General features: G+C 31.0%; 16 protein-coding genes and 1 long non-coding RNA gene across 22 annotated transcripts; 9 read left to right on the forward strand and 8 right to left on the reverse strand.

The window, feature by feature from the left end:
* Positions 1-3,736: 3,736 nt before the first annotated feature.
* LOC107635712 (chloroplastic group IIA intron splicing facilitator CRS1, chloroplastic) lies at positions 3,737-9,924 on the reverse strand. 4 transcript variants are annotated; one of them, XR_015880922.1, is made up of 10 exons: positions 9,578-9,924; positions 7,676-8,753; positions 6,646-7,129; positions 6,134-6,264; positions 5,456-5,806; positions 5,219-5,375; positions 4,827-5,119; positions 4,624-4,683; positions 4,349-4,507; positions 3,737-4,070 (listed from the first exon to the last, which is right to left on the reverse strand). XR_015880922.1 is itself a non-coding variant. In XM_016339265.3 (9 exons), exons 2-9 carry the CDS (start codon positions 8,591-8,593, stop codon positions 4,457-4,459), a joined length of 2,445 nt encoding a protein of 814 aa, XP_016194751.1. In that variant the 5' UTR covers positions 8,594-8,753; positions 9,578-9,924; the 3' UTR covers positions 3,737-4,456. The 4 variants fall into 4 exon arrangements, 1 of the variants encoding a protein (XP_016194751.1); XR_015880921.1 differs by having other exon boundaries at positions 3,737-4,087; positions 4,208-4,507; XR_001619292.3 differs by having other exon boundaries at positions 3,946-4,184.
* A 3,610-nt stretch (positions 9,925-13,534) lies between these two features.
* Positions 13,535-16,025, reverse strand: LOC107637475 (delta(7)-sterol-C5(6)-desaturase-like). The gene is made up of 3 exons (XM_088485131.1): positions 15,800-16,025; positions 14,676-14,984; positions 13,535-13,842 (listed from the first exon to the last, which is right to left on the reverse strand). Exons 1-3 carry the CDS (start codon positions 16,023-16,025, stop codon positions 13,535-13,537), a joined length of 843 nt encoding a protein of 280 aa, XP_088341257.1.
* Positions 16,026-25,084: 9,059 nt separating this feature from the next.
* LOC107635713 (bidirectional sugar transporter NEC1-like) lies at positions 25,085-27,612 on the forward strand. The gene is made up of 6 exons (XM_016339266.3): positions 25,085-25,222; positions 25,653-25,689; positions 25,795-26,005; positions 26,379-26,540; positions 26,646-26,765; positions 27,036-27,612. The coding sequence occupies exons 1-6, from the start codon at positions 25,174-25,176 to the stop codon at positions 27,240-27,242; spliced, it is 786 nt and encodes a 261-aa protein (XP_016194752.2). The 5' UTR covers positions 25,085-25,173; the 3' UTR covers positions 27,243-27,612.
* Positions 27,613-28,526: 914 nt separating this feature from the next.
* LOC107637476 (glycosyltransferase BC10-like) lies at positions 28,527-32,201 on the reverse strand. Its single transcript, XM_088485601.1, has 2 exons — positions 31,699-32,201; positions 28,527-29,192 (listed from the first exon to the last, which is right to left on the reverse strand). Exons 1-2 carry the CDS (start codon positions 32,167-32,169, stop codon positions 28,527-28,529), a joined length of 1,137 nt encoding a protein of 378 aa, XP_088341727.1. The 5' UTR covers positions 32,170-32,201.
* Positions 32,202-33,108: 907 nt separating this feature from the next.
* Positions 33,109-38,433, reverse strand: LOC107635714 (plastidic glucose transporter 4). Its single transcript, XM_088483632.1, has 14 exons — positions 38,413-38,433; positions 38,061-38,301; positions 37,388-37,505; positions 37,140-37,207; positions 36,657-36,789; positions 36,480-36,579; positions 36,280-36,392; positions 36,000-36,093; positions 35,697-35,850; positions 35,422-35,568; positions 35,262-35,335; positions 34,937-35,025; positions 34,723-34,837; positions 33,109-33,409 (listed from the first exon to the last, which is right to left on the reverse strand). The coding sequence occupies exons 2-14, from the start codon at positions 38,209-38,211 to the stop codon at positions 33,227-33,229; spliced, it is 1,539 nt and encodes a 512-aa protein (XP_088339758.1). The 5' UTR covers positions 38,212-38,301; positions 38,413-38,433; the 3' UTR covers positions 33,109-33,226.
* A 2,019-nt stretch (positions 38,434-40,452) lies between these two features.
* Positions 40,453-42,118, reverse strand: LOC107635715 (ATP synthase gamma chain, chloroplastic). The gene has a single exon (XM_016339271.3). The coding sequence runs from the start codon at positions 41,881-41,883 to the stop codon at positions 40,756-40,758; it is 1,128 nt and encodes a 375-aa protein (XP_016194757.1). The 5' UTR covers positions 41,884-42,118; the 3' UTR covers positions 40,453-40,755.
* Positions 42,119-50,719: 8,601 nt separating this feature from the next.
* LOC107638204 (uncharacterized) lies at positions 50,720-51,842 on the forward strand. Its single transcript, XM_016341373.3, has one exon. The coding sequence runs from the start codon at positions 50,948-50,950 to the stop codon at positions 51,731-51,733; it is 786 nt and encodes a 261-aa protein (XP_016196859.1). The 5' UTR covers positions 50,720-50,947; the 3' UTR covers positions 51,734-51,842.
* Positions 51,843-54,633: 2,791 nt separating this feature from the next.
* LOC148569610 (uncharacterized) lies at positions 54,634-55,643 on the forward strand. Its single transcript, XM_088485132.1, has 2 exons — positions 54,634-55,467; positions 55,545-55,643. Exons 1-2 carry the CDS (start codon positions 54,634-54,636, stop codon positions 55,641-55,643), a joined length of 933 nt encoding a protein of 310 aa, XP_088341258.1.
* Positions 55,644-71,338: 15,695 nt separating this feature from the next.
* LOC107635716 (chloroplastic group IIB intron splicing facilitator CRS2-B, chloroplastic) lies at positions 71,339-74,232 on the forward strand. The gene is made up of 9 exons (XM_016339272.3): positions 71,339-71,527; positions 72,064-72,286; positions 72,392-72,476; positions 72,609-72,676; positions 72,903-72,953; positions 73,037-73,110; positions 73,344-73,402; positions 73,495-73,571; positions 73,905-74,232. Exons 2-9 carry the CDS (start codon positions 72,071-72,073, stop codon positions 74,019-74,021), a joined length of 747 nt encoding a protein of 248 aa, XP_016194758.1. The 5' UTR covers positions 71,339-71,527; positions 72,064-72,070; the 3' UTR covers positions 74,022-74,232.
* A 495-nt stretch (positions 74,233-74,727) lies between these two features.
* Positions 74,728-76,085, forward strand: LOC107635717 (homeobox Hox-B3-like protein). Its single transcript, XM_016339273.3, has 2 exons — positions 74,728-75,340; positions 75,480-76,085. Exons 1-2 carry the CDS (start codon positions 74,815-74,817, stop codon positions 75,707-75,709), a joined length of 756 nt encoding a protein of 251 aa, XP_016194759.1. The 5' UTR covers positions 74,728-74,814; the 3' UTR covers positions 75,710-76,085.
* An 8,217-nt stretch (positions 76,086-84,302) lies between these two features.
* On the reverse strand, positions 84,303-88,841 carry TRM22 (DnaA initiator-associating protein). Its single transcript, XM_016339274.3, has 5 exons — positions 88,018-88,841; positions 87,822-87,877; positions 85,884-87,698; positions 85,269-85,380; positions 84,303-85,168 (listed from the first exon to the last, which is right to left on the reverse strand). The coding sequence occupies exons 1-5, from the start codon at positions 88,163-88,165 to the stop codon at positions 84,390-84,392; spliced, it is 2,910 nt and encodes a 969-aa protein (XP_016194760.1). The 5' UTR covers positions 88,166-88,841; the 3' UTR covers positions 84,303-84,389.
* Positions 88,842-98,725: 9,884 nt separating this feature from the next.
* Positions 98,726-100,092, reverse strand: LOC107635720 (membrane-associated kinase regulator). The gene has a single exon (XM_016339276.3). It carries the CDS (start codon positions 99,722-99,724, stop codon positions 98,855-98,857), a length of 870 nt encoding a protein of 289 aa, XP_016194762.1. The 5' UTR covers positions 99,725-100,092; the 3' UTR covers positions 98,726-98,854.
* A 6,847-nt stretch (positions 100,093-106,939) lies between these two features.
* On the forward strand, positions 106,940-108,939 carry LOC107635721 (small ribosomal subunit protein mL104 (rPPR9)-like). Its single transcript, XM_016339277.3, has one exon. The coding sequence runs from the start codon at positions 107,032-107,034 to the stop codon at positions 108,733-108,735; it is 1,704 nt and encodes a 567-aa protein (XP_016194763.1). The 5' UTR covers positions 106,940-107,031; the 3' UTR covers positions 108,736-108,939.
* A 1,200-nt stretch (positions 108,940-110,139) lies between these two features.
* On the forward strand, positions 110,140-112,901 carry LOC107635722 (RNA-binding (RRM/RBD/RNP motifs) family protein). Of its 2 annotated transcripts, none has more exons than XM_016339278.3 (8): positions 110,140-110,494; positions 110,608-110,705; positions 111,276-111,327; positions 111,518-111,588; positions 111,674-111,764; positions 111,854-111,929; positions 112,020-112,098; positions 112,207-112,901. In XM_016339278.3, the coding sequence occupies exons 1-8, from the start codon at positions 110,347-110,349 to the stop codon at positions 112,639-112,641; spliced, it is 1,050 nt and encodes a 349-aa protein (XP_016194764.1). In that variant the 5' UTR covers positions 110,140-110,346; the 3' UTR covers positions 112,642-112,901. The 2 variants fall into 2 exon arrangements, with proteins under 2 accessions (XP_016194764.1, XP_088339310.1); XM_088483184.1 differs by having other exon boundaries at positions 110,162-110,498.
* A 321-nt stretch (positions 112,902-113,222) lies between these two features.
* Positions 113,223-116,802, forward strand: LOC107635723 (peptidase M50B-like protein). 2 transcript variants are annotated; one of them, XR_002362112.2, is made up of 11 exons: positions 113,381-113,655; positions 114,182-114,277; positions 114,782-114,866; positions 115,183-115,304; positions 115,563-115,587; positions 115,679-115,762; positions 115,885-115,914; positions 116,025-116,130; positions 116,275-116,339; positions 116,538-116,632; positions 116,721-116,802. XR_002362112.2 is itself a non-coding variant. In XM_016339280.3 (10 exons), exons 1-9 carry the CDS (start codon positions 113,566-113,568, stop codon positions 116,336-116,338), a joined length of 702 nt encoding a protein of 233 aa, XP_016194766.1. In that variant the 5' UTR covers positions 113,223-113,565; the 3' UTR covers position 116,339; positions 116,538-116,736. The 2 variants fall into 2 exon arrangements, 1 of the variants encoding a protein (XP_016194766.1); XM_016339280.3 differs by having other exon boundaries at positions 113,223-113,655; positions 116,538-116,736.
* On the reverse strand, positions 115,492-117,621 carry LOC148569611 (uncharacterized). Its single transcript, XR_015881426.1, has 2 exons — positions 117,032-117,621; positions 115,492-115,794 (listed from the first exon to the last, which is right to left on the reverse strand). It is a non-coding gene; the product is annotated as an uncharacterized LOC148569611 (long non-coding RNA).
* A 2,240-nt stretch (positions 117,622-119,861) lies between these two features.
* Positions 119,862-121,271, forward strand: LOC110271399 (uncharacterized). Its single transcript, XM_021122282.2, has 2 exons — positions 119,862-120,780; positions 120,856-121,271. Exons 1-2 carry the CDS (start codon positions 120,431-120,433, stop codon positions 120,881-120,883), a joined length of 378 nt encoding a protein of 125 aa, XP_020977941.1. The 5' UTR covers positions 119,862-120,430; the 3' UTR covers positions 120,884-121,271.
* Positions 121,272-134,823: the final 13,552 nt, after the last annotated feature.

Consider the following 134,823-nt stretch of genomic DNA (forward strand, 5'->3'; position numbering starts at 1 on the left):
GTGTACATTAATTATTTGAATACAAAATAAAAATAAAAATTACATATAATAAAATAAAACGAAAGATTTTTTTTAAATATTTTTTATTATTATTTCTATAAATAAAAAATATATATTCTAAATTAGTAAATTGATCAATTAACTTTAGAAATTTATATGCAACATAATTATATAATAAAATAGAACGAAAGATAAACAAATAAATAATAAGAATCACTAAATTGAGAATAAAATAAAATATATAAATTTATGAAGAGAATGAAAAATTTGATTAATACTTAAACTATAATTGTTTTTATTAAAATTTGTAAATGAAAATATCAAAAAAATAAACAATGAAATAAAAAAATACATAGAGTCACAGAGAGTTATATAAAAAAAATAGAGAATTTAAAATTTATCTTTTAATGAAGAAAAGATAACCACTAAAAAAGGAATGAAAAAAGAAGGTTGAAACTAAGAAAATAATTTAAGAGAATAAAAGAATGATGACGGTTGGAATTTAAAAATAAAAAAAGATTAAATTTAATTAGGTTAATTAATAGTTAAAATAATAAAAAAATAAAGTGAGTTTAAAATTTTAAATAATTAGACTAAGTTTATTTGTAATTGAGTCATTTAAAATTTAAATAGAAGCATATTATAAATTATATATGTATATTTTAAAAAAAAAATTAAAATAAGAGTGGGGACAAATGCCCCCTCATTATACTACTTAGTTCCGTCCCTGATTGAAGGGATAATACAAGACACGAAAAATGCGTGGCCTAATGGACTCAATGAAATTTCAAAGAAAAGGATAATAATCAAGACTTGAACGTGTTGTAGAGTTTATTTTGACTTATATATAGAGTATAGATAAAACATAATAAATAGGTGTATATAGGAATTTAAATATTCAACCTAGTTTGGTACTTTTTTTCTTAACAAATATCAATATCATTAAAAATTATTTCTTCATAACAAAAAAAGTAGTCATCATCATGAAAAAATTGAAGGATAGAAAAAACTATTTTTGAGGAAAAGTATAAGATGTGTTTGGAAAAAAACTATTTTTGTAATTGATTTTGTTTGATTTGAAATTAATTGAATTGGAAATGAATTATAGTGTTTAGAATTAATGATATAAAAAAATTGATTTGATTTAAAAAAATAATATAATAACTTAAGCGAACATTTTTACTCTTTGTTTATCACACAAATTTTTATAAAAATATGTATATCAACATATTTTTATATAAATATTTATGTTGTTTAACTAATTTTTTTTCATACAAAAAAATTGGCACAGAGTGGAAAAGGGGTATAATAAAAGAGAAGTTGGAAATTTTTTGGCGTTTCACTGTTCTTGTTTGTCCCATTAGTTATTCGTCAAAAAGAGAAAGGAAACGCACAAAACATGATATGATTCATCTTGACCAGGAAATTACCTTTTTTTTTTGTCATAATCTAATTGTGTTTACACACAACCTTGTTGACTACGAAAGGGACTCATACTGAATTGCCATTATTATTTGTAAAACAAATTTAATTAGAGAAAAAAGATTAGTGTTGTTTAATGGTTAAAATTAAGGCAAGTCACGCGTAACACATTCTAGATTACGTTTGTGAATTTTTAGTTTTTAAGGAAAAAGAGGTGGAAAAAATATTTTAAGTGTGTAATAAATTTGTTAAATGATTTTAAACTTTTGGAATGTTAGGGAATTAGGAGAAGTTGAAAAATTTTGTATGATAAAAAATTTAAAAAATAAATTTAAGTTGGACATGTTAAGTTTGATAGAAACAAAAAAGGAGGTGGTGTCTAAGTTCGATGTAATATAGGAGTTGTTGTTAATATAGGATGAATTAATTTTTAAATTGATTAATTGTTATAAAGAGGATATGTGGTTGTGTGTAGAAGGGGTGATAGCTAAGGATAATTTTCATTGTACTATTTGTTTGGTATACAGACTACATGTGAGGGTTGAGAAGATTTCTATATGGAAAGAGTTGAGTTATCTTGTAGGGTTGTGTCAGGTACTGTTCTGTTTTTTGAGAAATTTCAATGAAATTTTGCATTTGGAAGAAAGGAAATAAGCGAATAGTTTGCCAACGTCTGTCAATGACTTCAGAAGATGGATGGATGATTTGGAGTTAGTTGATTTGACGCTTAATGATCACAAGTATATATGGTTTAGAGAACAGTCGTGCAGTCGTATTGACAAGACATTGGTTAGTGTGGGCTGGCTTGATATGTACCCGGAGACGCGACTGAAGGGAAGACCAAGAGGGTTACCAGATCACTGCCCATTGATAGTGGAAGACAGAAGATAATTTGAAGACCCTAGACCGTTTCGTAGCTTGGACTCGTGGTTCACACATGAAGAGTTTTTGAGAATGGTGAAGGAAGAGTGGAGGAAATTAGGAGATGGACAGTTCTTAGATAAGATGAAAGCGTTGTCAGTACCACCGGGTAGATGACATAAGCAGCATTTCGAGGATATCACTGAGAAGATAAATAAGTTTAAGGAAGAGACAAAGAAGGTGGATGATATGGTCAAGAATGGACGTTATGATGGTACAACGGAGGCAACGAGAAGCGCGTTAGTAAGGTGCTGTGAGAAGTGGTATGTTAGGCAGGATATTCACTGGAAACAAATGTCTAGATCTCGGCATGATGAGGAGATGGATAGGACTACAAGGTATTTTCACAATATTGCTTCGACAAGAAGAAGGAATAACAGGATTGAGTCATCGGTGATTAATGGGAGACAAGTCCGGTCCGACGCCACCCCGCCAATGCCGCCTAGCCTCTCCTCGTCCCGTTTGCGCTCCGTTGCAATGTGAGATCGTGCCGCACCAGCCTCGTGCATCCTCCTTCCTGCTGCCCACCCGCTGCTGGCCGTGCAGGCCCCATCGCAGCCTCACCGTGCCCGGTAGTGTTGTCTATGTCGCTACATTTTCATACGTGCATAACCGTCACATGTACGTAAATGGGGTCCAACTTGAATGAACCGCTTTGTGATGCCTCGTTGTCATTCACCAACGACAATTCCTCTCATTCACATGTAGTCACCAATAAATAATAAGCCAGATGTTCAGTTCACTAGGTATGCGAATGATTAGCCTAATACTTATGCGGCTAGTTTGATTGAGTAGTTACTAGTAATATATGTCGGATGTTCAATTCAATAGATATGCAGATGATTATGTTGATTTTTAATTGGATGGTTATATATTAGGGTTTAGGGGGTAATTTGGAGGGTGGAGTGTTTTTTCACTTGGGCCAATTCTAAAACTCATTGTTCACAAAGGTCTTGTCTACCTAGCAACACCGCAAAATATCGATATTTCCTTTCAGGGTTTTGTTAGGTAGACAATGACTTTTGTAAACAATGTGAACAATGGTTTTTAGAATTGACCCAATAAAATAAAAAAACACTCCACCCCTAAATTATCTCTTAAACCTTAACATTAGGATAACCATCTGCACACTTAGTGAATTGAACAGCCATTGTTAACTATGCATGAGTAAATTGATTCAAAAGAAATAACCATCCAATTAAAAATAATAAACATAATCATCTACATATCTATTGAATTGAACATCTGACATATCCATTGTTCACATTGTTTAGTATTTTCATTGTCTACCTATACTTTTTCTTTCAGTAATCTTAACTGTTGATTTTAATTAATATATATTATATATTTTTTATAACTAAAATTAACGGTTAAAATTATTGAAACACCGATATACTTAGTACACTTGAAAATTTTTCATATACTTTATACACTTTCAAGTCTTGCTCTCATACACATAGTGATCTAAATCTTGATATTGTGTGGTGTGGTTACTTGGTAGAACCTTGCAAACTATACTAAAAACAACGTCAAGTATTATTGATGATGCTTTAAATCAAAACTATGACTTTGGAAGGGAATGGAAGGGAAAGGAAGGGAAAGGATCAGAGAAGGCTTTGCAGTATAAAATTTACACCTCAAAGTTCAAAGTTTAAATCCTGCTCTTTTGAAACTTGAAATTTCAAACATACGGTTACAAAGGGTTAATCAGTCATTTAGAACATAATCTGCAGAAAGGAAAAAACTGAACTCTGCAATCGATGTTCATCTCTGCAGATGCTTCATTCCCTTTTCCTTTTCCTTTCCCTCTCCCTCCAAAGCACACCACCCAGATGTTTCAACTGTTCCAGACAGCAGAACAAACGGGACGTTGCATAAGAGAGGGGAGTGTGTGTTTTAGAAAAAGAATGGAAGAGTGTAAGAAAGATGTGTTAAGGAAGGAGGCATATATTACTCTCTATTTTAGCAATACTATTGAGCAGAAAACCATAGATGAGAAATATACCGATGGCTGATGCATGTTGGGTTTCTTATTATATTACTTTTTGATACCATCAATTGAGCAGACAACTAGAGTAGTTGCAGGATCATGCATGTCATACATATGCACGCATTAATTGTCCGTTTCAAGCTGCTCAGGTTCCTTTCTCTGCTGCAGTTCACCCTATAAATAATAATGTCATTGTACAGACACTTAAATGGAAAAGACACCTAGACGAAATTAACTGTTAATACTGCCATACATTAATGCAAATTTCAAGAATAATTACTCTTATTTACCAGTTTTAGCTTCAAATCGGAGATAGTCTGCTGTCTCTGATGAGCGAAAAATTTCAGTGACTGAAACAACAGAAAGCACACCACTCTAAATGAAAAAAAGGAATACAAACAATGGGAAAGAAAAAAAATATATAAAGGATTTCGGTGTGAATTTCCCAAAGAAAACTAGGAGATTAATGAGATGCTAAAGAAAGAAATCTTACTCCAAGTCTCTGCATTTCAAGAGATCTTTGCAATGCTTTTCTTTTGGTTAGGAGATTTTTCGCTACCTTTTCTGAAGGCCGTCGATAGTTTTTACCACGGTAGATAATGATTGCATGGCCCTCTTTGAGTTTGTCAACTGAAACTAAGATTCCACCACTCTCAGTTTCCAGCATTTTCGCAGTGTAGATGACCCGACTGATTAGTCTCTGCTTGGTGATGACCTTCACAACTTCTCTGTGTTTCCAGTGCTGGTGTAGGCCTTCCAATACGCCATCAAAAATTCCACGCCTACCTGTATTTTTTGTTTAGCATAAATTCTTAACGAAAAAAATAATGAAGCTTTTCCGGTGAAATGAGACCGGTGTGGCCGTGGGGGTGAAATTTTGTTTACCAAGCACTAACAAACCACTCATCTTCAATCCTATATTTCGGAAACATTGTCTCTCCTCATCAGTCATGATTTCTATGTCTGCGTCCTTCTCTGCAGGAGTCCATGCGGCATCTAACTTTGCTAGTTCTGCAGCCGATCTCTCTATTTTCTTGTTAAGCTGCAGAATCCATAAATTAATTATAGAAGTGCCAGTAGATAAATGAAAAAGGAAAGAAAGTCAACAAAATGAAATCTCACAATGAAAGCTTTGCGCTGTTGCTCTTTCAATTGCCTCTCCAATCTATATATTTCTGCTTCCAGTTGAATATTTAAATCTGCCTTGACTTTCTTTACATCCTTAAGCATCGTTTGAATTTCCTCAAATTCTGTTAAACTTCCACTTGTACTTGTTTCTTGTTGTGCGTAATCACTAAAAGAAATGGCTTCATTTGCTCTCATTCGTGCAACTTCTTCGTGAAATTGGTAACTTTTAAGTTCCAATTCTCTCTTTTCTACCAAAGATGCAACATTGCTAGGAAGGAAATCATTTCCCCTGTAGAGAATTATGTAATACTTGTTACGCAACAACAGAACTCCCCCGGTTAGAAGCTGCATTGCAGATATCAAAGTTATACACATTTGTTTCTAATACAAACCAATTAATATACAAGATGTTAAAGGATAGTCCAGTGTCCCATCCACCACTATCAAATACTAAGTATATATAGAAGCTAATCATCAAATTATTTTTCTTAAAAAAAAAGATGGTGTAAGACTGTAAGGGATGATTTTAGCTAAATTGAATTACAGCCCTTCCCATTATATTGGGAGAGAGAACAACTAAAGCCTTATATGCATAATATCAATGACTTAAGCTCAACATAGATTGTCTTGAAACTTGCATATATTGAACAATAGATTGTCTATCAAACTTGCCTTCAATTCATTGGCCATCGATTCATTGTCAGTATTTGGAACCCCAAACTTGATAGCAATTTTTGCAATAAGACTCTTCTCCCACAACTTCAGGATAGCAGCAGCTAAGCCTTGAAGTCTTCTGTTCCTTCCTTCATATTAAACAGACAATTATTTAATTGACCTTATGCATAAAAGGATAACCTTGAAAGTAGTTCTGAATATAGCCTAATAAAGCTATTATTAGTTGACAGACAACTTATTATGATTTTCATATACATATATTGATTTGATTCATCAATCTTCAAGCAATTACTTCTTATTACAGACACTGCTTTTCCATGTATGAGTAATTACTCAAATAGCATCAAGAACTAATGTATTTAGGTGTTCTATCTAAATTGACATTGATGAGGTGGCTTGATTAAGAATCCAAGGTATAAAACAGAACATAGCTCCTCACACTGTTGAAGAATTTTCATGGACATTAAAATAAATCATTGACCATAAACCGGCAACATGCAGGAGCGTACCAAGGACAAAATGGACTGGCAAAGGTTTTGCAAGCTTCCTGAAGTATGTTAACTCATAATCAGTAATTTTTGCACTTGAATAAGGTGGACATAGCCTAAATGAAGGCTTAAATCCAGGAACCGTTTCTGAAAGTAGATCAGCATCTACCGGAAGTGGCTTGGGATACCACCAGTCGACGAACCGAGGTCCTAAGCCATCCAATAATCTATCAGTCTCCCTCTCATACAATGATCCACTGCAATTCACTTCTTGAATGCAAGTTGATGCGGAATCATTATCGTTACCATTCCGGCTTGGCATGTCATTAGTATTGTTGGATTTAACTGACTCCACCATGTTTGTTTCATAAGGATTTTTAGTTTGTCCACGAATATAGCGAGGATAAACCTTTGGAGCACTTGTAGAAGTCAACTGATAATTGCATCCTCGGTATACAACAAGAGTATCCTTCCTACTCCAGACAACCAAGCCACCAGTCTTCAACTATCCACACAGGACAAACACTAATGTAGCCATCAGATAACATCGATGCTCAAAATGAACCATGCATAATATATAACAGAACTAATTATCCAAAAGTCAAAACAAGAATCATTAATACTAGAAGATTCATACAATTATTACAAGTATAATAGAAATTTCCTGCTTTTGTATATCAATACTATAGCACATTCGCTTGAAATATAAGAAGTCAGTAATTTCTTGTTAGTGAAACTTGCTCATATCAAAATCTGGTTCAAATCTTCAACTCTCAAAATTGGAAATTCTACTAAACTAAAACAACTGCCAAACCAAGAAAAGGAAAAACTTCAGAGCAGGGAGCTTGGCCCAGATAACCCATCTTTGCTATCATTATCAGTCATGTCAAAGCAAAACATGCTAACACAATGTTTCTAACATCCAGCAATATGATCATTGAAATCAATTTAACATGGAAGACTGAATATTCTACCAGAAGATTCAAAAATTATACTCCATTTTATACAAGCATATACAAGTAAAGACAACAGTTAAGGACAAGAGCCCAACCTCGACAATTTCTCGGGCTCTATCCATATTCTTGCATAAGGGGATGTCAAATTTAAGCATGGCAAGCTCATTGTTCCTCCAAGTCCTTTTGATTTCATCCACAACATCTTGTGTAACACCAAGTTTCTTAACCTTCACCCAAATTCTCATCTTTGCAGCCTCGCTTCTAAGCCTCTTGAGAAGCACTTTATCAAGAGTTAAATCAGCAGCAGTCACAGGCTTTTCCTTCTTCAACCTCACAAATAAAACACTCTTCTCATCCTTCTCCCATGGCATTCTCCTCTTACACCTCCTAACCTTCTCATCATCATCATCATCACCATTCTCCTTCAATTTACCAAAATACCCATCAAAGTTTTCATATTTTGCTGAAGAATCCATCACAGACACATTCCTCTCCCAAGGCATTCTCTCCTTGCTCCTAACCATAACATTCTCCTCCAATTTCTCCAAATACCCTCCAAAGCTTTCTTCTTTTGCAGAAGAACTTAATTGGGTCTCAGCTGAATTACGATTTCTCCTAAGCATCTCAATGCTTCTGGCAATTCTCTTCATGACTTTCTTCCCTCTGACCTCTTTCCTATGGAGGGCCTTATCAACACGCTCAGATTCTTCTTCTTCTTTATCCATGTGGCGCTTGCTGAGCCTCTTGTTTTTGGGCTTAGAGAGGTCAAGGATGTCGTGGGGTTGGAGAAGAAGGGGACCCTTCATCCATGGAGGTGTTGGAGCTTTCACTTTGATGGTGATGGAGGAAGCATCAGAATGAGAATTGTTGGGGTCTTTGGGGATTGGAATGGAATTGGGATGGTGGTGCTGATTCTGATTGTTGTTGTTGAATGAAGAGGAAATGCAAGGGTAAGAGTATGAATGCGTTGATGAGTTGAGAGATAGCTGAGGATGAAGTGAAAGGAAGAACATGATTCAGTGTTGACAAGTTTTCTCAGTCACAACAGTGCCATGTAATAGAAGTGAGCTCAAGATTTTTATTTCTTTGGTTAACCCGAGGTTCTGAAAACCGAACCGCTCATCAAACCACTGTAGCTACAGGTTTACTGATTTATTGGTTCAACCGTTTTAACTGAAATATCAAATAACTGTTTTATAATAAAATAATAAATAAAATATTAAAATATAAATAAACACACTAAAACATAATAATCTAATATAAACTTTAAAATATCATTCAAATTAAAAGTATTACATCAACTGATCAACCACCCACAGTATTATAATTTTATCCAAATACAATCTTAAAAGTCAAATAACAAAAGAAACAACCAAACATAAAATGACAACATCAAAATTTGTGATCAATCATCAAAATTCACAAAAACATAAACTAAGATAAAAAAAATGCAACCAATGACGAGAAAAATATATTAAATTGATTGATACTATCATTTAGTCAATAAAAAAAGTTTAGTAAACACAACTCGATGACAAAAACAATGAATTGAGATCAACAACATAAACTAAGATCAAAATAATAATAATAAGATCAAGATGAGGAACAACAAACCACATCAATTTATCAAAGAGGGGTGCTAGGGGGCCAGCAACTTTTATATTTTGTAACCATCAATTGGCCATTAATAGTGTTTTTAATGGTGTGAGATTAGACTTTCTCTTTATGAAATTAATAAGTTATCAAAATATCAAGACCAGCAAAACAACCTAACAATCCTAATTCACAAGGTCAAGAACAGCACCACAACAACCATTTATCAAATTAACAAGTTAATAAGAACAAGTTAATAATCAAAACAAGCTAACAGAACAAGTTAATACAGCAATCCAACAACGAAAACAAGAACTAGAACAGCATCCTACTAATTAAAACAACAACAAATTAAAACAGTAACTGAACAATTAATACAAGAAAGAAGAAGGAAAAGAAATTACCTTGGCTTTCACATGTTCTGAAAATCAACAGAGGAGGGAGAGGGAGCTGGAGCTGTAAACCTTGACGGAGATGGCTGAACAGAGGGCTCGAACACGCGACGAAACCGAGGGTGAACAGAGGCTGGAAGACAAGGGCTGGAGCGCAGAGGAATGGCGGCTGAACGGAGGCTCGAACACGCGACGGAATCGACGACGCTGGAACAGCGCCGATGGCGGTGGTGGCTGGACAGGTTGAAGAACGGCGATGAGATGGAGGTTGCAACTTCCTCTCTGCTGCGTTCGAAGCAAGGTTCTGGTCTTCTGGAGTTGAGAGGCCACCGAGCTGAGGGTCAGGGAAGTTAGGACTCAGCACTTTTTGGTTTCTCCTTCTTTTTTTTCAAAACCAACCGGATTCCGGTTCGTTCGATCGGCCGGTTTAACAATTTGAGACTGGTTTTTGAATAAAACGGTTTTACCCATTAGTCGAATGCTACCACTAACGGTTCTCGTTTCAACCGATCGATTCGAACCAATTTTCAAAACTTTATCGTTATTGGTTTGGTGAAAACTCATGTGTAGTCAACTTCACATGAAATTAATAGCTAAAATCATTAAATAATTTGAATGATTTGACTAAATTTTTATTTAACGGTTTTCAATTATCTTCACATAAAGTTAAGTGCACATGAGTTTTCACCTATTCATTTAGAAGACGTTATGATATTTTTTTTTAAAACTAGGATATACTTATTTTTATGTGAAATTTATATTTAAAAATTATTAGATAATTAATAAATTTGATTAAATTATTATCTAATAATTTTTAACTATTAACTTTACATAAAAACAACTGTATATAAATCTTTATTTTTTTAATTCAATTCATCATATCCTATTATTATGTTTAGGCCTAACATTTGTGAAACAAAAACAAATCGATCAAAGGAAAAAAACTTAATAATGATGAAAATTATGTGAATAGTATTAAATATTTAATTATTTTTGTATTAAAATTTATAAAGGTAAAATTAAATTAATATTATACTCTTTTTTGTTAAAATTGTTCAATTTAAGATTATAATTTAAAATTTAATATTATTTAAATATTATAAATGAGATAAATATTTAAAATTATAAATATGATAGATATTATAAAACAAAATAAATTATTGTTTTTATTTGTGTCTATAAAATTTAATATACTTTGTATGCTTATAACTAATATCCAAATATAATTATTAACACGTATAAAAGAAATATCTTACAATAATAAATTAGGGTGTGCATTCTAAATATCAGATATAGGCTCAAATTTGGGACATATATTTTATTTTAATTTTTTAAGTATATATTAAGAATAAAAAAAAATGGACCATACGTGTATTTTTATTTGTTTCTTTTTTGGTATTGATAGACCAACTTAGATATTAAGAATAAAAAAGAACGGACCATGTTCTTTGATTTTTGGACAAATAAATAGAATACGGCCCACGTTAAAAATGCAAAATCATGCTGATAATGAAATCCATATGAACAGTAGAGACCAAATCACAAGTCCACCACCCACAAAATTGATTTCATTAATGAGACACAAAATTATATTTAATAGATAAAATATGAATATAGATATTGTGTTTAAAAATATTAAATTAGTATATTTTTATATCGTTTTTGATAAAAAAAAGATACAAAAATACTAATAAGGGATATAATTTATTTTTTTTATTATTTCTATTAATTTTTTATAATTATATTTTTTAACATTATGTTTTTGTTTTTAAAGTTTTTGTGTGAACAAAATATATTAAATTAGATTTTTATAATTTATTTTTTATAATTAATTTATCACTAAATAAAATACAAAAATATTAATTTTTGTATTTTTGTCTTTTATATTTTATTTTCAATGTTTTATTTTATTCCGTATTCATAACTAAACATATAGGCTAAGGTATTTTCGTACTTTAATTTGTCTCATGTGATAGACTTAATACATGGGAAAAACTTACATGCATTGTCTATGAAATTAATTATTAAAAATTATTAAAAATTTTAATATATTTAATTAAATTATCATCTAATTAATTTTAACTATCAATTTTAGGTAAAAATAAACCCACGTGAGTCTTTAACTTAATACATTTCTTGTTTTAAACTTTCTATCTCCAACAAGAAGAGTAATTCATTTCATACCATATGCATTATGCAAAAATACTTAGCTAGGTGAATCATTCATAAGCGTGCAAATTATTGGAAACTTGGAGAATATTTTGTCAAAAGATATTTTCGTCCGATAATGATGATAATCACTGTGTCACAGCGTTCACGATCATGTATGTTCCTCAAGTTAGCAACCTGATGAGATATTTTACTAACTTGCATGCATTATATATGATATATCGCACGTTAATAATAGACCTTAATCGGTTCCACTTAGAATACAAGAAAAATTAGTTACCTAAATAATGCTCCAAAGTAAAGTATATATAGTCGTGCATGCACTATTATTTACTGGTACGGGAGTGAAAGGTCCTCTCATATTCAATAATAGTCTATGAGAGCATCTTAGCTTTGCAGATTTGATGTCTCAAATATCCAACATCTCACTAGCAACTTTGCCTAGAGTCACATGCTTACATTAATGAGCTTTTGAGTACTTTATTTACTTTGTCTTATATCGGGAACTCCTTTTATTTTTATTTTGTTTTTAAAAATAAGTGTTTAGGTTTATTTGTTAAAGTCAAGAGCCATGAGAATTTATTATTTTTTTGTTATTAATTAATTATTAATATTTAAAAGTATAAAACAAAATATATTATTAGATTACTAAAGTAAAAATATTTAGTTAATAATTAAATAATAATAAAAAATAATAAATTCTGATAGTCTCTTAATATTTTGCGTTAAATAATTTTTTATCCTATATACTATATTATTTTGGATTAAATGATATTTATAGCAACAATATTCCTATATATTTTATTGATTGTTTAAAATAAATAATCTATTATATTAATAATAAAACTATGAAAGAATAAGAAAAAAAATATGAAGAATAGTGTTGATTGATTGAATTGTATAATACGAAGGTAAAACTAAATATATATAGAATATTAGCTTACGAAAGATAAAAATAAATAAAGATAAAATAAGAATAAATAAAGATAAAATAAAATAATAAAGACTAAAATTGTAACTGAATTTATGTATTTTGTTGAGTTGAATTTGTGGGTCGCTAAACTTCTTTATTGTTATCATAAGCTAAAGTAGAAAAGTAGTTTAATAATTAACTATAATCAAAATAGATATTATTAGAAATATGATCATTTATATTATTTTTTATTATTTTAATATTTTGATATAAATAATAATTTTATAATATAATATTAAAATATTTATGACCAAAATAAAGATAAATATAATAAAAAATATATTTTAATTTAAATTTTTAGGATAAAAAATTTCGTATCGGTTATCATTATTACAACATATATAGATATAGATATACAAATTAAAGCTTATTACCATACACAATCTAACAACTTATTGTATTATCACCATATGAAGAGTAGCATAACATAATTTTAAAGGAACCCAACATATATATATATATTAGACTTTATTAGAAACAAGTAATTAGGAACCACGCGTATATATAAGCAATCAAGTGTGCATGTCATCAAATTTCATCTTATTAATTAGAGAAAAGGACAAATAGGTCCTGACCTTTTGTTCCGCGGACATTTTCGTCTCTAACCATTGAAAAATACTTTTAAGTCTCTGACCTTCACAAAATTTGGACAGATCAGTTTCTAACGGAGACATTTGGACAGATCAGTCCCTGACGGAGGCATTTGGACGGAGGGACTGATCCGTCCAAGTTTTGTGAAGGTCAGGGACTTAAAAGTAATTTTCAATAGTTAAGAACGAAAATGTCCGTGGAACAAAAGGTCAGGGACCTATTTATCCTTTTCTCTATTAATTATTAGATAGATTAATCTTCCTTATATTATGATCATCAGGTTCAACAAGAGTCCCAAACATCCAATCCATCCATATAGTGAAGTGGCCATAGTTATGGCGATATGTCACGTGATGAACAGTGTGATAACCAGAACCCATTATAGGCCAAAATTTTGCATTAATGCAATCATGACTGCTTGCTGTCCAAATGCCTTCCATGAACAAGATCACTAAATGTGTTGAAAAATGCACAGGCACAATGAACAGAGCAATGCTATATGGTAATGCCTGCAATATCCCATCAAGTGGGTGCAACGCCAACCCTAACACATACATATACATTCACAAAACAAAGTTGTTAATTAATTTGAGTTCATATGAATTTAATTAATTTTCACCTACAGTTAGTATAAATTAATTTATATACACAAAAATAATTAATTTTAAAATTATTATTTAAAAAGTCATCCAAACTCATATTATATACACATTTCATAAACCAATTAAGATAGAGTTTGACATGGTATACAAGTATAAAAATAGAGAAATAGAAAAATTATGGTCTCTAATTTTCTTTTAAAAAATATATAAAAATTAACTTCTGGTAACATATGTATATAAAAAATATTATTTATACCAAAATTAGTCATTATATAATATATAATATATAAATATATATGTTATTTAACGTAACTTATTTTTAATAAGTATTTATATTTTAATATATATTTTATATTAGTAATTAATTTTGATATATATACACGTAGTTAATAAAAAAATGTTTAGAACTAAATACAAATTAAAACTAAATCATTTAATATTATGATTATGGAAAGATCATTATTAAAAATGGTTAGAAAATTCGATACATTTGACTAAATTATTTAATATAATTTATGTTTATATTTTAATTATTATCTTTGCCATGAAAATAATATTTTAAAGTGTATAGTCACCATTTAATATTATGCATGTTTTTGTTCTATATTAGTTTAGGTGGAAACTCAAGTGCAGTCGACTTCAGGCGAAGTTGATACCTGAGAGCCGTTAGATGAAAATTCAGTCAAATCAGTCAAATCATTTAACGGCTCTCAGTATCAACTTCACATGAAGTCGACTTCACTTGAGTGTTCACCATTAGTTTATGATGACTCACCGGCAAATGGGGAGAGAATGTTGTGTTTGTTGTTGTAGATGTGATGAGGAGCATGAAGATGTTTGTAAAGTGGTTTAATGTCATGAAGCAATTTGTGCATCCAATAAATTCCAAACTCTACAAGAATAAGATAGAGTGCAACATAAACAACATAATGAAGCCAACCAACATAATGCACTCTTGGAAAACACCTTGTCCAGCCACCTTCTGTTATGTATTCTTCAATTGTTGGAAGCAAAGTATACCATGGCAATGCTTTCATTGAAACTTGTATTTGCATTAGCATGGCTTCGCTAGATGGAATGGCTTCTGAAACAGATAATTAAGATCCAAATGTTGTGAAACAAAAAAGAAAAAAAATTGTTATTAAAAAAGAAATGAAAAATAAATAGAATGTTATAGAACATCTCATGTTATAAAACCACTCATCCCAAAAACTTAAGCTGATTTTGGGGTTCACCAAGAATCAAACTCTTGACTTTTCGGATCTAGAGCTCTAATACCATGTCATGATACCACTTATCCCAAAAGATTACGCTGATGGAAAAAAGTAACACTAATGGTTATATCTCTAATACTCCCAAAACCTCCATTGTACGCATTGTACAAATATTACATTGTTTCCCATACCTTTCCTAACATTAATTTTGACTATCAAATATGTTCTTGATCTAGCCAGTAGTCAATGAGTTATAACTTAAATGACATATTTTTTTTCATACTCATTTAAAGGACGTGGGTTCGAGCCTCTCTATTTTTTGAAAAAAAAAATGTTCATGATCTATGTAAATTAAAAATTAAATTAAAATTAAAGACTATAAAATATTCAGAAAAAATGTTAATTATTCATTATACATTATGTAAAAATTTGCCAATGATCGATGCACATTGCACCAATATATATATAAGTTATTTTATACATAAAGTGCATACAAATTATATATAAAAAAATAGAAAATAAAAGAAAACATAGGAGAATTATATATTAAAATGGAAATCTAGTAATATAAAATGTAGATTCTAATTAAAGATTCAAAAAGAAGAGATAGATAAAGATAAAAGTAGAAGAAGTAAAATTAGGGGATAAAGCATTTCTAGGTAATATATATATATATATTCTTCACCTCTAGGGACATAAACGTTATTTTTCCAATGATAAATATAGAAGCTCCAAAAGAAGCCGGGGATGAAGTACATAAGGAGTCCTCCGATGTAGTTGCGCAGCCATGTTTGGAAGAAGTGGGGTAGTGGGACCCACAACTGCTCCGGCAATAGGGTTCCGAGCAGAATGCGATTGTAGAAGTTACCGTCCTCCACAAAAAGTTGAAAGTAGCCACTTTCATCGTCCATGGAAGCCACAACACAATACAAAAGAAGAGAGATATATAGATATGATTCTATGAAGAAGAGAACAACAAGTAATTAACAATAATGATTTAATTCATTTGTAGCTTTAGGTTGTGATATATATTTACGAGGAGTAGGCCAGTAACTTTTGTGATTTGTAACCATCAAATAGTCATCAATGATGATTTTAATGGTATGAGATTGGTGTGAGATTTCATCTAATAGTTCATTTTTTTTTTCTGGTTACATGCTGGCTAGAATTTGATAAAATTGCTGGTCCCCTAGACTTTTCCTATATTTATATCGAATTTTATCTCACATTCTCTAAAATAAAGAATAAGTTACTCTTTGTGACATGTCTAATAATTATTGGATAGAATGGGTTAATTATTTATCGTAGTTAATAATATTAATTCTTATTGGATAAAATATATATATAACAATAAATAGATATGAAATACTTTATAAATAAAGACTATAAATTCTGTTGTTTGATCTATTTTTTCAGCTTCTCCTAATGTGCTTGAATTTTTGTTTGGTTTCGCTCAAATGGCCTTATACCTCATATACAAGAATGCAAATAACAAAATTGAGAACAATAATGTATAAGGTCCTATATTAGTTGGGGAGGAGAATGAAGCATGCTTTATAAAGGTGTGGATATCTCTCTCTAACATAACGTGTTTTGACGAGTAAATGTGGGGACTTCAGCTATTATTCCTATCATCAAACACAAAAGTACCAAAGCGGACATATCGTACTAGAAGATGGTCTGGGTTGTTACTAATAATAATGATCAAGTTTGATATGATGTTAATGCTATGGAAGACTTAATGGTATTTAGGCACAGGCTAATAAATGCTATATAAATATATAAATATCAATAATAACATTATAATATAGGGAGTGTTGTTAATTTCCATGCATTTGACTATGTATTAAATTAAACTAGTGACTTTAGAGAGTTCCTATTTGGTTTGGTTGTGGTTATTAGTTGCAATTCAAGCAGAATCTTCAAGTTCTCCATGGTCAATTTAGCAATTTAAAAATGAAGATCTTGTTCGTATATTAAAATCAGTTACTAATATATTTGTATATAAATACATATGAAATTTAATTTATTTTTAATATATATTTATATTTTAATATATATTTTATATTATTAGTAACTGATTTTAATGATTAATTTTACTGTATACATAACATAATCTATTTAAAAATTGTTATTAAGATGTAGTTGTTGTCTACATAATGCAACAGATCCTAGATTCTGTTTCATAGGCTATATGACTTGTTTGGGTGTAATATTTTAAGACTATTTTGACCATACATATTTCATATATCTATGTTTAGAGTTTAATTTTGTTGTAATAAATATATGTTGGTTTGGAGAAATTTTTTTATTCAGAAAAATTATGATTTTTAAATTTTTAATAGGCTTAAGGTCAGAATTTAATTTATAAAGTTTCTTTGGTTGTGCTAACTATAAGAAATAATCAATCAGATTACTACAATAAAGACATAAAATCATAGTTTTTCTTATAAAGACACAAATATCTTAATCGTTTATAAAATGGAAAATGCTAACCAATATTTTTAATGAAAATAAATGAAGGATTGGTTATTACTGTTGAGTACACATGCTTTCTTTTCTTTTCTTTTCTTTTTTTTCTTTTCTTTCTTTTTTTTTTCTTTTTCTTTCTTTTTCTTCTTTCCATTTTTTCCCCTTACAATGACTTTTTAAGAATGTCTTTAACTTGAGTCATAGAATATCTAAATTATTAATAATGCTACGCGTAGTTATAATAACTATTAAACCCAGCTTTGGCACCACATTAATTAATTAATTAATTAACAGTCTCTATCGTAGTTTAACACAAGTGTTACTCAAATTGCAAGCCCACCTAATTTTATGGTACTTATTCAGAATGTGGCTATTATATTTTGCTTCGGTTTTAATTTATATATCATTAAATTTTGTTTTTAATTTCAAAATATTTGTTTTTTTTTTCTCTTTTAGAGGAAAAAAACAACTTAAATTGCCATTAAGAATTTAAATTTAATTACTAGATTATTTTTTCTTCTATTGAATCTATACTCATCCCACTATGGCACTATTAGAATATCGCCGATATTCTTTCTTCATGGAAATTATTCCAATCTATTAGTCGGTATAAAATTAAGTTATTATTAGTACTAATTTTAGTTATTAATATTTAAAAATATGAATTAAAAATATATTATTAAATTATTAAATTAAAAAATTATATTAATAACTAAAAACAATAAATTCTGTTAATTTTTAGAAATTTTGTTCCCTTGATATATTTCTATCAGCATAGATGTAAGTGGCGGAGTCATATTCATGAAAAAGGGGATAATGGTCCCTCTCAAACTTTCAATTTTTTAGTTTAACTATCTTTTAATTATTAATTTTTCTCTCTTTTTAACTTATATTTTTTATGTTCACCCCTTCTAAAAATATTTCTAACTCCACTCCGATCGTAACAAATTTTTTTCGTTATTTCATTTCTTTTACCAACGAACTAGTTCTAAACTAAGCTTTTTTTATCTTATTATATTCATTAAGAAAATGTAGAAAAACAAATAGTAAAAGATTTAACTAACTTATGTTTTAAAATATATAATAAAATTATTTATTGTTTTTTTTATAAAAAATGATAAAAATTTTTAATTTTTAATTTTTTTTATGCATTTATTAAAATACATTATTTACAATTTTCTATTACTAGCAATTTTAAGGTATGCCTTTAAGGCATAAATTAGCCAAACCTAATAGTAAAATTATAAAATCCTAATATAGGCAGATATCTTTGGGAATTGTGTCAAAAAGTTTTTATTTTATTTTTATTTATTTATTTGCAACACACGTGTTGGGGATCCAATCATGCATTAACATGGGCACATAACTGCAAATTGAGCTAAAAACAACTCAATTCTCTTTTGAAAACCCTAATAAGGCTGCACCCAATTTCGATCCATTAAACAATAAAAGTAGCTTTTGCTTTGGATTCATTGGTACGTGCCAACGGTGAGTGAATTGTGGCCAATTTGTTACACGTGTAATCCAAACAGTGGTTAGTACTGGCACGTTTGATTTGGCAGCATGCATGACTAGTCATATCAATTGTCACGTCATGTTTGATCATGTGGTGAATATTGCTTTTGATGATAATTCTTTCATGCAATCATTAACACCATTCTATAATTGATGTATTCCATTACCGTCTTTCTCTATTGTTTTTTTGCCATTCTTCTTTTTCTTTCTATTTTTGGAGGGTGTACGTGTAAAATATTGAGAGGAGAAGACTGATATTTGCATTCAAAGAATATTCATATGTAGTTCTCTTTAAATATGTGAAAGGGATGGTAAAAAAATTTAATATATTTAATTAAATTATGAGATAATAATTTTAAGGCCAAATCGCAGTATTAAATCAGATGGGAGGAGAAATTACATGATTCAACTAAACCTAAAAATGAGACATGGATCAACCAAAAGTATATCTCTATATAATTCGAATCAATCTAACTCGATCGAATTATAAACAGAAATAATTCGAATCAAGGTTGTTCGAATTATGAGGGAGGGTAACTCGAAGCTGATCAATTCAAACTATGCATGTTAGGTAGTTCAAACCAAACTAATTCGAATTATACGGTGAGCTATTCGTTATGCAGTTCGAATTTAGCTGATTTGAATTATACATATATAATTCGAAATTGGCTGTTTCGAATTATGAAGCCTCGGACGTGTATAAGTATGGTGTGAACGTGAATTCCTCTTATTAGAGTGAGACAAAATGGCTAGTGATGAGAGTTTTGTAGTGTTGGTGCATTATAAAGGGTCCATTAAGAGAAAAACACGCTCTGGTGTGAAGTTCACTGATAAAGATCCTCTGAGTATGGGAGCCACCTAATGTGAATGTGCAGTGGTTGCCGAACTTATCGGCAAATAGCTGAGTCCCTAATAGCATTATGATATAGGCCCGGGCATACCTTCTAACAGTGGGCTCATCGGCTCCCTCAGGAAGCTCTCCAAATGTCTCCTGAAACTAGCTGCAGTTCACTGCAAACTTCTGGATTTGGTTCGCAGGAGGTAACACACCCAGCAACTCCTGGAACCACACCCAAGCTGGCTGACCACCCTCGACGTACGTCTGAAAATCTGTCAGGCAACCACTAACATAATGTCCATCGATCGGCAGTCTTAACTGATACGCCGCGTCCTGCAGTGTAATAGTGCACTTCTCGAATGACATATGAAACGTGTGCGTCTCCGGATGCCAGCGCTCAATGAACGCACTGACCAAGGGCTCGTCTAGTATGAACCATCTCTCGTTCAGCCTTGTAAGATGGTATAAGCCAACCATCTGCAAGTACGGAACATACCTCTCATCCAAACGCATACCCTGCTGCTGTCGCATGCTCGAAATACATCGTTGGGGCTGCATACAGAATGTACCAGAATATAAAAACCACTAACATCATTCACTAACAAAACCACTTGTATAGCAATCCTATCTAACTTAGCAACGGTACATAACGACTACCATTCTAAAACACCAAAGGTAAAAATATATAAAAAAAAATAACTGATTCACTCCTATTTTAAAAGAACAAGTTCGCACTAACATCTTCATTAATAACACTAGCTATATGGGCTACTCCATCCAAACGATAAAGTCGGTTTGGATTATTCCCCATCGACTAAATATTCTGCTCAAGCCTTTGTTGGAGTCGTACGGGAGTCCTTTTCTCATGAATTTGGTGGGGCATGGATTTAGAATAGTGGTTCGAATGAGGTTACTTCGAACTCTTTATATAGGCAAGGGCTATGTAATTCGAATGAGTAGAATTCGAATTACCAATGGCAGCCAAAATAGGAGGTAATTCGAAACAGCCTGTTTCGAATTACTATGTACACGAAATTGTGGACTAGTTCGAATGATGCTAATTCGAACTAGTATGTGTTAGTGTGTGTAATTTGAATCAGGGTTATTCAAATCAGTGTGTATTAGTGTGTGTAATTCGAATCAGTGTGATTCGAATTACTATGAATTGTGTAATTCGAGTAGCTCTAATTCGAATTATATAAAAAAATGCTCTTGGTAGAACTTTGTTACATTTTTATCTTTGGTAAAATTGTGTAAAACCAACCTCTAGTTAATTTATATGCATTATTTGTCTTAATTTTAAATTATTAATTTTACATAAAAATAATTTTATGTGAATTTCCGTCTTGCTTTCATATTCATAGCCAATCCATCACTGAAGGATTGGCATGTTGAATGTTGGTATAAAATTAAAAATAAATAAAAATTTAAAAACTTACAAAATTATTTAAAATGATTTTCACATGAAAGTGTAAATTTAAAAAATTATTGATATGTTATATATAATAATATGTTTAATTGAAAAATATTTTATTCACTTTTATGAACCATAATTAAGCAATTTCTTTTTCTTTTATATTGGCCTAACCTAATAATGATCATATATTTTTCTTTTAAAACACATATTAATATTTAAACTTATATTTTACGTGAAAATAGTTATAAGTATTTAATTTCGTGTAAGATTTCACCATCAAAAAATTATTCATGTATGTGTAACTACTTATATTAATATTCGTCTACCATTTGTTGCATATTTTATTATAGATATACCTAAATAATATATACAAAAATCACAATTAAGACTTTATATTTGCTACCGAAACTAAAACGTAAAACAAAAATTTGAGACCTAATCTTAATAGACAAGTTAGAATGTGAGAAAATATTTGGAAGAGAGCAACACAAAATTCATATTGCTCAATTATTCTAAGTGAATATATAACTAATAATACGTACAAAGTTTCACTCAGTTAATACTAATATTTTATTAGAAAAAATATAGGGTACCAACATATTATCTGACAATTTATTGCCAACAATAATTAATTATCATATTTTAAATACATATATAAAGAGACACATTCAGAAAATATATCTATAAAGATACTTCTATTAAACACAACCATAAAAAAAGACATTTTTATTAGACACATCCACGAAGACACTTCCATGAAACACTCTTATAAATAAGAGTTGGCAGAAGTTGGCAGACATGCTATTGGTAACGTAGCGGGACCGATTTTATTAAAAGGAAAAATATAGGGTACCAACATATTATCTGCCAATTTATTGTCAACAATAATTAATTATTATATTTTAAATACATACATAAAGAGACACATCCAGAAAATATATTTATAAAGACACTTCTATTAAACACAACCATAAAAAAGATATTTTTATTAGACACATCCACGAAGACACTTCCATGAAACACAGTTATAAATAAGAGTTGGCAGAAATTGACAAATATGCTATTGGTAACATAGTGGGACAGTTATTAAAAAAATATAAATTAAATTAAAAGACATAAAATAAAGATAGAATATTCGATCTTTGATCAAGAATAAGATTTCATGAGATTAATTAATAATGAATATAGTATTAGATGTCATCATATTCTTGAATTCATAGGATATGATATCCTCTTTGTCTCGTATTTCCTCTATGTTGAGGTTTCGTAATAACCTATAGATTCAATTCTGATAATATAGAACTTATTGGAATGTGTGTCATGAAGAAGAAAAAGATCTAGGAACAACATGTGTGCAAATAAAGTGGAAGTTAAAGTGACCAAATAATTGAATACTATGGCCAGAAATAGCCAAACAATTTGGAACGCCCTTAGAAGGAACCCAATCCTTTTATTCTAACAAGGAGAATATAATGATGACGCTGTTCTCTTTTCTTATCTTGGTTTTTGGTATTTTAGGATTAATTTTAATGTTTGATTGACATGACAAAAATTAAAGTGGTGGTAGGCACATCGAGTCACATGTGGTTTTTAATTTATTTGTTTAAACTTTTAGAATAAATGATTTCATAACATAATATCAGTTTAAATTTTGGTGAATCCTAAAAAAAAAAATCCTATACAAAAGTTATGACATTCCTTCCCTTGGTTGGTGTACATACCTCCTTGGAATTATTGAACCTTAAGAGTGATTTGGAAACTGAATTACGATTAAGATAAATACTCCTTCAAGGAGTTAGATTGCAATTAAAGACATAATTTTGGCCACATACTAATTAAACTAATTAAGATAGAGTAATGTTGTTAGGGAGCCAACTTTTTTTCAGCTAATAACACTAAACAATCATGAGAAATGATTTTGGTTGATTTTTTACTGTAATAAAGCAATCATGTTATGAAAAAAATATAAGCTACGTAGATGCTACTATTATTTTTTCTCTTTATTGGAAAAGAAAAAGAATTTGAATAGTATCTTTATGAAGGTTTATTAACCGGTTAAGAAGTATACAAATAAAATTTTCTTAACATTTAATTTTACTGCAATCAATGCATTGAATTTTTTATTAAATTTTTAATACAAAATTTAACTGAATTGTTAACTGATTCGGATGATTTTCGTGAAAAATAGATTAAGTGAAAAATAATAATTAAGATGAGAGATTCGGGATAAATAAATTTGTGAGAAAAAATACTTCTATTAATGACAAATAAGCAATACAAAAACTAATGATGAGAAATAGAGGTTGAGAACAAGTGTCAAGACCTCCTTTAATGTCACAAGATGATGAATGAGCTTTGTTTAAAGTGGATAGGGATTGGTTAATGGTTGTCGAGTGTTTTTATGGAACACCTGAATGCCAGTTTTTACTCGTGAAGGTGATGAATGAAATGAAGAACAATGAGAGGAATTTTGGGGAGAGAAAAAGATGGGATTTTTAGCTTCTCAGCTTCAGAAAATGAGAAAAAGGTAGAAAGTCCTTTAAAGAGGTGGCTTGAGGTCCTTTTATAGTGTAATATCATAGTGAAAAAGAAATCTATTGTCCAATGGTTATAGTCTGATATCAGACCTACTCCTTTTATCCTAAATATTTTTTGGTATTCCCGTCATTTCAATTTTTTCAACTGTTCGATGAAAAAAGTTGATTTCCACAAGTTAAACTAAAGCTCATAGTATGTGACATCAGTGAAGAGACATCTAGTTTTGTTTTGTTTCAACTAAATGACGCTCTTTATACTCTAAATCCAACTAATCAACTTCTACCAATTTAGTTCTCACCGAAGAGAAATTCAATTCCTCAACGTGCTATTTTGGGTTCCATTCTTTTACCCAATATCTTTAGGAAGAACTTGACTCTTGTTTGACCATGTTTATAGGTCATTCTTAAAATTATTTATGTAAAAAAAAAAGTTTATATTTTTAGTACATAATCATTAACAAACACTAATTAGAAAAATTCTTCTTGTAAATTATAATATTCTTGACTTAATGATAAAAGAATATAAGTGGCATACAAGTGCCGCAGTATAGCGGTAAAAGAAGTAGCTCACCCATGTTCGGTTCTTGCATGAAATTGTTCAATAAAATGGATAAAGATAATAAGTAATGTAACTTTTTATCGTCATGTTATATATAATAATCTTTAATGTCGTAGTCATCAAATTATGTTGTAGTTGTTTACGTAGGAAGTATATAAAGCAATAAAGGGTAATCTTTTCACGTTACATGGCCAATTGGCCATTAGTTAAAACATATGCTTTAATTTCTGGTTATTAATTCACACCCTTATTATTATAACTCCAAAGATGTGGCTAACAATTTACCATTTGCTCTTAAAATAAAGGAGTAGAAGTTTTAATTTTTTGAGTTAGATCATAAGAAAAAACTAGGCCAATCTAAGATGGACAATGTCACAAGTTGCCAACATGATAATATTGATCAAATGTGTGTATCATGCAATGTATGGTATTGTCTTTTTGGTTGATAAACTTATATTAATTAGTGCTCTTGAAAGATGGAATTCTTCATGGGATGTGAATCATATGATAATGAAAAGGTGTTAAAAAAAAGTGGTGTGGTCCATGGTAGGCAACAATAATTTTTAGAACCTATCTTCTCTCCACTATATATATATGGGATGTGGCAAACCTTAGTTTGAAGCAAAAAAAAATATTGTCCTACTCATAACTATATTAACGGCACAAACTTCCCCTCAAACTTTGCTTCAAAAAAAAAAAAAAAAACTTCACTAATTTAAAAATGTTTTCATTATCTGATCATGAGTTGGTCTTCATTTTTGGTCTCCTAGGTACATTAATTAGATTTATAGTACTACTTTTATTCCATATAGAATTACATACATTTTTTTTATTTGATTATTATTCTAACTATTTTCAACTTTGATATTGTCTTGAATATGTTATATTTAGTTATTAGACAGATATTTTCATAATGACATCTTCACATGAAAATAGTATTGTAAATTATTAGATAATTTAATATATCTGACTAATCATCTAACAATTAATAATATCATATTCTCTAGTTATTATTACTCTTTCTATTTTTTATTCCAATAGGGTAGTCTCTAGCAAAAAGGCTAGAAATCTTTGTTTTGTACTTTTTCAATATGTTATTCTCAAAAAGGTTTACATCACAAAATTATAAGGGTAATGCATATAGTAATTATATTATTTCGTTATTATTTACTGATTCCCTCTGTTTTGTTCTTATCATAGGTAACATTGTCTCATTCATGGTGTTCTTAGCACCCTTGTAAGTCCATTCTAAAACAATACAATATTACAAATTATATTAATGTGAATATCACTAGAAACTTGTATATATATTTGTGTGTGTTTAATTAAATTTCTAATGCAGGCCAACCTTCTATACAATATACAAGAACAAATCATCTGAAGGATTTCAATCAATTCCATATGTAGTTGCACTTCTAAGTGCAATGTTACTGTTATATTATGGTTACCTTAAGACCAATGCAATTTTGATCATCACCATCAACTGTATTGGATGTGTTATAGAAGTTGCATACCTTCTCATGTATATTATATATGCTCCCAGGAAGCACAAGGTGAAACATTTATTATTACGACTTTAATATTTATATATTTGTTAAAGACTCACGTAGAGTTATTTTCATGCAAAATTCATAATCAAGAGTCGTTAGATAATAATTTAAGGTGAAAACTCAGGTGCAGTCAACTTCACGTGAAGTTGATAGTTGAGAGCTGTTAGATGATTTGGCTGATTTAACTAAATTTTCATCTAACGGCTCTCAGCTATCAACTTCATGTGAAGTCGACTGTACCTAATAAGTTTCCACCATTAATCAAACATGTTAAATTATATAACAATTCTCAACAACTGCACGCGAGTTTTCACATTATTAGATATTTTATACATTTGTTTCTAATTTCAAACACATTTGATGAATTATTGTACAGATTTCTACCTTGTGGATGATGCTTGGTGCTGACGTGGCTGGTCTTGGCATAACCATGATAATCACCACCTTCATTGTGAGAGGGGACAAACGTGTTCATGCAGTTGGTTGGATTTGCGCCATTTTCAACATTGCAGTGTTTGCTGCACCCTTAAGTATCATGGTAACTTTATATACATATTTTCATATTCAATTATTAATCTTCAACACTTTCACTTTCAATAAACATTATACATTTTTTATTAGCATCTTCTTGCATGAATTGCAGAGGAGGGTGATGAAGACCAAAAGTGTAGAGTACATGCCATTTTCTTTGTCCTTGTTTCTTACCCTCTGTGCTACCATGTGGTTTTTCTATGGACTCTTCGACAAGGATTATTACATCATGGTAAGAAATTAAATAATATATCATTCATAATTGGCGAATTCGTAGGTTCAATTCCTACTGGATGGATGCACGCCAATGGGGCCCTCCTTTAAATTAGTCTATCGGATTTTTGTTCAAAAATGAAATTTTATTGGAACTGTCCAGTTCATCCTTCGGAACCATATCCCATCCCGGATCTGATGAAATAGGATGAATTGAGACAGTATTTTGTAAATACAATATTTTATAAATAAAGAGTAACAATTATGTTATTTGATCTATTTTTTTCAGCTTCCTAATGTGCTAGGATTTTTGTTTGGTTTCGCTCAAATGGCCTTATACCTCATATACAAGAATGCAAATAGCAAAATTGAGAACAATATTCCAGAGCAACAACCAGAATGGGGAATCACAGTGCACACTGCACACCATGATTGTGATGGCAACAAAACCAATTTCCCTTCAGAGATGGAAATGAAAGATAATGATCAAGTTTGATATGATGTTAATGCTATGGAGGACTTAATGGTATTTAGGCACAGGCTAATAAATGCTATATAAATATATAGATATCAATAATAAGTTAATAACAATGATGACTACTCTGTAGTATTATTATAATATAGGGAGTGTTGTTAATTTCCATGCATTTGACTATGTTATAAATTAAACTAGTGACTTTAGAGAGTTCCTATTTGGTTTGGTTGTGGTTAGTTGAAATTGAAGCAGAATCTTGAAATTCTGCATGGTTAATTTAGCGGTTTAGAAATTGTTACTAGGATGTACTTGTTGACTACATAATGAAACAGATCCTAGGTTCTGCTTCATAGGCTATATCACTTGTTTGGGTGTAATATTTTAAGACTATTTGGACCATACATATTTCATATATAAATATGTTTAGAGTTGAATTTTGATGTAATAAATATATATTTATTTAAAAAATTATCAAGAGTTATTGTTTATGCATTGACTCATAATTTAGTCAGACTCAAAATAAATAAAACTTAATTTATAGATATTGTCTAATCTTCCACCTACCTGACCTCTTAAGAAATCAGACACGATAAGAAGGACCAGTTTTACTTATTCAAATAAGTATTCTAACAAATTTCTAAAATAAAAGAAATTGTTATCTACCAACAAAGGTGGAACTATTCAAAAAGTCGTTATCTATTCTACAATAAATACATGGACATCTCTTAGGTATATTTACTAAAAACTTGCTTAAAGTCCTTGCTAACTTAAGCATCGGAGTCTCTTACAAGTACAAGTCGGACGCTGCCATATAAAGAGATCTGGACCTCATGTTCAGGCCCAAATCAATGTTTCAGGTAATCCTCGTAACAGTTATTATTGCTAATATTATATAACTGAATATTATACTGTTACTACATCAAAATTAAATTTCATTAGAGTAAAATATATTTTCTATCTCTAAGGTTTGTAATTTTTTTTCAAAAATATCCCTAATAGTTTAATTTTAATTTTATCCTTACGGTTTTCGATTTATTTAATTTTGTCCTTAACGTTTTCGATTTGTTTTAAAACTATCCCTAAATGTTTTCAATTTTGTCCCCAACATTTCATATGGAATTAACATTTAGGAATAATTTTGATACAAATAAAAAACATTAGTGACAAAATTGAATATAATTAAACTTTAGAGATATTTTTGAAAAAAATCACATACGCAACTTTACTCAATTCATTATTTAATAGAAAAAACGAAATTATAAGATGATAAATAAACTACTATATATAGAATTATATGTTAACTAATTAAGGATCAATACCAAACAACAAAGGAGACACCCTAAGCAAAGGCTCTAATGCACTTGGAAGAAACTTTCTAGCAAAGAGGAAACACATGTTGGTGATGTTCCCATTGTAAACACACTTTGATCCAAACCTAATTTTGTTCAAAAACTCATAAGTAATGTTATAACTACTTGAACCAATTTCTCTTGGGTGAGGGCCTTCAGCAATTGACCAATCCACCCAAGTGATGCTACGTTTTGCGTTCATCTTGTAGTGCAACATTTGCAAAAGTGTGGGCAAATAATGTTCATCACAAAAGCATATCCCATGTGGAAGTGGAACACAATACTTCTTAAACAAAGGGATGTACTTAGTGTCTTTCACTATTTCAATTGCAATGTCACGCTTCACTTCAAACCATTGAGACCCCTTTCGGAAATTTGTTATGTTAACGATTGGCCACATTTTTGGATGGTATCTTCCGGTTCCCGGTCTTCCAGACATATCATATGATTCTAAGAAGCTAAGGTTTGTGTTCATGAGATAGTCATAGATTGCTTTGAAACCAAACAATGGAATGCATGATTCTGAGAGAAGAACAAAGCGTTGGTTGGATGAATCAAGAAGTGCATTAGCAAGAAGACGCCTCTCAGCATCTACAAGTGATGACAAGCCCCATGAAGTTGGCTGCCACACATTCAAACAAAAAAAAAAAGTGTTTAATTAATTTTGTTTGAATATATAAATGGTGTAAATTCACGTGAGGTTGATAACTAAGAGTTGTTAAATGATTAACGACTCTCAACTATCAATTTCATGTGAAGTTGACTGCACCTGAGTTTTCACCGATATAAATTTCTATAAAAGATATAAGAGAAAATGACAAATAAGTCATTGACCTTTTGATCCGTGGACATTTAAGTCCTCAAGGATTTGAAAATACATTTAAGTCCTTGACCTTTTTAAAACCTAGACATATTGATCCTTCGTGTTCACTTGGGTGATGGGTCTGTCAGACCCAACAGAAAAATTAAACATGACTTTCGTTGTACTGACCTGGTTGATATGGATGCACACGTGAAATAGTTTTTAAAATGGAATAAATTAGACCAAGGGATCGATGTGTCCAGATTTTCAAGAGGTCAGAGAGTTAAATGTATTTTTAAATTCTTAGGGACTTAAATATCCGCAAACCAAAAAGTCAGGGATCGATTTGTCATTTTCTCAAGATATAACTATCTTTAATAATGATTTTTATTTATTTCTTGTTATTTTATTAATAGAAATAATCTTAAATACTTTATTAAAATTTATTTATGATTAAAGTAGAGACTGACTATTAGTCAAGAAGAATCACTTTTATTTGACCATTCTAATTACAAAAGACTATATATAAATAATAATTTTTTCTAATTTCATATTCTTGTTTTTCACTAACTTTAATTTATTATATAACAGTAAGTTTTATAAAATTTAAATATTATTTATTTGTACAAATAAACAAGTATTGCAATATATAATTTTAAAATAATACTATATGAGTAGCACAATTTATTATTTTTAACAAATAATTAATTAATAATATTTAAAAATATTGACTAAAAATATAATATTAGACTACTTATTAAAAATTTTAAAATATTGACTAAAAATATTAGTCAATATAAATTAATATAAATTAATAGTCGTAGATTGCTTTGAAACCAAACAATGGAATGCATGATTCTGAGAGAAGAATAAAGCGTTGGTTGGATGAATCAAGAAGTGCATTAGCAAGAAGACGCCTCTCAGCATCTACAAGTGATGACAAGCCCCATGAAGTTGGCTGCCACACATTCAAACAAAAAAAAAGTGTCTAATTAATTTTGTTTGAATATATAAATTTTTATAAAAGATATAACTATCTTTAATAATGATTTTTATTTATTTCTTGTTATTTTATTAATTGAAATAATCTTAAATACTTTATTAAAATTTATTTATGATTAAAGTAGAGACTAACTGTTAGTAAAACAGAAGAGAAAAACTCAAAATAGCTAGTGATAATTACCTCGAAAGACAACGAGGCTCTTGACAAAAAAAAAAAAATAAACCTGGTTCCTGATAATTACTTCGAAAGGACAACGAGGCCTTTGTGCCAAAAAAAGTCAATATTTTTTTTGATACAAGGACTAATCAGTCCAAAAAAAAAAGATCAGAGGCCGAATTTGGTGTATTTTTTTCTTGAGAACCTCGTTCTCCTTTTGAGGTAATTGTCAGGGATCGGATGAGCTATTCACTCAAAAAAGAATCACTATTGTTTGATCAGATTCTAACTACGAAAGACTATATATAAATAATAATTTTCTCTAATTTTATATTCTTGTTTTTTACTAATTTAATTTATTATATAACAGTAATGTTTTATAAAATTTAAATATTACTTAGTTGTACAAATAAACAAGTATTGCAATATATAATTTTAGAACAATACTATATTATTACTAGTACAATTTATTATTTTTAACAAATAATTAATTAATAATATTTAAAAATATTGACTAAAAATATAATATTCGACTATTGTATTAAAAATTTTAAAATATTGGCTAAAAATATTAGTCAAGATAAATTAATATAAATTAAAATTTTTGACCCTCAATTTTTTTTGGATAATTAATTTCCAAGCGTAACAAAAGCAACACCACCAATAATAATGTTTTATATTGATGCAATCCATTAATTATGTGAATCCGTTTAATTTAATGGGAATAAAAATCGAAACCAATAGTTATAATGTGGTCAATGAACAATAATGATAATATATGCCATTTAAGGTTATCCATATATATAAATTTAAGTTTTTAATATTATTAAATAAAATATTTAAAGATTTCAACTAATAATAATAATTTTAATATGTATTTTTAGAATACATATTAATTAAATTCATTCTTTAATGATGTAAGAAAAACAATAGGTACAAGGATCTTAGAAACAATCAAACAGCTAGGTGAACAATAAGAGATGCAAACAACGTGAACAATAAATTGTATTTCAGGCCCATTAACTAAGATTATATTTAATTAATTCAAAATTTAAATTTTAAAATGAAAATTATTTTTTTTATTTATTATTTACATTGTTAAAAAAAAAACGTTGTTCCTCTATAATTTAATGCATGCAAATATTAAAAAAAAAAAAAAAAACTAACCTTGCTAGGGATTTTTCTTCCAAAGAAAACAGAATCTGGAGGCAAGGTTTCATTGAAAGAAGGATGTTGATGCAAGTAAATGGAGTAGAACTCTTTGTGTCCTTTGAAGAAGCTCTCCCACAATGGTGCTAAGGGCAATGCACCTCTCACCAAGAACATGAATGCTACCTTTGGAACAATATTATTATTAGTTTTGTTCTTAGGAAAATAATCTTGGATTCCTTGGACCATACTTGCTTTGAGGAACAACTCTTCATCGTCCATGTTGTGCATGATTGTTGGTGTATTCAAATCACACACTTTGGTGAAATTATGTGATGTAGTTACATCTAACGGTTGTGAATAATTTGTTGGTAATTCTAATGAAGGTGGTGATGACATAAATGTTGTGAATAATAATGGTGCCATTGTTGCTAGTGATATGCCAAGGATAATGAAGAGAAAATAATGATATGGTGGGTTTCGCTCCATGTGATAATTATCGAGAGAGATCAACCAGAAAGATCAATAGATTTTCTTCAATATTAAAATTTCATAATCAGTTGTGTGAGGATTAAATTATTGGACTCGAATTGTTGGCATATATATACATGATTTTAAGACGAAGAAAAAAAAAATTAATAACTAACCACTCGTCGCAATATTAATTATAGATATCAAGTCAATAATATTATTTATTTATTTATTTATTTATTTATTTATTTATTTATTCCATTTTGATTTGCCTTAGAAATATCTAAACATTATGGTAAGTTTGACGTGAATCAAAATAAAATCTTACGTCTTTTCTTAATTTGTCTATTTTTTATATTAGTATAAATATAAATAAAAAAATACAGAGAATCAACTTTTAGTCAATTTTACTATTTAGGTTTATAATTTATGATTTAAGATTAAAGATTTATAATTTAAGGTCTAGAATTTAAGATAAACAAATAATTTTATAAAAATTAGCTAATGTTAGCAAAAAAAAAAAATTTCTTTAGCATTATACTTTTAAGGTGTAATTATTTTGTCGGTTCCTATAATTTTACTGAATTTTTAATTAGGTCCCTATACTTTTTTCCTTTTCAATTGAGTTCCTATACCATTTCAAATTTTGTAATTAAGTTCTTAACATGACAAAAACGCTGAAATTAACAGAATATTCTGTTAAATAAAACGAATATGCCTAATACTTGACTGAATAGTCTATATAGTTTAACAAAATATTTCGTTAAAATTTCAATGTTTTTGTCACAGTAGGAATTTTAGTTGCAAAATCTGATATAGTATAGGAACCTAATTAAAAATTCGGTGAAACTATAGGGATCGACAGAATAATTAAACCTACTTTTAAATAACACTTGCATTGCTAGCCTTTTTTCCTATCATTTGTGCTCCATATAATAATTAATAAATACAGAATTATGCCATATATAACTATAGATTATATTTCAAAGTTAACTCAACATAAGATAGATACAATAACCGCATCTAAAGTCAAAGTCTACTTAGGATAATGCATATGCATTTGATAAGGATGTTATTAAGATGCAGGGCTAAGAGCACGTTCTATTTCTTCTAATGAACGACCCTTTGTTTCCACAACATTACCAGATACGTACAATACAGCAAGAATACACACAGTTGAGAACCCCAAGTACACACTGCTGATTCCAAACTTGTTTACAACACTTAGGAAATACAGTCCAATCACAAAGTTGGAGATCTGATAAGGGAAGAAGACAAAAAAAAATCCATCATTAGCATTAATAAGGAAAACCTTTTTTATGGTTCTTGTATTTTTAAGATAATAAATAGAATCAAGCAGTGACGGATCCAGAAAATTTTAGTAGTGGGGGCAAAATTTATATAACATCATAATAAATTTTATAATAAAAATAACATGTGTATATAAAAAATTAAATATTAAATTATCTATTAACCATTATATATCTGTGTATAAATACATGTATTGTTTAACTTATTTTTAATGTGTATTTTATATTTTAATATATATTTTATACAAATAATTATTTTTTATGTACATATAACATGATTATTGTTATTATTATATTTCATTATTGTAAAATATGATTAGCCTTCAAAATATCTAATATATAAATTACAATACTAAAATAGTAATTTAAATAATAATATATAATTTAAAATTCTATTGTTTTAGGTTTTATATTTTAAAAAATTAAATAATGTTTCTCTTAACATTACCATCAAAATTTCTCTCTTTTTATATATATTACTAAATAATTATTTAGAAATGCACTTCCCTACACAATTAGAAGTCAACTCTTATTGATATTTATAGTTAAAAAAGTTCTTTCAATTAATACAGTTGCTATGCAAAAATTAAAGCTAATTTGAAAATAAGATAAATAATATTCTTTTGTGTTGATTTTTAAAAAAGAACACTAATTTCGTTTAAATTTGAGAATTGATTATTCTAACGAATTTCTAATATAAAATTTTTAAAGTGACGATTAAGTACCAAAAGTTGAATAAAAAATTATTGTGGGGTCAAATTTAATAATTTAATGGGGGTAAATAAATATTATTATCATGTACTACTCAACAAAATTTCAAATAATAGTGGGGGCGTTTGCCCCACAACAGTGTACACGTAGAACCGTCCCTGGAATCAAGCACAAGAGAACTATGTGATTGAGTTTGGCATGGCTTCTTATGCAGTTTCATCTTGTTTTTAGCTTTAAATATAGTAAGGAATAATTTGAAAAATTCATAGAGAAAACTTGTTCTGTTTTTTTTTTTTTTTTTCAACTAAAAAGCTCAACACAGCAAGGTGAAGTAATTAGAGTACATAGAAAAAACTTGTTCTGTTTCATTCATCATTTTGTCAACTTAGCCATGTGATTATTGGTTTAAACTCTCACTTACTACACTAAGGTTTTTAGACATGCATTTTTAGCCTCTGAACAAAAATGTGAAAAGAAAATTCAAAATTTTGACAGCAACATAAAGAGAGTGATTGAAGTTGATATAATCTTCCATAGCAAAGTTACTTACCCAATGTGTGCCTAACGACAAAGAGATCGCTTTAGCTCTAATTCTCGAGGCAAATATCTCAGGTAGAAGAAGAGCAGGCACAGGACCAGCACCAAGAGAAAAGGATAACACATAGCTGTTTAAGGTTCATTGATCATTGTTAAAAGAAACAGGGAAAAAGGAATAATATGAACTATAAAGTAGTCTTTTGTCGAACGAAATTAATAATACTTACGCGACAGTTCCAAGCACTGCAAGGGTACCAGAATATGGTGCAAGGACACTCCAAGTGAAAGACAGAGAAAGAAGCAACATAGAAACAGCCTAGGAAAGAAAACACCAATGATGTTTCATGCATTGTTTAGCATAAGATCATGAATAGGTTATATGCATAAAACTAAAATAAACTATCAGAAAAGTCAACTAGACCTTTACAATCATTCATTGAGAAGTAGCAAGTTGAAAGGCATTTGTGACTGAAAAGTGAAAAGAATTCAACCTGAGGTTCAAAATCTTATGCATTAGGCCTTAGACAGATATAAGATGAGAAAAACTATTACCATTCCGGTAAAACTTGTGATAAGGAGACTTTTCCTTCCTTGTTTGTCCATCAAGGATGAAGCGATTACAGTGCCTGCAACAAAATCAAACACCAGCAGGAAATAACTTCACCTTTGTTCACATTATACATTTTTTCAGGACAAAAATAATGATACTAACCGAAGACATTTGAAGCACCAACAAGGGCACTTGCTGCAATGTCAGAAGCAATTCCAGCACTGCGGAAAACAGAAGTCGAATAATACACCACGGCATTAATTCCAGCAAACTGCTGGAACAAGAAAAGTGCTGCTCCAACACTGACAACTGCAGCACCAATTCACAAAGCATCAATCAATTTCAGAGTAAACTAAAAATTTGAAACCAATCTTATACTAGATTTTTTATTTCTCCTGGTTAATGGAATATGGAATTATTCTTAAATTATTGAATACCTTTCCGATACCTGCTACTAAAAAGATCAAACCACCTTGCTTCAGGTTCAGAAGAACCTTGACTTGCTGCTGTTAAGTCATGCATAACCGAAGCAACTCTTTCTTTTCCATAAAGTGTTTTAATTGCTTTCTCCGCATCAGATATTTTCCCTTGCTGTAAAAAAATAAATGCAAGTCACTCACAAAACCTACAAGAAACTTGTTGCAATTGCCAAACATAAATACTATGATTCTACAATATCAACCTACTTAGAAACATTAAGGAAACCATTCATGTCAATGATTGTGGAATTGCAGGACAACCTGAAAGAGCCATCTAGGACTTTCCGGAGAAACTGCCATTCCTAGTGCTAACAGAACAGATGGAACAACCGAAATTCCAAACATTGTCCGCCACCTTATGGAATTGAATGAAGAGAGAAGGAGAAGAGGATGCATGTTAACAAACATTGGATTCACAGTTTAACAAAAAATTTAAAGGCTTCCATCAACTATACAACAAAATTTCAAGGTTAACAATCATATATATGTTACTATCTCTATTTGATATTTGTATTCAGAAGAAAAATAAATAGCTCAATACCATATAGGATTTCCTGCCAGAGGCAAACCGGCTACTAATGCTGCAAGAATCCCAATACATATAAAAAGTTGATTAACAGATCCAAGCGCACCGCGAATTTCAGTTGGAGAAATCTGTTCATTGTAAGGAATCACCTAAGCAGTCAATATAAAATATATAAAACAAATCAGAAATGTTAAAATAATTTATAGCACCACCACCTCAGATATGTATAATGGTACAATTGCAGATGTAACACCGATTCCTATACCAGCTAGTAAGCGGCCAACAATCATCGTCTGAATGCTTTGAGCTGTAGCACTGTAATTTGTGATGTTCAGCATCATTTCAAAAAAACATAAAAGATCAAACCTTGAACTCAAGGACAACTGATTGACCAAAGAAATGCTCCAACTGCTAGTGGAATTGCATCTAACTGAAAGGTCCTAGTTCGGCCGAATTTGTCAGCCAATGCTCCACCAGTGAATGAACCCACAGTGGCGCCAGCAAGTAGAGAGCTGACAATCCATCCTGTTGATGGATTTTATAGTCATGAAAATCTTGTTGGAGCATTTTCAAGTGAAACTGGAACTTTTAGAAACAAAAATTTTATAGATAGTGGGACATAAATAATGGTTTTGCACAAAAATGCAAAAGCAACAAATAATTAAATTACACTCCATACCATACAAAAACGGAAGGTTTTTCTCAGTTCAATGTGTTTATAAGTAACATTAACAGAAAACTTTCCATGAACATAAAACTTAAAATGCCTGAGGTAAAGAATAAGAAAATTGTATTTCATAAACATTTACAGCTTTCTTTTCTCATAAGATCAAATAGACTAGATTAATTTGCAACTATGAAAAAAAAAGGTGCACCTTGTAGTACAGTGTTCTCAGTAATACCAAGATCCTTGGCCAGGTACTCAAGAGCTCCATTTACCACCCTACAAGAAACAGGGCATTGTCAAAGTTTTCCAAATGGGAAAAGAATAATGAATATGAAAATCACTCAATTAAGATATAGTGCAAATCACTCATATAACTTTGATGGCAATACAGATTCTAGATATGCTGCAGTATAAATCCAGTTATCAGCAGAGTAAAATGAATATGAAAATCCATACCCAAGATGATAACCGAATAAAGTGGCTCCAAGGCAAGCAACACCAACAAAGGGCAAGACGGTCCCAGAAGATTTTCCAGGAACATTATTAGCAGGGAGAAGATCTTCAACATCTTCATCTGCAATGCAACTTCAGTAAGAAACTTTTTTGAGAGGCATAAACTCCTTCACAATATGCAAATTCTGGATATTATGATATTAAGACCCATCAAATCAAGGGATGTAACAAAAAGCAGCTATAATGGATAATACTACAGATTAACACAACATGGTTTTGCAAAATGCCTAATTGTACTTCGAAAATTACATAGCCAAACTATATTTTTCGGTTGACCATAATCATTGATCTAACATTCTGCTAGAATTAATCAAGAAGCAAAGAAATGAGTCCTAGTAAGGAAATCTCTCAAAGATTCCTACATGAGTATACATTCACATAGACAAAAAGGGTCTAAATAGAAAAACTTCGCTGCAATTCAACACCAAAATCAGATATGAAGTAAGCAGTCTAGCTATGAAAATGAAAATCAGGTATAACCAAGATACATGTGTATATGCAAATCAAAATCAACCACTTCATAGTTCACATATCATTGATTAACTTTATAGAAATCTCAGAATATATCTAATAAACCAAACAAATCAAAGGCATGAATCAGCAATAGAAGAAAAACCAGAAGAAGCTTGAGCCCTTATTGATCTAGGCTTAGCAGAAGAGCCAAAAATTCCTGCTGCAAAACCCCTTCTTGCAGTGCTGAGCTCAGTTTCCATTGTGCTCGAACCAGGCCTCAAACCCCAGCAACTGGTTCTACTGTTACTACTCATTCGGCAAAACCAAACAAGACCCTTTGTTTGTGAAACCCTCAAAAGCTTTTACTTTGAAGCCAAAGGTTGAAGCTTGCATAATATCTACGACTTTATTTCCAATCCCCGGAAAGTCAAAGCTCATAAACGCATCAATTTTTGGTGGAAATAAAAAAAAAATAAAAAATAAAAAACAGAATAGCAACAAATCCAGTTACTTACCAACAAAACCGTTAAACGAATCTAGGACAATGCTAAGTTGCTAACACTATTGTAAGATAGAACCGGAAATTACCGCGGTAAAGGGTAAAAAAATTTTCGTTCTTTCAGTTACCGAATAGAAAATAGAAAATAAAAATCCATCCATTAAAATAAGGTGCCTACTCAAATGAAAATGTTAAAAACATCTTTTTATAAAAATTATTGTGTTAAAAGTGTATTTTGTTTATTTAGCCACACTTTAAACTAAATAACACTTGTAAATATATCAAAATCAAACTTTATAATTCATTATCTAATAGTAAAAAAGAAACATTTTCATATGAAGACAATTATAAAATTTTTATGATAGTAACCACTTTAAAATAAATATGGTCTAAATGAAGCACACTACATGTATTGGACCAAAGTTTTGGCTGAAGGCGGGCTCAGGGTCTTTTTTCTTTTGCATTTTAATCTTTTTGTTAGTTAGATAAGAATAGATTTTATGTTGAAATTACTTTTGTTTGAATTCTGAAACAAAGTAGAATAATAATGTCTCACAATAAAATATTATAGTTTGATCAATAAGAGAATAAGAAAAACTCAAGAACTAATAAATTTTTTTTGTTTTTTATCAGTATTTTTAGTCATTAATCTAATTTTTTTAGTTTAGTAATATAATAACATTTTTTTTAGTTCACACTTTTAAATATTATTGATTAACTGTCAACTATTAACTAAAAACAATAAAATCTAGTGGTATTCTAATATTTTAAATCAAGTTTATCAATTCAAAAACAACATTTCACTTGTTATTTTTCTAGTTATGTGGTTGCTATGGTCATGTGTGACACTAATTCTAGTTATACAGTGTACCTTTGTTTATTGTTTATTGTTTTATGTTGATAGATAATTCAGTAACTCTGTTCAAGTTTTAATTGTGAGAACCTATTCTTTCTTTTCTTCTTTGTTTATTTACTATTCGTAATTTGATTTTAAGCTTATCATGAATTAGATTATAGATAAGATAATTAAGTGCTCGTTTTTGTGAATAACATCACTAGGACATCATGATTCTTATTCATTATGTATTTTTGTTTTTGCATGCAGCATCGTGGTTTGACAAAGACGTCAGTTAAAACAAGGTTTTTGGTTGGAGCTACTAAAGTGGGGTTTTTGGAGTTAGAAAGTGGAGTATACTCCTTCTCTTGTTTTAGGCTTGGTGTAGCTCTAGAGGTGATTAAATACTATGGAACTAAGCACAATATAATTAGTTATTCATCAAGCAGTTTTTTAAACTTCTTTATTACAATAATCTTCTACTAAAACTTATGTTGCTTCTATCTATTACAGAAATGATTCGGATAACTTATACATTTTAAGGTATGGATTGATTTGCAATAAAAAAAAATATTATGTACATACATGTTAAAATCAACTACGAATATAAATATTTTATAGCTGATTTTGATATATGCAGTTAATTTTTATTAATATCTTTTTCTCTCAACACATGCTTTTTAAATATAATTGATTTTTTATAGTATAAAATAAATTGAATAATTAATATAACATAATTAAATAAAATTATTTTATGATAATGTACTCCAAAGAAATAATATATAAATTAAAAAATAGGACACTCTTATTAAAAAAATAAACAGATATAACTAAAGATTTGCAAAAATTAAAAGTAAATTTTAAAAATTAAATAAAAATAAAAATGTAAAAAATCAATATAGTTATATATGTGTACTCTCGTATACTCTCATAAATATGAAATAATAATGTCTTAATTAATTGTCTCCATACAAAATTAGTACATGCTAGCAAAATAAATTAAATAAAAAAATATTTATCATTATCAATAGTTTTTGTTTTTGAGCTTTTTCTTCCTTTAATTATTTGTCTTTCTTTTAGAATTCATCAGAATTCTCGAGGTCACAGATCTCGTAATTCTCTAACATAAACATCTAAATAAAAGTTGCTCGAATATCTTGTATATAACAATGAGAATACCTAAATCAGTAATTAGTCATTGTGAAAGCCACAATAAAGTATATAAATGATAAATTTTTAGATACAACTTCCAAAACAGTGACATGATATATAGATCTATTATTACATACATCATTTGTGAGATGAAAAGGAGGGAAAAAACTTGACAAAAAAAAAATAAAAGGTTTCCCTTTGAGACTCCTAGTTTTTTATATTTCAGAAGTGTAAAAATCGCATAGTTTCATAACGGTCATAAATAAGAACATTAGAATGTAATAAAGGGGAGCGACAACACCCTTTTATGATATTGGACACCTACAAATAAATCCAACCATGGATAATGATGATGATGATGCCAAAAGTAACCTATTGAAGAGCATTGGCACCAGCAACAATCTCAAGAATTTCACCTGTGATCTTAGCCTGACGTTCCCTATTGTAGACAATGGATAAGTTCTTCTTCAACTCAACAGCATTATCAGTTGCACTACTCATTGCACTCATTCTAGCAGCAAGCTCACTTGCAAGTGATTCTTGAAGTGCTCTCAAGACTTGGCTGTTGAGATAAAGCGGCAAGAGAGCATCAAGGATCTGAACAGGATCTTGCTCAAACTCCAAAATTGGTGAATAGTCTTCTGTCTTTGTCCTCACAGCATCCCTCTCTACAGTTAGCTTTCCTTCCTTTGTTGTTAGCCTGAAGAACTCATCATCAGCAGCATCAACACAGTTTCCATTGATGTCACAAATCTCTCCCTTTGGCGACAGTGGAAGTAAGGTATGAATCACAGGATCTGATTTCACCAATGACACAAACTTTGTGTACAAGAGTTCTACTTTGTCAACCTCTTCACTGATAAACAGCGAGAAGGCATCATCAGCAATTGCCTGAGCTTCTTTCGCAGTTGGGAGCGATCCTCCTTCTAGAAACCGATCAACTGGTATGTAAGGTCTACGGAGGAAGTAAGAGTTACCCTTCTTGCCAACACTAATGATAGTGTAGTCAAGACCAAGATCCTTCAATTGAGCAATTCTTGCCTCGGCTTTCTTGATGATGTTATTGTTGAAACCACCACAGAGACCTCTATCACCAGTGCACACAACCAGTGCTACCTTCTTCACTGGCCTAACTTTTGTGAGAGGGACATCAATGTCCTCAGTTTGGAGCTGCTCGTTGATGTTGTAGAGGACCTCAACAAGAGTCTCTGAGAAGGGTCTTCCATTAACAACAGCTTCTTGAGCCCTTCTGACTTTAGCGGCTGCAACAAGCTTCATTGCTTCTGTGATCTTCTGTGTGTTCTTGACAGATTCAATGCGGGTTCTGAGCTCTCTGAGACCACACTGTACTGGGGTGACAGAAGAACGTGAGAGGCTGCATGAGGGTGAGTTTTGTGAAGGGAGCTGAAAAGGGTTGAGAACAGAACGGAAAGAGAGGTTGGAGGCATCAGAAAGAGAAGGTTTTGAGGACACCAACATAGTGAGATTGGAACAAGACATTGTCGCAGATGGAGTACCTTTTGGGGCTTCTGCAGTGTAAGTAGATTACAACAGCAGAAAGAGAGCTAGAGAAAGAGGGTTGTGGTGTATTGGTTTGGTTGGTTTATGTTGAGATTGGTGTTATCCTCTCCTTGTGTGTTCATGAGATGCTCAATTTGCTATGGTTTATCAAGTGAGGAATGAGTGGAGGGAATGAGAGGGAGTGGATGAGATTTTGGGATAACGATTTCTACGGTTGGCGGAGAGAGCAGATTGCTGTGTACTCAATATTTGTGGTTCTTGTGGGTCCAATCTGATGTGGCTCTGTCTAAACAGAGTTGGGTAACACAAAATCTTTTGTTTTTTCGTTCAAATTAGATAAAGTATGATATCTAAGATCATATTGTTTTCTGTGAAACGGTCCTAATTTTGACTTTTCAATATTTGTTACTATGTCATTCATATTTTAACCTTAATTTTCACCTTTCCGGTGAGGTTTGAACTCCAAAAGCATCAGACCACGATTTTTTTGTGCATATCATAATTTCATTGGTATTAAAGGTATATGCGACTATTCGATCTGTGGCTTTTCCTCCCCCTTAATTCGTTGTGAAGTTGTTAACTCTAACACCACAAAAACATGACAAATATATTTTCATTAATATTCCAGTGTCAATACACGATAAGAATGATTTTAAATATAATTGATTCTTAATTCTATAGTATAAAATAATTAGAGACAAAATAAGATATAAAAAATAAATTGAATAATTAATATTAACATATTTAAATAGAATAGTTTGTGATAATGTACTCATTGAATTAGCATACCAGTTCTTAGAAGTAGTAAAAAATTACTCTAAAAAATTTATCAAAATCCAAATAAATAATATATAATCTAAAAAAATAGGTTACTCTTATCACAAAAAATAAACAAATATAAAAAAAGATTTAAAAAAATAAAAATTAAATTTTGAAAATTAAATAAAAATAAAAATATAAAAAATTAGTGTCTCAACTATTTAAAAGTACATAAAATTTAATGTTTTTGTGTACTCTTATGTACTCCAAATAATAATAATAATAATAAATTATTTCATTCTCATTAATTCTATAAAAAATATTTCATTTAAATTGTAAGAAAATAATAAATAAATATATTGATGCATCCACAGTTGATTTTGTGTCTCTGGAATTTATACATTTATTCTCTAGATTATCGACATTATTCTTGTACTACTGCCATATAGGACATTGGACATTTCATTAATTATTTAACTTTGATCTTACGGTAAGATTACATTGAAACTAAATGAAACTTTTTTGGATTCAAATAGGACACTTTAAACTTTAAGAACCAAAACAGGATTACACCCAAGCATAGGACACCAATTTAGTACTTTACCCAAATACTAAACACCAATATCATTTAAATTAGATTATATTAAATATTTAAAAATGCAATTCTTGCTTGTTGCAATAATAAGCAACTATTTCACACGATACACATGTTTCTAAACAATTAAATGTTCTCAGTTAGTTAATAGTTATTCAGCTATTCAGCTTCACAAAACCTGACATGTTAACAAATTTGACATGTTGATAATGAAAGATTAATTGACTTTTATCAGTCCTTGCAAGATTAAACAGTCTTTACTCTTTAGAAGACAAGCATTGAGAAACAAAGGACAACCAAAGAATTGCAGCCAGCACAGTAAACTACTACCCTGATAAAATGAGTATCTTTTATGTTTTCTTTTAAAAAGTTGAAAAGACATCCTTGAGTACCATCTAATCTAACAAAATTATTGTTACTTTCTTTAAAAATGTTCATATTCTATAAACATTTGTCATTTTCAAATTTTGGTCGGACACAAAACTGGAGTTTATGAATTATGAGAATGAACTATGCTTCATTTTTGCATGGCTGTGATTTACCTTTTATGTCATTTCAATACTATTCTCATTATAATGTTGAGGTGTCATCAGACTTGGTGAAATTAGCATGATTATCTATGGTGAAATAAGTCAAAACATGATATTCCATTATTGAGAGAAATAATTAACATTTGTATTTTCATGTAAATCCAATTTTTTGCTGATAATGTATTAATATTTGTGTTGACTTTTATTGCAGATTAACACTTGCAATGGTTTCTACTGTGATTACTTCTCTCCAAATAAGGCTTACAAACCAAAGATGTTGGCAGAAGCTATCATTTACTAACTTGAAATATTGGCACTCTAATTTTATTATAAGATCATTCATCAAATTAATCTGATATTTGGAGAATCAACTAGCTAGAGTAGCAATACTATTAAATTAAACAGAGGATTAGTCTAAGACATAACTTGTTCATTTTAATACAAGATCCCCAAAGCCGTCCATTTGTCTCTGTGTAAAAGCATGTAATTGGTTTATTATATATTATTGAAGGATTTAAATTGCTGACTTAATTAATTATCCAAAAACTAAGTGCCTAATCGGCACAAATAAACCTTTCTCATGACATGAAAAGCTTTTATTTAACTAGCTACTAGTCTTGACCTTCTAGAGCATAACCTAGGCTTTGCGTCACAAATTTTCGTCTTATACGAAGGCATATACACCTAAATTAATTGCATTATTCTTTACTTACTCTTTAGTTTTATGTTTTCCTTAGTCCAAGCTAAGACTAGGATTTATATTATTAGGGTGACTTCATTTAATAAACTTGAAGTTTACTCTACCCAAAAAAAGATAAAATAATATAAAAACTTACAATTAATGGAATAATATTGGGGAGATTTAGGATAATTATTCATTTGCGCCAGCTACACCAAATCCCCTAAAATTTACTTGGTGCTATTAAACGCTTCATGGCTACTAATTATTAAGCTACAAAAAAAAGTGAAATAATAATAATAATAATAATAATAATAATAATAATAATAATAATAATAATAATAATCCTAGCCATGAAATATTGATTATTGAATAACAAAAGTATTTAGAAAATTATAAAAATCAACTCAAAATATCTGTTTGTTATTTTGTACTCTTTAATTATTACTAAAATAAATAAATAATTTTAGATGTAATAAATATATAATTATATATGTTATATATATAAAATTATAAATATTAAGTTAAATAAAAGAATTTTTTTTATTATTTCTCTAACATTGATCATTGAATAAGAGTTCACTAGCAAGGTGGAACTAGAGATTATAATCATATAACGCAATCGTGTCTCTTGGAGATGGTAATTAATAAAAACAGCAATATATACAATTTAAGAAATGTTTCAAATATTTTATGATTTCACGTGTTTTAGTATTTCTAATCATTGATTTTAATAATGTATATATTTTATTATTGAAATCAATGGATAAAACTAATTTTATAATTGAGATTAATATTTAAAAACATAACTTAGAATCACGAAACACTTAAAATGTGATAGGATTAGTATTGCGCTAATCTAATTAGAGAATTATACTATAAATAAGAGTATGATATAATAACGTAGGAGATGCATGATGTAATTAGAAATTCTATTTTTTTTCTTTGGTCCTAATTTTAGAAATTTTTCTTTTATTCTCTCTGATTATCTATATTTCTCTCTATTCTTGATACAAATTCATATCAAATGGTGCTTTCATTATGAACATCATGCCAAATTCTCATGGTGGTTCACCGGACTCAATTTGGGATCAATTTCAAACTAGTTTGCAATGTTTGGATTTAATTTATCAAGAACGGACCAAGATGCTTGTTCAGGCAACCTGCATCATTTGATACAAAATTGTATTAAGAACTAGAGAGAATTAGAGATAATCAGAGAGAATAGAACATAAATTTCTAAAATTAGAGTCAAAGAAAAAAAAGTAGAATTTCTAATTACATCATACATCTCCTACATTATTATATCATACTCATATTTATAACATAATTCTCTAATTCGACTAGATCAATACTAATCCTATCAAAATGTTTCTTACTGTTAATAATGACTTTGTGTCATGGATGTTATTCCTATTCCTTTCACTGACTTTTCATTTGTGAAATGATGCATATGCATATGATATATATGTCATTAATTATTGCCATGTGCGCTTGAATACTATTTCCCACTTTACAGTCTATCACTTGGAAATTTCCTTAACCAATTACATTACTTCCAAGATTATGAATAAGAAATAAGAAATAATTTTAACAAAATCTTAATTAACACAATTAATATCTTTAAATGTTAGAGAGAATTTTAAAATTTATTTTAAATGTTGGAAACAAAAATAATACTTTACTCAATTTAGAATCAACAATAATGATAAATAATTACAATCACACAGTATGTATATATTGCACAAAAATAATTGATTGTCAATATAAAATATAATAATAGCATAATGGACCACATACCTGAAGGGTTAAACTGTATGATGAGTGAATTTCAATCATTGTCTCCCAAATTGCAAATTCTTCATGTAATGTAGTTATGTTTTAGGTGGTTGAATAAAGCAATAATCTTGTTGGCAAGTATATATATGCAATGCAAGAGGGACAAGCTTGTTCACAACAAAATATCCTAATTATATATATTTCTCTACTCCTAGCTAATCTTTTGTCATTATGGGCAATGAAAGTTAGACATCATCTGACAGTCTGACACCACACTCTCATGAATAGTTGAACATGTTTGTATAAATATAATAAACATTACACATGTAGAAAAACATTTGAAAAATTACTTTTGAAAATAATTTAAATAAATAGAAGTAAACATATTGATTAAATTAGTCATAAGTGTAGATTATATGTTGAAATATAAATTATACAAAAAAAAATATAAATTCTTTTTTTTAGACCATATTAAAATTAAAATTAAATAGATCTAACTCAAATCTAAAAATTAACTAAAAAATAAGAGATACATTATATTTATAAACTCTATACACAGATTTTATCCTTAAAAAATATAATTAAGACTTATAAGTTATAATGCACCTCGTTCATGTATATCTAAAAATAATGATATAAAGTATATAAACATTTGTAAGTAAATATTAAAAAGAAAAAATATATGAAATATTATATCTCTAACTATTATTATAATTAATCTTTTACAACGAACACTAACCAACAGACAATTTATATAGTAGATATATATAGAATAATGGGAGTCTCCATGTAAAAAAAAAATTATATTATGTTAATACAATATACAATAATAGATTTACATTAAAATTGGTCACTAAAATTAATATAAAAGATATATTACAATATAAAATATATACTAACAATAAATTAAATAATATATATATTTATATTCAAATACATAATAACTAATTTTAGTGGTTAATTTTAATAATGTACAAGTAATATTTCTGTATAACAATAGTTATATTAAGATAAATGTCATAAAACTATTATCTTCTTTTTTTAATCACCGAAAAATGATTATAACTAAGTTTACGCTGAATCAACCAATGGTGGATGAAAAATGTGAATCCACACATTATTTCACATTATATGTATATGCAATTATGCAAACATTCGCAATGAAACTATTTTATAGTTGGACATATTCATTGAATTTAATTTCTCTATGAGCTGAGGTATATAAATAATGCGGTGAGAAGGGATAATAATAAGAGGAGGGGACAAAAATTAAACATATATAGCAAAACAATTGCATAACGTTTTAATTGTAAGAGGTGTATGTGATCATTTTATATAGTTATATTACCTCAATAATTGATATTCCATCAATTTGCTTCTCCATGATGAACACCTTCATATACTTTCTCTACGTACATTCACTTGATCTGGACTTCGCAACACTTTAATTTTTTTTTTCCACCTCAATTTGAAAGCTCCATCACTTAGTAGATAATCCAAAATCTATATAAGACAAATGTGAAAGATTAATTTTCCATTGTACTCCTACAGAACATACAAGCGCCGCTCAGCTATTATTATAATAAATAACAATTAATCAAGGATTTAACTAACTTGTATTTTACAGATATATTTTGAAAATATAATAATAAAATTTTTAAATATTTTTACGTATTTAATGTAATAAAAATATGAAAAAATTTATTTTTATAAATTATTTTTTGATGATAAGTTATTCCCTCTCTGATGTATCATATTTTAATTGGGTGTTTATTTTAACTTGAGTTACTTTAATCTCATGAGAGTTAATAATATCTTGGAAGACGGTGACGATCTGACAGACGAAGAAAATGGAACACCCAATAAAACGGTAATACTTAAGAGGCACAACGACGATGACAAAAGAGTGGGGAGGAGTAATTGGGAAGAGAAAACAAGACACCAATGAGACGGTGATGCTTGGGAGGCGTAACGACGACGATGAAAGAGTACAATGCGGTGGAATAAATGTAATTAAAGAGAGTTGGAGTACCTTTTCTGAAAGAATGATTTGGGAAGAGAAAATAAGACACCCAATGAGATTGTGATGCTTGGGAGGCGCAACGACGACGAATGAGTAGAGAATGTATAAAAGAAACATCCAATTAAAATATAACACATCAGAGAGGTAACTTACATATTACTTTAGAGATGGTAGAATAGCATTCACCTTTAATTTATGTCTGTAAAATACAAGTTAACAAAATTTATAGATTAATAATAATAACAATAGTGCTAACGAATTATAACTCAAATAGCATAATCTTCCTTCTTTATTTAAAAATATCGAATTCGAGTCTCACCCTTAACTTTAGAAAAAAAAAAAAAAGAAGCAATAGTTGCATAGCATGTGTTATGCTAATTATGTGTTCTTATACCATGTTAATATATATGCATGATTTGTTGTCAATTGAGGAAAAATTAAAGAAAAGTTTCTCATCTCAATCACTCAATATATATATAATTGTGATCACGTGCAACATTAGTTCCATGTTATACATGATCTAGTACACAATTCTATTGAGCATGTGGAATGCTGATGAGATGATCCTAATACATTGAACCCAAGTGGTGGAAGTTAGTAAGATTCGTATAGATTTTGTCTTAATAATTAATGGCGAACTCAACGTCAATCACGCAAACATGCTTGAGAATTGAGATAGCTACCAATTCACCACACGTCATTGTGTGGACCTTCAATCCACATAAACTTATTAGAGCATGGTCATTTCAATAATCTATATATAACTCCCTTCTCTCTCAATGTTTGACTTAATTCCTCACTTATTAACCATGATTAGGTAGTACTTAATATCTCTAACATGGTTTTTCATCTTGTGAACTATTCTTTTACTTGTCACAAATCGTCACAAATAAGTTTTTATCTAATACAAACAATTAATCATTTAAGAGTAATATAATATTATATTATCAGTAAATATTATTATTTTTTATCAATAATTAATTAGTAATAATTTATATTTATATTTATCGAAATTTTACACACAAAAATTATATAATTTACATTTATATTTATCAAAATTTGTACATATAAATCAATATAATTTACATTTATATTTTTTAGAATTAGATCGTGGACAGCTTCCTTTTCTCTTTTCCTTCTCTTTCACAGGAGCAGAAATATTCTTTTTTTTTTTATAATTTTTTTATTATTGATAATTTGGTTCAAAATTTTAATATTTAAGTTAAAAGAATGATTTTAAAACTTGATTTTAAATCTTAAAAATAATTTTATATGCAAAAAAAGGTTAGGAACAAAAATTTTTTTTAACCTATACCTTAAAAACTAAAATCGTACTTAATTCTAAAATTTATTTATTAAAAATAATTTGATATTTATACTAAATAAATAATAACTAAAAATATTAAAAATTACTGATCCAAAATCTTTTATTTAAAAAGAAATATTTTTTTTATTTTTTCTAAGAAAAGTTACCAAGAGTTATATATATGTTGCAATATATTATATCACACGCCAGCTAGGATTTCATGTATTTAAGCTAATATTATACAAAACCCCCCACTTTATCTAATTGAGCTGATCTATTATTTTGGCCCAATAATTCAGAGATGATAATATATATTATTATATATACACATATGTTCTTCAGCTAGATTACAAACGTATCTAGCATTTTAAACCAAAGAAGCAGATACCCTTTTGTTTTATCTGTAAACCGCCCTCAGTTATAATTAGACTTATATTTATTTTTCTAGTATTCCCTTGGTTTTATACCAATGACCAATTTTAGGACTTCATTGTAAGATTGAGCTTCTCTTCTTTCTGCTAAAATCCAAAAGAAATTAAAATCAAAAGCAAGACATACAATTTGTATCTTTTTAAGAAATTAAATCTAAGGTATCATGATGCACTTAAACTTATTCATCAGTTATGTGTTTTATATAAACCTAATTAATAACATAATAATAAACATTATAGCTACAGTATGTGTTCCCACAACTCAAAATCATCATTGAAAAATACCAAAACGAACTACTAAAATATCGTTTTCAAAATTTTTATTTTAGAATGACACATTAAATTATTAATTTTTAAGTTGATTTTTTTCCGCTCTTTTGATCATCGTCCAACCATTCCTCCTTGCACATTATTAAATAAAATTCTAAAAAATCAACTTGAGTTAATCGAATAATCACCTTGTTCGTTCGCTTAAGCAAGTGTCGGATGTTCGAATTCCTCCTTGTGCATGCAACAATCTATTAACCAGCAGCAGACCTTTAAATAGAGATCCGATCCGCAACGAATTAATCTTTAACCTGTCGAGTTGGGAGATATCGTGAACAATAAAAAAAATTGAAAAACAAAATGCAATAATATTAAGGTACACTTTGCTTCTCTCCATTATTAAACAAAATCTGATACCTTTTTTTATTTCTTCTCCCCTTTATTTTGAATTTTCCCAACAAACTCTAGTTTAGCTTTCATATGATTATGTTTTCCTGTTTCCTAGCATGCTTTTCAAACTGTTCTTTTATAAAGACCACCACACCCAACAGCTACTTTCTATATACCTCAATCACACACACACACATATTCACTAAATCACATAAACTTTGGTGCATATCTATCTTTTTGCTTGGTAGCTTTAATTAATTTCTCTCTTTCTTCATTGATCATATATGGCTGAAGTTGTTGAATACCATGCAAATTCCAACACAAACACCCCTACCACCCCACCATCTTTGAAGCTCTTTGGCATCAACATTCATCACAAGATCTCAAATAAAGATCAAAACACTACTACTACTACTACTCATAAAAAAGAACAACCATGTTTGATGAATCAATCACCATCACCACCACAGAAATCTGAACAAGATAATTGTTCTTTTGATGACCCTTTTAATAACTCATCACCATCATCATCAAGGGATGCAAGAAAATATGAGTGCCAGTATTGTTGTAGAGAGTTTGCAAATTCACAAGCACTTGGTGGGCACCAAAATGCACACAAGAAAGAGAGGCAGCTCCTGAAACGTGCTCAAATGCAAGCTGCACGTGGCTTTGTTGCTTCACACTTTCAAAGCACAATCATGTCATCATCACAGGTGCCACATCTTCTAGCTGTTGGTGGTGGTGCCGGTGTGCCGCCGCCACAACCTTCTTCTCAGGCATCTTCATGGTTCTATTATACAAGTGGTGGTGGCACACCCACCAGCTTTGGTGATAATGCATACCATTCAGGAGGAGCCATGGCTCCCCCTGTAAGTCGTGTCTATGGTGGTGGTGGTGACGACGAAATCTACTTTGAAGAATCTCACATGATCACAACAAATTTGTTACACCACCACCGTTACCAATATCTGTCAAGATTTGATAGTCTTGACAGTAATGGTAACCGTGGTGGTGGTCAACTTAATAGTACTGAACAAGGATTAAGATTGAATTTGCATCTTAGTTTATAATCTGTGAGTTGAAAATTTTAACGTTAATCTCCAACATGATGTAGTATATAGATTCTCTCATGTATGTACATTTTCGTTAAGTAATAAATTATGATAAATTTTTGCTGCATTTTTTAATATCAAACATGAAATACTAGTTTCTATATGAATTATTCTTCCATTTCGAACTAAAGGCATAATTGATGGTTGATTTGTCATTTGCTTTGCTTGCATTTGCAAACTACTATAGGAAAAAAAGAAGCCATAGATGCTTTTTGAAAGTGAACTCATTTCCATAACTAAAAGTCAACTCTTTTAAGGCTAATAATTTTGAGACAGAAAAAATAGAAAAGTTAGACATAATCACACAAAGAAACATTCTCTTGTGAAATTGATTACTTGTACTCCCTTAGTTTTTTATGCCGACATAAATAAATATTCTATATTGAATAATTAAAGAAAAAAGAGTATATGCATTTAAATATGAAATATACTAGAGAATTAGCTGAGGTTATTATTTTTTATTATTATTTTTAGTTATTAATCTAATTTTTTTAGTTTAATAATCTTATAATATATTTTTAGTCTATACTTTAAATTTTGATGACTAACTATTGACAAAAAATGAAAAATAATAAATTCTACTAATTCTCTAACATTTTTATTTAAATATAACATAATTAAGTACATAACTACAACGTTAAATTACAACTAAAATAAAATAAAATGATTTATTGTTTAATTTTTTTATACAAGAATTATTTATGACGATATTTTTACTTTTTATTTTTAATATTTGATAAAAATGAGTGTTTTATTGTATCATAAAAATAAAGAATGTATCATAAAATTGTAAAAGAAAAGTAGAAAAAATTTGATTATCAAATTTTAAATTAAAAAAAAATATGAAAATCAAATTTATGTTTATAATTTTTTATTTTTTTAAAATCATAAATCTAAAGATCAGATTTGTATTAATAAATTTTTTTATTATTTTGTAAAATTTATTATGAAATATGATCTTCAAAATTCTTATATCTACATTAACAAAAGTAAAAAACACTCAACTTCTCTACACCAATAAAAAACAGGTCATGTTTGTCTATTTCAAAAAAAAAAAAAAGTTAGCCTAAACTTTTGTCTTCTTATGTGGGATAATAGATTGAAACTCACGTTGTGTATTTTGTCACGGTAAATTTTAGAAAGCTAAATTTAACAGTGTTTGTAAAGTTTTTTAGAGTCTTTGAGAATGCTCTAGATGGTTCCGAAACGTTCTAGAATGTCTTAGAAGGTCCCGGAATACTCTAAAAGGTTCTAGAATACTCTGGAAGGCCATAGAGTATTATAGAAGAGTGTGGATGTATATAGGAGTATAAAGAGTAGTATGAAAGAATCTAGAAGTATTTAGAAAGTTGTGGTATGATGAATATTTGTAAAGAAGGTTCTAGATGATTAATCTAGGCCGTTGATTAGATTTAATTTTAACCATCCATTGAGGAGGTGGATGGCTATAAATAGGAGGTGAGAGTTAGTGGGAATGTGTGTAAATCATTTGTAACAAACACTCGAGCAATAAAGTGTTATTCCACCAAAGCTTCCTTTCTCTTGTGTTCTCTTGTATTCTTAGCTTTCTTGCTAAATATTGAGAGTTAGGCTGATTTGGTCTTAGTTCAAGAGGTTGAGTAAGTCCGAGTACTAGCACGGTAGTGTTGAAGTGTGTCCAAGGCCGTGACAATTTGTCATCAAAGCAAGATTCGAGAGGGAGCACAAGTGGGTTGTGGGTATGGCTTCTAGTATCACCATAGAGCATGTTGAGTCTCAAAGGGGAAGGAATGCTATTCCTTCTCAATGGGGAGGCAAGAAGGTCTGTTCTTCAAGTGAGCCTAGAGGTAAGGACTCTAACTTCTTAGAAGAGAGAGTTTCTGTGTTGGAGAATGTTCTATCCTCTATGGATGAGCGTTTCCAAATGATAGAACATGATAAGGAGCCCCTCGAGGCTCACGAGTTAGGAGAACTAGATGCTTTCAAAGAAAACATGCTCCAAATCAAAGAGAAGCTTGAGAATTCCTTAAAGCTATTTGAGGAAGTTCGAGTTTGGTTCGAGGAGGCAAAATCTCGACCAACCATTTTAAGGAAGACGACAAAGATTGATCTCCCCAAGCCAAAGGAGTTCAAGGGTGTAAGGGACGCTCGCGAGGTTGAAAACTTCCTATGGCAAATGGAGAGGTACTTCGAAGGTCAAGGGGTGGTCGAAGAAGCAATAAAGGTACGCACTACAGCTCTATACCTTTCTGATAATGCTACTTTGTGGTGGAGGAGAAAATGCGTATATATGGAGAAGGGTACTTGCAACATAGCCACATGGGAAGATTTCAAAAGGGAATTGAAAAGACAATTCTTCACTGAGAATGTGGTTTATGAAGCAATGAAGAAGTTGAGGGAGTTGAAGCACAAGAGTACAATTAGTGACTACGTAAAGGAGTTCACTACTCTCACGCTTCAAATCCCCAACTTAGCATCAGAGGATGCATTGTTCTTCTTCATTAATGGACTCCAACCTTGGGCAAAGCAAGAACTAAAAAGAAGGAATGTTAAAGATGTCGACGAGGCCATCGTGGTGGCCGAATCACTCATTGAGTATCATAGGGGAGACTCTAAAACCCAAGTCTTCCTCCAAGCCTAGTTCTACTAAAGGTGGGGGAGACAAGGGGAAGAGTTTCTCAATCAAGAAGGAAGAAAAATACTCTTCAAAGAAAAAGTACGAGGAAAAGAAGAAGGCTTTCGTGCCCAAAGGAGGATGCTTCGTGTGCAAGGGACCACACCAAATGAAGGACTGCCCCAAGCTAGGGACTCTGGCATCTATCACCGAGGAACGAGAGGCCCAAACTCAAGTAAACGAGTGTGTTTGATCTATCCAACTCATGAATTCTGTGAAGGGCAAAGAGGAAAGCACCGTAGAAAAGAAAGGCTTGATGTATGTTAAGGCCTTTATCAATGAAAAACCCGTCATGGCTATGATCGACACTGGTGCTACACACAACTTTATCACGCCTGATGAAGCAAAAAGGCTTGGGTTGAAGATCACCGAAAAGAATGGTTGGTTCAAACCCGTGAATACCAAGGGTGAACCCCTTAAGGGAGTAGCAAAAGGGGCAGAGATGACTCTTGGTTCTTGGAAGGGCCTTGTGGATTTCTCAGTAGCACCCATGGACGATTTTAAAATAGTAATCGGGCTCGATTTGCAAAGGAAGGCAAATATAATACATATGCCATACTACGACGTAGTATGCGTCATGGAGAAAGGGTCTCCATGCATGGTCCCTACAGTCTCTAAAGTTGGCGGACCACCGATACTTTCTGCTATGCAACTCAAGAAAGGGTTCAGGAAGGGAGAGATTACATATTTGGCTCTATTACAAGAGGAGTCAATATCCGAAAGAGAAGACGTTCCTCCCAAAATCAAGGAAGTCCTTGAAAAAAATAAGGATGTGATGCCTCCCGAGTTGCCAAAACAACTACCACCTAGGAGGAAGGTGGACCATAAGATTGAATTGGAGTCAGGAGCAAAGCCGCCCGCTTCAACACCTTATAGGATGGTACCGCCAGAACTCGAGGAGTTGAAGAAGCAACTCAAGGATTTGCTAGATGCTGGGTTCATCCGTCCATCGAAGGCACCTTATGGCGCACCAGTCTTATTCCAAAAGAAACATGATGGTTCATTGAGACTGTGCATCGACTATCGAGCACTTAACAAGGTAACCATCAAGAACAAATTAAGAAGTAACAAAAAACCAGAACAAATTATAATTAATTGAACTATTTCAACTATAAGGTAACAGCTAGTTTAAGAATGTCATCAAGCACTACTATGGAGGTACTTAATGTTCATGAAGCCAAAAATATGCTTAACATGTGGCTTTTGTCTTCTTGATTTCAAGGTAACAATCTGACCAAGCAAATATGGAAGGGGAAAAAAACTTAGCAACTCCTCACTATGACAAACAAAATTGTGAATTCAATGTCAAACCATAGCACTGCTTCGAGGATACATTGAGCTAAATACCGTCAATCAACATCTAATTTTCCGATGAAGGACTTAATGTAATTATATATTGCATTTTTCAAACTATAATCATCAACTTCTCTATGGTAAACTATTGTCTTTCAAAACTTGAAGTAATTACAATGAGCTATAAAAAGTATATGAAATTCAATGCTCTTACTGTGTAACAATAATAAAGCCAATTACTATCATACTATCAAGCTGCACTTAAGGTATCAGAAAATGTTTTTATACCATGATTCTGCATGACCAGGCACATCCACTTCTGCCATCACAATTATGCCTGTGATAAATCATGCAAATACTCATCAAATAGATGATCATTATAGCTTAACAGGCAAAACAGGGGGGGGGGGGGGGGGAATCATAGTCGGCAAGCATAATTTGCATGATAAATATATTAAATCATCATTGATAGCTGAAAAACTGTACCATAGTATGAACTTCAAAAGGGGTAACCTCACCTCTCATTTTGGCAAAACTTTTAGCAGCACATGGTGCAACATGGAATAAAAATAAGAGGAAAAACAGTATTAGTCTTTGATAGATAAAGAAAATTGACTCAAAGATATGCCCTGAAAAGTAACAAGTTGGTAAAAGGAAAATATCCATGGATCAATTAACATTATTTTGGAATATAGAACATGTTACATTTATAGCCCTTCCCCATCTTCAGTTCTAAAACAATTTTTTTTATTAAAAAAAAAAAAAGAATTTCATTAGATGAGGAGAAGGATAATACAAAATGTGGGGACAAGGTCCTATCAATTTTTTATTTCTTTAGCTCATCTATTCTTATTCAAACGAAAAAAAAGGTGTGCTAACTTCTTTTAAAGCTCCATCCCAGAATTTAAATGAAAGTTATTTTCAGCTTTCTTTTTAAAATAAATAAAATAAAAAAACTCACAAATAAGCAATTATTATAGATTATAGATTTTAGATTTCTATAAATATTATAAAAGTTATGTGGATAAATGCCAAGTCACCAACAAACTCATGACTCATTATTATTGTTGATTATTATTTTTGTCTTTGTTTATTCTTTTGCGAACTTTCCTCCTCCATAAAGCAGTTAGGGGATTCGATATATACAATGAAATTGGATGCATAGTTTAATTGGATATATACAATGAAAATCAAATGACAAAAAAGAGAGCATTAGCATAGCTATTTCACAACTCCTCCATAAAGCAAGTTAGGGGATTGGATATATACAATGAAAATCAAACAACAAAAAAAGAGCATTTAACATAGCTATTTAACAAAAAAGAAAACTGCATCAGTTCATTCCTCGGGTGGTGGTCCCAAGTTAGCAATACTCTTGTAGGGTCATATGAATTTACCTCGACCCCAAATAAAGGGGTAAATATCTGAATAACTGAATCAAAGTTAACTAATCCAAATCTATTCCTACCAAAAGATGGCCCATAAGTGTTAAGGTAACTAAAACTTTTCTCTTCTACATTATACTTGTAATTTAAACTGAGTGAAAGCCTGGAATCTCATTACGTTGCGATGTACTAGAATATACTCTATGTTCGTAGTCAAAACTAAAATAGTCCGCATAAATCCTAAGTGAGCCATAAACAAGCCCACAGGTATATATGAAATGAAAAATTTCTTTTAACAATATTTCTCGCATATCCACTAATTTTTTATCATATAAAACCAACAGTCCACCAAGCCCGGATTCAATGTTAGGCTGAAAAAAAAATATAGATATTATTATAAATAAAATGGACAAAAAAAATAAATATAAAAATTAAAATTTCAATACCTGAAAAACAGGTGTTTCACCTTCTTTAATACATAAAAGTTTGTATGTAACCAAAGCATTTAATCCATAGTGAACAGGCAATCCACGATTTGAATCTACATTCCATGTAGAACACATTCTACTGTACTTGTAGATAAAATTCGTCACAGACATCATACATTTTAGAAGTGGAGGCTGATGTTGGAGCCTCCATATGTTAATTCTTGCTTCCACCGAAGCAAGTAAAGCGTGTTGCATACAGGATACTTAAAGAGTAAAAAAGAAAGAAAAAATAGGTTAATTAATGTAATTATATCATAAATAAATTTTTTTATTTAGTTCTGGTTATTTTTAGAGCAATAGTTAAATATCTTTCTTATGTATTAATGGTTGTTCATATGTAATTTTTTGATTATTTTACTTTTTGATTAAAAAATTGAGAGTAAGAGGTAGACTTTTTGGCTATTTTACTTTTTGATTAAAAAGTTGAGAATAAGAGATGCGTAGGTTCTCACCGGGTTATTAACTCAACCAATATTTTTTAAGGAAATTTTTCATTCTCTTCAATAATGAGAAGAACTTATTTTTCTCCCTAAATAAATATGTACTCTTTATGTACTCTCACTAACAAATAATTATAATGATAAGCCTATTATTGCATGAAGAAGTGATGGAGTTGGCCCTACATCGAAGGGCATTTTAAAGAGGTGGTGGAGTTAGTCCCACATCGCCCAACTTCTGAAAGTTTCCCTTCTCCTACTAATATAAATATGCATATGTAACTTTTTGGTTATTTTACTTTTTGATTAAAAAGTTGAGAGTAAGAGGTGCGTGGGTTCTCACCATAGTGGAGTTATTACCTTTTACGAGGATTGGTGACAAATGATTCTGAGCCTTCGTTCTCTATTTTTCTATTAGGCTCTTATTGTGCATTCGTTCTCTATTTTTGTATTAAACTCTCTTTCATCATTTTAATACTGAAATAGAGAACGAAGGCACAATGAGAGCCTAATACAGAAATAGAGAATGAAGACATCTTATATACTATGTACTCTTTATGTACTTTCACTAATAAATAATTACAATGGTAAGCCTATTATTAATAAAAATAACAGTTACCCTCACCAAGATTGGTGACTCAAGTTTTCTTATGTATTGTTAATGGTTGTTCAAATAATAATTGTTTCTTATTGGATTTATTAAATTTCTTCTTGTTGATTATTATAACTTTTTTAAGTTTCTTGTTGATGTCGTATTTTTTCAGATTTATATTAGAATATTTTTTTGTCGTATTATTTATAATTTTATATATTATTTTATTTTAATTTGTTTATTTGTATAGTTTTTGCTATTAGATTTTATACTGTTACCTAAATTATTTTTTTTATCAATAATAGACTTACCATTATAATTATTTGTTAGTTATAGTACATAAAGAGTACATATTTGTTTAAGGAGAAAAATAAGTTCTTCTCTGTTGAAGAGAATGAAAAATTTTCTTAGAAAATATTTGTTGAGTTATTACACCTTATATACTATGTACTCTTTATGTACTCTCACTAACAAATAATTACAATGATAAGCCTATTATTAATATTATTAATAAAGAAATAAATTAGGTAACAATGAAATTGGATGCATAGTTTAATTGGATATATACAATGAAAATCAAATGACAAAAAAGAGAGCATTAGCACAGCTATTTCACAACTTCTCCATAAAGCAAGTTAGGGGATTAGATATATACAATGAAAATCAAACAACAAAAAAAGAGCATTTAACATAGCTATTTAACAAAAAAGAAAACTGCATCGGTTCATTCTTCGAGTGGTGGTCCCAAGTTGGGATTTGGCAGCAATATTCTTGTAGGGTCATATGAATTTACCTCGACCCCAAATAAAGGGGTAAATATCTGAATAACTGAATCAAAGTTAACTAATCCAAATCCATTCCTACCAAAAGATGGCCCATAACTGTCAAGGTAACTAAAACTTTTCTCTTCTACATTATACCTGTAATTAAAACTGAGTGAAAGCCTGGAATCTCATTACGTTGCGATGTACTAGAATATACTCTATGTTCGTGGTCAAAACTAAAATAGTCCGCATAAATTCTAAGTGAGCCATAAACAAGCCCACGGGTATATATGAAATGAAAAATTTCTTTTAACAATATTTCTCCACGGGTGAGGATAACTGTTACCTAGATTATTTTTTTATCAATAATAGATTTACCATTATAATTATTTGTTAGTGAGAGTACATAAAGAGTACATAGTATATAAGGTGTAATAACTCAACAAATATTTTTTAAGGGAATTTTTCATTCTCTTCAACAATGAGAAGAACTTATTTTTCTCCATCTCTTAATCCCTTGTGGGCAAACCATTAATATCACTGTTTGAACAACTTAGGGCACAACAACATTTGGCATCTTAGATTAGGACACATACCCATGCATAAATTGATTTTTTTGAAGAAGTATTATCCTTTTATAGATTGTATTACTTCAAAACTTTCTTGTGATTCATGTCATTTTGCAAAACAAAAGAAATTATCTTTTAATCTTAGTACAACTAAAATAAAAGATTGTTTTGACTTAGTTCATATGGATGGATATCTGGGGTCCTATTTCTGTCCTTTCCAATGAAGGACATAGGTACTTTTGTACTGTGGTGGATGGCAAGAGCATATTCACTTGGATTTTTTTTATGAAAACCAAATCTGAAGCATCACAATTGGTTATTAATTTTGTGAATTTTGTCAGAGTACAATTTGAAAAACAAGTTAAATGTATAAGGACTGACAACGGGACAGAGTGCACTCTAAAATCATTTTTTTGGCATCAACTGGAATTTTATATCAAACTTCTTGTGTAGAAACACCAAAGCAAAACGGGATTGTAGAGAGAAAATACCAGCATATTTTAGGTGTTGTTAGAACACTATTATTTCAATAAGGAATTTCACATTATTTTTGGCAATACGTAGTTGCTCACACCATTCACCTAATTAATAGGCTGCCCAACACTAACCTGTATAATGCTAGTTCTTACAAGCTTTTGTATGGTAACTTACCTGACATTTCATATTTAAAAGTATTTGGTTCTCTTGCATATGCCTCCACATTAACAAATTCAAGAACAAAATTAGACCCAAGAGGCAGAAAAACAGCTTTTCTTGGTTTTAAATTAGGAACAAAAGGTTTTCGACTTGTTGATTTAAAATCAAAGAAAATTTTCATATCAAAAAATGTAACTTTTTATGAAACTCATTTTCCATTTTTTACATTCCACTAGCACTGATATTTCTGTGGTACCCACTAGTACTCCACAATGCATTGAACCTTTTTCAATATGATACACCATTCACACATCATTTGCAATCACCCACACATACCACACTCACATATTCAAATGAACATTTCTCAACTCAATGCACTCACCAATTTCCTCACACACTATTGCACCCATTACCACACCACACACTAACAATGCACCTGCATCACAACACTCTGACATCACACATGACTGCATTACTAGAAAGTCTGAAAGAGTCAAGAAATCGCCTGCTTATTTGAATGACTATCATTGTATGACAACCCACACAGCTCACTCTAGCAACTTTGCCAACTCTAACTCTTTATATCCTATCTCACAACACTTGTCATATGAAAAACTAACCCCAAAATATAAGTCACTTTCTCTAGCCATCACCTCAAATCAAGAACCTAGCACTTATGAGGAAGCTGCTGCACATGAATGTTGGAAAAATACAATACAAGATGAATTGAAAGCTCTAAATCAAAATAGAACTTGGTGTCTCACTGAACTCCCAAAAGACAAGAAGGCTGTAGGTTGCCAATGGGTTTTTCGGGTAAAATTCAATCTCGATGGCACCATAGAGAGGCACAAAGCGAGGCTAGTTGCAAAAGGATTCACTCAAGTGCAAGTAGTAGATTATGGTGATACTTTTAGTCCAGTTGTCAAAATGACTACCCTACGAGTAATGTTAGCATTAGCAACAGCAAAGAAATGGCATTTGAAACAGCTGGACGTCAATACTGCGTTCCTTCATGAAGATTTGGACAAGGAAATTTATATGAAGATACCACCTGGTTTGGCTGTATCACAACCAGATTTGGTTTATAAATTGCAAAAGTCTCTATATGGGCTTAAGCAAGCAAGCAGGTAATGGAACATTAAGCTCACTCAGACTCTTGTGGATGCTGGTTATAAGCAGTTTTTTTATGATCATTCACTCTTCATCAAGAAACAATCTGAAAGCTTCACTGTCATTCTAGTATATGTTGATGACTTATTTTTAACCAGGAATGACATTGGTGAAATCAATTCCATCAAGCCAAATTTGGATGACAAATTCAAAATAAAGGATCTTGGTGATCTCAAATACTTCTTGGGAATGGAAGTAGCACGCTTTAACTCTGAAATTCACATTTATCAGCGGAAGTACCCCATGGACCTTCTCAGGGATTTTGGTTATCTAGATTGCAAGCCTCTCTCTACCCCCATTTGATTATAGTCAAAAACTCTCAAAGGAATAAGGTACCATTTTAACAGACAACACTGTTTACAGACAACTTATCGGCCGACTCCTTTACCTCACAAACACTAGACCCAATATCTCTTATGCTGTGGGACGTTTGAGCCAATTTTTGGATTGTGCAACTACTTCTCACCTACAGGCTGCTTTTCGCATACTCCGATATTTAAAAGGCCGACCTGCAACTGGTCTCTTCTTCTCTTCTACTTCTAATCTGCATCTCACTGGATTTGCCAACACTGACTGGGCTACCTGTGCCGATACTCGTTGCTCCGTTTCCGGTTATTGCTTCATACTTGGGAACTCTCTCATTAGCTGGAAGAGTAAGAAATAAACCACCATTGCCAAGTCCTCTGCAGAAGTTGAATATAGGTCTCTTGCTGTTGCTACTTGTGAAGCTAGTTGGTTATCTTTTTTAATGGATTTCATTGGTTTGCCGCTTCAAAAATCTATTACTCTATTATGTGAAAACCAGTCAGCCATTCACATTGCCAATAATCCCATCTTTCATAAAAGAACTAAACATATTGAAGTGGACTGCCACATTGTTCGTGAAAAGCATTTGTCTAGTCTCATTCATCTTATGCCAGTTCGTTCCAATGATCAACTTGCTGATTTTCTTACCAAAACTCTGCCACCGGGTCCTTTTCTTGCTAATGTTTTCAAGTTAGGATTGTTTAGTGTTGAGTTTGCAGCGGAATTTTGACTTCTAATAGCTACAAAGTAATATGAAATTGAACACTACTCACAATAATGCACTCACTATATAATTACTAAAGAGAAAAGGAAATAAAATAATAATATGAAAAGAAGATGTGAATGTAGTTGTTATTGTTGATGATGATTGAATTGAAATTCTACAAACGTTTATATATTGGTTATATGCTATAATTTCAACGGATAGAAATAAAATTTTCCTATAATAACTCTTAGCCTTCCTTTTCTTAGCCTTCCTTTTCTTTCTCTCTCCCTCACAATTCTCCACCTCGTTCATAATTTGAAATCTACACAAATTTTGGACGATCAAAGAATGGTATTCGTATTCGGTTGCATCATTTGACAATGACTGCCTAACATGGAACAATATTGAGCAATTTCAAACAGTGTTGGAACTTGCTTCCTGATACCACTTTAGTCAACATGTCAGCGGGATTTTCATCCGTGTGTACTTTTACAAGAGAAATGTCACCTTTCTCCATAACATCACGCACGAAGTGATATCTAACATCAATATGCTTGGTACGAGCATGATGAACCTGATTTTTAGCCAAATAAATTGCACTTTGACTATCACAATTTAGATCCACGCAATCTTGCTTCAACCCCAAATCATCTAGAAGACCTCTTAGCCACAATGCTTCTTTCACCCCTTCTGCTACTGCTATGTACTCAGCTTCTGTAGTAGATAGTGCCACTGTAGCTTGTAACATCGATCGCCAACTAACCGGAGCACCATGTATTTTATATACATAACCAGTCGTAGAACGTCTTCTATCTAGATCACCAGCATAATCAGAATCAACAAAGCCACTGATTTGACATGATTTTCCACTAAAGCATAAACATGTGTCAATGATACCCTTCAAGTATCTTAATATCCACTTGACTACTTCCCAGTGTGCCTTACCCGGTTTGCCATGAACCTGCTAACAACATTGACTGCTTGTGAAATATCTGGGCGTGTACATACCATAGCATACATTAGGCTACCGACTGCACTAGTATAAGGTACATTTTCCATGTAAGACTTATCTTCTGCTGTTGTGGGAGATTGTTTACCAGAGAGCCTAAAATGTGGAGCCAACGGCGTTACCACCGATTTAGCATTTTTCATTTCAAATCTTTCAATAACACGCTCAATGTACCCGCTCTGGCTCAAGAACAATTTTCAGCTTGATCTCTCTCTTTTAATTTCCATGCCTAATATTTTCCGTGCAGCACCCAAATCTTTTGTTTCATATTCTTTATCAAGTTGAACCTTTAACATATCTATCTCCACCTTGCTCTTAGAGGCAATAAGCATGTCATCCACATACAATAGAAGATAAATATAATCACCTCCAGGAAGCGTACGAATATATACACAACAATCATAATTACTTCTGGAAAAACCTTATTTTAACATAAAGGAGTCAAATCGCTTATACCATTGCCGAGGAGATTGTTTCAATCCATATAGCGATTTCCTTAAGCGACATACCTGACTTTCTTTACCCTCAACCTTGAAACCCTCAAGTTGATACATATAGATTTCTTCCTCTAAGTCACCGTGCAAGAATGCAGTCTTCACGTCTAGTTGTTCCAATTCAAGATCACCATGAGCGACAAGACTTAAAAGCACCCGTATGGAAGTGTGTTTCACCACTGGAGAAAATATCTCATTATAATCAACACCTTCTTTCTGTGCAAATCCTTTGCTACTAACCTAGCTTTGAATCTTGTACCATCTGACTTAGTAGGATCTTCTTTTCTTTTATACACCCACTTACAACCAATTGCAATCTTTCCCACGGGCAATGGAACCACATCCCATGTCTTGTTCTTATGAAGAGATTGCATCTCTTCCTCCATAGCGACCAACCAACTCTCTCTATCTTTGTCTTTGATAGCATGTTTGAAGGTGACCGGCTCATCATCCCCCACTGAGAGTGCATAATCTACCAAGTTTTGCTGCCCATAATGTCTCAAAGGCTTGTTTGACCCGAACTTCTGAACAAATTTATAATTCCTCTTTGGCCTAGTAGATGCCAAAGAATCCTACTGCTGCTGTTGTAATGCATGTGCATTTTCTTGCTGAATTTCCTCACGATCAAGTTCATCCTTTGCGTCATCTCGAGAAGCATTAGGATGCTCCACCTGAACATTATTAGAGTCTATTTATTGGTATTTAGACTCTATCTCCACTACTTGAGTATTTGAAGTTTTTCCAACATCACCATCATCTGGCACCACATCTTTAGACAAAGCTACCATAGATCGTTCATCAAAGGTAACATCTCTGCTAATTACAAACTTAGAATCATTTACACTCCAAAGGCGATAGCCTTGAACCCCTCTTGGATACCCCAAAAAGATTGCCTTCTTAGCTCTATCATCAAGCTTATTATCTTTGACATGATAATAGGTTGTGCATCCAAAGATTCTGAGTTTCTCGTAATCTGCATGTTCCCCTGACCATACCTTATAAGGTGTGTTTCCATCTAGAGATGAATGTGGGGATCGATTCATTATGTAGCAAGCTGTAGCAACCGATTCTACCTACCATTCTCTGCCTAACCCGGAATTAGAGCGCATACACCTTGCCTTCTCAAGTAGCGTACGATTCATTCATTCGGCGACTCCATTCTGTTGTGGTGTTTCTCTAACTGTCCAGTGTCTTGCAATGCCTTCTCGATCACAGAACTCCTTGAAAGCTCCATCCGTGTACTCTGTGCCATTATCTGATCGTAGAGTTTTCAACTTCCTACCCATTCAATTTTCAACCATTGCTCTCCACCGCTTAAAAGTGTCGAATACCTCATTCTTATGTTTGAGGAAGTAAATCCAAACATACCTGGAATAATCATCAACAAAAGTAACAAAATACCTGGAACCACCCTTGGAAGTAACTTTAGCAATGCCCCAAATATTAGTATGCACGTAGTCTAACAACCCTCTGCTTTTGTGCTTGCTTGTAGAAAACTTCACCCTATGTGCCTTTCCATACACGCAATGCTCACAAAATTCCATTTGTGGTTTCTTCATATTCTTCAGCAAACCTTGTCCACAAAGCAATGATAGACCTTTCTCTGACATATGTCCAAGCCGCATGTGCCATATTCTCGTACAATCTGTTTGATCTCTACTTTCACTGATTCCAACTGCTAACTCACCTATAACCGTTGTCCCCAAAAGAGAATAAAGATTACCGTGACGAACTCCTTTCATCACTACCAAAGAACCACGAACAACTTTCAGTACCCCATTTTCTGCAACTATTTTGCAACCATTTTTCTCCAACAAACCTATGGAGATCAGATTTTTTCGCAAGTCTGGAATATGTCTCACATCCTTTAAGGTTCTTACGACACCATCATGCATCTTGATTCTTACAGTACCCAACCCCACAGTTTTACAAGCATGATCATTGCCCATTAAAACTGTGCCACCATTTATGCTTTGATAGGTAGTAAACCACTTCCTATTTGGGCACATATAGTGAGATGCTCCTGAATCAAGAATCCACTTATCGAAGATTTCATAAGATTGTTCTGTCACAGAGTAACAATCTTTCTCATCATTTGAGACGTAGCTTGCTTCTTGCTTTTCTTTTGGGTTGTCATTGTTCTGTTTCTTGAAAGTTATCCTTTTATTTGGACAATTTGCTTTGAAATGTCCAGGCTCACCATATTTAAAGCATGTTCTCTCCGTGTGAGGTCTAGATTTTGGCCTTGACTTTCCACGCTTATTACCTTTTCCTCTTTCATTAGTCCTTCCTCTAGCTGTGAACAATCCTTGTGCTTGATCATTATACTCTCTTCCATTTGAGGATGACATTACACTTGTAGCAACCTTACGTAGATCATCTGCTAAAAGTGATGCCCTCGTCTCATCCATGGTCAGAGTGTCATCCACCAGCATCAATGTCTGTACTAGATTTTCATAGGACTTTGGTAATGAAAATAACAATATGAGTGCCTGATCTTCATCATCAACCTTGACATCTATATCCTTTAAGTTTGATATAATCCTATCAAACTTATTGATATATTCTTGGATTGAGGTGTCTTCCTCCATCTTGCATGTATACAATTTGGATTTTAAGTAGATCCTATTAGTTAGAGTCTTCGTCATGAAGTTACTCTCTAACTTTAACCAAACGCCTGCTGCAGCTGCTTCTTCATTTACCAAAACAGCAACATCCCTCTCAAGGCATAAGATTATTGCAGCCCGCGCCTCAAGATATAATTCTTCCCAATCCTCATCTTTCATTTCCTCCGGCTTTTTCTCTTTTCCTGCCAGTGCCTTGTGTAATTTTTGTGATATAAGCAGATTTTTCATCTGTATCCTCCAATAGGAAAAATCATTTTTTCATTGAACTTCTCGATTTCATATTTGCCTACTTTAACATTACTACTAGTAGAAGCCATTATATTCAAAATTGAATTTTACCACTCAAATAATGAATAATATAACGTTGGCTCTTGATACCAATTGTTGAGTTTGCAGCAGAATTTTGACTTCTAATAGCTACAAAGTAATATGAAATTGAACACTACTCACAATAATGCACTCGCTATATAATTACTAAAGAGAAAAGGAAATAAAATAAAATAATAATAATAATAATATGAAAAGAAGATATGAATGTAGTTGTTATTGTTGATGATGATTGAATTGAAATTCTACAAACGTTTATATAGTGATTATATGCTATAATTTCAACGGATAGAAATAAAACTTTCCTATAATAACTCTTAGCCTTCCTTTTCTTTCTCTCTCCCTCACATTTAGATTTACACAATTCTAACTTGCCGAGGGTATTACCTAGATTATTTTTTTTCAATAATAGGTTTACCATTATAATTATTTGTTAGTAAGAGTACATAAGGAATACATAGTATAGAAGGTGTAATAACTCAACAAATTTTTTCTAAGGAGATTTTTTATTCTCTTCAACAATAGAAGAACTTATTTTTCTCCCTCTCTTAATCCATTTTGGTTCATCAAACCATCAACATTGAACAGCTTAGAGAATGAAATTTTCTTCAGTAACAACCCTACTATGGTGAACCCACTATGATGCACCCCTCATTCTCAACACAATCGATTCAGTTTTCTACAGATTAATAACACCGTAAGAATGCTTAAATTAGACTCTGGTTTCAAAAGAAAACTCCAAAAAGGCAAAAATAACCAAGAACCAAATAATATAAAACAATGTAACTTATCGAGTAAATGCCTACCCCAAGATGAGCTTAAGATGACGATGAATGAGAGCTTAATAGAGAACGAAGATGGCGTAGAACCATTTGAGTCACCAATCGTCATGAAGGTTAATAACCCCACTATAGTGAACCTATGTGATCACCAATCCTGAAGGTAAAAACTCCACTATGACAATAAACCCACCGTGATGCACATGTTACTCTCAACTCAATCAATTCAATTTTTTAACAAAAAAAAAATACATATCCATATTTATACTAGTAGTAGGGGAAGGGAACCAGGGAATTTGAAGAAGGGATGAGGATTGGGGAATGGGTGGGTGGGTGGGTGGGTTTGGGGTATCCGAATAGGGTTAATGGACATAGCCGTTGACCCAAAAAAAATTCCATTTCTATTCTTCTATTAAAAAATGAGATACATTCATTTTCCTCCCTTTTTTTGGACAAACAATAATTTTTAAAGATACTAGTTTTTGTCCATCAAGCCTTAGCCCAGGTTGCAGAAATAAATTTTTGATAGGCAAAATTCCCAAACTGTCCTTGCGGTAAACAATTCAAAGTTACCGCACTTTACACAATCACAATGCTCAGATTCCCGTATTGCCAAGTGTCTGCACATCATTAGTCAGTCAAACTTTGGTCATCCTTACCCATCTTATCCAAACCACCACAGAATTCACCATTCTCTCATGTATGTACATTTTCGTTAAGTAATAAATTATGAAAGTTTTTTGCTGCATTTTTTAATATCAAACATAAATTACTAGCTTCTATATGAATTATTCTTCCATTTCTAGCTAAATATAGTATTAAATTCAACCCAATATTTGTCCATTTTGCTGTAATCTTTAATTCAAGTTTCAGCTGAAGAGGGAAGACATTTTCATTATTAATATTCAAGTTTCAGCTGGAGAAAATAAAGTCATAATTGATGGTTGATTTGTCATTTGCGTTGGTTGCATTTGCATACTAAATAAACTCTTTAAGGCTAATAATTTTGAGACAGAAAAAGAAAAAGTTAGACATAATCACACAAAGAAGAAACATTCCCTTGTGAAAATTGATTACTTGTACTCCCTTAGTTTTTTAGGCTTTTTTATTAAAATAAATAAGAAAAAAACTTTAATTCCCTAATTAAGCATGCCTGAAAATAATTTCAAGAATACCTAGTTTCATGTCATATAAATCACTCACAAAATGGGTTTGCATACCAATTCAGGAGAGCCGCCCACGAAATGGGCCACGGATCCAATACACGGACAGCAGCCACGAAATAAACACCTCAGGGCTCAGGTACAGCGTCCGCGAATTGATGCAACTGCGCGAATCGTAGTATGGAACCTAGTCTCTTTGGGCACTCTCTTATTTCACTCAATACTAATATTATGCCACTTCTCTTATAAACAGTGGCAGTGCGACAAGGGCAGATAGGAGTGTCAAACAAGCGTGAAGCACTAGTCTGAACCTTTGCAAAAACGAATTCTAACTTGGGGAGGATTCCAGTTAAAATTCCAAACAAACAAACAAATGTACCTAAATATAATACCTCATTTTAATTAGTCAAAATTACAATTCATACTTAAGAACTTGACAGTTAGCATATTTATAATTCACAATCAGAACAGTCCAATCATATATACCTCAACAAAACAGAAGGTATTAGGTAATAATGTAATATTATAAATCTTGGAATCATCATCATCAAGGAGCCACCAAATGAAATTGATTTGCTTTTACAGTGAGATCAGAACTAAGTTATATAACTAGCAATTCCTTGTTATTTCCATGATGGAAGTTCAACTTTCCAAAATCTAACATAAGATCAAACCTTAATATTCTCTATTTAAAGAAAGATAGTTCACATAATAAGCACAACATTACTGATCAAATGTTCACTACACTAACAGAAGCTTTGGGTCAGCCCAGTATGTAATTCGCCATCACTCCTCGCAGCAGCTTCAACGCTTTTTTTCTTCCCTCTTTAAGAGATGATTTAAATGTTAATACTTAACAGTTAGAAGAACTAGAAGCTTTTATTCCTTCAGATGCTGTCACTAGGATTGTGTAGCTTTGCAACTTGTTTTATTAAGTGAAATAAGAGAGTACCACCCTAGAGTTGCAACAATCCGCGGACGCTATACTTGAGGTGCCCATTTCGTGGTGCGTGTATTGGATCCGTGGCCCATTTCGTGGGCGGCTCCCTTGAATTGGTATACAAACTCATTTCGTGGGTGATTTACATGGCATGAGACTTTGTATTCTTGAAATTATTTTTAGACATGCGTAATTAGGGAATTAAAATTTTTTCCTTTTATTTATTTTAATAAAAAAGCCTAATTTTTTATGGCGACATAAATAAATATTCCATATTGAATAATTAAAGAAAAAAGAGTATATGTATTTAAATATGAAAAATACTAGAAAATTAGCTGAAGTTATTATTTTTTATTATTATTATAATTTTTTTAGTCTAATAATCTTAAAAAATATTTTTAATTTACACTTTAAATTTTAATGACTAACTATTGACAAAAAATAATAAATTCTACTAACTTTCTAGTATTTTTCTTTAAAATAACATAATTAAGTACATAACTACAACATTAAATTACAACTAAAATAAAACGAAATGATTTATTGTTTAATTTTTTTATACAAGAATTATTTATTATGATAAAATTTTTACTTTTTCTTTTTAATATTTGAAAAAAATATGTGTTTTATTGTATCATAAATAAAGAATGCATTATAAAATTGTAAAAGAGAAGTAGAAAAAATCTAATTATCAAATTTTATATTTAAAAAAAAATTTAAAAGTTAAATTTGTGTTTATAATTTTTTATATTTTTTAAAATCATAAATTTAAAAGATCAGATTTGTGTTAATAAATTTTTTATTATTTTAAAATTACAAATCTAAAGGTTAGATTTGTGAATTTGTAAAAATTTATTATGAAATATGATCTTCAAATTTTTTATATCCACATTAACAAAAGTAAAAAGCACTCGACTTTTCTACACCAATAAATAACAGGTCATGTTTGTCTATTTCAAAAAAAATTAGCCTAAACTTTTGTCTTCTTATGTGGGATAATAGATTGAACAAGAAATTCACGTTGTGCATATGCTGAGATATCATGTTATGTTACAGACGTCAACTCATCTTTTGTATCTTTAGGCCTCGATATTCGAGGCCCAATTTACATTTACAGTAAATAAAAGAATGGGCCAATACTTAAAAATTTAAGGCCCAATTCAACCTCAAGGCTTAGTACAAAAAACTGAGCCCATTACGTTAAAAAATAAAAATATCATCCTTTTCCACTATCCATTATCAAGCAGACAAGCACCCACCACCACCACTCTCCAACTAGTATCGGCGACGGCAACACCGCCGGCGACGGAGATAACAGCGCACTTCTGTTCTCCTCTGCCGCCTTCTTCCGCTCTGCTTCTTCCAACCTTCACAATCCGTTCACCTCTGCCTCTTTGCCTCTGCTTCCCTCGCTGTAAGTCTTGGATGTTTCGCCGCCGTTTTGCTTGCTATGAGAGTCTTGTTGATGCTGTGTGATGAGACATGAGAGATTATACGATTCCAAGAGTAGTTAATGTGTTTTTCTTTTGAAGCTTGTTTGAGTTTGTGCCGTGCTTTATACGTGTTTGATGAAATGCTTAATACGAGAATGGGTTGTAAGGGTAGAATACATTTCCCGTGAGGCCAACTACTGTGTGGATGGGTTAGCTCTTCTTCTTCATAGTTCAATAGATAGTATTATGGTCCTGCAACAGGACTTGCAAAGATGCACTAATTAAGGAGTGCTGTGTTCTTGTTCCTTTTATTTCAGAAGTATAATTGCAAAAAAAAAAAGAAAAAAAAGCATTTTTTTTGGGTGGTATATTGTGTCTTTCTTCTTTGTTTATGTACTATTCATAATTTGGATTTAAGCTTAGAATGATTTCAAGATAATTAAGTGCTGTTTTTTGAGAGTAACATAAGGACTTCATGTTTCTTATTCATTGTGTATCATTTCTTTGATTTTTTCAGTATATCGATGTTGCATGCAGCATCGCCTGCCCCTGGCTTTTGTTTGAGCTGTCCCAGGAACCTTCATTGTCCTCGTGATTCAACAAAGGCTTTGGTTAGAGTGAGGTTTTCGGTTCGCTCGGTACCAGAGTCAAAGAATGGAGCTACTAAAGTGGAGTATACTCCTTGGCTTGTTGTAGGCCTGGGTAACCCTGGAAGTAAATACCATGGAACTAGGCACAATGTAATTAGTTATTCACCACGCAGTTCTTGAAAGTTCTTAAGCACAATAATCTTCTCATGGTTTGATGTGTGAATCTTTTGTTTGTTTTTTTTCCCTATCTGTTAGGTGGGATTTGAAGTAATCGATAACATTTCTAAAGCAGAAGGGATTCGGATGAACACAATACAGTCTAAGGCATTGATTGGAATAGGTAAATCATCGCCCAGCAATGATTTTATTCTTATTAATATTTTCCCCCTCTTTTCCTCCTCCAAATTTATCGGCTTCATTTATCTTGGTAACTTTAGCATTGATTTGCCTTTTCTTCTGTTATCTTGTATAGGTTCTATAGGAGATGTACCAATTTTGCTTGCAAAGCCTCAAACATACATGAACTTTAGTGGTGAATCGGTTAGTTTCATTTCATCACATAATTGCTAGATTTTCTATGATACATACATGCACACTTAGTGAAATTGGTAATAACTCAAGTCAACAATATATCTGATTTACTACTTTTTTGTATACGTTGGTATTACATCTTTTGTGTCTCACATTCATACAAATGACTTATGAATTGTTACCCCTTTTTTCTCATTTATTTTCCTAATTTTTCTTACTTCTAATATTCCTAAAGGTTGGGCCTCTTGCTGCATATTATCAAGTACCCCTTCGTCATATTTTAGTAGTATGTTTTCTAACCTTACTTCTAGTTGTAGTCAATGATGACAATTTACAAGTTCCTTAAAAGTTACTGGAAATTTTGTGTAGGTTTATGATGAAATGAGTCTTCCAAATGGTGTTTTAAGGCTTCAACCTAAAGGAGGACATGGTTACCACAATGGGTAATGCTTGTTGAATTGTTTCATTACATGGTTTATAAATTTGTGATCATGATGATTTTTCGTGCATCAGATAAATATGATTCAATATTACTTAATTATTAACAAGCATCTTTAAACTAATTGACAATAATGGACTGAAATGAATCATGATATATTTGGGAAATTGTAAAATATTTCTGTGTTTTATGTCTTGTGATTGGAAATCATGCATAACAAGTGTTAGATTGTTACAGGTTGAAAAATGTAATGGGCCATTTGGATGGTTCCCACGGGTTTCCTCGGCTTTCCATAGGTTAGTTCCTTCCCATATATCTGCTTTCAGTTGATGACTTGCTATGGTATCTAGTTTATCCATTAGTAGTATGTTTAAAATTGTGTTTATAGGAATTGGAAATCCTCCTGGAAGTATGGATGTGAAAGCTTTTCTTCTGCAGAAGTTCAGTTCACTGGAGCGAAAACAGGTTATACTTCCTGGCTTTCAACCTAGCATGATTTGGTTTAGTTCTTTTATTGTTGCATTACACTTTTCTTCTTATATTTGTAAATACTTTGCACATTACACTCATGTTATGATAGTTAATATATTCTATCAGTTTGAGAACAGTTTAGAACTTGTTTGGCTAATAGACTATAGATGGATCCTAACAAATTTGGACAGATCTAACCTACAAGATGCAGTTCGAGGAGTAAAATCCTCGAAGTTGTGTGATTATTTTATTATTTGTCGCAACTTATTTTCCTTTTTTTCCCTTCCTTGATTGAATTTTGATGAAAATATTATATGTTTTTGACAGATTGATAGTTCATTGGATCAAGGAGTTGAAGCAGTGAGGACCCTAGTGTTAAATGGGTTTAATAACCATGTCTATAGATTCAACTTAGGGCAAAAATACAAGTACCATAAGGTTTAATTTTTCATAAATTATAGAAATGAACAAATAATAGCTATGTAGTATTATTCTCAACTGAACCACAAAATTTGGGGAGAGATGAAATTCATGAAGTGTATGCTTGGTAGCAATTTTATACAAATAACACATGCTGAGATGTAAATTTGTAAAGCACACTGTTGTTTATATTCTGGCTCAAGCAGATAGTTGAGCTTCATGGTGAGAAAAATTAGTTGCTGCTAGGACCAGTTCACAGAATTGGTAGCCTGTATGTAAAAGTAAAACAATCAACACAAAAAGCACGAACTAGAAGGTTTTTTTTTCCTTAATTTAACAACAATGATTTACTAATAAAAAGAGTTAATAGACACACATGACTTAAAAAACAAACAAATAAAACCCATAAATGAATAAAAATTTCATGCCTCCAATTTCATTATAAAGTTTTAAGACCTAGTATTTTTACCACGTGTTCATAAATCATTATTATCTCCCATCTAGTAGCAATAATTGGTAATAATGATATTAATTAATTAAGTAGTAAATATAGAATCCAATGTAAACCATAGAAGTTTGACTCTTCAATGCAACAACAAATGGGACCCTTTCCCAATCCCATTTGCAACGTTAATAAGAAAAACTGAAAAAGTGAAAAACCCCTCCTTTCTCTCTCTCTTGGCCTAGATAGATTTATAAATTTATTAGACCGTTACAGAATCAAATATTATATTCATTAATAAAAGCAAAGCATTATTTTTTATTTCTTCATTTCCTAATCAAATAAACCAATCTGAGAGAACAAAAGAAAACAGCAATGGCAACAATAGCAAAGAGCAACGTCTCTCTTAAACAAACGTTACAAACCCACCATCATCAACCAAATCCTTCTCTCGATTCTCTCTTCCACGCCCTTGACCCAATCTCTCTCATCCTCAATCCCAATAACAATAACAACTCTGTTTCGATCTTGAACCACTCTGTTCTCCCCATGAGTCTCACAACACAGAGCTTCATCATCATGGAGGACATGGAGAGAGGACCCAGATACGAAGCATACGCTGAACTCAGAGAAAGGAAGCTTAGAATGAAGTACCCGAGGCAACAAGAGCGAGAGGAAGAGGAAAGTGAGGAACTTGAACCCAAACAACTACCAACCCCACCAAGAAAACAGGTCAAGTTTCAGAGTGGTTTGAGAAAAGGTTCCTCTGTTTCTGCTTCCGCTCTTGCTCAATCTGTTCCTGATTTCTCTGCTGTCTTGAGGAAGGAGAATCGGAAACCAGTGAATGCATTACCTTCAGTAATGGAGCTTACACCGCCATCAAAGAGTTACTACTCCAAAGGTGTGTTCTATAATATACTGATAGCTCTCTTTGAAAGACCAAATCTTTTCATCAAATTGCTATGTTTGAGTTTCTGGGTATTGTGTTATTGTGTCTTATACTCTTATTCAATTCTGGTATTTGTATTTGTACAATTCAGGTGGGGTGTTATCGTCGAGTTCGAGAGGGAGTAAATCAGCAAATGCAGGGGAGAAGAAGAAGGGTGGTGGGATTTTGATGGCAAGAAAGAGTTATGCAACTATGGATGAACTCAGGAATTTCACTTCTGCCACTGCTAATGCTATCAATGGTGAAGGTAGCAGAGGAGTAGGAAGGAACAATGGTGGCAGGGTGGTGGGAAGAACTGTCTTGGGGTACAGACAATTATAGGTGGTTTTAAATTGTGATTACAGTTTGCCACGGGAGAAAGAAAATGCAGCTGATGTAGTCACATAAATTTGATTGAAAGTTTACAACTGCAACATTCCACAACTTAAAAAAGCCTACTTGGTGGCTATGGTGATGGAATTCTTTTGATCCCCCCTTTGTTGGTTGTTTGAGTTTGTGAGAAGGCTTTGGATTTTGGTGATGCCTCCACTGGTTTTTGTTTTTTTCCTACATATATTCTTTCTGTTTCTATTCTTTTTTGGAAGAAACTTGCAGTATTGTGTAAGTTGTATCTGAGATTGAGGATATGGATAAAAGTGTATTGTTTTTCAAATATAATAAATGAGTAAAAATGCTGTTTCCATTATAACTTGAAAGGGTCTTATTCTTCTAAGTAAAACAAGAACAACCTTTGATATTGTCTGATCGCTCCTTATTTGTTTATGTTTACATCGATATTGCATGATCAAAGAGACACTCCTTGGTTCGTTTTCTGATTTCCTTTTTCTCTGTCCTAATATCAGAACATACAAGCTGATATTTATTTGTCTACTAATTATTCATGGAGCCCAAAGTGGCTTTTGTACAAAAATACATGTTGATTCCTGGATATTGCATGATTCCTTTCAGTCTGTAATTTGCATCCTTGTTGAAATCTTTCAGCGAGTATTTTAGAGTGTTGGGTGTTGTAGGTCCACCTATAATGGCGTTCACTTATAACTAACTTAACTGTTTTAATCTTATCTTTAACCTTTTTTTTTAAATCTTATTTGAAATTTAAATAAGAGATTTTGGTGGGTTTTTAGTAACCACTCCAAAACCTAGAGTATGCCTATAAAAACAACTTTAGTGGTTGGTTAATAAAAAAAAATAAGTGATGAGTGGAGGCATAAGAATATTAAATAAAAGAGAGGTTAAGATTTAGCTTCTGCATTAAGGAGAAGACGAGTAAGTGATCTAACCATGCATGTTTGAATATGCATCTAAAGATAGTTTTTTCCTTTCATAGAGAAATATGATTTTAGTGCTTTTCTTGCGTTAATGTTTTATTATGTGATTTTCTTGTGTTACTTACTTCATTTTTAGGGTTTGATTCAGGATATTTGTTCCCTTTATGTTGAGCTTGTCATTTTGCTTATCGAAAACAATAATAAAATATATTGATCCTTGGCATCTGTGTTTATCATGGAATTAAAGATTTGACGTTAATTTTTATGAAAAACGTCACATTACTTGTATTTTCTTTCTTTCTTTCTCTCATTTTGCTACTGTTTAATTACAAATCTTTCGATGAATATTTAAAGAAATATAGTTTTAGTTTTTTTGACCTATTAACCATGTACTCCTGAATTATTTGTTTACATTAGATTCATTGCAAGTTTGAAGCTTTTATTGATATAAATTCTCAAGTTTTAATTTGTTATTGTGAATGTATCTTTTATTGTAAGTTTGTTACTTTGTTGTATATTTTCAGAATTCTAAAGTAGTAATTGTTTTCGGATTTTAAGGCATATTGTCATGGATTTGGACACACTCCAACGTTACAGTATCGGCACTCAGACTTACTCAACTTCTTGAGCTAAGCATTACACTCGGATGTCCTTCTTGCATCACCCCTCCAATAGCATATTCTCTCGCAAGATCTTAAACATGGTTTGTAAGTGTTCTACATGTTCCTCTAAGTTATTGCTATAGACAACAATGTCATCTAAGCACACCACTACAAACCGATCAAGGTAAGGTCGAAAGATCTCGTTCATCAAGGTACAGAAGGTCGCAAGAGCATTGGTCAAGCTAAAAGGCATCACCAACCGCTCATACGATCCATACCTCGTGACACACGTGGTCTTAGGCTCATCACCATCAGCAATTCTCACTTGGTGATATCCTAACCTCAAATCCAGTTTTGAGAACCACTTGGCTCTACCAAGTTGATCAAACAGCTCGGCTATCAAAGGAATAGGGTATTTGTTCTTGATGGTTACTTTGTTAAGTGCTCGATAGTTGATGCATAGTCTCAATGAACCATCATGCTTTTTTTGGAACAAGACTGGTGCGCCATAAGGTGCCTTCGATGGACGGATGAACCCAGCATCTAACAAATCCTTGAGTTGCTTCTTCAACTCCTCGAGTTCTGGCGGTGCCATCCTATACGGTGTTGAGGCGGACGGTTTTGCTCCTGACTCCAATTCAATATTGTGGTGCACCTTCCTCCTAGGTGGTAGTTGTTTTGGCAACTCGGGAGGCATCATATCCTTATTTTCTTCAAGGAATTCCTTAATTTTGGGAGGGAGTCTTCTCTTTCGGATGTTGACTCCTCTTGTAATAGAGTCAAATATGTAATCTCTCCCTTCTTGAACCCTTTCTTGAGTTGCATAGCAGAAAGTATCGGTGTTCTGCTAACTTTAAAGACTGTAGGGACCATGCATGGAGACCCTTTCTCCATGACGCATACTACATCGTAGTATGGCATAGGTATTATATTTGCATTTCTTTGCAAATCGAGCCCGATGACTATTTTAAAATCGTCCATGGGTGCTATTGAGAAATCCACAAGGCCCTTCTAAGAACCAAGAGTCATCTCAACCCCTTTTGCTACTCCCTTAAGGGGTTCACCATTGGTATTCACGGGTTTGAACTAGCCATTCTTTTCTGTGATCTTCAACCCAAGCCTCTTTGCTTCATCAGGCGTGATGAAGTTGTGTGTAGCACCAGTGTCGATCATAGCCATGACAAGTTTTTCATTGATAAAGGCTTTGACATACATCAATCCTTTCTTTTCTGCAGTGCTTGCCTCTTTGTCCTTCACAGCATTTATGTGTTGGATAGATCCAACACACTCAGTTACTTGAGTTTGAGCTTCTCGTTCCTCGGCGATAGATGTCAAAGTCCCTAACTTGGGACAATCCTTCATTTGGTGTGGTCCCTTGCACACGAAGCATCCTCCTTTGGGCACGAAAGCCTTCTTCTTTTCTTCGTACTCTTTCTTTGAAGAGTATTTTTCTTCCTTCTTGGTTGAGAAATTCTTCCCCTTGTCTCCCCCACCTTAGCAGAACTAGGCTTGGAGGAAGACTTGGGTTTAGAGTCTCCCCTATAATACTCAGTGAGTGATTCGGCCACCATGATGGCATCATCGACATCCTTAACATTCCTTCTTTGTAGTTCTTGCTTTGTCCAAGGTTGGAGTCCACCAATGAAGAAGAACAATGCATCCTCTGATGCTAAGTTGGGGATTTGAAGCGTGAAAGTAGTGAACTCCTTTACGTAGTCGCTAATCGTACTCTTGTGCTTCAACTCCCTCAACTTCTTCCTTGCTTCATAAACCACATTCTCAGGGAAGAATTGTCTTTTCAACTCCCTTTTGAAATCTTCCCATGTGCCTATGTTGTAAGTACCATTTTCCATATCTACGCACTTTCTCCTCCACCACAAAGTAGCATTATCAGAAAGGTAGAGAGTTGCAGTGCGTACCTTTATTGCTTCTTCGACCACCCCTTGGCCTTTGAAGTACCTCTCCATTTGCCATAGGAAGTTCTCCACCTCGCGAGCGTCCCTTACGCCCTTGAACACCTTTGGCTTGGGGAGATCAATCTTTGTCGTCTCCCTTATAATGGTTGGTCGAGATTTTGCCTCCTCGAACTAAACTCGAACTTCCTCAAATAGCTTTAAGGAATTCTCAAGCTTATCTTCGATTTGGAGCATGCTTTCTTTGAAAGCATCTAGTTCTCCTAACACGTGAGCCTCAAGGGTCCCCTTATCATGTTCTATCCTTTGGAAACGCTCATCCATAGAGGATAGAACATTCTCCAACACAGAAACTCTCTCTTGAAAAACGGACCTTCTTGCCTCCCTATTGAGAAGGAATAGCATTCTTTCCCCTTTGAGACTCAACATGCTCCATGGTGATACTAGAAGCCATACCCATAAGCGACTTGTGCTCCCTCTTGAACCAGGCTCTGATACCAAATTGTTACGGCCTTGGACACACTCCAACGCTACCGTGCTGGCACTCAAACTTACTCAACCTCTTGAGCTAAGACCAAGTCAGCCTCACCCTCAATACTTAATAAGAAATCTAAGAACACAAGAGAACACAAGAGAAAGGAAGCTTTGGTGGAAAGAACACTTTATTGCACAAGTGTTTGTTACAAATGATTCACCCATACACAAATTCTAACTCTCACCCCTATTTATAGTCATCCACCTCCTCAATGGATAGTTAGGATTAAATCTAATCAACGGTCCAGATTAATCATCCAGAACCTTCTTTACAAATATCTATCCTATCACAACTTTCTAAATGTTTCTAGATTATTCCATACCACTCTTTATACTTCTATATATATCTACACTCTTCTAGAATACTCTATGACCTTCTAGAGTCTTCTAGAACTTTCTAGAATATTCCGGGACTTTCTAGAACATTCTAGAACATTCTGAAACCATCTAGAGCATTCTCAAATACTCCAAAAAATTATATAAATACTGTTAAATTTAACCTTCTAAAATTTACTATGACAATATGCTTTTTTTTTTGTTTGATGCGGACTTCTGGTCCCCTTAGTTGGAAGGAACTTATGGTAACTACTGTCTTGCACAAGTTTTCTAAGGCTCCTACTCATGTGCCAATTGGGTGAGTACATTCTCACAAGCTATTTTATTTAAATATATTAATATTAATATTAATTAGTCAATTTGTTTTTGTATAACTATTTTCTCTGTTAGTAAATTTATAATCTGTTCACGTACTTATGTGCCAACTGAGAGAGTACATCTTTACACGCTATTTTATTTAAGTATATTAATATTAATGAATCAATTTGTTTTTCTATAACTACTTTTTTTTGTAATTGTTTTATATCACAAAACAAAAAATCAATTATGTTTAAGAATTTATTATGTTTAAAACAGAGGCATTTTTATCATGTATTAATTATGAATTATTACAACAAAAATTCTAGATAATAAAGTACTTAATTTATTGATTTTCTCAAAGTATATTATTTTTATTTAAAAAATATTTTTTATTGATCTTTACCTTTATTTTTTTTTTGAAAGCTGATTATAAGATTTTAAATTTGGTTATTATGAAAAAAACCAGAATAATATGCTTTTACAAGCTTGTTTTTTTTATTTTTCTTAGTCATGTCTCTTGGGAGGCTGTGTCTAAAGATGCTCCTTCTACAGTTAAGTCTAAAATTTTTTATGTACTTTTTATGACTTATATAGTAATTTTGTTGATGATTCAGGAATTCTTATGTGAATGTATATATATAAAATTTTTTTATTTAAATAATCTTTCACTTGTTATTTGTTAGAGAATAAAGATTATTTATAATCATAGATATTTTCTTCATCCAATCCATTTTAGTAGCATGTTCTTATTTTTTCATTGAGACAAACAAAATATAAGCAACAAAAAAATTACTATTAAAATAATCACCAAAATTTTAATAATTAAGAGTACATACAATTTTTTTAAAATTTATTTTTAAATTTGTAATGGATACAAAAAATATTCAACTTTCAATCTTATTATTTTTCTATTCACGTACTCCCACGTACTCCTACGTGTTTAAATTTTTTTATCATATTTAATAGGATATAAAAATGTAAATTGGGTTCAAATTATCTATATCAATAAATAAAATAAGTATATTGGCTCCTTAGAATATATGGTGACTTCCACAGTTTTGACCATGAAAGTCTGATCTATTCCAGCAAAGGAAGATCAAATGAAACTGTGAGCTACTATGCGGTTTTGATTATTGGATTTAATATGGAATTAGAAATATTTCGATACCTTAATAGCTGGAACAGTACCTTCGGAAAAAATGGCATAGGAGTGGTAGTGTTTGATAACGTGGAACATGTATATGCACCTCTGTTTGGAGAAGAGGTGAATTTGTATGAGCCCAACAGGGTAATGCTCCCTGATCCCGAATTGGGACCTCCACCCGCTGATCCTTTTGCTTTTGTTTGAAAGTAGAGAAAATTATGTACAAATTTTAGCAACATTTTTAGAAATAAAACAACAGTTTCCACTACATTCTTTTAAAATGCTTAAAACAAAAGAGACTTTGACCTTGTTGTCATTGATCTTATCAATTGGTTAGTTATGAATCACACACAAAACAAGCATTTGTATTTTATATTTATTTGTCTACTAATAATCCATAGAGCCCCAAATGGCTTTTGTACAAAAATACATGTTGATTACTACGTACTCCTACGTGATTAAAATTTTTTTTTTTGTCATATTTAATAGGATATGAAAATGTAAATTGGGTTCAAACTATTTATATCAATAAATAAAATATCTATTTTAGAAAAAAATTCTCCTACCAACAATGACACTAACATGTTACTAGGAAACTCTTTCTAGTCTTGTTTGGGGCCAATTATTATGTAGAGTATATAGCCAAATTGGTCCCCGAAAGATAGTCTATTCTTCAAACGAGTCCCCGTAAGAAAAAGATAATAAAATTTGTCCCGAAAAATTTAAAATTAGTAAAGTTAGTCATTCCGTCAGTTGGATGATGACGTGTCACGTTAAGTGCCACGTGGCATATGATGACGTGGAGGGCTAATGCCACGTGTCACAATATGATTGGTTGACATGTCAGATCGGTGACACGTGGCATGCCACGTGTCAGGTCAATGACACGTGGCATGTCACATGGCACTTGACATGTAAAAAAGTTATTTATAATCAAAATAGTCCTTGAAAGTTCAGACGTAAGTCATTTTCATCCCTAAAATTTTAAAAATTAATTAAATTAGTCCTTATATAATTTTTTTATTTTTTCTTGATAATATTAAATTTAAAATATTTTTTGATACTACTAATTTTAATAGAAATGTAATTGACAATCAAAAAATTAGTAATTGTATCTTTTCTTCTTAAAAATTTGTTCAATAAAATTATATCTCTCCTTTAATTCTTGTCAAAATCTCTCTATTCTTTTCTATTATAAAACCTTTTTCTTACATTATTACATTTTGTTGGAATATATATATATATATAACCTAAACAAAGTTATATGCTCAAAATCAAAATTTATGTATGTTAATCTAAATGAAAGTAATAACGTAATGAAAAAAAAGATGTATAAATTTTTATTAAATTTGTTTAGGTTAACATACATAAATTTTTATTTTGAGCATATAACTTTATTTAGGGTAACAAATACATACATTTCAATTTTGATTATATATATTCCAGCAAAATGTAATAATGTAAGAAAAAGGTTTTAGAATAGAAAAGAATAAGAGAGATTTTGACAAGAATTAGAGGAGAGAGATAATTTTATTGAACAAATTTTTAAGAAGAAAATATACAATTACTAATTTTTTTATTGTCAATTACATTTCTATTAAAATTAGTAGTATAAAAAAATATTTTAAATTTAATATTATCAAGAAAAAATAAAAAAAATTATATAAGGATTAATTTGATTAATTTTTAAAATTTTAGAGATGAAAATGACTTACGTCTGAACTTTCAAGGACTATTTTGATTATAAATAACTTTTTTACATGTCAAGTGCCACCACGTGTCACCGATCTGACATGTCAACCAATCATATTGTGACACGTGGCATTAGCCCTCCACGTCATCATCCAACTGACGGAAGGACTAACTTTACCAATTTTAAATTTTTTGGGGACAAATTTTATTATCTTTTTCTTACGGGGACTCGTTTGAAGAATGGGCTATCTTTCGGGGACCAATTTGGCTATTTACTCTTATTATGTATGTTAGATAAACTTAGTAAATACTTTTATTGTTTTCTGATTTTTTTTTTTTTCATTTGTGTGTCTTGTTATGGTTTTTATTTCGTTGCCTAATTCTTATTCTTGAAATGTAGGATGAATTCGAAAAATGAATCCAGGGAAGAGACCTAGGAGCTAAGATGCCTAGTCCCTGAAAAAATATGAAAGACATATTACAATAATGACTCTGAAATTACTTTATATTAAATGTTTTTGTATGAGATCTTTTATTTTCAAATTTAGGAATGATATATTTGGTAATAACAACTTTGAAAAATATTTTGTATTAAGTATCTTATGCAATATTATGCTTTTCACTATAATAATGATAGGTTTGGACATATATAGATGGAAGTGGTTTTAAATTGCAATTACAGTTTGCCACTGCTTCACAAAGAAAGGTCTTATTCATCTCAGTAAAACAAAAACAATCTTTGATCTTTTATCTTTGATCTTTTATTTGATCAAAGAGATACTGCTTAAAGTAATTTAATACATTTATTTAAATTTATCTTTGATTATCTTTGCTATCTTGTTCTCTAAAATATTACATGTGTAAGATCAAAATTGTTATTAAACATTCAAATAATAGTAATTTATTTCTTTTACATTGTTCTGACTTATTGATCATAATTGGAATTTGTCCCTCCTTGTTACCTAACAAATCATGCCAACAAATGATGCTCTAACATTGAAAATGACTTCTTTAAAAAAAAGAAAAATTTGTAAAGATTGGAATAGATGAAAATACTTAAAACAAAAGAAACATTGACCTTGTTGTCATTGATCTTATCAATTGGTTAGTTATGAATCACACACAAAACAAGCATCTGTATCTTATATTTATTTGTCTACTAATAATCCATGGAGCCCCAAATGGCTTTTGTACAAAAATACATGTTGATTCCTAGCAATGACTATTAGTGATAGGGAGATAGATATTGCATGATGAACAATGCTGGTGTTTGCAACCTACTACAAGGTCTTGAACAATTTCATCCAACAAACTTTGAAATATGCACCTATCTATCATAACACCAGCCTCAAATGTTTCAATATCAAAATCTATCCATTTCCCCAAAGAGTAGCTCATTTCCCATTCTATTATTTCATCATGTTCCATCCCAGACATGCTCCCCCATTTTTCGATCTCTGTCTTTACCTCCTGAGCCAACACCTTGGACTTCAAGCATTGCTGCAATTTAGTCCACCATAGCTTGAATCCACACTCAAGATAACGGCAGCAATTTGATTCTAGATATTCTATAACACAATCAAAGAGGAACCCCTTGAGTTTGTTTTGATGCCTAGAATCGGTGCAGCCCAGGAAGAGATTAAAATTTCTCCACATAATATCACTTGCCATGGTGTCCAGTTCGTCGAGGAGGAACCGATGAACTACTAGTTCCGGGTCTTCGTCAGTGTCGATTCCGATAACCAATTCAGCATTCAAGATAACATCTTTCATATGAGTGAGCTTGCTTCTTGTCAAACTTGGCCCAAAAGAATATAAGCTTTGTAATGGTCCGGGAATTTGGTTGACAAGATCAATCAGTAGCTCACAAACTACTCTCCCTTTGTTTACAGATGTTGTTGCAGAATCTGTGAGTTCAGCATCATGTTCCAATTGTTCCAGCTGATCATAAGAGTTATTCATGGAGTAAGGGTGATAACCCTGCCCTGAAACTAAACAAAGGATCATAGGCATAAAAAAGAGTACTCAACCCTGTAAATGCAGTGGTTAAACAAATTGACAAGACCTTTTTTGAAAAAATATTCTTGTTACCTGAGCTTTCATCCAAACTACTAGAAGAAAAGGAAGCTTCAAGAACTGATCCAGGACTGTGGTGATTACCATTGCAAGAAGCTCCGAATATCGCTTCTTGTCTTGGCCCATTCTGATAAGAGTAGAAAAAAGAATGATAAAAGTCAAATAGAGATGCACTTTTCAGAAAGAATAGCACCAGGCTCAAATTGACAATAAACTAAGCTCAAATAATTCCAAGTGCATTGGTTAACATAAATTTAATGATGTTATATATGCATTTCATGCTAACAACAATAATCATACAAGGGACATGAAAGTCAGCATATGTGTATGCACTTAGCCGACTGCATTTTCCTACAAATGCAATAAGTTAATATCTAGAATGAGTCTTTGGAACCAAAGTAACTCTATTAAAGTAAGCTAAGAGGGTCATGAAATTTAAAATATGAAATTTTCTTTCCCCGAATGGCCGAATCACAAAATTCTGATATTGCGACCGATGCATGAACATAAGCAAAGAGCAAGCTATGCATATAATAAGAGAAGAAACTTATGGTAATCAAATGATCAGATGTCATGAGAAGCTAAATTAGAGTACAGTGAGAAAAAAAAAAACAAAAAGCAAAGACTTACATGAAACCGGAAGTTTTCATCAAACATATGACCATTGCAGCAAATCAGTCTCTCTGAACTTAGAGCAGATATCAGCTCCTGAAGAATCATTGCAGTTGATTTTTTTGATGGAGTACCTGTAGCCAAATCATAATCTTCTTGAGAAGTTAATTCTTTCAACTTTTGTTCTAGAAAGGCACTTAACCCATCAACTCGCAAGGGCGAAGGTCTTTGGAAGCATGTCTTCCTCTCAATATTGTTGCTTATCTCTTCCTTCTCAGAATCTATCCCTATCTTTTGCTTCAAATGAGAATTAAATGTAAAAGAAACCACCTCATTGGTTTTGTTGTCATTAACCTTCACTGTTTTCTCCTTGCTGCATTGTTTACTTTTGATGTTAGCACAATTCCAGGAGGATGCGACGAATCCCTTTTGTTTCCCGACAAGTGCATCGGATCGAAGATTTCTCTGACTCACTCCAGCTGAACAAGGAGCTGTACTTTTACCTTGCATGACATTTGAGGTTCTTCTTTTTCTCTCTAATGTCCTTACATCAGACAAGGATTTGTTCTGACTAAAACTTGGTTTTTTCTCAAGGTCGAATTTGGAACTATCTACTTTGGTGGGTGACCTGATCCTCACTTGACCACTTAGGCTTCTATTCAGAGCAACAAAGTCTTTAGTCTCATTCACACTGCTTGTAGATGATGACATTCTTTTTACTCCTGTATTACTCATTGTAGAAGCAGATGAACTTCTTTCGTTGCTCAACATTCGTTCTTGTGTTTGCGGTTTGTGCTTTAATGCAGAGGAAGATGCATCACCCTCTCCAGTACTAACTGATTGGCTCGATGGGTTCCAGATATCTGGACCGTCACGGGGCACTGTCATTCTCTTGGTGATGTGTTTGTTACAAAATTGATGCACATTATCCATTCCTTCTTTCTCAGTAGCAAGAGACATGAGCTTTTCCTGACTTCTTAGAAGAACAATTTCTCTTTCTTGTTCATGAGAGGGAGAGGGAGAGGGAGTGAAGAACCTACCATTCTTCTGTGATGATACCACAGAGGTTGTTGCAAACACATCTGACACAACAGGTAAAGGAACATCCAGCTTGCAGTCAACAACATCAACTAAATTACCACAATTTTTGCAAGAAGTCTGCCCCATCAAAGGCTTGGCTGTGCTTGCATCATAGTCAAGTTGATTTTGCACAACGGCCGAACTAGGTCCCTCACAATTTGTCACAATGCTGGTTTTAGGAGGAAATGCCGAACCATGATATGTGAGAAGAGAACCTTTAGCTCTGCTTCTAGCCTGTAATCCAGGTTCCAAAATTCTAGTAGCTGCTCCTATCAACCTAGAGCTTCGAGAGGCACTCTTCGTTGAAGGAATTCTTGGGCTCATCAACTGAGATGCAAGCTTTGGATGGTGATGATGATGATGATGATGATGATACTTTCTTGCTCTGGCCAAAACATGCTTAATTTGCAAGGCCTCGGCTCCAAACCTCGTCACTGCCCGTCTCTCATCCGTCCCGGTCTTCTGAAGCTTCTCAGGTCTTGAATCATGCTTCATAACCACTATTTCCGAATCCATGCCTTGTCTATCTAACTCACAATTACTCTTACACTCCTTCTCATTATCACCAAAATCATCCAAATGCAAACCTTTCTTGGACTTATCACGCTTTGAAGCCGGAATAGATTCTAGGCCCATCAATCTAGCTACCAGACCGGGAGCTCGCATTTCGCTCTTTTGTGGCACTATCACCTCAAAGCCATAATTCCCACCTTTCTTGGCACTTGGGAAACCTCCACTATTCTCATTAGCAATCTACAATTGAAACATAGCCACAACATTATTACCCAACAAAAGAATAAGATCCGAAAGTAAAAGCAACACAAATCACAAACACTAACACAAGCCATCAAGCATGAACTATATATAAAGCCTTACCAAGTGGATCTTGGAATTTGGCATTTTTTCATCTCCCTTAAACCTTTTAGCACGAGCTGATACACTCAACAAAACAATAACAAAGGTCAAAAAAAGAATCATCGGTTTCCACAAAACCAAGTTTGTTGGTGACAGAAGAACTGAAGTCAAAACAAATATATATAATAATATAGATTGAGGACACAAAGAAACTAACCAGGAGGCAGAAGCTTCTTAGAGAAGAGCTTCTTCTTTGCAAGCTTCCTCTTCCATTCAAAGAGCTGAAAGAAAATGCCAGAACAGCCACCTGGCTTCTGTGCCTTCTTCTCCGCAATGGCCAAACATGAAGAAGTAGAATCACTCATTCCACCAAATCAAACCAAAAAACCCAACTTTTATTTAGAACCAAAAAGAAAAGAGCAAACTTTCAGCTCTTATAAACACTCTCTCCACCAAGAGGAACTTCACATTCTCTCACCCCACAAACCCAGAGAAAAAAAAATCATATCTTTTCTCCATAACGATAGCACAAAAGTAACCCCATTTGAGAAAGCAACAAAAGAGTTGAAATAATGTCAGGAACCAGAAAAGACACGGGAACAAACCCCTGCAAAAACCACTGTGCTAGACTGAGCAAGAAAGCAACCATTGATGGGGATAAAACGACGACGGAGCTGGACCCACCACCACCACCACCGTAGTAAGCAACAAAAACAAACACATAAAGATTGAAGTTACCACCGAATCATGCAAGGATCAAGAGGAGACAGGGAAGAAGAACAACTGGTACTGCATAACACTAGTAAGTGAGTGAGTGTAGTTGATGATGGAGATGGTGGGGAGAGAGAGAGAGAGAGAGAGAGAGAGAGAGAGAGAGAGAGGTGCGTAGGATAAGAAGGAAAAGGAGACAAGAGAAGAAACAAAACACACCACGCGCATGCCGAAGCATTGGTCAACTCAAAACAATGGAAGCTGCTAAGTCTAAACAATATAGGGAGTAATAAAGAATAGTATTACGTATTTCGTAGTATTAAGGAGTATGAGACAAGAAACGAAAACACTGGTTTTGGTTCGATAACGTTGTGTCTACGTCTTCCTCTCTTATTGCGCGCGAGATTAAGGATCCTTTTCTTTTCTCTAAATTATTTATGGTGGAAATTCAGGTACCATCGACTTCACATGAAATTGATAGGTAAAAGTCGTTAGATAAAAATTGAGTTAAATCAGTCAAATCATCCAACGACCCTCAACTATCAACTTCACATGAATACGTCTTCATCTGAATTTTCGCCATTATTTGTTCATGTTTGGATTACTAGTTTTTTTTTTCCTCTATTTAAATTCTTAATACTTGATTAAAACAAGAAAATGAATCTCTTTCAATACAAGTATACATGCTAAGACTTTACTTTTTTTTTTTTTACCAATGAATTTATTAAATCAATAATTCTTTCTTACTTTTTATTAATACGAAAATATCTGATAAAAAAAATAATTAGTTAAAAACAATCAAAATTTACATAACTCAAACTTATAGTGCTATTAGGCTGTGTTTGTTTACAGGACAAGATACTGACAACAAGATAAGACAAGATATTGATGAATAGAGACACAAAATTTTGTGTTCTTGTATTTTATTTGGTGATAAATTAGAATAAATTATAAAAATTTAATTTATTCTTATTTTTTTTCATTCAAAAAAATTGAGATGAAAAATATAATAATAAAAAATATAATTATAAAAAATTAACAAAAATAATAAAAAAATAAAAAATAAGTTATATTCTTTATTAGTCTTCGTGTCCTTCCCGTAAAAATAGACACAAAATAGATTAATTCAGTGTCTTTAGACACATTATCTTTGTCTATGTCTTCTCTACTAAACACGATTTTGTATCTCTGTATTCTTGTCTTAGTGTCCTATCTATATAAACAAACGCAGCCTTACTAAAATGAACAAATACTAAATTCTAGAGTTAATTGAACGAAATTATCAAAATATTTATATGGATTTTCAATTTCCCATGTTCTAGTAAGTAGTGTTTATGTTGAACTTTTTTGGAAGTCACGCGCTGTCGGTGAGGGTGTGAAGTAGCAATATTATTATTAGTAGAGTTTTGTTTTTGAAGTTGAAGGAGCAAAATCACTGGTGGATTCAATGTTAAACTTTGTATGACATAAAGCCCCCAAAAGGATATTAATCATACTACACTTTTCCTTCCTTTCCACCATTTTCCTCATTCCTTCTTTGCTTTCCATCACCAAAAATGTGTTCAACAATGTATCTTACAATCATCATCACATTTTCTCAACCTTTTCTAGGGTTAAAATCTAAAATAATCCGCCTTAGTTTCTCTGAGATAGACAATAATATTGCATTATAATATGTGATTAACAAAATTATATGATAATTTCACAAATTCGACTCCTCTAAAATTATACCGTCATTTAAAAAAAAATGCGTTAATTTATATCATAAATTATCCTTAAATTAAAATAGTAAAACTCATAGATAATAAATATTATAAATTTAAAAATAATTAAAATAGTATTTTACCATTTTATTCACATTATCATTTTAGAAAATCTTTTTTCATAAATATATAATCTCTTATATAACAAATTTTCCATTCATTACTCATGGAAATTTTTTTAGGTATTAGTCCCTCAATATTCATAACATAATACTTCTCTTACTCATTACACATTGTTAAGCAATATCTAATACTATTAAAAACATAACAAATGTTGCAAAATTTTTTGGTACACACATACTAATAGTAACACGTTAGCAAGAAGTTTATCAAAACATCAATTTAAAGCTTTTTTTATATAAAAGTAAAAGTGGTGATATACTTTAATATTGTAATTTTTTATGTTTTTTAAAAGTGTGGAAGATACATAAATTAGAGGGTCCGATTTCTATATTTCAAATTTTATAATTTTTTTTAACAAAAATCTTTCGGTCCGATTTCTGTTCTCTCACAAATCTATTAGTTCGATTACACAAATCTCTCTGTCCGATTTTTATATCCTCACAAATCGAACGGTTCGATTTCTGTACTTCTCACAAATCGACAATCCGATTTTTGTTTATCTAATTAAACAATTTTATATTTGAAAATAATACCCATCAACCGATATTTTAAAAAAACACCATGCTATTCCAATATCAAAAACAAAATCTGTCAATTTAACATATGCTAATATTTTTTAGCAGTAAAATTAAAACATTAAATTTTTCAGTACTTTCAGCTCAAATCATTAGCAATATAAAAAATATAAATATGAAATACACGTGAATTTCGGTGGACCCCTCTCTAGGGGAATTGGCAAAAAACAGTAACAAAGGTAAGATAATGTGAATATCAATGTAAAGAGAAAGAGAACTATTGTCACATGATGAGAGTGGTTCGTATAAAGTGACCTTTCACCAATTATAGTTCTTTAACTTCAATAACACCAAACGATTACTACCTTTTGCATGGTACTAGTAGTTAATTTACGAAATAAAGTGAAAGGATTTAATTAATTACTATCTACTTTTTCGATATTCCTAAGAGTAGGAGACTAGATTATATTAGATAAACTGGATTGTGTGTCTTTAACCATGAGAAAAATCTACAGGAAATAGACGTTGGATTTTGTTATTTTGGTCTTTAGAAAATGATATATCAGCTTTCATTGTCACAAAAAAAAAAAAAAAAGTTATAGGGAATCGGCAAGCATCAACAGGAACCGCAGGATGACGTGGAAACTTTTATCAAAATTCAGGCTTAAAGACAAAAGTGAAAAAAAGATAGCTGCCGGTTGGGCTTGAATTTATATAAGATTATATTAATATATTATAAAATATGTAAATTAAACCAACTTAAATTAGTTGAGTAATCAGTTTATTTGTCTGTTTAAACAAATATTGGGTATTCGAATTATGTTTTGTGTATGTAGCAACTCATTGATTAGCGCTAAAGAGTTCAATTTGTGATAGATTAGTCATTGACTTGTCGAATTGAAGATATCGTGGAAAAAAAATGTAAATTGTGTTTATTAGTATCTATTATGAAATAATCATGCTAAATATACACTAAAATTAATTATATTAATATAAAATATATATTAAAATACAAAATATTGATTTTAATATAAAAATAATATTTTTTTTATAAAAATACGTGGCGATTAAACACCAAAACCATACAAATAGAGAATCATGAGAATGCAAGGGGGAAATTTTATATCAGGTAAGTGCAATGAGTATGCAAGTATTGGATTATTTCTCCAAAAATATGATTACATTACATCTTATTACGTTGGTCCTCTTTTAAAAACTTCTCATGTTTAGTACTTAGTAGGTTGTAATTACTAATTAGTATTAAACTATTAATAAAGTGTTTTTTTTTTTTTTTTGTCAAGAGTAAGTAATATAAATTGGGTGGTGGCAAAACTTCCTTCTTCAAGTTTTTTGGATTAGAAACTTTCCATCTTTCTTTTAAACTAAAAGAATACTTGTGTAGCTTTTTGGCCCAAAATTGATCATTGATGGAAACAGTGTTTTTGAGAAATGGGCTTCATGAATTAGAGTTTATTAGCCTTCATTATCCGGTGAAAGTTTTACTTAGTTTAATCCTGGCCCAATATTATCAATCAACAACTTTAGTGTAGTTAGTATTTAATTTACTTAGCCTTAAAAAGAAATTTTCGCAACTACAATTAATAAATACTAAATAAAATAAATTTTGACTATTTTGTTTATCTTCATAGCATTACAGTTATTCTTATTTTTTTTCCTTTCAGTTTATATTATAAATTATTTCTTTTAAAATAATTAAGAGTTTTACCAAAAAACTTAAGAAAATAATAAATAGGTCATTGACATTTTGATATGCAGACATTTAAGTTTTCAATAATTTGAAAATACATTTAAGTCTCTGGTATTTTCAAAATTTAGAAATATATCGATCCCTCATATTTACTTGGGTCTGTCAGACCCAACAAAAAATTAAACATGATTTCCGTTGTACTGACTTAGTTAATACAGATGCACAGCGTAAGAGAGTTTTTAAAATAGAACAAATTAGATCTAAAGTTCGATGTGTCCAAATTTTAAAGATATTAAAAATTTAAATGTCTACAAACCAAAAAATTAGGGATGAATTTGTCTTTTTCTCAGAATTAATTATGAGACTATTCCCGTATTAAAAGCAGGCAATAAAACCTTGTCAAACATAACATCAAGGGTCTCGAATAATGGAAAAAACAATTGTTAAAAAAATTAGAATCTTTTGGGTCGCGATTTTATTTTTATTTTTTATTTTTAAAATTTTATTAAAAAAATAAAAAGTAAATTCATCTTTTAAATTTAAATAGTTGTATGATATAATATTAAAATTTTAATTAAAATAAAATTCTTATTGTAAAAAAAAAAAAAAGTTAACTTTTCAAATTCAAAGAAATTATTGCCTAATGCCTACAAATATTCCGAGCAAAACCGTATATATTAATAACAAAGAATATATTTGGATACGAGAGAGAATATTATGATGATATATATATATATATGTCTACTTTTACAACTCATCACCTGCATTTGTCATATGTGCGCACATGGCATATTGTACTACCAAAATAAAAACACTATATATGTTTTCTTTGTGAGAACGATATGCTTCCATAGATTAACCTTGCTTATATATATGATGCTTATTTTGTATCATCTTGAACTTTGGAAAACAAATTGGAAATTTTATGTTATGTATATTTTTTATTTTAACTTTAAAATTGTGTAAATTGACTATCTTGATAAAATTTAACATTCAATTTTTTTTTCTACTAACATTATATTGGAATACATTAAAAAGAAGAAAAAAAGAAGGATATGCATAATTTGTACACAATGTACTTGGGAAGATGAATAAAGAGCACATGGTGTTGGTCTTGAAGATGGGTAACAAAAACCTGTGGCCATATAGTGTTTGCGTCAAGGAATTGGATTTTTGATGGTCATCCATGCCCTACACCTTTATTTATGTTGCTTTCTACAAAATTAAATAATTTTTATAATTCAAATATTATTATTAGTGTGGTACCCTTCACTTGCGTTCTAAAAAGGGTTCTCCACTTCCACCACTAGAGTGTTAATTAGGACCAATATATGATGTATAGTTAGTACCCTTGAGAATTGAGATCATATGGTTGTAATTCTCAACTTAATTAATTATCTAACAAAAGTTTTACAAATATAATTTAAGTACAAAATCACATTTAAATTAATTAATACAGCTTAAGTTAGTCGACTAATTAGTTCGATAGTCTGTCTAATAAATGTAAAAAATTTGAATATTATTTTGTATATATATGCTGTAGTTCATTGATTAGCGATAAATTAAGGTAGAAATTTTCCGGTACAAAATTATATTCAAATTAACCAATATAGCTTAAGGTAGTCGAGTAATTAGTTCGATAGTCTGTTTAATAAATGTCGAAAATTTGAATATTGTTTTGTATATATATGCAGTAGTTTATTGATCAGCGATAAATTAAGGTAGAAATTCTCAATAGTTATCTTTATATGAAGTTGATATTTGAAACTTATTAGATGATTTGACAAGTTTAACTAAATTATTATTTAGTGATTTTTAACTATGAACTTCATATAAAAATAGGGGGATGCTCCCATAAAGACGCGTAAAACATCTTTTTGTAAAGACGTTTACGTGTCGCATTATTATTGGACGTATTAATGAACCGGTTATTTTTAAATTTCTTAACAAATTAGAATAAAACCGATTTTTTTTTTATAACAATAACAATAAATCCAAATTTTTTGAGGGATCTAATTATATTTTTAAATTTTTAGGGATTTAAATGTCCGTAAAACAAAAAGTCAGGGATATATTTGTCTTTTTATCAAAGAATTTAAAAATATTCGGTTTAGATTGTGTAATTCGATCGAATCAAAACAGATCTAATAATTATAATGTAAACAATTGAGTTTATTATTATTGCTATAATAAACCGATTTTGTTCTAATTTATTAAAAAATAAATTATTAACTGATTTAATAAAAATGTCCAATAATAACACAACATATATAAACGTCTTTAAAAAAAACTCTCCATAAAAATAATTATACGTGAATATTCACCTAAGGATAAATTGTGATGCAAGATGAAATTTCTATATTTGAATTAAAAACCTTAACAACTTTTTAGTTAGTTCTTTATTGGATTCACTTGAATTTAACACTATTGGATGCTAATAAGAGGTGGCTACTATGCTGAATGTAACTGCCATGCTTGACTACTTCAGTGTGTGTATGGGTTTGAATTTCAACAACTATTGCATCATATCATTAATGATCAGCTTTAGTGGTTGGAAACATGGCAAGAAAGTTTGTGCCATGCATGCATTTTGACATTTTTGGTCATACACAACTTTTTATCCTACAAAATGTGCATTCCATGCAATCATGTTCAGTTCTTCTTTACCGTCTCCGTGCGTAATTAAAATATCTCTTGACTTGGAAACTTTCCTCCTCATGCATCCAAAGGGTTTGATCAGAATCCAAGTTTGAAAAACAGGGAAAGGGTTATTATTACTTCTCTTTGAAACGGTTAACCATCCTTCACTACTACTTTATAAAGTCATCAATATTTATGAAAATGATGATACTATATATATATTATTAACATGAGATTAATAAAAAGAGAAGTCTTTAATCATTTGGAAAACTTTGAATTACATTATTATCCTCTCCATCGTAATATTTAGGAAAAGTAACAAGGTGTTCTGATGGAGTATATTAGAACCTATAAGGTAGTATCTATTAAAGAGTAAACTGAAAATTATATTTTTAAAGATTTCGACTTCGAATTAATTAATTTTTTTTTTAATATTAATTAAATCTTTTATGATAGTAAATGGTGAAAATGTATGTTCTTTTATCAATAGATAGTGCGAAACGAAATAAAATTACTCGTATATTTTGTTATTTACAGTGGTGTGTATCCCATTAATATTGCTGCTACATGAGCATGGAAACGATATAATTTTAGACAATAAAACATTATTATCTTTTGAGTTTTCAACTGCTATTTATTTACTATAAATATTATCAAAACAGATGAAATTTCACTCAAAAAATTGTTATTTACATGACAATTATTTATAAATAGATAAATACATCACAAGTTAACGATATATATAAACACCATCTTTAAATTTTATATAACGAATTAATAGAAGAACATAACGTGTCTATTACTTATTATCTTAAAAGATTAAATTAATATTTTTTTTTCAAAAACTACCTCATCTAAGATCGAAATCTTCAGAGACCTAATTATCACTTTACTCGTTGGATGGCTCATCAGCAAAGTGAATTAGAGAGTGACATTACACTATCTAACACCTTGAGACTAATAATTAATGAGTATGGGTGAAACTTAGCTTGACTCAACCACAAAGTTAATTAAAGAAACTTGTTATGTCTTCATAATGTGTTTTCATAACTATATACCCTAATGTCTTTTTTTTTATTAAAGATAAGAGACTCAAATCTGCAACCTATTAATTGAGTATGGAGAGACTATGTCAGTTGAGCTATTACTCATTGGTTATACCCTAATGCCCTTAGCATGATTGTCATGAACCATTTGTACTGTTTGATAATAATAATAATATAATTAATGTGACATTACATATATAATATCGTTTATGCAAGATTTCCTTGACGAGACATGAGATATATCAATAATAATTTCAAAATGAATCATTTTCATTTTATTTTTCACTTAATATAAAATTAATTGTGATAGATTTATACTAACGGAAGAGTTTCAGGTATACCGGAAATACCGGTGTTTCAGTTATTTTAACCATTAATCTTAATCATAAAAATTATATATAATATATTAATTAAAATCAACGGTTAAAATAATTAGAACACGGTATTTTCGATATACCTGGTAACTTTCCTATACTACATATATAAAACTAATGAATCTGCCGTTTCCTGAGACAGTTGGCAATGGTTGTTTATAGCTTCTAACTGAAGCTGAAGCTGACACAACGTGCATGCAACTACAAACGTAGGAACAAAAGTTAGCTATTTACGACGTTGTCTCCATTGAATTTCACCCAGAAATCTTTCTATGTATGCACTATATATAGCCATTTTATTTATTTATTTATTTATTTTTGGCCAAGGGGATGTTTGTATATTAGGACCTGCAGCATAATGCTTACTACCCACTAGGATTCTTCTTAGAAGATATATTCTTGTTAAAAAAAAAAAATTGTACCGTGACGAATACTCTTTTTTTTATTGGTGGAAACTCAAGTACAGTGAAGTTGATAGCTGAGAGCCGTTAGATGAAAATTTAGTCAAATCAGTCAAATCATCTAATGATTTTTAGCTATTAACTTCACGTGAAGTCGACTACACCTGAGTTTTCACCTTTTTTATTTTTATCTTCTATTTAAATTAATATTAGTCAATTTTTCAATTTTTTTATACTAAAAAATATTGACTACTAGCCTTCCCCTTCTATAAAATGATCATGGTAATATTTAGGTAAGAAGAATTAATGTTGAGAAAAACCCAAAACAATCCTTGACAATTACTTCGAAAGATAACGAGATCCTTGACAAAAAAAAAAATAATTCAACTCGGCCCCTGACAATTATCTTGAAAGGACAACAAGACCCCTGTGACAAAAAAAGTCAATGTTATATTTTTTTTTGCATAGGAGCTAATCAGTCCAAAAAAAAAGATCAAGAACTGGATTTGGTGTTTTTTTTTTTCTTAGATGCCTCGTTGTCTTTTCGGAGTAATTGTCATGGGTTATGGGTCGGATGGAGTATTCACTCATTAATGTTTCACCATATCTAAATTAATTTTTAATTAATATATGCGAGTGTTGTTAATTAGAAAGTTCAACTTTCAATAATGTTGTACATGTTAAAAATTAATTTCCACGTCTAAAGTAAAAGCTTGTATAAATTTTCTCTAACCGCTTTACCTAACACATTATTATTTCGGAGAATAACTTGTTACAGAGCTATTTTATCTAAATTAGGCATTTTTTTTTAGCCATCAAGAAATTAATCACATAATCTTAGAGTAACCGTTAAGAAAATGTCTCATGTAGTGATAATCTGGTAATCCATCACCAACAAGAAAACAAGCAGAATTAACATTAGAAAAAAAAATGTAATCAAAATCAATATATTTACAGAATCTCTAGAAGAACAAAAGCAGGGGAGCAAAACACAGACAAAGGACAAGAAGCCATGAAAACTACAATGATCTGTCATTTTTTGCCACAAAGCATCATACATTACTTAAAAAATGTTATTCGTATACTAAAATCAGCCACTAAAATTGCCACCAATATATTTGTGTATAAATACATGTATAGTTTAATTTAGTTTTAATATGTATTTATATTCTAACACGTATTTTATACTGATAACTGACTTTAGTAGCTGATTTTAGTGTACACATAACATAGTCGTACATTACTATCATCCTTCTAAATCACCTTCATCATCTTGTTTTCTTGATGCAAACCATTCACCTTTCAAAATATCTAACCTACTTATTCCTTTTTTTTTTCCAAATCACACACATGTTAGATAATACAAGAAAGTACATAGTAAAAGAGAGGAATTAATTTTTGCTTCACACTTCATTAGCTAATAAAATTGCAAATAAAAAATAAGAAAAGTCTAGGGGACCAGCAACTTTATCAAATTCTGGCCAGTATGTAACCAACAAAGAAGAGTGAGCCATTGGATGAAATCTCATACTATTCTCACACCATTAAAAGCCTCATTGATGGCTATTTGATGACTATAAATCCCAAAAGTTGCTGGCCCCTAGCATTCCTCTAAAAAATATATATATAAAACAGACAATCTGGTGTATAAGCATTTCGCGTTAACGTAGAATCCAGAAAGAGTCACACCAGGGTGTAATGTAATGTAGGCTACCTAACCTGATAATTATATTAGGTTGGAGTACACAGAGTTATTCTAATGCAAATTAACAATCACTTCTTCTTGCTCTTATCTCTATTGTTGGAGAAGATTGAGGCCAAACCAAATAGGTTAGCAGAATGAACATTAAGAGCAGGACTAACAACTCTAACACTGTTGTTACCATAAGATCCATGATGATGATGATGATGAGTCTTATTATTCAGTGGAGGCTTTTGATGATAAATGTTTGTTGGAGCAACAATAGATTGAGAAGAAGAAGAAGAATGTTTGTGTGAATTTTGCTTATTAGTACCTGCTTCCTTTGACAATGGATTCCTCTTGGTGGTGTTGGATGATGATCCAGTTGAATTGCTTCTTGATAGAAGTGGCAAAGCACACAAACTTCTTCTGTATCCATTCCCACAACTGCTACTTCTCTTGAAGTTCCAAAAGGACTTTGAATCATTGTTATTATTATTGTTCATGTATTTTCCTTCTTTTGATGAACCTTCTTTCTTCAAGTTCCTACTACTAGTAGAGCTAGAACAATGGTGATTATGATCATGATTATGATTATGATTATGATTAACAGTAACACATGATTGTGGAGGCAATGGAGGAGGGTGTTGTGGTGCTAATTGGTGATGACCCTTTTGATGAATGATGTTGTTGTTCTTCTTTGGTCCCTTGATTTCAGTGGGAATGATCCTTCCACCTGAGAAAAACTCATCCGCTGGAAAAGACTCAACAAGCTCAAAACTTTCAGTGACACAGAAATCAAAATCATTGCTTGATTCCAAATCAGAAGTTGTTGATCCAAAGGGGTGCTGCTCAACAGGTATCACATCAGATTGTGAGAAGTCATGTGAGAATGAGATTCTTGGACTCATTGATGAGTTTGAAGAAACCCCACAATTCTCTGAGCAAAGTTCAATTGCCATGTATGTTTAATCCAATTTTTTTTTTGTGGGAAACAAACTCTTGTATGGGAATTGAAGCCTATAATGGCAAAATCTAAGACAAGAAAATGAGGAACTTTCAGCAGTAAAAAAAAAAAAAAAAGAAGAAGGATTTAAATGGGGCCAAAAAAAAGTTACATATTAGAGGACTAGTCAATTTTGGTTTGTAGAAATAAACCTAAGCAAGTAATGAAAGCATATGAAAGAAGGATACTACATATTATGAAAGGTCTCAAAAAAGAGAGAATACCATAAAGGAGATGTGAATTATTATGAAAGGTAACAAATCAAGTATGCAGCTGCAACTTTATTTATTCTCAGTGGTCCAAAGTGGACAAAATTGGATCAGAGAGAAGGTGTGAGAAATTATATGCCTTCATTCTACCGTCTTGTTTCAAGGGATAGCTAACCAAACAGTAAAGACTTTTTATTTGTTAATTTGAATCTGCATCGTTGTAAATTATGTGGAAGAATAATAACAAAAAAGAGGTTAATTAGTTGTGGAATAAGGGACGTGTGGAGAGTGTTGTTGTTTGTTGAGAGTTTGATAAATGATAAGGATTAAGCACCTAATTAAATGTATCTAAATGCCGGCTTAGGTGTAGGGTTGGTAACTAGTTTTAAACAAATCGAAATTAAGCACCATTAGATACTATTAAGATTAATTAATTAATAGATTTATGCACCTTTAATAGATTCGTGGCAGTAGCAACCGTACTATCATTTGGTATTCAAAGACACAAAAAGATTATTGTTATTTTAGGATATTTTTTAATTTAGTAGTTATTATTATTGTTATTATTATTAACGAAGAAAGAGAGAGAAAGAGAAAGAGAGAGAGAGAGAGCATTTGTGTTACTAATGGCGTGTGCGTACTGTTATATATCAGTGTCATGTAAACATCTAGGACCATATATATAATGTGTTTAATTTTTTATTTTTAATATATTTAGTAGTTTCAATAGATCAAATCAAATAAAAAAAAAAGGTAAAATATTTTTTTTATGAAATTTGTTAAAAATTTTAAAAAATCTCTAAATTTTATTTTTGTTTCAATAATTTTTTATTTATATCATGACAGCTAAATTTTAAAAAAGTTTAAGACTAATCCAGTAATAATGTATGACAATTATCTCTGATGGAAAAGTATAAGGTACCAATATATTATCTGTCAACTTATTACCAATAATAATTAATTATTATATTTTAAATACATGTATAAAAAGACACATCCAAAAAATATATCTATAAAGATACTTAGCTTCTATTAGACACAGTCATAAAAAAAAATATTTTTATTAGACACATCCACAAAGACACTTCCATTAAACATAGTTATAAACAAGAGTTAGAAGAAGTTGATAGAAATATTGTTGGTAACGTAGCGAAATTGATCTCTGATTTATTTGTATTAATAGTTATTCTTATAAAATAGTTATTAAATTTGTCCTAAGTTTCTTAAAAAATTAGTCGTCAAGAGTATATTTGATACAAATCGAAAATTTTTAAGATAAAATTAAAATAAAATAAAATTTAAAAATATTTAAAATTTTTTTAACAAAATTTAAAAATGAAAAATATACTTTACTCAAAAAAAAAAAATGTCATGATATACTTCATTTTGTGCCTAAGTGGTGGAAGTAAAGAGATTTTTGTATAGGAAGAATAATACTAACATTTTAATTAAAATTAAAATTTATTTGTGTTATATTCCTCTACACAAAAGTATCACTAACATTTTATGTGTGTTTAAAGTTTAAACGTGAAAGATTGGAATAATTCTATATATGGAAGCTAAGGGTGATTAATTTACCTAATTGGTTGATGCATGATAAGGGTGTGTCCACATAAAAGATCCTTGTTATCTTTACTGTGTTGGTGAATGGGTCCATTGTGTCCAGAGCCTGCAGTGTCTGTTTCTTGGTGTCTACTACGTTGTATGTGTCCAATCTAAGTGGTTTTTTTTTTTTCACTCATAATGGTACCTTCTCCACCACCACTCACTCATACACTCACAATCATATCCATCAAAATCAAACCTATTACTACTTGTGATCCCAATAGGCATTATATATAGGTAGTTCAACATTAGGGTGTCGTTTTTTAAATGTATTCTAGTCTTAATTTTAAATAGATTAAAAAAAATCACATTTAATGAAATTTTGATTTATCTAAAGTAAATCATTGATACTTATTTCAAACACTGCAGTTCTTTAAAATCTTAAATTCAATGCTCTATAAAAGTACGGGCATTTTGCGGATTTATCGTATTTATGTGTTGGACAGATTTTAAATATAATATTTATTGATATTTGTCGGATATCTATTTTTATTGTGTCTTAATAAAAAAATTTTATCAGGCACAATTAAACATACTTAATTAAATATCATTATATATCAGCGTGTTTAATTTTATTCTTAATATATATTTTTAAAATAAATTTAAAAATAATATATATTATTTTGGGTGTCTAAATAATATATATTATTTATTAAAATAATAAATATTTTAAATATTTTATATAATTAAAAAATATTAAAAATAATTAAAAATTAATTTATATTTTAAAATTATATATATGTGTGTATCTCTAAATTTTATAAAATTTTAAAATTATTATATCTACATATTTTATATCTTATTGTATCTGATGTTCGTATCAATATTCGTGCATTATAGATAGCACTGCTACTCATGACTTAGATTAGTTCCCTCCTAGTTTTCTTACTGTGGCATTTTCCCATTGTCTCTTTCTATATATATTGTCATATATATCCACTAATCCAAGTTTTGAAAGAGGAATCTAAAAGAAATTTCCGTATCGACAGGATTTTAATGTTTTATATTTACTGAAAAAAATAGATAAATGTTAAGGGTGTCCTTTGTATGTTTGTATGTTCAGATATAATAAAAGCTATTCTCTTCACATTCTCACTAAAAAAATTTTAGTAGTTTTTGGATAAGTGATTACAAAATACTGAATAAGAGATTTGATAATAAAAAAAATTTAAAATTTTATTCTTATTATCCTAAAAAATAACTATACATGAATAAGAGATTTGATAATAATACAAAAATTAAAATTTATTCTTATTATCCTAAAAAATAACTATACATAATTATATTTTAAATCCGAAAAAACTCTTATAAAAATAGGTCAAAGAGATAATTATTTATATACCATCTTTTAAAATATAATCATACTAAGTACATAAAAATTAGCTATTAGAATAGAATACACAATAAAATATAAAATATACATTAAAAATAAATTAAATTATATATATATTTATATATAAATATATGGTGACTGATTTTAATAGTCGATTTGTATAAAATAGTTTCATGATTGCACCCCCATAAACTTTATACAAATTTTTATAATAATATTTTGTTATATTTATTTCCAAAGTATATATGTATTAATGTATATGATAGCTTGTTGTTACATAGGGTGTAAGTTACCGAATCGAACCAAAAATTACCGCAAAATCAAACTGAAAATTACAACGACCGACTTAAAAACCGAAAAAATCGATTTTTTTTAATTTTTTCTGACAAAACCGATCGATTTGGTTCGGTTTTCGGTTGGTTTGATAAAAACCAAACCGAACCGAATATATGCATACATTTCAATGTTTTAACCATTTTAATCTTTAACTTAACAACAAAAATCCTTAACCCCTAACCATTTCAATGTTTTACTCTTATTATTTCAATTTATTGACTATTTTAAACCTCTAATTATTGTGATTCATATTCTTTTCATTAGGAATTAAAAATCGAAAAAACTAACCAAACCAAACCGTTATTGGTTCGGTTCGATTCGGTTCGATTGTTATAAAAACAACAAACCAAACAATTGTGTGTCTGTAAAAACCGAACATATCGATTCGGTTAATTTTTGATCCAAAACTGAACCAAACCGAACCGATAACACCGCTATTGTTACATATATATTATATAAAATAGAAGTGCATGGGGGTAACTAAACTAAAAATGTTGTAACATAATAACCTGAATTATATTATTGTCTATGAGCATGCATGTTTGAAACTGGAGACAAGTTCTATATTACAGGGATCTATTGTTGGCGTTTTCTTTTCAATTGGTTGTGTCATGTGTGCACACTGTACAGCACAGCATTGCAAATTTGCAATTAGTAAATAAAATAATTAAATATAGACTACAAGCCTACTATAAATCTATAATAAAAGAATTAATAATTATTAGTACATATATCAATCATAATATGTACATTATTGATGTTATGTGCCAAAATAGAAACTAAGATGCCATTATTAGAATCTTCCAAATCAATGGATACAAATGCGTACCTATTGGTTGTGATGATGATTATTATTAATGTAATAATGTTATATAGTTCTGTATGTTACTCAAACAATGATTCTCGGGTTAATATCATCATTTATTTGTTAATAATTGCTTAACAATCTATCATTCACTTGAATCCATTTTGACGCGTTTTGCAGTAAGTTATTATTATTATTATTATTTTTTATCAAACTTTGTTTAATTATGTAATTTTACTCTAAGAACATATATAGTTGAAATTGTTAAAGAATATTTCTTCTATTAGTTTAAATTTTTTTAAAAAATAATATTATGATATATGTTCAAAAATTTAGAGTTTGATTATTGATAAATTCTAAAAAAATAGTGTAAAACAAATAAAAAAAATTATAAATTTTTTTTAGAAAAAACTCTTATTTAAAAAGACGTGTTAGAGAATATAACATTTTATGTATCTTTTTCTATCAACTTAAATTTTTTAGAAAAATGATATTATAACAAAAATGTCATGTGTATTATTTCTATATTATTTCATATGATCAATATCTTCTAAAATAATTAATAAAATAATAAAATAAAAAATTAATCACTCTTAAATAATTAAAATAGTAGGACATATATATTATTTTTAAAAGTTATAATTTTAATAGTGATTAATCTTTTATTTAATCATTTTATTAGCTTTTTCATCTTACAAAATCTAAATTTCTAAAATATTTAATTGAGCGGGCATATGATTTATACACAAGACATGACATTGCTAATCACATCTTATGTTAAAATCAAGTAATTAATTAATTAATTATTGTTGCTTCCTCTCTTACACTTCAATGTCAATGACTCAAAAGAAGGGACCATCATACATAAATGGCACCTTCTTTAATTTGCCCCACCTTTTGAAATTTAAATAATTTTCATTTTCATCTCTGGCCACTTGGCATGTGTGATTAAAAAAAAAAGTCCCTTGGAATAGTCTAAGCTCAGTAAAGAAAAAAAAAAAAAAAAAAACTCACACAATATTTGAAATTTTATTACCATCAATATATTATATAAATTCAATAATAGTAGTGCCAATAATTTAGATGGACCAATATTAGTAAAAAATCATTACAGAATATCAATCAATTATATATTATTGTACTATATATTCTCACTAATAATAATAACCCATTTGCTAATGAATTATAACTGAAATGACATAGTCTCCACATACTCAATTAAGAGGTTGCGAATTCGAGTCTCTTATATTTAGTTAAAAAAAAAAACGTGTTACTCCAAAGTGAAATCTAAAGTATATGCAAAACAACCACCAATTCCATGATAATAAACCTCATTAAATGGTAGATGTTAATCATTCCGAATGCAAATAAAGTGCAAAACAAAATGTTTATTATTTATTTATTAATATCTTTTGTGATTGTGAGACAAAATTGAGAACATTACATCTTTCATCTAATCAAGTTGTCACAATCTGAAAGCTTTGATTGTCTTGGCATAGCTCATAGGAGGAAGAGCACAATTGGATTCATATAAATTTGGGGTCCCTAAATTGGCAATAAGCTCCAATCTTATTGAATTAAAAATTTTTGGAAAATAGTTAATGTCCTTCAAGCATGCACCAAATGGGGCATATAACAACAATTGGTGTCTGCTAGAATGTTTCAGTTACGTAAGCCCTAATATAATTCCCTATGATATGAGAGGCAATCCAATCAAGTAATAAACAAACAAGCTTTATTTGCTATAATTCATATAAAGGTCTTTAATTTTTATGACATTTACATGCACATAATTAAGGAAAATAACAAGCTTTACATACTTGTTAGCCTGTTTGGACACCTGATGAAATTAGAATTCAATTCCATTAAAAAATAAATTTTTAAAGAAATGGAATTCAATTCGATAGTTTGGAATAACTAACTCATTTAATGAGATAGAATTGAATTTCATTATTTAAAATAACTTGTTGATGAATTACATTATTTTTCTAAGACATTTTTACCCCTCAATAAATATTAAGAAAGTGAAGGGATTATGAAATATTATAATTTGGACAGGAGTATTTTTGATATTACACAGTTTAAGTGAGATTTAGGTGAGAATTGATTTTGAAATCAGACCAAAGTAGGTCTGATTTGTAAATGGGAGTAAAATGAGAATTGGAATTCTCACCGGAATTCAACTTCATGTTTTTTTTCTATTCCAAAATAAGGAATAGAATTCAATTCATCTATGATTTCAAATCAAATGCATTCCAAACAGACTATAAAAATTCAAGTAAATGAAATAATACATACATTCCAATAAAAAATATTACTTATACACCAAATCAACTACTAAATTAATTATTATATTATGTATAAATATGTGTATAGTTTAACTCATTTTTAACATACATTTCATATTGATAATTGATTTGGTGTATATTAATACAATTGTATTCCAATATAATAAAACTGTTGGTTTAGAATTTGATTCTTGCCATATATATATAGTGCATAGCTATTTTAATGATCTTAAATTCCTGAAAGGAAATTAACCATTGTTCTTGATGCTAAGCAACCAAATAAAGAAATCAAACTTGTTACCATAGACGATTAAAAGTTAAAAACAAAAATAATCTTTGAAATTTAAACAAAAGTAATCATAATTTTTTTTTTTTTTGGGTCTGTAGAGTAATCATAAATTCATTACGTCTTTTTCTCTTTTTGTTTTTTGGATGTTTAAGAAAAGAATTTTTTTTAATATGGATATATGGGCCTATAGCCCAAGAAGCAAAAACTAATACTTTTTAGAAATGGGCCCAACAATAAAGCCCAATTATCGGTTTGGTCTATTGTTCGGCATTGAGGAATGAAGAACAAGCACAAGAAGCGAAAAGAATCAATGATACCTCAAATTCAATTCCTCAGAGACAGAGAGAATGAAGTACGAGGTAATGAAGCTGTGATGTCTTCGTAGAATACTAGAAATTATGTTGTGTGTTCTTAGGAACAGAAATGGAGGTGCTTGTTTTTCCATTACATGTCACCTTTTCAATAATCTCTCTGCAACTGTTTCAGTTCATTCTTCTCCTCCACAATCCATTCTATCTACTAATTCCATTGTTCCCACACGCAAAACACCACCAACCACATCTTCTTCTTCTTCTTCTCTTGCTGTTTCCATTTGTTCTTTGCTCTGCCACCGTGTCTCTTCCAACAGTGATAACATTGATAATGTTTTGGGTCCCTACAAGGGAGTTTTGAATTCCAAGATTGTCCTTAGGGTGTTGATGAGTTACAAGCAACTGGGTAGGGCCAAGACCTTGAATTTCTTCTCTTGGGCTGGGACCCACATGGGGTTTCAGCTTGATCACTTTGTTGTCGAGTACATGCTTGATTTTTTGTGTAGGAGAAAGCTCTTTGATGACATGAAGTGTTTGTTGATGACTGTCTCACTGCATAATCAAGGTAGTGTTTCTTGCAAGGCTTTGTCTATTTGCATCAGGTTTTTAGGTAGGAATGGAAGGATTAGGGAAGCATTGTCACTGTTTGATGAAATGGGAACTGTTTTTAGGTGTAAGCCTGATAATCTTGTCTACAATAACATGCTTTATGTGCTGTGCAAGAGGCAATCATCTGAGGAGATGGTTGACCTTGCGCTTTCGATTTTTCGCAGGATTGAATCTCCTGACACCTATTCCTGTAGTAACATGCTTGTTGGTTTGTGTAAAGTTGGTAGATTAGAGGCTGCTCTTGAAATTTTCGGCCGAATGGACGAGATTGGTGTGATTCCATCTCGATCTGCAGTGAACATACTCATTGGTGAATTGTGCTCAATGAGTGCTAAAGAAGGTTCTGTTGAGAAGCTTAGGGTGAAAAATACTCGTAGACCTTATACTATATTGGTTCCTAATGTTGGATGTAGTAGTAATACTAATAGTGGTTCAATTCAGCCTGCAATTGCTGTATTTAGGGCAGTTCATAGATCTGGCTTGTGGCCTAGTTCTTTTGTTGTAGTTAAGTTTATCTCCGAGCTTTGTCGCTTAGGTAAGACAGAAGAAGCTGTTGAAATTTTGATGATTGCTGAGGAAAAGAAGTTAACTTGCGTGGGAGAGGGATACTCGATTGTCATAAGGGCGTTGTGCGAACAACGCCGAGTGGAGGAAGCTAGTAAATTGTTTGGGAGAATGCTGCAACATGGTTTAAAGCCGAAATTGGTTGTTTACAATTCTATCATATCCATGCTGTGTAAGTTGGGTAATTTGAATGATGCTACAAGGGTCTATGAAATCATGAACAAGAAAAGATGCCTTCCTGATAATTCGACCTATGCAGCTTTAATCCATGCTAATGGTGAGAGGAAGAACTGGAAAGTTGCTTATGACTTGTTAACCGAAATGCTGGGATTTGGATGGATTCCACATTTTCACACTTACAATTTAGTAGACAGTCTTTTGAGAGAACATGATCAGTTGGATCTGTGTTGTAAATTGGAAAGAAAATTAGAGAACAAAAAGCTGCAGAAGCTGTGTAAGATTGGTCAACTTGATGCAGCTTATGAGAAAGCAAAATCAATGCTTGAACAGGGTATTTGTTTATCACCATCTGCCAGAGATACATTTAAGGATGTGTTTCAGAAGTGTGGAAAGTTAAATGTAGTGCGGCAATTACTGGAGACAATAGAGCCTGATTAGTTTTTGATTGAACAAAATGTACAGTCCTTTGTTGTTGGAACAATTTTTGAAACCTATATTTCTCTTCAAAATTTCACTTACCCTGTGATGTTCACTGAACTGCTAATAAATGCTTAGTTGTTGGAACTTGGATCAGTTTTGATGATTCAGATATGAAGTTGATGTTTCAAAAATGATTGGTAGACAATAAAAACCAATTCAAATTAACCCAAAGTTGTATTATCTTACTTTCCTTAATTACGTCTGAAATAAATGCATAATATTAAATGTAATAAGTATGTAATTTTAGATGTTATATACATAAAATTATATATATTAAGTTAAATAAAATAATTTTATATTATTATCTCTATAGCATTACTGTTTTCTTAATATTTTTGACAAACTTTTTAAGTAGTCTAACTTCTCCAAAGTCTAACTTCTCCAATGCTACATTCTCTGGCCATTACACCACCTATTAACTTCAAATGCCAAATTTTGTTGTATTTGGTTCTTTATCATGGCTAAATTAAAACTTTGAAAAATAATAAAATATTTTTATTACCTTTTTGGCTCATTTTTTTTTTGTTATAGAAACTTCATTTGTGTTGTGCATGATTATTGGGTTTTTGGTGGGGACAGCTTTTGCTCAGTTTTTAGTGTGAAGAGTTCGGACCATGCGAGTTCTTTGTATAGAAAAGGTGATGATCAAATGAGAGGGTCCGATTTGTATTTTTAATTTTTTTTTTTAGTTTTGAAAATAAAAATCGAAGGGTCCGATTTCAACATTAAAAAATTTTTTATTTTTTAAACCACAAATCGGATTGTGATTGTTTGTTTAAAAAAACAAAATAATACAAAGAAATCGGAGACATTGATTTGTATAACCCATAGCAACGTAAAACACTTCTCTTCTCACACCATCCTGTGATACAGGTCTTTCTCGAAAAAGAATTTGAGTAAAATTTTAGTGGGAGGAGTGATAAATTATTTATAAAAAAAGTTCAAATATATTTATGCAAAATATTAATTACTAAATTAGTTAATTAAATTAAAAAATATAAAATATACATAATAAATATATGTAATTTACGGCTAATTTTTTTTGTTATGGAAGTAAAAGTGGTGATATACTTTAACATGGTAATTTTTGGTGTTTTTCAAAACTGTGGAAGTACACAAATTCCTGGGACCGATTTGTGTACCTCTCAAAAATCCCTGGAATTGATTTGTGTACTTCTCACAAATCGGTCGGTCCGATTTCTGCTTCTCTAGTTAAATGATCCCACATTTAAGTATAACACCCCAACAATCCACATTTAAGAAAAATACTACTACCATTCCAATATTAAAAATAAAAAATTCGTATTTTACACGCATTTAGCAATTCTTTTAAGAAAAGGAAAATATATAAATTAAGGGCTTAAGGCAATAATAAAACAAATTAGAAGTTAGAAGTGGCAAACGAGAGAGAAATAGAGAAAGATCCAGCTACACCATTTTGGCGGTTGTTCACTCATTCACTTCTGATTCTCTGAACTCTTCCAGAGTTCTACTTCAGTTTTAGGGTAGATTAGGTTCCACTTCTTCTTCTTCTTCTTCTTCAATCTCTAATCTCCAATTTTGAAGAATATGGAGAAAATGAGAGCGAGAAACTTGAACTCAGTTTTCTACGCTGATTCCTATCATCCCATTCAAGCTGGCAGCATCGACGGCACCGACGTTCTTCCTCACGACAATGCCATTTATCGCGCTCACCTCTGTTCCTCTATCGGCCTCTGTTTGTATCTCCATTCTTTTCTTTTTCTCCTTTTTGTTTTTTTTCCCCCGCGATGAAATTAGAATAAAAATTTGATTTTGTTCATTTTTATGTTGAAAAATTGGATTTTGCAGATGACCCTTTCGGTGATCCTAAGATTATTGGAGACCCTTATTGCACTCTTTTCGTGGGTCGTCTCTCTCGTCTCACCTCTGAAGATACTCTCCGCAAGGTTCACCTTTCTCACCTCTTTTCTAAATTGTTATTTTTTTATTGGGTACAAAATGATGTTTTCATCTTCCATGTTAGATTTTGTTAGTAGTTAGCAAGGCCTACGAAATAGGCGTAGATGTTACTTTGATCTTGTGGAAACTGGAAACTACACATAAGAATATTTTAGAATTGTCTTAACTATGTTTTAAATTTTAACTTAGGTAATGTTGATTTGGTTTTTGCCTTGAGAATAGAGAAGTAGGAAGTAAGATATTGGATTAGAAGGACGTATTCAATTCTGATTTTTGATTGTGCTTCTGAGCAAAGAATCCATTGGTGAAAGTATGAAAGTAACTCATTTTTACTACTTGTTGTTTGAAGATATAAATTTCTTCATAGATTAGATTGATGCAATTCAGTTTTAAAGACTAAAGTTTGTTCGATTTAAGAACTCAGAATTGATGGACAAATGAAAGAGAGAGGGAAAAGACTATAATCCTAATGCACATTTAGATCATATTGCCACTTCTTTTGCTGCCTCATTTTGTAGAACTTTTGTCTGATGTATTATGTGGTTTTGGTCTTTCAGGTTATGAGTAAGTATGGTCGGGTGAAGAACTTACGCTTGGTCAGGGACATTGGTATAGTTCTTTAGTCTATCCTAATATTCAATCCCTCTACCATTGTGATTTCATCATGCATCTTTTAACAGCCAAGTTTTTATGGTTCATGACTGAATGCCATATATTGATAATTACTCTTTTAACCATATATCTGTCAAGCTGTGGGGTTCAAGTTTATAATTTGGATTTACTTTGATTTTGGTTGCAGTAACAGGAGCTTCTCGTGGTTATGCTTTTGTTGAATTCGAAACTGAAAGAGAGATGCGACGTGCATATATGGTGCTGTAACGTGTTAAAAAATTGCTCATGTTTTTTAATTGTTTGAAATGTTAATTGTGCTGATATATGTTTTTCTCATTTGCAGGATGCTCATCATTCCTATATCGATGATTGTGAAATCATAGTTGATTATAACAGGCAACAATTGATGCCAGGATGGATTCCTAGAAGATTAGGTCAGTTAAAGTGTCTCATTCCTTAAATTGTATTTGTAGTATCTGCTCACTGAGCCAGAGCCATCTCATATCTCTGTTTTCTCTCACAGGTGGTGGCCTTAGCAGCAAGAAGGAATCAGGACAACTTCGTTTTGGAGGAAGAGAGAAACCATTTCGTGCACCCTTGTATATATTCAGTCCTCTCAATTATATCTGCTATTTTCTTTGGAAATATCTTAGAAACTAGTTCTCAAACCATGATCTGCTTTTAACCAGGAAGCCGATCCCATACGAGGAATTGAAGAAGCTTGGCATCCCACCACCACCTGAGGGTAGATACATGTCACGCTTTCAGGTGTTGTTATTAACTTTACAGCATATATTCCCTTGAGATGGTTTCTTATATTCTCATTTTGTAAGAATATATCTGTACTTACTTTCATTTGCTAATGTGTATATACAGGTCCCATCCCCTCCTAGAAGAGAAAGGGACCTTTCGGACAGGGAAGAAGGCTCTCATAGAAGGAGTTCCAAGGACAAGAACAGGACTGAAGATGCTCTCAAAAGTTCGGCAGACACTGAGGAAGAGCATTATAGAAGGAGTTCGAGTCACCGAGAAGATGAGGAAAGGCATTCTAGAAGGAGTTCGAGTTATCGAGAAGATGAGGAAGGACATTATAGGAGGAGTTCGAGTCACCAAGAAGATCACTCACGCAGAAGGGGCTCTTCAGAGAGAAAAGAAGAGAAGGGTAGCCATTACCATCATAGGAGGTCGTCTGAGAAAGAACATCGGTACAGGAGTTCTGAATCCGAGAAGCATTCTCGTAAACGGAAAGAAAGAGCTGAACACTCTCATAGGAGGGAAAAATATAGCCGGCGTTCACCGAATGAAGACTAAGGCGTACGACGATCCGTCGATGTCAATCAAGCCCTTTCGGATTTGTATGTATATACTGTGTACATGGTAACATGGAAGATATAGGAACTCTCAGTGGTTAGCACTCTGTAGTTACTGATTTCTTATTAAGAAGGGTCATGTCCCAATCCTTACTGATAGAGCCAACTCATTTTTCACCAATGTATGTTAATTCAAGTCATACAACATTTTTAAGGTACCAGCCTCAAAAAGTGATTATGATAAAGTCAATAGTTTGAGTAGAATCAGTGCTGAAGCTGAAGGAAGTTTGGATCAAGTCACTTTATTAAGATAGTGTCACACAGACAAAGATATCGAAAGGTGACTAGGTCTTTACATAATTACACAGGATATTTGTTCGAGAAAAATTAAACGAAAAGTTCAAAGGATCAAAAGTACTGTTTGGTAAACAAAATACAAATTTATTTAAAAAGTAAGATAATACTAGTAATACCCTTCAAAATCAAAAGAAAATAAAAACCAAAACAACTGCAAAAGTAATAAATTACTGCTTAGTAAGTAATCTTGAAAAGATCAAACAAGTCATTGTAAATACCAAAATCATACAATGACAAACGAACGATAATAGTTGGAAGAGACCACCTCAGAATTGTCATTGAAAAAAAGGGTTTGTTTCATTAACGTGGTTGACTTTTCACGAGTTGGGGCAGGCAACGCAAACCTTCCCGTTGTAGCAGTCGTTTAGGCCAATGAATCCTTTAGTTTTCTTTTTAATTATCATTACTTTTTCAAAAACAATTCCGATTTGATTGCTACTTTTTTTCTTCCTTCCTTTCTGTACTTTGCCTCAACTTTCGCACCCACCAAACGCTGTTCCTTCTTCTTCAATCAGACACAACAAAGTTGGATCCTTTCCTTCATTTGAACTGAGAAAGAGCATCCACAATGCCCAACTGGGAACTCAAGAACTGTTGTGACAAAGATCAGAAGATCTTCATTGCTTGTGTTGCTGCCTTCACCGTTGTTATCTTCGTGGTTCGTACCTTCTCTCTCTCTCTTGAACCACTTATCTTTCTTCTTTGCAGAAAGGGATAACACACCCCACTTTAGCAATTTGCGCGATCACTTGCTTTTCAGCTCAAAGTCAGAGACTTTAGTTTAAATTATCAGTACTTTATGATTAAAAATCACTCCTTTTTTATTTGCCATGTCAAAATTTTCAAGCTTTTAGTTGAGAGAATCATGCATCCCAAGAGGAAGAGTATTGGGAATCGTTTATCATTTTCAAATTTCTTGTTTCTCAAATCTGTTTAGACTGGGTCAAATTTGGGTAGCTCTACTATGAGTTGATTTGACATTTGAAAATGGAACATTTATAAAAGAGGTCCTTAGTTTGGTTAGTCTCATATAGTATACACTTGAATGTTATATTATGTTTATTTTTTCTTTTCCATATATGTGGAACTAATAACCATAGTTATTGCCATATCTATTGCAATATTTTTGTTTGTAGCTGTATAATTGATCTTCTTATGCTAATACTTTGATGTGGTGGTTTTAGCTATGGAGGACCTTTCTACTTACACCTTTCAAGCTCATCACTGTGTTTTTGCACGAAGCAAGTCATGCAATTGCTTGCATTCTCACTTGTGGCAAGGTATAACTAACAATACCGAAGCTTACTGCATTTTGTTGTACAAGTTGCCAACTCTGGTCTCTGTCTCAACATAGGAAGGAACACACACACACACACACACACACAATGATGTTATGGCTTTTATTTTATAATGCAAGAAATCAAGGAATGTCTTGAATCAATGATGGTTCCAGTTAATTTGAGTGGAGATATTTAACTTTAGAAGTTCATGTAATGATGTATTTAATTTTGTTGCATTTTAAACAGAGAATACCCTTTTTTAAAGATATTAGTAGGGCATGATCTGGTTTAAGTAAATTTTAGTTCTCTAGGGACAGAAACACAGAAGGGCGTGCTTCTAATTTTCTTAAAGAAACATCATAATGAACCTTATGTGTATGAACTATGAAGGGGAAAAGGGTAATAAAATGAAAATAACTGTACTATGTGGCAAAAGTTAATGCTGCTAAGATTGTTTTACTTTCTCTTCTGCACACTAACCTATCATTAGTTTGATGCCAACAGGTTGAGGGAATCCAGGTTCATGCAAATGAGGGTGGAGTAACACAGACTAGAGGTGGCGCATACTGGATCATCTTGCCTGCTGGATGTAATGCACTTTTCTCCCTCCTTTTTCAGTTAATACATTAATCTTTAACTTTGTTCCACATGAATACATGATATATGCAACAGGGTAAATCTTTTGAAATTAACTAGACCATAGTCTTGTGTATTGTGTCTGATGAAAGTGGCAGCACCACATGCCCTATGACTTTGATCCAAAATTGCATACGTGAAAAGTGAGAGCAAATAATGTGATTATGTGATGTACAAATATGTAGATAATCTCTAAGCTGAATATTTATTAGTGTAATTAGGCAATTTTGGGATGCATTAATTATTTTTCTGATTGGTTTTGTATTTAGATCTTGGTTCATCATTTTGGGGGATGGCTCTGATACTTGCTTCCACAAATCTTCTCACTGCGAGAATTGCTGCTGGTTGCTTTATTGCTGCTCTTGTTATTGTGCTCTTTGTTGCTAAAAATGTAAGATGTGTTATAAATGCCATGTCATGGGGGTTCGGCTATATTTTTATGTTGGTTGCCGAAGACCTAACACAACCCTCCTCCTTTATCCGGGCTTGGGACCGGCTATGTACCGCAAGTGTAACATAGGCGGAGTTAAGATGTGTTATAAATGCAAAAAAGCAAAAATGCAAATGTTTTTACATAATTGATTTGAATAATTTAGGTCCTGACTTTTATCCTTTTTTCTTTGCCTGCCTACACCCTTTGTCAAAAAAGTGGACACTACGAGGACTCTGCATTGGTGAGTGCCTTCATGATATTCTCCAAATAAAAGAATTCGAAAAATCTTGACACAATTTCTGACATTGTTCTTCTTGATCAATGAACATCAGGATTCATTATCTTTATTGCTGTAATTTGGGTACTGCAAGAGAAAACTACTGTTCATATCCTTCGTTATGTCATTCTCTTTATCGGTATGCTCTTGTCCTCTTTACTGGATCATTTCCTGTAAAAAAAGAAAAGAATTTGTTTCTGGTAGTTAGTTGTGCCATTTCCTGTGAAATATATCATCAATTAATTATGATTTTGTTTTCAGGTGTGATGAACAGTTTGTTTTCAGTTTACGGTACACTTTCTAGCACCTTCTATATGGTCTATTCTTGTATTTTTGCTTCATATGATAACAAATATCTTGAAATGGCTGCTATAATGTGACTGTGCGCAATTCTTGTCTAGATATTTATGACGATTTAATATCTCGAAGAGTTCATTCGAGTGATGCTGAGAAGTTTGCAGAAGTTTGCCCATGCCCCTGTAATGGATTTGGATGGGGAGTTATTTGGTGAGTCTTGTTATATAAATAATAAATAAAATCCGGACTTAGTATCTGATTTTATGGGATTCAAGTATCATGAGTTTGAATTCATAAAACTTTTCATTTTGATTATTCATCAATATTCCTTTATGTAATGCATTCCACTTTCAGGGGGATGATATCATTTGCATTTCTATGTGCATCTTTGTACCTTGGACTTGTCATATTATCATGAGGTAAATATTTATTTATTCATATGCTATTGCATAAGGAGCATTTATGGAATTAATGTTATAACTATTATGTTTTGCGTATATTTCAAGTAATCAATTTAATAATTTAGTAATTTGAATATGTTGCATTTGTACATGAAAAAAAAAATTAAAGCATAAAAAACTGTTAATCCTACTGATGGGGAAATTTTGTTTTTGCAGGTTGAGAAATATGTAACCAAGCTTGGTATACTGAATTTATCTGTGGATATTTCCCCATGCATGTGGATTCATTCTTTGCAGCCTGAATATTTCAGGTTGCTTCTTTAACCATAGCTTTGTATATCTTTTTCATTAATCTATTATTAATTGACTCTCATTTGTACTTACTTGTTGGAAATACAGTTGAAGTATTTCAAGCTGTCTGTTGTCTTCATTGGTACTTTAGAAGCTCTTGGTATTATTATTCTACTTTTTTTTTATCGTATAATTTGGCTCTTCAACTAAACATAACTGAAAGAGATAGAGGATTTTCCAACACTACTTTATAATTGAAAGGATATAATCATTCCCATAAAAGGTGTAGAAAATTGGAAATATTTAGTAAGTAAAACAAATATATAATATAACCACTAATGAACCATTTTTCTAAAAAAGCTTAGCCTTCGATTGCATGCCTTTTGCCGTAATTTGCGAAGCAAGATAAAGTTTCTAACCTTTCTCCAGATCTGATGTGCAAACTCGCAACGAACCATTCTTGTTGCAAAAGGCATTGTAGCAACCAATTGCAATTCGAAATTCAGGATAGTCTTCTTCTTGGTGACATAAATTTCTTTGAATTCTTTTTCTTATGATATGATTCAGCAAATCATGACCTTCAATTGTTGACGCAACTTGATTAATTTGAGTGTGTCTTATGCTTTATGTAGCTTGTGAATAATGTAAGGAAGCCATGGTAGCATAGCACAAGCTCTGATACCATATTAGTTCTTGAATTTAGGGTTTTGATTTATTTGTGGTGAGAAATAATGTGTGAATGAATGATTTGCATCATTACTTAATAGGGTTCCTCAACCCTCACTCAAAGCACAACACTAATCCAAAAAAGATCATCACTTTAACAAAGTGAATGTCTTTGAAATTGATCTTATTATAACAAGAAGTTAATCTTCAAGTCTCCTTCAAAGGCCTCCAGCATTCAAGTAGTTATAAAAGAATACTACCGAATACTGGAAGCCTTTGAGGGAACATGAAGAGTTCTTTCACATTGTCAATCTCTCTATAATGTGAGAAGATTGCTTAGCTTGTGAATTATAATTAGCTATAGGTTCTTATTTATAGGCATGGTATGGTAGGCCTTGCTCTTTAAAAGGGAAAAAAAAGTGAGATAATAATCGAATCTTGGCCTTATGCTATTGATTTTCTTCATTATTCGTTTTTCCATGAATTTGCTTTTAATTATGGTGAAAACTCGGGTACAGTTAACTTCGTATAAAGTTGATAGCCAAGAACTCTTAGATGACAATTTAGTCAAACATGTCAAATCATTTAACGACTCTCAACTATCAATTTCACATGAAGTTAACTGCATATGAGTTTATTGTCCATATCACGAGGAATTTGGTTGCTGAAAAACTAAAGGACAAGTTAAGGTTACCTCTATACTCCACAATATAACACTTGTATGTAGGGGTGTCCATCGATCGGATCGTATCCGCAGATCTGCGGTAAATATCCGCATCCGATCCGAAAATTGCGGATACGATCCGATCCACAAATTGATCGGATCGCAGATATCTGCCCTACATCCCCGTATCCGATCCGCAGATCTGCACTATAATAATTAAAAAATAAATAAATATATATATGTTTGGTATTATATTTACTTGTTTGTATATTTTAGTTAGTAATTATTATTCATATATTGTATTATTTTATTTTTGTTATTTAGAGAGAGTTTGATTAAAAATATTTTAGGAATAAATAAGTTTAAAAGTATGAAAGAAATATTTTTATCGAATTCTTTTACATAGAAATATGATTAAAAAGAGAAGGTTTAATTATACAGATATATCCGATATTCGATCCGATCCAATCCGCAAATGTGCGGATCGGATCGGATCGGATTCGACACTAAAAAGTGCGGATATCATATCCGATCCGATCCGATGGAAATTGTGCGGATCGGATCGAATTTTCGGCTATATCCGATCCGATCCGGGACACCCCTACTTGTATGAAGTGATACTGCTAATTATTCTTTTACTATCTAAAACACATGATGAATGTTTTTGATAGAAAGATTCCATAGAAATGAATACATGGGATAGAAGAAAATGACACGTTCATAGAATCTGATTTATTGGTAGAGGTGCTAACCATGGATAACTTATTCCGTGTATACAGAGAATGTTGCAGTTTCAAAGCGATGTTTGAATTATATATATGATACTGTTTATTGGATACCAATTACACTGTATATTAGAATGTCAATGCAACTTTGTGGCATTCTCTTTAATTTGTTGAAGAAATATAATCCATGGTAAAATGGAAGAGACATTCTTGCACATGATGAATAGCCTACTCATATATACATATACTTCATGCAGCGTATGATATATTTATCATGAAACACCGGAACATTCAAGTTCATGAAGAATAAATTCTACGTGACCTTATTATGCTACAACATATATTCAAAAATTAGGTTATTAAATCAATTATTCGTGTATATATATATATATTATAAAAGGAGATATTGTCCAACAGTTTAAACGGCCTCAAGAGAATAATATAGGCATACACAAGCTCAAATAACAAAGCATGATATTCTCAGCCATTTTGACAACTCATGATATATGAACCAACTTGGGATGGTCGAGTGGTCAGCTCACTCGTCCGCTTAAGCAAGTGTTGGGAGTTCGAACCTCGCTTTGTGCATGCAGCAACTCATTGGCCAGTGGTAGACCATTAAATGGAGCCCAGATCCGCGACAGATTAGTCCTTAACCTATCGGACAGACACCGACACGGGACACGCTGACACGCGAATTTTAAAATTTTATAAGACACGGGGACACGCATACATATAAAATATGAAGTATTTTTTTAAATAAATCATAATGGTATTTTGATATTTTATTGATACTAAAATATTCATTAATTTTTTAATTATTTTTAATCTCTTATTTTAATTATATCAAATATTTAAAATATTTTTTATTTTAATAAATAATAATATATACTATATCTAAATTTATTTCAAAAATATATGTTAAGAATAAGATTGGAAACGCTGACACGTGATGGTATTTAGGTGTGTCCAAGCGTGTCCGGCGAAGAATTTTTTTATTTTTTATTAAGACACGGTTTGGACACAGCAGACACGCGTGTCGGACGAGTGTCGTGTCCAAAATGTGCCCGACATGCGGACACCGCAACTCAGCGAAGTGTCCGTGCTTCATAGTGATATATGAATTTCTATGTTCATAAAGCTATATATTAAAAAATCTTCCCCCGAACAAAGTAACCAACTTATATAATTAGATTCCTTGATGCCATTAATGAATGGCTTCTAAGGTTGTTCATCACTTGCACCAGCATATGGTTGGTCCAAAAACACTTCCCACCGGCAACGGCAACGTCACCGCTATCTGACTCGGTGGACAGTCACTCACCGGAATACTGCCCTCCAATCTCAAACTCCTCTACTTCCTCAGCCTCCGCAACAACTTCAACCTTGCACCATGGACCTTCCCCACCATTCTCACTAACATGTACTCCACCTTACCAGATATATTCACTTCCTTCCCCAGATTGCGAGAAATCCCCAACTCTTTAGCACAAACTGGAATGGAGATTTTAGCCCTTGGCAACCAGAAATCAGGCTTCTCAGGCTCCATAACAATTTCACAGGTCACCTTCCTCATCCTCACCTAACTAATTTCCAGTATTTGACTGAATTGAGGCTTGAGAACGATTTCTTAACTGGTACGGTTCCATCTTCTTTCGCGGCTCTACCCAGATTGAACCAACTTTCTTTGGAGAACAACTTGCTGTTTGGAAAGAATGTGAACTTCACTTTCCAACCAACCAACAGGTTGTGTCCACGATCTGATGGTGGAGATGGTGTTGCTAGACATTACACAAGCATTTGGGAGTCCAATTCAGTTGGCCAGTTCATGGAGATGGAACAACACTGATTGCCAACAAGGGAACGTTGTTGTTGCTGTGAATTTGTCAAGGCAAAGTTTAACGGGGTTGATCCCTCTTTCATTTTCTAATTTAAGAGATTTGAAGAACTTGAATTTAAGTGGAAATAATTTGAGGGATTCAATACCTAAGAGCTTGAAAACATTGCTTCGTCTTGAGTCTTTGGATTTGTCTTATAACAACCTATCTGGAGAGGTTTCTATATTTCCACCAAAACTGAAGCTGAATATCACCATTTCCTTGGAGGATAGCAGGTATTTTCATAAGAATTTCATTGCACTAGCCCTAATTTCACCATGTTTATGTATAATTTTTCTACATATGTGCAGGTGCATTAGCAATGGCGACATGTATTAGATTTGTAATAATTATTGTGATTATTTATAATCGAAAAAGGTTTCTTAATTTAATAAGAAAAGTTTACTCCAAGAAAGTAAGAACCTTTTTCAATCACAATGGCCAGGAGGATTTCATGAAAAAATTTAGTTTTTTTGGCACTAAAGCACTTCAGCTATTCAAAAATTAAAAAAATTGACTAAGTCATTCCAACATAAATTAGGGCAAGGAGGATTTGGAACCGTGTACAAAGGAACCTTATATGATGGTCGTCTTGTTGAATCAAAGGGTACTGAAGAAGAATTCATGAATCAAGTTGTTATTAGCATCAGTAGAACATCACATGTAACAATATACTTTTACTTTTGGAATTTTGTTACCAAAAAAAATAAAAGGCACTTGTGTTTGAATTTATGTCAGCTGGTTCACTAGATAAGTTTATTAATAGAAATGGATTTCCAAATACCAATTATTGTTTGAATATCTATTGCTCAAGGATTAGAATTCTTGCATTGAGGATGTAGTATAAAAATTTTTCATCTCGATATCAAATCTCAAAATATTCCTTTGGACGAAGAGTTCTATTAAAAAATGTCTGATTTTAGGCTAGCTAGATTACGTCAAAAAAGAGAGTATAATATCTTTATTGGGTGTCAGACGAACTATTGGATACATTGCTCTAAAAATTTTAAGTAAAAAATACGGTGGAATTTCTCACAAATAAGATATTTATAATTATAGTATGTTGATTCTCGAAATAATTGGAGAAAAAAATTATGAGAGTAGAAAATCACGTACTAGCAAAATCTTTCTTGAAATGATTTATGAAAATTTTGTGCAAGATAACATTCATTCAAGTTATTCTTCAATCATGGAAGAAGAAGGTGAGATATTAAAGAAGATAATCATGGTGAGTCTGGTGCGTTCAAACAATCCCAACAAATAGGCCATGTATTATAAGTAAAGTAATAGAAATGTTAGAAGGACCACTATTGCAGTGCCGTTTCCTCCAAAGCCTACCTCCTATTCTCCTAACATTCTTGTACCCTTACAATTTTCAGAAACATCTTCCAGTAACGGTATATATATATATATGTAACACATTCAAGAAAGTTAATTCCGATGCATCTTATCCCTTATGTTTGTGTGACTTTCAAGTACATCAAAAAGAAAATGAGCATTTGGCTCTACTAATAGTTGATAACAATTTCTTAAAGGGTGCGGTTCATCAGAGTTTGAGAACTATATAAGTCTCCTCTCTTCAGTGTTCAACCAATCAATAGGTTTTGCTTCACATACATTTCACACGATTTTGGGATCCAATTTAGTTGATCAATTAATGGAAATGGAGCAACCCTAATTGTCAAGGAGTAGAAGAATTTATAAAAGAAATTGTTAATATTAGTAGATCATCACATGCTAATATAGAGTTGTATGTTAATATTAATTGGTAGAACATCACATGTCAATATAGTTGCATGTATGTTTGGAATTTTATTACAAAGAGAATATAAAGACACCTAATAATTTTGTGACTACAGCATTAATTTGTTGTTTAAGCGAATCATTTCCTTAATTAATTCAATTAAATGGAAGAAAAATGGTACAATTAACAACACAAAAAAAAAAAAAAAAAACAACGCAAGTTGGTATAGATGGATGAGGGTCTATGTCCCTAACCATTTCTCCCGGATTCCAGAGCAGTGCTGCAAACTCTGCAGAAGAAGGAAAAAATCCAAAATCATCCGGAGGCTCTGGTCAAAAGCATTGGTCAGATCGTGAAAAGAGATTGCCAGTTGAATATAAAACATGTCTATAGAGAAGCCAATAGAAGTGCAGATTGGCTTGCTAAGAACAACCTAGAAGCTTTTCCAAAATTTCACTTCATTGACTTTCCCCCACCTGAGTTAAGGTACATTATTGATGATGATAGTAGAGGGGTTTTATTACCCCGTATAGTCTCTAGTTTAAAGTTTTAGTTTTTGTTTTCTTGGGCTCTAAACCCCCTTGTAAACAAATAAAAAAAATCATTTCTCTCGAATTCGATACTCACTGAAAAATGAAAATAAAGCTTACTTGCAGATAAAATATTTACAAAATAAATTAAAACACATACATAAACCTTATGAAGCTTCGCTGCATGCTTGGCATAGTCACCAACAATATAGGTAAAGTATTGAATAACATCCAAGAACAAAGAATAAAGTCTTGTGTACCCCTCTTGGCCCAGTCCGCTACTCCATATTTCTTCATATCGATTATTTGATTTGAAACAAGGTGTAGCGGAAGCCTTCGAGGGGTGCAGAAGCCAATTTCTTGTTGAATCTTCGAAGCCTCTAGTGCAACCATTTATATATAGTAATTTTCTTAATTATCATGCTATGCCCTAGTGAAACCTATGGTTCTTCAATGACCTTATATAGAGGAAGGGGGATAATACAGACAAAAGAATAGTGGGTATGTTCCCTGCACTCTAAAACGGATCCAATTCCACATCAAGCACCACAAAAGTTTTTCATATGTCAAAGATACGGTTCTCCATTAATCCAAGAGAGTTAAGGGGGAAACATGAAGAAACAAGAATGAATATTATTAACTATACAAAAATGTTTGATAGCAAAACAAAAAATGAGCTAAAACCCACTAAAATTTGTCTTATTTAACGTTTATTAATTATTGCTATAATTAATAAATACTAAATAAAGTAGATTTAATTTTTTTTTTGTTTTTCTAGTATTATCATTGAGCACAATATTGTATGTATAAACCTACCCGATTATATTGATAGTGTGTGAGTCACGAGCCATTTGTGAACAACAAAAATGGTAAGTTGAGAAGAATAATCAGCATCCTTGACCTTTGCCTTAGCTTAATTTTTTAATGGAAAAGAGTTTAAAGTTCTGGAGAACGTAGTATTTGTAAGGTCCCACATCGGTTGGGGAGGGGAACAAAGCATGCTTTATAAGAATGTGGATATCTCTTCCTAGCATGACGCATTTTGACGAGTGAGTGTGGGGGATTTCGGCTATCATCCCTATCGTCAAAAGCAAAACCGTGAGGCCTGGTGTGCCAAAGCGGACAATATCGTGCTAGCGGGTGGCCCCCCACACTCACTCGTCAAAACGCGTCATGCTAGGCATCAGTCCTACACATAAATTTTGTACGTAAAAATCATGACAATTTATCTCGTTTCTTAAACTATGTGAATAATAAACATATTATATATAGAATGATTAGTGATAGTAAATATATAATTAGCAAACCTCCTAAATACAGTTGTTTTCCTACAAAATTAATATTTAAAATTGTTAGATAACAGTTTAATTAAATATGTTAAATTATTTGATAATTTTTAATTATTAATTTCACATAAAAATAATAATGTTTGAGTGTCTACCAAAATAAAAACTAAAAACACATATATCAACTTTCAAATATGGAGAGACTATATACCAAGAGTGCCTTCAACTGTATAAGGATGCATGGTAGGTGGAGCATTTAAAAATTTAATTTGTTGGTCCCAGCAAGCAAATGGCAATAAAATTTGATAGAGTATTTTTTTTGTAAGATTAATACGATGTTTCAAGAAAAAATTGATCTTCACATACACAATATTCCTAGATGATGCAATGAACTTCTTGTTACTCTTTAGTTTTAAGACTTTGATCTATTATTTGTGATATTTTGATGGTTAAAATAGTAGTATTGGAAATTTGGCTATGGTAAAAATGTTTAGGTAGTGAGGTTAACTAGGATGCAATTTAGATAAATTTTCAATTTTTGTTTTCTTGAATATTGTTTTATTCATATAAATTTATTTTAGACGTTTACATACTTTTTTTTTTAATTTATGTCTAGATGTAATATTAAAAGATCTTATACTAGAAGATAATTTTTTATTTATTTTAGCATAGAAAGATGTATTCTTATTTTTACAAGTGAATGAGAGGAAATTTAAACGGCAATTTTGAGCACATGATTAAAAAAATAAGCTGAAATATTATTTTAAAGTATGTTATTTTAGAGTTTTACAAAAGAAATTTTCGTAGCATCTTTTATTTTGTGACATTGTACTATAAATTTAAAAAAGGATTTTTATTCAATTTTTTATGTTAAATAATTGCTGAAAAGTAATTTAAAAAATATATTACTTTTAATACATAATTCCTTTTTGAAAACACTATATACATATTTAAATGCATAAAAAGTGACTTTGTTTCAAATTAAACAAATACAAAAATAATGTCACGAGATAAATAGGAGTGATTCAAACAAACTTGAAGAATAAATTTTTATTAGTGGATACATAGTTTGAAAAAATGAGAACAAATTAAATGAGTGGCTTCTTGATTTCGCAACGGTTTTAGTGAAACCGCCACTAGATAACAAAATGTTTTATATGTTCTTCTTGGACTAACCTGTAAATTAGCGGCGGTTACAGCAACTAAATATTATTGATTTGGTAGCTGATATGCAACCCTAGGTTAACTGTCGCTAATAAGTATTTTTGCGACGACTTGAGTCAAACTGCCACTAAATATAGTTGTTTTGAGCAATTGTCTTATTCATTGTATCAACCGTCACTTAAATCTCATTTAGCAGCAATTTTTTTAAAATCGCCGCTATTTTACGCTTTTGATGTAGTGAATCAACAAGGGTGATTTTTTTTTTTCTAAATAAATTCATGAACATTTATCTTTAATGGACCCTCAAGTACTTCCACTCCCCCATATAATGATCATATCTTTTAATATTAGACAATAATCAATTGCAACATGGAGTAGTGGAAGCCTTTGAGGGTCACTAAAAACATGCTCCGATCCATATATTATTACATTATTCAAGATGGCATGCATAATTCCAACCTATGCACACCCCTTAATTGTTATTCCTAGTCTACATCGTATGTTGTCTATATATAGAGAAGAGTGATTAGGAACATGCTCATAAGATGTCCACCACAACTTGTCCTACGAAATTCTCTTATTTTGCCTGCTTAGATTATTCGCCAAATTATTATTTTCTTTTTAGTTAAAAGAAAAAATTTAAATGCACTAGTTATTTTCACGTAAAGTTGATAGTTGAGTAGAGTCGTTCAGTGATTTAACAGATTTGACTAGGGGTGTTCAAATTTAAACCGATCCAAATTAAACCGCTCATCCAATCCAATCTAAACCGAAAATCGATTAAAACCGCACTAATTCGAATTTGATTGGATTATATTTTTTACAAACCGCTGGATCGGATCGGATTTCAGATCTATTTTTCATAACCGATCCAATCCAATCCAAACCGCACAATGTACTATAATATTATTATTTTTACAATTATACTTATAACATGTTCAATTTGTTATACATTTTTATATTATTCAGTATTATTATTTAATAAATATTTTATGTTCAAAATGTTATTTATTTATTTATTTTAACTAACCTATAATTTTATTTCTATTATTATGTTATCGTTGGCTTTTAAAAATATTGTTGAGACTTGTTATGTTATTGTTGATTATTTAAAATTTGATGTTAAGATTTGTTATATGTATTTAATTTTTTTAATTTACCGCAAATCCAATTCAATCCAAACCGCTTGAAATTGGATCGGATCGGATCAAATTTTTTTTTTAAAGTCATCCAATCCAAACCGCACCGCAAGCAAAATTAGTATTCGGATCAAATGAGTTTTTGACTCAAAACCGATCCAAACTGCACCGCAAATACCCCTAAATTTGACAAATTTGACAAAATTATTATCTAAAAACTCTTAACTATCAATTTTATATAAAAATAATTGCATGTAAATTTTTTCTCCTTAGTTAAAATGACAATTGGTGGTGATGGTGCTTTTTTTTTTAAAAAAATTATATACTCTTTTGCTCTTCAAAATAAATAAAAATACATTCAACTACTCTATGTACATTTTTTCTTAAAAAAAAATACTTCTTTACTTAACAATTAATACTTTAAACCATGTTAATTTTATTATATTTTGTTTGCAGTATGCAGTTGAGATCATCATCATCTTTAAATTGAATAAATTCTTGCTTGTTTTAACATAGCATGCATCTTAGTTTTTCACTTGACAGTGTGTTACCAAAAATGGAAATTTGGCAGTTGACATTAATTAATTAATTAATTAATTAATGGATGCATGGATGGATGGATGCATATATAGATGGTGGGAATATTTATAGAAGTGGATGCAATCAAAAATTAATAATTTGCGCTTTAATTTGTTGATTCGATTAGGTTCTCTAGATAGAGTCTGCTAATAAGACTAGCTAGCTATGTTGCTTATCCAGGTGTCTGAATAAAATTAGTGACAAATAGATTTAAACGTGACATTTAAAGATAAGATAAAAGGAATATGAAATAGTATAAATTAAACTGATGAAATTCAATAAGGATTATTTTGATGAACGTAACTACTACAAGATATATGATACTATCAATATGATACCAACTTTATAATTTTGTCCACTATATTATATATTGGTAGATATTCTAACGATAATTTTATAATTATTTTCATATAAAAATTATTTTTTTTAATTTTTAAATGATAAATTATAAGATTAAATTTTAATATATTATAAAAATATTATTTTTATTTAAAATATAACCAAATAAATAAATTATATTTTTATACAAAATATCTTTATAAACAAATATTTTTGACATTTTTATTTAAGTTTGGTGTATCCATGCATGATTAATGAATCATTTGTATATCAATGCATTTACAGGCCACGTGCCGATATTGAAGAATAAAATCCGATGAATGAACATAAATTTAATGCGCACATTGATACAAAAATTTTAATTTAAAAAAAAAAAACTATAACCCTAATCAGATATTAATAATTCCACCATTTACAAAATGGCTTAAATATAATAATAATATTAAGAGGAAAAAAAAACCTTATCTTAATTATTAATTAGGAAATGTTATAATAATGTCAAGTAGCTAGCAGAGATGTTGGATCAATTAAGTTAAAAATTATAATTATTAATTAAGTGAAAAGTAACCCTTATTATTTAAATTATTTAGACATTATTAAGTGCTATAATAATTCAATTTAAGTTTGATTCGATTCTATGATGAAGACAAAGTGCTGACGAAGCAAAGGGGCAACATCAAAAGCAGGAGTAGATAGAGTTCTTGTCGACAAATAACTTTTTTATACATTAACTCGAATAATAATTAATTAATTTGACACCTAAAAAAGGGTGCCAAAAATAAATCCAACAAAAAGAAAAAATACGAATCAAACTCAAATGAATGAGCAAGAGGTGGCTGAGAAAGGTTCATAATAAGGGGTATCGAATTTGACTTATTTTAGGTAAGAATCTTTGAGATGTTGTATGTGCGTTCCTTTAATTCCAATCAATCCCACAATTATTCACAACACCTTCCAATGAAGCCAAAGGCCAAGATACTGTGCATGTAACCCATGCGTTTTCAATCCCAACACATCTTCCTTTCTTTCTTGCATAGTCCACGTTTCAATTCTCACATAAACGAGGAATCCATTATAACTTTCACCCTAGCTAGCTAATACTTTATAATTAAAGTAAATTCTACGTGTCCTCTCTATCTAAAATAAGGAGTAAATTATTTTCTATAATATGTACAGTAATTATTGATAAGTTATCTTTTAACCAAAATTTTAAGGTTTGAATGAGACCGTCAAATTTGATCGATATCTCTAATATGATCGAAAAAAATTCTTAAAAAGAAAGAGCTGAAAAACTTATAAGAATTTGTGATATATTAGTTAAAAATAATGGTAATTCGTGCGTGAAAGAGCACACCAAGATATTTTATTTTTTTAACGTTAATTGCTCTTAAATTATCTTTCCATCATTATTCAGATAATAAAAATCCTAAGATGATAATTATTGACTCATTATTTTTATGACTAACTAATATTTTACTTTGTTTTCATTATATAGTTATACAAGACTATGAGATTGGTTATTTAAAGAGGAATACCATTGTTGATCCGGCTGAAATTTAAGAAAAATATTAAAAAGAAAATTTTAGGAAGGAGAGAGCTACAAAATTGATAGATGTGCTCGTTAAAATTGGAGATTGGAAGTGTAAGAACAAATTCAAAATCCTAACCTAATTGATTGAAAATGGTGATTGAATTTGAGAGCAATTACAGTTTTAAAATTAGAGAAGAAGAAGTATCTTTAGTAGGGACGATAAAAATGACATTGTTATCAAGTTTTAAGTTTCAATTAAAAAAAAAAAAATAACGTGAATTTTAGAATTCTGATAAAAAGATAATTTATCAATAATAACTGTATATGTTATAATGAGTAATTTACCTTTTATTTTAAAAAAGATAAAGTAAAATTATTCACCTTATATTTATATTATTGTTAAGAAATTTTATTTTCTCAGTCTATTTTGTGATTAATATATATATATATATATATTAATTAGTTATTTTAATAAGGTACAAATTATTTTTTCTCCACGGATAGAGAAACAAAACCACAACTTTCTTGAGGGTTGTCGGCTTGCCACTGCCGCCTTAGCTTGGCCGTGTGGCCCTCTCCCCTCCCCCTCCTCCCACCTCTATCCTCTCCCTTTTAATCTTCTTCTCTTTAACCTTCTCTTTTTCTTTTTTTTTTTTTCTTTACCATCTATTATCTTTTTTGTGTTGTATTGTTCTCTTTATAAGTGTTTTGGATATATTTTTATAGATTTGAAATGAAGATATAACAAAAAAAAAATTTTGTCCATGCAGATATTTTAAATTCGAAAAACTTTTAAATTCATTCAAAGAGAAAGAAAGTATTTTTCTATGTTGCAGAGCATTTTCTATATAAATTTAAAAATAAAAAAAATTGTAATTTGTCTCTGTTTATGTTTTATAAGATTCTCTGTAATTGAATATTGTGCCTTCTTTTAGACAATATCACAATAGTTCAACAAAAAAATTATCTATTTTCTTTCTTAGTTTCTGATCTAATATTTTTTCTGTAATTTGTAAGTGTCATTAGTTTATTTTCTTGAATGAAAATTTTTTTTCTATAAAAAAAAATGATTATGTTACCGTGACTACAATAACTATAATATTTTAAAAAAGTATTGATAAAATTAAAATAATATTTTTTATTATTAAATAACGATTTTTAAAAAGTATTACTTAAAAAAGTGTTATAAAAAAATATAACTTTAATTTTAACAATATTTATATAATTACTGTAACTACTATAACATAGTCATTTTAAAATTCTTCATTTATATTTTGATTTATATAAGATAATTTTATTATTAATTTAAATAATAAAAAGAATAAATTAAAAATATTTACTAATTTAAATTTTAACTAAAATAAAATAAATATAATTTTATTTTACTTAAGTCTTCGGTATTTAATAGAAATTAATGAACAAGTATAAATAGAATTCTAAAATTATAACACTAATATATCAAAATTATCTTATAACTTTTATCTATCACAAAATTAATATTCGATTATTCGGTCTCAAATATTAAATTAAAAATAATAAATTAAGATGATAAAAAAAATTAAAATTTTTCAATCATACTCATAAATGAATTCGATCGGATATGATTTTACTCTCACTAATTATTTTTTTAATAATGTAATATGGTGTTAAGATTAAGGACTCTAATAATTTCAATAATTATATGTAACAAATACTCCATATATATGTAAAGAATTTTGTTTTATAACATAATAGACTATCTCATTGACTAATTCGAGCTAATAAATTATTTATATTCAAGTGTTATATATACAGAATAATACTATATGTTCAATAAAATCAGTTATTAAAGTCAGTTATCAGTATAAAATATATATTAAAATATAAATATATATTAAAAATAAATTAAATTACACATGTATTTATACATAAATATATTGGTGGCTAATTTTAGTGACTAATTTTAGGTTTAATTTGGTAAAACTTTTACTTTTTAAAAGTAACTTATAAAAACTAATTTTTAAAAGATGACTTTTTAAAAGTTGTAGTTTTTATGTTTGGTGAATCAAATTAAAAATAGCTTTCAATAAACACAAGCAACAATAATTATGTTTGGTAAAATAGTTTTTAAAATTTAAAAATATGATAATAGACATAAATACAAACATTAAATTTAAAAATTAGTTAATATATGAGATTATATTAAATTTTTAAATTTTAAAAAGTTAAACTAATTTTTGAAAGATTTATTTTAAGTACTTTTAAAAGTATTCTGATCTTTTAAAAACTGTAAGTACAAATATATGGTTTTTTTTATTTACCAAATACAAAATAAAAAATTTAAACTTTTAAAAAATATAAATACTTTTTCAAAAAATTTCACTAAACTAAACTTTAATATATAAATAACATTTTTGATATATACACGAGTACAGAAACTGAAGCGAAATTTATTTTGATATACAAAAAATTTTGGTACCAATTCCAATCATAAGGATGGCACTAAATATTAATTGAAGCAGCATAATAACACTTACTAGAGAGATATTAGTTACGTGTATAAGTAACTATAATATACGTGTTTCTGTATTTTGATATAAATTTGTCACGCTCTTTTTATTTTGTTTTTCTATGTGAAAAATGCATGTGAGATTGAAGAAAAATATATCATCAGAGAAGAAAAGAAAAAATTAGGCAATAAAACTTGTATTAATAAAAAGTCTCAAAAAATACAAGTTTTATAATTATTTATTTATAGCTATATTACAACTATATAAAATTGCTGTCACGTCAACTAACTTTATACACCTTAATTCACTAACGATCTACAACTATCTGATATTAAATAACAACAACTATCTGATATTAAATAACAACAGTGGTAATAATAATATTAAGCAACACCCTCTCGTAAGTTTATATTATTAAAAAAAAAATAATTCAACAATCCAAGCTTAGAATATACAGCATGAACTATGTGAATCAGTTTTTTTTGTAACTTATCATGAATTATGTGACAATCAGCTTCAATATACTTGGTCCGCCAGTAAAATATAGAATTAGTAGTAATATAAATTGTTGAATTGCTATCGTAGTATATGTTGATTGGTTTTTGGATTGGAACACCAAGATCATGAAGAACATAGCTTAACCACTAATTTCTCAGATTACCAATGCCAATATTTGATATTTTGCTTCAGAAGAGAATGTTGCAACGGTGAATTGTTTCTTGCTTTTCCAAGTTACCAAGGAGAGTCCTAGATAAAAATAATATGCATAAGTGAAAAATAAGTAAGGTGCAAATCTGACTCTGTTAAGAAAAAGAGACTTACAGTTAGAGATCCCTTCATATAGCACAGTACTCGATGGACTGTCTTTAGATGTTCATTGATAGCACAATCCAAAAACTGACTTAGCTTACCAATTTTTTAGCTAATGTCAGGTTTAGTATTAAATAAATACAAAAATTTACCAATAATTCTTTTACAATGAGTAGAATCATAAAGAATATACTTTTTTTTTAAGATTTTTAATTATAAAATAATTATTTGAAAATATAATTTCAGCAATGACTTATATTATTACAATGTAGTCACTATTTATATATCTTAAACTTGTATAATAAATAATTTATAATATAATATCAGAATTTTTATATAAATCATCCAAAAACATATTATTAAGTCACTCACTTACAAATGTATTTATTTTAGTCATCATAAAAATTTAACTCTCAACTAATTATTTCTCTCAAAATTTTTATTTTTGAACTATTTAGGATAGGGAGAGATGAATATATGTAATTTTATACTTTAACATAAAGTCACTATTAATTCTTAATTATAAAATTAACCTCTATGAACAGTTAAATTGAATATATTATTGCACCATCATGCATGCACTTATTTTAACTATTGGAAGACAAAGAGCAAAGCCTTCAACGACCCAAAAAGGCTCCCATTCTTTATGTTCATTTTTTCTTTTCAAATTGAATAATGGAATTGAACATACAAAGAATGGAAGCCTTTGAGGGTTGCAGAAGATAATTTCTCCATTCAATAATATGGTGCTTATTATTAACACCCGCTATATATGTTATGTTAATGAAATCTAAAGAGCTTAGTAACCCTATATATATAGAGCAGGCTTCAACGATATCATAAAAGAATATAAGTGCTAGCTTTTCATGAAAGATAGTGGCTATTATTAATGCACACAACGGATCCAATTCGGTGTCAAGTGTCTACTATCCACTATCAATTGTTAAGAAAAATGAAGATCCCCAATTAAATTAGGTTAATCTAGTGATTAATTCACTAGTATGTTTAAGTAAGTGTTAAAAATTTAAATTTCACTTTGTATATGTAGCAAATTTATTAACCAGCAATAAACTCTTAAATAAAACTCCTATTCACAATAGATTAACTTTTGACGATCTGCCAAATTAAAAAATATCGTCAAAAAAATGAAGTTCTACTGTTCCATCATCAGATACTTCTACTTTAGTCCCAAACATCCAAAACACATGAATATAAAAAATATAGATTAATAGTATCATTTGGATACAAAGTTGATGATGTAATATTTTTTTCATATGAAAAAAATTGAATTAAATATCTTCCTTAATTAATACTTGAGAAAGAATTACATAACAGATTAAAATTGTATTGCAGTCAGTACTAATAAGTACAGTCAAAATTATATTTATATGTTACATTATTATTATTAGTTTGTTTTGAATGAGGCTTTTTTTTTTTTTTTGCGCATTTGGTTAAAGAGTTAGAAAAAATACATTTCAAAAGTAGAATCACAAGCCAAAGCAAAAGGTTTTTTTTTTTTTTTTTTTTTGTGATTATGTATGTTTGGATATAGTAGTATAAGTTCTTTATTTATTTGTTTGTTTGGGGTAAAGTTTTAAATTTGGAAGTAATAAAGTAAAGATAATTTCTTTTAACATGAAATTATTCAATATATGGAGAATGATATAATTTTTTCAAATGTAGCTACTGATTTCCAAATTCTTCTTCTCTTCAAAAATTTTTCAAGTTCTTTTATATTTGTTGTCTTATTATATATAATTCCATAAAATTATAATATATGTGCCTCTCATATAAACCTTAATTTACAATAATGTCTATACTCTATACGTACAACATGCATGAGTTGAGTTAAAAATCTCAATTTGTCTCTTGAAATTTAGTTCAATACTTAGAATAATTCCCACAATTTCGTTGGCCCCAATTAGAACCCCAAATTTATAATTGTGGCTCTAACTTGCCCCTGCGATCATCGTCGTCCGCAGAATGCTGATCTGAAGTAATTACATGACATGATGGACACTACTTAAACGACGGCGCATTGGTTTCGCGCCCAAACCCTTTGGAAACCACGTTGTTTTAGTTTTTTGTAGGTTAAAACTCTCTTTCTTTCCACTAGGACGATCATAAGTTGCAAACACGTGGTTTCCAAAGGATTTGGGCGCGAAACCAATGCGCCGTTGTTTAAGTAGTGTCCACCATGTCATACAATTGCGTAGATCAGCATTCCGATGACGGAGATGATCACAGAGGTAAGTTGGAGCCACAATTACAAATTTGAGGATTCTAACTGGGGCCAACAAAATTCTGAGAATCATTTTGAGTATCAGACTAAATTTTAGGGGCCAAATTAAAATTTAACTCGGATGAGCTCAAATAAAATTTTCCTTATGTGTTGTGTCCATCTATCACCTTTTTTGTTTCTGTTTCACAACCCTTTTCACTCTCTACCCACCACCACCACTACTCTCCCACCAATCACACCTCCATTGCTCCTTTCAGTCGTCCTTTTTTTCTCCTCCTTAATTTATTCAGTTTCTCTAGTTTCAGTTCTTTTTTTTTTTTTTAAGAAATTTAAATCTAAAATCTAAATCTAAAAAAAAAATTAATCTTTTTGTGGTTTTTTTTTTTGTGATGTTTTACTCCTCTTTATTGGTGTTTTGCATATATT

Source organism: Arachis ipaensis, chromosome B4 (assembly GCF_059453495.1).
Source record: "Arachis ipaensis isolate K30076 ecotype BB chromosome B4, ASM5945349v1, whole genome shotgun sequence".
NCBI classification, from domain to species: Eukaryota; Viridiplantae; Streptophyta; class Magnoliopsida; order Fabales; family Fabaceae; genus Arachis; species Arachis ipaensis.

Excerpts from the sequence above, each read along its gene's own strand:
- LOC107635712 (XM_016339265.3), bottom strand. The coding sequence starts at position 8,593 with ATGTTCTTCCTTTCACTTCATCCTCAGCTATCTCTCAACTCATCAACG. Across the intron at positions 6,265-6,645 it reads GCCAGTCCATTTTGTCCTTG|GAAGGAACAGAAGACTTCAA; the intron begins GTACGCTCCTGC and ends TTTAATATGAAG. Across the intron at positions 4,508-4,623 it reads CCGATTTGAAGCTAAAACTG|GGTGAACTGCAGCAGAGAAA; the intron begins GTAAATAAGAGT and ends TATTATTTATAG.
- LOC107637475 (XM_088485131.1), bottom strand. The coding sequence starts at position 16,025 with ATGGACGATGAAAGTGGCTACTTTCAACTTTTTGTGGAGGACGGTAAC. Across the intron at positions 14,985-15,799 it reads TAACGTTTATGTCCCTAGAG|AAGCCATTCCATCTAGCGAA; the intron begins GTGAAGAATATA and ends TATCTGTTTCAG. Across the intron at positions 13,843-14,675 it reads CATTCTCTCCCCATTTGCCG|GGTTGGCGTTGCACCCACTT; the intron begins GTGAGTCATCAT and ends TGTATGTGTTAG.
- LOC107635713 (XM_016339266.3), top strand. The coding sequence starts at position 25,174 with ATGTTTTCATTATCTGATCATGAGTTGGTCTTCATTTTTGGTCTCCTA. Across the intron at positions 26,541-26,645 it reads CTGCACCCTTAAGTATCATG|AGGAGGGTGATGAAGACCAA; the intron begins GTAACTTTATAT and ends CATGAATTGCAG. Across the intron at positions 26,766-27,035 it reads ACAAGGATTATTACATCATG|CTTCCTAATGTGCTAGGATT; the intron begins GTAAGAAATTAA and ends TATTTTTTTCAG.
- LOC107637476 (XM_088485601.1), bottom strand. The coding sequence starts at position 32,169 with ATGGAGCGAAACCCACCATATCATTATTTTCTCTTCATTATCCTTGGC. Across the intron at positions 29,193-31,698 it reads GAAGAAAAATCCCTAGCAAG|CCAACTTCATGGGGCTTGTC; the intron begins GTTAGTTTTTTT and ends AATGTGTGGCAG.
- LOC107635714 (XM_088483632.1), bottom strand. The coding sequence starts at position 38,211 with ATGAGTAGTAACAGTAGAACCAGTTGCTGGGGTTTGAGGCCTGGTTCG. Across the intron at positions 37,506-38,060 it reads AAGGGCTCAAGCTTCTTCTG|ATGAAGATGTTGAAGATCTT; the intron begins GTTTTTCTTCTA and ends GTTGCATTGCAG. Across the intron at positions 35,569-35,696 it reads TAGTAGCAGGTATCGGAAAG|TTGTCAGTGTTGGAGCAGCA; the intron begins GTATTCAATAAT and ends TTGGTGCTGCAG.
- LOC107635715 (XM_016339271.3), bottom strand. The coding sequence starts at position 41,883 with ATGTCTTGTTCCAATCTCACTATGTTGGTGTCCTCAAAACCTTCTCTT.
- LOC107638204 (XM_016341373.3), top strand. The coding sequence starts at position 50,948 with ATGGCTGAAGTTGTTGAATACCATGCAAATTCCAACACAAACACCCCT.
- LOC148569610 (XM_088485132.1), top strand. The coding sequence starts at position 54,634 with ATGAATTCTGTGAAGGGCAAAGAGGAAAGCACCGTAGAAAAGAAAGGC. Across the intron at positions 55,468-55,544 it reads ACTATCGAGCACTTAACAAG|GTAACAGCTAGTTTAAGAAT; the intron begins GTAACCATCAAG and ends TTCAACTATAAG.
- LOC107635716 (XM_016339272.3), top strand. The coding sequence starts at position 72,071 with ATGTTGCATGCAGCATCGCCTGCCCCTGGCTTTTGTTTGAGCTGTCCC. Across the intron at positions 73,403-73,494 it reads GTTTCCTCGGCTTTCCATAG|GAATTGGAAATCCTCCTGGA; the intron begins GTTAGTTCCTTC and ends TTGTGTTTATAG. Across the intron at positions 73,572-73,904 it reads GTTCACTGGAGCGAAAACAG|ATTGATAGTTCATTGGATCA; the intron begins GTTATACTTCCT and ends TGTTTTTGACAG.
- LOC107635717 (XM_016339273.3), top strand. The coding sequence starts at position 74,815 with ATGGCAACAATAGCAAAGAGCAACGTCTCTCTTAAACAAACGTTACAA. Across the intron at positions 75,341-75,479 it reads AAAGAGTTACTACTCCAAAG|GTGGGGTGTTATCGTCGAGT; the intron begins GTGTGTTCTATA and ends TGTACAATTCAG.
- TRM22 (XM_016339274.3), bottom strand. The coding sequence starts at position 88,165 with ATGAGTGATTCTACTTCTTCATGTTTGGCCATTGCGGAGAAGAAGGCA. Across the intron at positions 85,381-85,883 it reads ATGAAAACTTCCGGTTTCAT|AATGGGCCAAGACAAGAAGC; the intron begins GTAAGTCTTTGC and ends TACTCTTATCAG. Across the intron at positions 85,169-85,268 it reads TAGTTTGGATGAAAGCTCAG|TTTCAGGGCAGGGTTATCAC; the intron begins GTAACAAGAATA and ends TCCTTTGTTTAG.
- LOC107635720 (XM_016339276.3), bottom strand. The coding sequence starts at position 99,724 with ATGGCAATTGAACTTTGCTCAGAGAATTGTGGGGTTTCTTCAAACTCA.
- LOC107635721 (XM_016339277.3), top strand. The coding sequence starts at position 107,032 with ATGTTGTGTGTTCTTAGGAACAGAAATGGAGGTGCTTGTTTTTCCATT.
- LOC107635722 (XM_016339278.3), top strand. The coding sequence starts at position 110,347 with ATGGAGAAAATGAGAGCGAGAAACTTGAACTCAGTTTTCTACGCTGAT. Across the intron at positions 110,706-111,275 it reads CTGAAGATACTCTCCGCAAG|GTTATGAGTAAGTATGGTCG; the intron begins GTTCACCTTTCT and ends TTGGTCTTTCAG. Across the intron at positions 111,589-111,673 it reads AGATGCGACGTGCATATATG|GATGCTCATCATTCCTATAT; the intron begins GTGCTGTAACGT and ends TCTCATTTGCAG.
- LOC107635723 (XM_016339280.3), top strand. The coding sequence starts at position 113,566 with ATGCCCAACTGGGAACTCAAGAACTGTTGTGACAAAGATCAGAAGATC. Across the intron at positions 113,656-114,181 it reads TCACCGTTGTTATCTTCGTG|CTATGGAGGACCTTTCTACT; the intron begins GTTCGTACCTTC and ends TGGTGGTTTTAG. Across the intron at positions 115,588-115,678 it reads ACTACGAGGACTCTGCATTG|GATTCATTATCTTTATTGCT; the intron begins GTGAGTGCCTTC and ends AATGAACATCAG.
- LOC110271399 (XM_021122282.2), top strand. The coding sequence starts at position 120,431 with ATGGTGGAGATGGTGTTGCTAGACATTACACAAGCATTTGGGAGTCCA. Across the intron at positions 120,781-120,855 it reads ATTTCCTTGGAGGATAGCAG|GTGCATTAGCAATGGCGACA; the intron begins GTATTTTCATAA and ends ACATATGTGCAG.